Source organism: Carex rostrata, chromosome 18, assembly GCF_964058835.1.
Source record: "Carex rostrata chromosome 18, lpCarRost1.2, whole genome shotgun sequence".
Taxonomy (NCBI): Eukaryota; Viridiplantae; Streptophyta; class Magnoliopsida; order Poales; family Cyperaceae; genus Carex; species Carex rostrata.
In genome coordinates, this window is record NC_135935.1 from 951,949 (window position 1) to 1,086,507 (window position 134,559).

General features: G+C 33.4%; 7 protein-coding genes and 3 long non-coding RNA genes across 18 annotated transcripts; 4 read left to right on the forward strand and 6 right to left on the reverse strand.

The window, feature by feature from the left end:
- Positions 1–7,342: 7,342 nt before the first annotated feature.
- LOC144569077 (uncharacterized) lies at positions 7,343–16,548 on the reverse strand. 3 transcript variants are annotated; one of them, XM_078319258.1, is made up of 8 exons: positions 16,354–16,545; positions 15,359–15,446; positions 11,352–14,762; positions 10,864–11,046; positions 10,062–10,220; positions 9,349–9,477; positions 8,357–8,449; positions 7,343–7,902 (listed from the first exon to the last, which is right to left on the reverse strand). In XM_078319258.1, the coding sequence occupies exons 2-8, from the start codon at positions 15,419–15,421 to the stop codon at positions 7,726–7,728; spliced, it is 4,215 nt and encodes a 1,404-aa protein (XP_078175384.1). In that variant the 5' UTR covers positions 15,422–15,446; positions 16,354–16,545; the 3' UTR covers positions 7,343–7,725. The 3 variants fall into 3 exon arrangements, with proteins under 3 accessions (XP_078175384.1, XP_078175385.1, XP_078175386.1); XM_078319259.1 differs by lacking the exon at positions 8,357–8,449 and having other exon boundaries at positions 16,354–16,548; XM_078319260.1 differs by lacking the exons at positions 15,359–15,446; positions 16,354–16,545 and adding an exon at positions 15,000–15,037.
- Positions 16,549–25,897: 9,349 nt separating this feature from the next.
- On the forward strand, positions 25,898–76,874 carry LOC144569407 (uncharacterized). Its single transcript, XR_013516052.1, has 2 exons — positions 25,898–25,931; positions 76,540–76,874. It is a non-coding gene; the product is annotated as an uncharacterized LOC144569407 (long non-coding RNA).
- Positions 26,304–30,334, reverse strand: LOC144569405 (protein CYSTEINE-RICH TRANSMEMBRANE MODULE 6-like). Its single transcript, XM_078319749.1, has 3 exons — positions 30,188–30,334; positions 29,403–29,586; positions 26,304–26,669 (listed from the first exon to the last, which is right to left on the reverse strand). Exons 1-3 carry the CDS (start codon positions 30,219–30,221, stop codon positions 26,615–26,617), a joined length of 273 nt encoding a protein of 90 aa, XP_078175875.1. The 5' UTR covers positions 30,222–30,334; the 3' UTR covers positions 26,304–26,614.
- LOC144569889 (uncharacterized) lies at positions 74,429–75,571 on the reverse strand. Its single transcript, XR_013516173.1, has 4 exons — positions 75,314–75,571; positions 74,904–75,005; positions 74,697–74,808; positions 74,429–74,606 (listed from the first exon to the last, which is right to left on the reverse strand). It is a non-coding gene; the product is annotated as an uncharacterized LOC144569889 (long non-coding RNA).
- On the reverse strand, positions 76,544–77,784 carry LOC144569406 (protein CYSTEINE-RICH TRANSMEMBRANE MODULE 6-like). 2 transcript variants are annotated; one of them, XM_078319751.1, is made up of 4 exons: positions 77,652–77,784; positions 77,050–77,094; positions 76,914–77,019; positions 76,544–76,802 (listed from the first exon to the last, which is right to left on the reverse strand). In XM_078319751.1, the coding sequence occupies exons 1-4, from the start codon at positions 77,683–77,685 to the stop codon at positions 76,757–76,759; spliced, it is 231 nt and encodes a 76-aa protein (XP_078175877.1). In that variant the 5' UTR covers positions 77,686–77,784; the 3' UTR covers positions 76,544–76,756. The 2 variants fall into 2 exon arrangements, with proteins under 2 accessions (XP_078175877.1, XP_078175876.1); XM_078319750.1 differs by having other exon boundaries at positions 76,914–77,094.
- A 12,830-nt stretch (positions 77,785–90,614) lies between these two features.
- LOC144569864 (uncharacterized protein PHLOEM PROTEIN 2-LIKE A4-like) lies at positions 90,615–91,720 on the forward strand. The gene is made up of 3 exons (XM_078320337.1): positions 90,615–90,792; positions 90,902–91,020; positions 91,152–91,720. The coding sequence occupies exons 1-3, from the start codon at positions 90,739–90,741 to the stop codon at positions 91,531–91,533; spliced, it is 555 nt and encodes a 184-aa protein (XP_078176463.1). The 5' UTR covers positions 90,615–90,738; the 3' UTR covers positions 91,534–91,720.
- Positions 91,721–95,182: 3,462 nt separating this feature from the next.
- Positions 95,183–96,731, forward strand: LOC144569855 (uncharacterized). Its single transcript, XR_013516165.1, has 3 exons — positions 95,183–95,476; positions 95,591–96,328; positions 96,605–96,731. It is a non-coding gene; the product is annotated as an uncharacterized LOC144569855 (long non-coding RNA).
- A 19,540-nt stretch (positions 96,732–116,271) lies between these two features.
- Positions 116,272–118,804, forward strand: AUG2 (HAUS augmin-like complex subunit). The gene is made up of 6 exons (XM_078319498.1): positions 116,272–116,549; positions 116,836–116,946; positions 117,287–117,391; positions 117,491–117,559; positions 117,793–117,906; positions 118,457–118,804. Exons 1-6 carry the CDS (start codon positions 116,418–116,420, stop codon positions 118,727–118,729), a joined length of 804 nt encoding a protein of 267 aa, XP_078175624.1. The 5' UTR covers positions 116,272–116,417; the 3' UTR covers positions 118,730–118,804.
- A 220-nt stretch (positions 118,805–119,024) lies between these two features.
- On the reverse strand, positions 119,025–126,253 carry LOC144569764 (protein FAR1-RELATED SEQUENCE 7-like). Its single transcript, XM_078320236.1, has 8 exons — positions 126,164–126,253; positions 124,129–125,067; positions 123,951–124,028; positions 121,484–123,548; positions 121,001–121,140; positions 120,337–120,411; positions 120,168–120,227; positions 119,025–119,792 (listed from the first exon to the last, which is right to left on the reverse strand). Exons 1-8 carry the CDS (start codon positions 126,251–126,253, stop codon positions 119,691–119,693), a joined length of 3,549 nt encoding a protein of 1,182 aa, XP_078176362.1. The 3' UTR covers positions 119,025–119,690.
- A 3,303-nt stretch (positions 126,254–129,556) lies between these two features.
- LOC144569404 (uncharacterized protein At4g15545-like) lies at positions 129,557–133,190 on the reverse strand. Of its 6 annotated transcripts, none has more exons than XM_078319745.1 (9): positions 132,787–133,190; positions 132,274–132,342; positions 131,871–131,924; positions 131,669–131,786; positions 131,498–131,542; positions 131,035–131,256; positions 130,302–130,344; positions 130,067–130,145; positions 129,557–129,969 (listed from the first exon to the last, which is right to left on the reverse strand). In XM_078319745.1, the coding sequence occupies exons 1-9, from the start codon at positions 133,057–133,059 to the stop codon at positions 129,877–129,879; spliced, it is 996 nt and encodes a 331-aa protein (XP_078175871.1). In that variant the 5' UTR covers positions 133,060–133,190; the 3' UTR covers positions 129,557–129,876. The 6 variants fall into 6 exon arrangements, with proteins under 6 accessions (XP_078175871.1, XP_078175872.1, XP_078175868.1 ...); XM_078319746.1 differs by having other exon boundaries at positions 131,669–131,777; positions 132,787–133,187; XM_078319742.1 differs by having other exon boundaries at positions 131,498–131,572; positions 132,787–133,187.
- Between the last annotated feature and the right edge of the window lie 1,369 nt (positions 133,191–134,559).

Consider the following 134,559-nt stretch of genomic DNA (forward strand, 5'->3'; position numbering starts at 1 on the left):
GACTTTTGAAAATCATCTAAACTGAACTGACCGAATTATTGGTTGAAGTATAGTTTATATTTTGTCTGGTTCAATCACCACTTCCTTTGTTTCATTTTTGTTTAAATATTTAAGAATATTTACATATTTTGTATAGAATTGAACATTTTGTGTGTGAAAATGTATAGTTTTTGTTGATAATGTTACCAGTAAGTACTTCAGTTTGAATCAAATAAATCAAAATTTAATTTGATTTGTTTGATTCAGTTCTTAATTGGTTGATAAGTTTAATCAATTCCGTTTATGCTTTAAAATAAAAAATATATATATTAGTTTAACTATTTTATTTCAGTTTCAACTGATCGAACTAATCGTTTGAATACACCTAACCATAGTAGGGCTGGGCAAAAAAGCTCGAACTCGTAACTCGCTCATTTACAGCTCGTTTAACTCGACTCATTTACAGCTCAGCTCATTTACAACTCGAGTTGGCCAACTCATTTAATAAATGAGCCGAGTTCGAGTTGGCCCCAACTCGCTCATTTATAACTCGAGTTGCAAATTATTGGTCACAATAAATTCCAAAATAATCAAACCCGAATCTCTAGACTGTTATTTGTGCTTTGAGATTCGTGCAAAATATGTTTGAACTTGTGTTGTAATACTATCACTGGTTAAACGAGTTATAAACGAGTTGTGAGCCAACTCGAGTTGATAACGAGCTGAGTTTGAACTTGTGTTGTAATACTATCACTGGTTAAACGAGTTGTGAGCCAACTCGAGTTGATAATGAGCCGAGTTCGAGTTGGCTCTACAACTCGTTATTACCATCTCAACTCGAGTTGGCTCGCTCGTTTATTAAACGAGCCGAGTTCGAGTTGGAGGTAACTCGCTCAAACTCGGCTCATTTACAGCCCTAAACCATAGCCTCACTCCATATCAAAATATATTTTTAGTAGTGTTATCTCATGACCACTGAATTTTTACATAGGTCCCGTCCGTCGTGGAATTTAGAAACTATAAATTGGATCATAGAATGGCATTAATACAAACTCGTATTGTATGATGATAACATAAGGGGGTGATTCAATTATTCCAATTTTAACATCTCCACTGTGATCTAATTATAATTCTTTTGTAACTTAAAATTTCAAATCCAAATATCAAATAATAGTTAGAACCCATGTCTTACATGTTACAATATCCATATCAGATTTATATGTGTATATAAATATTCGATATTTTTTAATTTGAGTGAAGCTACGGTGCTTTACAATGTAAATTGACCTAGTGTGTTTTGATACAACAGGTGTTAAATTTGTATCAATATTCGTGCTGGATAAATTAAAATCGAAACATATCTAGCAATTATTACATCGAAACATGCTATATTAGAAAACCAGTAATTAATCTAGTAATAAAGATAATAATTTTCATATAAAAAGTTGCAGGTTTGAAGTTTAATTAGAGAGTTTCTAGCTAATATTTAAGCCAACAAGTTTAATTTCAACTTTTACTAAAAAAAAAACTCATAATATAAAAGTTATTTGATGATAACAAAAATATCAACTTTCTTTGAAAACTAACGTACAAGAAAAAGAAAGGATATCTAATCTTTTACTTTTCACAAAAAATACAATATTTCGAGGAGGTATCAAATGTCTTTTATCTTTTGTGTTTTTTTTATCATGCCTTTATTTTAAAACTTTAATAATTTTAAATTTTAAATTTAAATGTCAAAATAAAACGGTAAATACAATCTACATTATTTTATCTATTTTATGCATGTATAAAAGATTATGACATTTCAACTTTATTCTGTTTATTATCAAGAACTTGTAAAAATACAATAATAATATTGATATTTTTTTACGTTGATTTTTTAACTTGTTGATTTAAATAAAAATAAAACCCAAAAGTGATAACTTTTATGTGCATATAGAAAAAAAATAATATAGATCACATCAAACGGTTTTATTTTGACATTTAAGTTTTAAACTTTCGAGTTATTAAAATTTTAAAAATAAAAATACAAAAATATAGATATTTTAATCATCATCTACTTAATAATTAATAGAAGATTGAACTCCTGAAGGATGTATTCATTTATCACGGGATTACATAGGATGAGATTTGACAGAGATGGAAACTCACTTTTAAAAAAATGGGAACCCACGGGAATGATTATGGGAACGTGTTAAATTGAGTGCTCGATTGTACTATGGAATTAATTGTGGGAAGTCTTGATTTATTTTAAAAAAAGATATTTCTATTTAAATTTTATCACATATTTGAAATAAGTTAAAATTTGTAAAATAATAAACTAATAATGTGTTGTTGTAAATTTTCTCATATTTTAAATTTTAATAATTTGTAAAAAGACATGAGAAGTAATTTGTAAACATATATTATGTCCGAATCAGACCATTGTTTAATTATAAAATCATACATTAATTATATGAGAGTTGTTTACATAATATAACATTACATAAGAGAGGATCCGGATCTTGGACCTTAGCCCCACAATAAAAATAAAATAAGAAGAGAGTTGTTTATATATAATATTTCTTATGTGTTAGTTATATACATGTGGAGAGAGAAGAGAACAAAAAAAAATTACAAATCTACCCACGTTGAGGGAGGGAGGGAAGTGAGAGAATGTTGGAAATAAATAATCTTATTTTTTTTCCCCTTGATTTTGATCTGTTGGAGACAATTTTAGGTCCTATTCGGTTTCCAATTGAGAATGAAAATGGACACAAAAATTGAACTGAAAAGCACTGTTTCTGTGAGAAAAATAAAATTTAATTGAATTTTTTTTTTTTTGTTTTTTTACGAAAACTGTAACGCAGCTAAACAAGACCTCAAGACCTTAGAGAAAGAAGATGGAAACTCAAATGGGAAAATTTTGGCATGCAGAAGTCAGAACGGTCTTCGGAAAAAAAAAATAGAAAAATCCAAAATTCTTTTAAATTCCATAGAAAAAGATGCAGCCGAACAGGCGCACGAAGAGAGAGCAATTAATGAAATAGTAATAATTGCAGCGTAAATGGGCAATCATGTAAAAGCAAAATCTCTAGTTCTCTACACTAGCGCATGTGAGAGAATGGGACCCATTCATTATTTTTACTTTCCAGACTCGTAACAGAAATTTCAACCTTTGAATAGTCTCACAAGTTCTGGAGAAAGCGGAGCTGCGGAAACCGGTAAAGGTCATCCTTTTCGCGATATAAATGATCCTTCGGCCTTCGCCTTGGAGGCTTGGACAAGCGGCAGCCGGGAGACCACACATGCATTGGATGATGTGATATCTAATCATATCTACTAGTTATAAGAAATAAAATTATATCAAATGTCTTATTTTATACGTTCGTATATACCAGTTGGGGCTACAAACGAATCAAACTTGTTCCAGTTTGAGTTTGAGTTTGAGTTTGAATTTGATTTAATTAATTTCGAATTTAATTAATTATGAACTATAAATTTTTGAAATCGAAGTCAATTGAATTACAAAAATATAATTTTTTTTTTTGCAGCTCTAGTTATATCAGTAGTTTATGCATTAGTTTCTCAGCGCAGAACAAAATTCACACGGTTTCATTTTATCTTTCACGAATTCATATTGATGGATTATGGGCCAGCTCAAGATTCCCTTACCTTTTATGCTGCTAGATTGATTAAAGCCACGACATGGACCTAGTCAAATGGAACTTATTCCATTGTTAATTTGTTACGATGCTAAAACATTTTCCTATTATAAGTTACCCATCAGAATTGCAAAAAAACGTCGTTTAGTGCCTCAAAAATTCAGTTTAAGTTTTCTATCAATAGTAGGCACATAAAGACCAGTATTTTGTTTAGTATAATTTAGGTTTTTATAGTGTAATTATTAATTGTAGAATTTTTAGTCTGCATGCAGAGTAATTTAGCTTTTTGCATGTAGTATAAATTAATTGTTAAATGATTTAATTTTTTAGTGGAATTTAAGTTTATGTAGTATAATTATTAATTGTAGAATTTTTTGTTTGCATGTAGAGTAATTTAGCTTTTTGCATGTAGTATAAATTAATTATTGAATGATTTAACTTTTTAGTGGAATTTAAGTTCATGTAGTATAATTATTAATTGTATAATTTTTTAGTTTGCATGTAGAGTAATTTAGTTTTTTGCATGTAGTATAAATCAATTGTTGGAATGATTTAATTTTTTTAGTGTAATTGTAGAATAATGTAGAGTAATATAATGAATGTTAATATTTAATTGGGTTTGCATGTTAATATTTAATTGGATTTGCAAGTTAATATTTTTTTGGAGGGAGAAAAAGGGTATTTTAAAAAAAAAAAAATATGGAGATCGAGTAGCCTATTCGGTCTCCCATTTGTGAGATTTTCTGTGGCCCCATTCACGAAAAGCTGGAAATAACAGGGAGATCGAATTTCCAATACGGTCCAGAAAAAAGTAAACTTTGGAAACCGAATTGGAGATTCGATCCTTATGATTTTTGAAAAAAAAAAAATCATGCTGCTTTGCTAAAATTAATTTAATTAATTATGATTTATAGAAAAAATTCTAACCTGACATGAATGCTTAAATGGGCTACTTTAAAAGTCGAAATTATAACATTTACAAATTAATTTAATTAATTATGATTTATAAAAAAAATTCTAACCTGACATGAATGCTTAAATGGGCTACTTTAAAAGTCGAAATTATAACATTTACATTATTTTTAGTCGTTGATAGGGAGGCGGAGGCCGGCAGCACGTTGAGGTGTCCAAAGGCCGAAAGGGTCAAAGGGACAACGTGGCATCGTACATACGGGAAGTGGAGGCTGACAACCATTCGACGTGTCTTGCAGAATAGACATACAAACTTCTTTTTTTCATTGCATCTTTTCCTTTCCTTTTCTTCGGTGTGTGCAGTACTGCAGTGTTGCCACTCGCCACTTCCCACCGAATGCGTATCCTCTGCATTAACTCAAAAAGAAATCTTTTGAGTTAATGAATCTTAACCGTCTGATTTGAAACGGAGTCAATCCGGCCACTGCTTATGATATAGGGTCCCTTTAATATTGGTGCGGATCTAGTCTACACGAATCTTAAATCAGATCAGATGTTCAGGATTCATTAACTCAAAAGATTCCCTTTTGAGTTAATGCAGAGGATACGAATTTCTTGCGACCTACCACGCAAAATTGGATTTCGATAAGGAATCTTTAGAGACGAATCCAATATATTCCAAAAGAACCGCACAAGATAATAAAGCATTCTCGCCTCGAAGTCACATTCTCTCCGTTATCTGAGAAGGACATCTTTGACTATTAGTAGATCAGGACCGTTCTTTTTAACTAAACAAGAATCTTAAAGCCCAATAATACTGTGCCCCTACGCTAGCTCGAATCCTAAAATCTCAAACCGTAAATCCTCAACAGTACCTGGGAGGATACGAATCCACTGGCCTCTGGGTAGTAAAAAATAAAATAAAAAATGAATCCGAATCCTCCAGGTACCTGACTCAAAGACCAAAGTAAATCGAGACGGACAACTCAGATTAACCCAAAACAGTGCCTATTCAAGAATCAAGATGACGCAGGAGCCAGTATTAATTGTCCTTTGAGATTCGTGTCACGTTAAAAGAACAATCCTGGACCATCCGTTTTCAATTTTCTCGAGTCAGGTAACTGGGGACGGGGGTGATCCGAATTCCAGAAAAATGGAGGAAAAATACATTTTGTAGCAACTTCTTAGTGCTATAGAGATATCACGTCATAAATGCGACACATGCACGCACTGGAATTTTTTTTATAAACCATAATTAGAAATATTATTTTTACCAAACCAACGTGATTATTTTTTAATTTTTTTTACAAAAACCACAAAGATTGAACAGCCAATTCGGTCCCCACTTATTTAACATATTTTCGTGAAAAACAGTGTGGCCGTTGGTGTAATATATGAGACTGAGATGCCATTTTGGTCCAGTGTTTTTTCAGCTGGGACTGAATTGGCATTTCGGTCCTATGTTTTTTGTTTTTTGTTTTTTTTGTAAATACCCTTCTTTTATAATTGCCATGGACGTAGTGCATAATCAGGCTGGAACTATAATTGCCATGCAAAAAAAGTTTAACCAAAAATTTAATTAGTAAATTTAAATTCAAACCGATATTAAACAAATACCCTCATATTCGCCATGTATAATTTGTGTTGTTCTTGAGGCAACTGCAATAAAAGTCCCGACATTTTTATTAATATCCAACTTATTAATTTAACCATAAATGTAACCATAATTCATTGAAAACATCATAAATGTAACCATAATTCATTGAAAACATCAATAAAAATACAAAATACTTTATAACTACATTTTAGAAGATTTGCATACATAATTCTTGATATATTTCTTTGAATTTTGAAAAATAAAATAATTATCGTGTAAATGATATATATTGAACAATCATAGATATTTTTAATGATCTTTGAATAATAAATGAAACCATAATCCATTAAAAAATAAACAAACTCACACAATAAATAGTTCATACATTTAAAAATAATTATATGGGCAATTCTTGAATAATTTCTTAGATTTTTGAAAAAAACTAATACTAGTCTACCGATGATAAAAAAACTTCAACTGGATTTTTGAAGCATTAAATGACGTTTTTTTGCAATTTTGATTTCGTTGGGTGCCCGAGAATGATTCCATCGGGTGGCTGGGGATGATCCCTGGGGCAACGTCCTGACCGTCTCATCCCCCTTTCCGAATTGGAGTCATACGCGCAAATCTGACTTTTTTAGCCAAAGTTATGACAGTTTTTTTTTTTTAAATGATACTTCCGTACAAAAACACCGATAACGCAATGATGCTTTATGCCCGGCTTATCGACGGCAAAAGTGCATCGATGTTTCATTGTCAAAACATCGGTGACGCACCCATGCTTTCTAAACGGGCCATAACTTTATTATTGTCAAAACATCAATGACGTCAAAGGTTCTAAGGGTAGTTCATCATCATAAGGGCAATTCAATCCCTTGTGGTTTCTGATTTTTTATAGCCGCGTGTTGAAAAAATTGTGAAATCAATGGAGACCGAATTGGCTTTTCAGTAAAAAAAAAAATTGCAGACCGAAATCATAATGGTTTTTATATAAAAAAATGTTGGTTCGGTAAAAATGAATTTTGTAATTATGGTTTATAAAAAAAATTCCAGGCACTGTCGCTGCATAATTTTAACCCTATATGTATATTATTTTCGGTTGCATAGTTTTATTATTAACAATGACACGGGAATCTCAAATGATTGGAAAGAATAAAAAGAAGCCATCTCAACAGTGGCGAAGCATCTCATAGAAAATAAATATTCATGTCCCATTCCAACATGCTATTGACAGTAACAAGCAATCAATTAATCACAAGTGTGCTAAATTTTACAAATTCATGATGTCCCCTTCCAACATGCTAAACAAGAAACAATTTCCAATAAAACCAAGCTACAATCAACTCAGCACAAGTGTGCTAATTTTCACAAATTAACTAAAAAACATCCCAAATCAACATAAAAATGAAGGGTAGGAATAGCTCAAAAAGAAAAATTCCCACCAAAAGAGTAAACAGGACAAAGAATTACAATCATATAATCCATCATCTATAAAACTTCAACAAAAACCAAAGTTATATTAATGGATTTATTTTACGCTAGGGCTCTGAAACTTGAGACATCAACTAAACAGAAATACTGGATCGGATCTTAGTATTTCTTTCCGAGAAATATACCAATAATAATGGAGATAGCTGCAACTGCAATTATGAATCGGAAAGCCATAATTCCAGAAGGTTCTTTAGGTGCTTGAAGTGCTTGATTTGTAGCAACTGTTTGTTCAATGCTACCCACATCCCGTGATCTCATCTCTACTTGTTCAGTTGCCTGAAATGGAAACAAGAGTGTTATTTTATTGCATAACTCGGAGCCCAAGCGAGGCATCAAAATACTGGCACTTGTATCGCAAGTCCATTACCAAATATAAAAAACAGTTGCGAAGTACATGCTAAAAAAAAAAACCAAATGGCAGTAGAGAAAAGTTGGATTAAGGTTTTACCAGAAAAAGCCAGCACAATACCTTAAGTACCTCTTTGTGCTGGTTCATTGTTCAAAACAGAATAAAGATTATCTATTTATTTATTTATTATTACTATTATTATCATTATAGTTTTTCACTTTTAAGAAAAGAAGGCACTAAATAGAACTAAAACGGTCGCATGATTAGCAGACATCCAGTGGGGACCAAATTTAGAATATAAATATTTCAAAAAAGAATTCTGAATTTCTTGTCCCGTCTGGCCCACATGTGCATTAAATGAAAGGAATAGGGATTGCTTGCCTGAGACTGTAGGTTCTGCTCAAGTTCTAGAATCTTCTTCTCCATATCAGAAATTTGATTCTGTTTATGCCTCAATTCTTCCAGCTCAAAATCCTACAAAATCGGATATTATTAAGTCAAACTTAAATAATGATCAGAATGGTGAGTACTACATGAAACAATTGGGGGTACAAATTTTAGTAAAAAAGAAAATATATTCCTTCACTAGCCATACCCACATTTATAGGTTATTTGAAAATAAGTCAAGCCGATACTTGAGTAAAAAAAGACAATTGTCTTCTCTTATGAAAAATGCTTTGCTAATTAAGCGCCAGCCACACCCCCCCTCCCACACACACAACATTTTCTCTATTAGCAGTTCAGCTCAACCAAATCAATTTACAACAAGGCAGAAATTGTAGTGAGATACTATTGTTGAGGAAGGATCCAATGACAATAGATTTGATTTGACGATGGCCATACATAAATATTAATTTCATAATCCATCGCATGAAATGCATTATATTGTACATCCATTGCTCAAATGAAAAAAAATGAAAGATATGGCTAAGAACCACCTGTGAACTTGTTTTTTGACTATCAAATTTTCTTGAGCAATGTTGCAATATTCACATAAAATAAAACATGTCAAAGGCAAAAACAATATTGAAGTACAAATGACTAAATCACCCATAGTGTTTTTTTTATTGATTCTACTAAATCTATCCATTGCAAGTTCAAACTTTTATTCCAGAATCAAAATCCCAAATCCTGCAAGACTTAGGTTAGTTTTCATTTCAAGTTTAGCACGTATATAAAAAGCTGATCAGTGTTAGGATAATAAACTCACTACTTAAGAAAGTAAACCTTTTCATTACACAGCCTATCCTATCGGTGTTCTCAAGCATCTAAACAAGAATCTGTCCGCAAAACAGACTTGGGAAATGTTGGTTCTATTTGGAAACTCAGCTCAATAATGAAATTTAAAAGAATGAAAACTAGCATGAAATAACCTTCTCTTTATGTTGTTTGTCGGCCTTTTGTAACTGCTCTTTAAGGGACTCAATTTGTTGTTCAAGAACAGATAGAGAATCTTTCTTAGACGTCTCCCATTCTATCTCCCTCATTGAAGCTTCTTCCTCCTGTAGACAAATGGTTTTGAAAAATAAATGAAAAGAGAACCAAACCACATATGCCAGGGATATAATTCTCTCTTCTCTATTTTTGAAACAAGCAACCAAAATCTGCCAGCTTTATTTAAAAAAAACTAAAATAGATTACAAACCACCAGTAACATCATATGGAAAGCAACAGCTTTGACACCAACTAAAGAGGGGGGGGGGGGGAGGGGGATACAATCCTTTTACACAAATAGATTACAAACCACCAGTAACATCATACGGAAAGAAACAGCCATTGCAAAACACAAATATTTAACAGCCCAAAGCAGAATAAAACTTAATTAGGTGCAACTGGTACTCGAACATGAAAATGTATACTAGGCGAAAGTACTAACCATTTCTTTGGAGGTGCTCTTAGATAGAGAGTGAGTGATACATCATAAGTAATTTGGTCATATTATGGAAAAAGTAATCACAAAGAGAGGAATGCGGATTTCTGATGTTTTGTTGCAACATGTTTTTAAGATAGCAATTTTATAGAAATGGACCATACAAAAAGCAAAGCAATGTTCCTAAATTTTTTTATACAAGTAAAAGAAGTAGACCTTTTGTTTGATGGCTTCATTAGCAAGATCAAGCATCGGTTTAATTTCAGCTAACTGAGAAACTAAAGTTTCCTTTTCAAGAAGTATGCTGTCATGCTCCTTCAGCTGGGTTGTCAGTACCTCGTCCTTTTCAGCAGTTGTAATTTGCATACTTTTAATCTAAAAATTAATCAAAAGAAGCAGTGAGCACCCTAGAATTAAAATATAAATTATCTAGACTGAAAAAGGTAAATGAAACCAAGGGGTAAGTCCCTGTATGTGCTGCTTGAAAGCTTCAACACACATATATCTCAGGAAAATGAACAAGAGCATCAGCTGTATGTACCCTTACAAAGATGGGGAATATCCTCATTTATTTAAGAATGCCCAAGTGGTGCTATTTTACGATTGCTAAAGGACAGATGAGAAGCTAAGAGTGATAGCAGTGGCATTTCTTGTGACTTTAGGTGTATACAAGATATCGATAATGTACAAGGATACATATAAGGATATGATGAATATTTCTCAATCCGCAACAGGTCATTTGCAAAGTTGATTAAATGATGCAAAGTACATACTCAAGAGCACCTTTTCTCATGTATGCTGGAAAATATTCCCTGCTCCCCCACAATGTGCGCCCCCCATGACAACAACACACACACACACGAGGGCGCACACACAATGTTTTCGAAAGGGACAAATCACAGAATTACTTTGAAGATATGTGAATTCAAGAGTGGATGCACATCACGAATGTTTCTAGTGTCTTCTGCATTGAACTTCTTTTTCACAGAACACAAAATAAAATATTGGATAAAATTACCTCTTCCATGTATTTTTGCTCAGATAAAGTGTGCTGTCTCTGAAGCTTAGAGACGTGTAGTTCTGTCTCTGATCTTTGTACATTCACCTCTTCATTCAATTTCTCAATTGCTTGTTCAAGCTCTTCTTTTGTCTTTTCATACTTCCTAACCAGCTCTTCATTCTCTCCTTTGTAATGCTCCACCTGGAAAAAAAAAGTTAAGTGGCAAGCTGACATTATTAGATAAAGTGGAAATGATTTTGATCCCAGAGAAAGGAATCGCCCAAGCATCATTATTTGTTAACTTGTTTGACATTTCATGGCCCGCCATAGATAAACTTCTTTATATAATGTATCTTTCCTGGTCCATTTTATAGATAAACTTTGGGCATCTTTGAACAAAGTGTCAAAACAAGGTTAACAATGGATATCCATCATGTGTGATATTACAGTAATTTTCATAGAATACTAACTGACTAAAGAAAAAAAAAAGGGAAATATGAACTGACCTGAGAATCGAGATCTCCAGATCTCTCAATCAACTCCTCTTTCTCTGCCATAACTGCACCAAAGGCCGTCTCCAGTTCGCCGAGCTTCTTCTTACACTCCTGTAACTCCTCTGACAAACTATTGTTGACACCCTTCAGATCTTCATTCTTTTCCAAATGGTTTCTCGTCTCCACCTCAAGCACTATGATTTTTTCATTTAAGCCCTTCGTCTCAAATTCTCTCTCATTCAGACCCCTCTCATGACTTTCTAGAGTCACATGAAGTTCACTTAACTTCTTCTCATGCAAATCCAGTTCCTCTCTCAATTGGGTATTTGTTGCCGCCAAAATCTCGATTTGGGACAAATTAGCCTCCAATTCGGCCTTCAACGACTCAACCTTTTCCTCCAGGTGTGTGCACTCCACTTCCTTGCAAGTCAAGTTATCCCCCACTTGTTGTAGTTTCTCTTGTGAATCCTTCACGAGAGACTCATACAAACCCTCCAAGTCATGTTTTTTTGAGCTAATATCCTCTAAGGTCCTTCCTTTATGCTCTAGTTCCTCTTTCAGACCCTTTTTCTCTTCACTCACCTGAGATAACATATCCTGGTATGATAATAGCTCTTGCTCAATGTCTTGCAACTGTAATTCCAACTCTGCAATTCGCTTCTCTGCAATTTCTATATGAGATCGGTATGAGTGGAGAGAACCTTCTAAATGGAGGTTCTTCTCTTGCACTGACTGGCCCCACAACTGGTACTCTGAAAATTTTGCCGAGAGTTTCTCCACCTCTGATTCTGACTCAGTTGCTCGAAAGAGAGCTTCATGATAGGACGCCTCCAGTTCCTTGATTTTATTCTCATACTCATGCAACCTGCTTTCCGATGCCATAAGCTCCTCTTTTAAATGTGTGATTTCTCTTTCAGCATTTTCCAATTTTGCTACTGATTCGCTCAGCTCGAGATCCCTTTTTTCATGCGACTCCTTGAGAGAACTTAAGTGCAGATCCAGTTTGTCCTTCTCTGCAACCTTCTCAGTTAGTGCACTTACGGTACTTTCCAAACTTGCCTTTTCTTCACTAACCTGACATAAAGCCAACTCTAAGTCTGCAATTTTCTGATCTGCTATTTCCTGTGCTGACTGTGCTGACAAATGATGCTCAGCGAGATTTTTAGAAAGGCCCTCCAGTTCCTTCTCCAATTGTGAAACCATAGATTTGGATGAAAGGAGAGAGGATTCCAGCTCTCTTGCCTCTTCCTGATAATTATGCAACTGCTTTTGCATTAGCTCTATCTCCTGCTCTCTCTTTATCGCTAGAGATTTTGCTTCTTGAATTTGCTCCTTCAACTCACATATCTCTCTCTCTGCAATTTCCAATTTTGCCCCTGCTGCCTCTCTCTCACTAGAAATTAGGGTTTCAAACTCAATGCTTCTCTGGCCATGCGTCTCCTCAAGAGATTTTGCATGCAACTCAAGCTGTTCTCTATGCGATAATGCCTCTGAGAGGAGAGATGTTGTTTTTACATGATCATCCTCCTTTTCAGACAATTTTGCATCTAGCCCCTTTTTTTCTTCGTTTAATTTGTTCAACTCCTCAATTAACCCAGTGACCTCAGTTTCAAGCCTCCCATTTTCTTCTGTAATTCGGCTCACAGTTTCTTGCCACTCCTTTTCCTTCTCAGCGAGATTTTGCAGAGACATTTCAAGCTCAGAAATCCTAGAGATAGATTTTTCAAGTGACTCTTCAAGAATTGTGCTGTTTTGTTGTACCGACTGGGCCCAGGTTTGGTTCTCAGCAAGTTTATCAGAAAGGTCTCCCAACTGTTGCTCTAATTGTGAAACCTTGGATTGTGACACATCAAGGGATGCCTCCAGCTCTTGAATTTTACCCTCATACCCCTCGAGCTTGCCTTGAGATGTCACATGTTCTCTCTCAGCTGACTCAAGTTTCAACTCAGTTTCTCGAACTATGGCCTTAAGAACCTCTTCATTTGAATTTAATGCCTGCACCAGCTCCTCAAGCTCAGCTACTCTCTGTGCTGCAGTCTCAGCAGCTGTTTTTGACTCCCCGTGTTGTTCAGTAAGTGATCCCATCTGAAACTCGAGTTCCTCTTTATGGGAAAGTGCCTCCGAGAGAAGAGACCTAGTGTTGGTATGGTGTTCCCTTTCTTGGGTTAAGTTGTCCTCCAAATGACCATGGATCTCCTCTTTTTGGGATAATTCTAATTTTAGGCCATTGTTTGTGCTCTCTAGGGTTTCATTCTCTCCTTTTAAATCCAAAAGTTGTCTCTCCAGTTCCACAATGTTCTCACTTAAATTATCTTCTTTGGATTTATAGAGAGTGATTTCTTTAGTGAGCCCCTCGACGGTGATCACATGTTCTCTCTCAGCTGACTCAAGTTTCAACTCAGTTTCTCGAACTATGGCCTTAAGAACCTCTTCATTTGAATTTAATGCCTGCACCAGCTCCTCAAGCTCAGCTACTCTCTGTGCTGCAGTCTCAGCAGCTGCTTTTGACTCCCCATGTTGTTCAGTAAGTGATCCCATCTGAAACTCGAGTTCCTCTTTATGGGAAAGTGCCTCTGAGAGAAGAGATCTAGTGTTGGTATGGTGTTCTCTTTCTTGGGTCAAGTTATCCTCTAAATGACCATGGATCTCCTCTTTTTGGGATAATTCCAATTTTAGGCCATTGATTGTGCTCTCTAGGGTTTCATTCTTCCCTTTTAAATCCAAAAGTTGTCTCTCCAGTTCCGCAATGTTCTCACTTAAATTGTCTTCTTTCGATTTATAGAGAGTGATTTCTTTACTGAGCCCCTCGATGGTGATATCCTTTTCAATGACTTTTTCATTCAAATTTGCAGACTCAAATTTGGAGACCTCTAAGGCCCCTTTAATCGACTCGAGCTCTGACAGGGTTGTTTTGAGAGACTCTTCAATTTGTTCTCTCTCTATGACCTTACCATGAAATTCTGAAACTTGGCTGTCCAGTTCTTTCAGACTTGAATTTGCCACTTCAAGCATCCTCTCCAATTCAGACACCTTCTTCGCCTCTTCCTCTGCCTTCTTCATTGAGTTCTCGTGCTCAGTTTGTGTTGCATTAAACAACTCCTTCACCTCATGTAACTCAGCCTCCTTCTTTTCTAGGGTATTCAAGGCCTCCTTTAAAGACTCGGCATTTAGGTTGTGTTTGGTTTCAGACTCTATTATCTGGTTTCTGAGTGTGTTTCTCTCTGATTCGAGTTCTTCGATTAACTTTGCCAATTTCTCCTGTTCATCATTTTCTGTTACTGACAGTGGAATTGCAGTAGATGGAATGGTGGACATTTCTCTGCTTTGGTCAATGAGCTCCTTGTCCACCTTTATAAATTCATCATCTTCTTCTTTGCATTTTGAATCACCATTGCTTAAAGCTGGCTTTTCCTCTACCTCCACCTGAGATTAAAATCTTCAATGTGTTATAAGTTTTTTATAAGAAACATTTTACCTACAAAAAGAAACAAGTAGGGTTCTGAAACTGGATCATTTTTTCACTAACATAACCTTTTTGGAGTGTCACATGATTGCTAGGTATTAATGTAAGTGGCTCCCCCAACTAGGTACTAATGTAAGTAGCTAGAAGAAATAACATCCATATTGTAATTTTTATTCAAATACATGCAGTTAGTGGACCTGAGTTTGGTCTGAAACAGTATGATAATGGCACCGTCCAACTGTAAAATTAACCACATCTAAGGTTTCTTAAGTAAGAAAAAGTATATTAAAAGTAGCTAGGAGAAATAACATCCATATTGTAATTTGTTTTCAAATACATGCAGTTAGTGGACCTGAGTTTGGCCTGAAAGAGTATGATAATGGCACCATCCAACTGCAAAATTAACCACATCTAAGGTTTCTTAAGAAGAAAACATATATTAAAACTTGATGTTTATTTTGTGCTTATTCTGTTTCATGAAATAAGAATTGCAGTATGGTATATATCACAAAGAATTTACAAAAAAAAAATGATTTAAGTTTAAAAGTGGCATCACCAGAGGCTTGTCAGATGCCTTGGAATTGGCCTCACCAGCGCTCGTCAGTATTACTTCCTCCATTTTGATTCACAAAATAAAAGACACTCTGAAAAATTAAATTTACAAATAAGGTCAAGCTGAAATTAACAATTACTATTTGCTGCAGCAGATTTAAGCACAACCGACAATATATAGATGAGTTCTACAGATGCTGGATCAACAAATGAACAGAAAATTACAAACTTCCACTGACTTGCCCTCAAATTTAACAAATTGTAAAAGCATATACGTATTAGAAACCTCTGACCTACAATAGTTCATAAATAAATCTCGTATAAAAGGGTAGATTTTACCTACCCCTAAAATTATTAAATTAAACTTCAACATAAATCTTAAACCTATAATTGATGATATGAAAAAAATCTAAGTCAATACCTAAAAGAAGTAACTTAAGCAAACTAAACATAAGTATACGTGATTGATGAAAGTTGCAAACTGATCAACTTTACCCATCAAACAGATACCAGTAACTATAATTTAACCAAAAATCAGTTCAAGGCTTCAATCTACTAAATTTTAGTATAATTTATTGTTTACAGCTGACATCAGGATCAGCCATCTCTACCCTACATATATCCTTGTCAGCTAATCACCTATTTATTTTAAATTTCCAAATAGTTGCGCCGTTGTTAGCTAATGCATAGAGAATAACAAAGTTAAATACAACGTTTCCTGTCCAATCAAGAGATCGACAAGAAAAACAGTTAATATACATGCATCGATCAAATTGGAGGAAAAAAAATGATATAATCAGTCCGATCGCCCATGGCTCGACTAAAAAACATGATCGAATTACTACGAAAAGATTAGAGAAAAGTATAAAACACATATCTTTTCTAGAATGACGGCGCTGGAAAAGAAGTAACAAGCACAAGAGTGATTCATTTAAACAAACGATCAACGATAAGTGAATAAACAAATCAGAGAAATAATAGCTCAAATCGAAACCTCACCTTCAGATCAATAACACCCTCAGTTCTATTGGTTTTCTCTAGTGACTAGTGGTATTCTTGTTTGAAACAAAATAGAGAAATAGGTAGGAGGGAATCTCCACTTTATACTACACTGTCCGTCCGAGTAGGTGTGAACAGCACTGAATTTAGATGAACGTGGTCCACCATTAGTTTCCAGACAAAAGACATTGGTTCGAGCTGACTACGAAAATGGCTGTTATTTACACAATAATTGTAATGGAATAGGTTCACATGTCAGTTTGTATATCGTATATGGGTCCGGACGAGCTGGAGCTGATGCATAAAAAAAAACGGCACTTTGAAGCTCTCCAGTTGAGTAAATCGTAGATTCTAAGTCATAGTCTTGGTTCGATCAAGACCATTCAACTGACAAGATGAGAGCTCTGATAAAGATTAAAAAAAAAGAGGTCATGTGCAGTTTCCATGAGGAATGGAGAAAAGCAGTCCGAAAATAAAATGGAAATTGGCGATTACCAAACCAAAGGCGGAACAAACGCTCTCGGTGGGCTAAAGGTGAGGTTACCGAGTGCGGAAAGACCTGTATTTTGGCTCTCCAGTAATTAATTTCCGGTTTTACCCCTCCGTTGTCCCTTCATGGAATTTTCCTTTTTGCTCGTAGAACCCTATCAAACTGTAATTTTTAGCGTATTTGCTTCAGATAGTTACCCCTTTTACTGTTTCTTGAAGATCATGATATTGACATCCGCAATCAGGAAATATCCAAAAATTGGATTGCTCATTTACTCTTATCGATAATCATACGTCACAACATTACTTTTGGGCAACACAATTATCTCAAGTGGACTCCATAAGATCATTGTACGATAATTCTTTTTGGTGAGGAATTAATATTAATTGAGAATAATTAAAATGTAAGATATAAAAAGTTTTGAATACCAAGATTTTCTTAAGAAAATGCATCTTTATAAATGCTTATAAAGTTCTGGATTTTTATATGTTAAATGTGAAATTTCAATTAAACATTTAAAAAAATATTAATCAATTTTCAAGGAAGTGCCAGAATTTGAAAGTTTGTTCCTAACCAATTTTTCGGAAAAAAAAATGATTAAATCGTGGTTCTTGAAGGGTCCTTTTATATTACATTTCATGAACATACTTTCAGATGAGAACAGTTAGATAGGTCATAATTTTAAACCACGGTCTTTGGATGCTTAAACTTTCGAATTACCACCCTCAGATTTTTCTTCTTTACTTTTTTTCTCAACTTAATATGTGTATGGGTCAGTATTTCAAGTTCTAATATTTATAAATTTAATTCCTTAATATTTTATGTAAATCTACTTTGAAAATTTGTATTACTGAGTAAAATAATATAGTTCTAGATTTTTTTCACTTTTTAAACATAAATAAATTATATATATGTAGTAACCAACTAGTGTTGATATCGTTATGACATAAAAGTACAGTACCTAGAAAACTAGAAAAGCCTTCTATTTTATTATCATAATATTGTTGAAATTTAAAATGTATAAAGACAAAATTGTAATTTTTAAAAGAAAAAAGTTTTGTTTGTCTAATTCTTTTTATTTAATAGGGTCAAATTCGTCATTTATCAATGCAGGCGTCACCTTTCTCTGCTTCTTATACCAGTTTACTGCTGCCCACTTCACCTCTTGCCCAGAAAACAAAAATTAGGTCCTTCTCTGTATTCTGTTTTATATTTCCGGACAGCGGAATTTGAAAGTGGGGCCCGGGTGATGGAGAAAGAAGATGGTTGCTTTTTGGTCTGCGGAAGTGGGACCCAACAAGGGACCGGCCAAACCGACCAAAGCAAGCCTTTGCGAGACGGTTTTGATCCTCTCCAGTTTAATCAGACGCAGTCGTCTTAACTGCGAGACGGTTTTGATCCTCTCCAGTATTTAGGGAAGGTAATTCAAAATATCAAAATAATAAAGAATAAAGAAACTAGGACTCCGAATATTTACCATTATATATTTATATTTCTAATAGTTCGCCATAAAATTAAGATATTCATTACGAAAGTCGAAAAGGAACAATTTATTATTTATTAGTCACAACTTCAACTTATGCAAATCAATCATATGAAATTTGTATGTTATAATATACGGATGTTAATTTTGTAATATTTCAAATATTTCATTCTAAAGTATATAGAAAGCCACATATAAACACATTTAAAAAAAAAAAAAAAAGTGAGGTATGTTGATCCCCATTTGTTTTTAATAACTCCACTTCTGATTAACGCAATATGTAATGAGAATAATCGTTTTTAGAAATGTACTAAAAAAAATGAGAAACATTTTTTTTTATTTTTAGATGACTTTAAAAGATACATATATACATTTTTTACGGTCTATAAATAAATTCTTGCAATCAAAACATAAAGTTTTCGAACAAATTGTACTCGTAAGAAATTCTCACGATGGAAAAAGTTTTTAGAAAATAAATTACCTGGAACAAATTCTTGCGACCAAAATGATTTATTATTTAAAATAGAATTATTTATTTATCCATTTATTATGAGTTTTCAATTTTGGAAAACATAATGCAGAGTTATCAATACTCGAACAACGCAATTTTGTGCTATTAGTAAAAAGATAATCTAAATTATTATTTATTCTTCTAAGTTATGGTTGAAATCTAAGTGGTGAATCATGAAAGAGATGCTCGGATCATTATTAGGAAAAGTCCTTTTTTTTGTAAATATAGGAAAAGTCAATATTAATTGAAAATACTAAAAATCAAGTTGGAATTAGAAAGGTTTGTGAGAAAATCACCATCTTACCTATTCTATTCAGCGAGATTAAAAAAAAAATAAACATTTTTTTGCATTGCTATACTCTTTTTAAGACATTGTGCAAGAGTTTACAATGCATCTAACATGAAAGAACGCACTTGATAAATTTACCCACTTTGATGTTGTTAGAGGTGGAGCCAACTTGTTGAACTATGAGGTCAAACACATATATTAATTAATTATATAATTTTTTTTTATGTGAAGAATGAGAATCAATTGTACAATAACATAATATAACATAACATCTTACTCTTAAGTATATAGAAAATAATACATAAAAATAATTAGAAAAAAAAATGACAGTGGGATCAATTGACCCATTGCTTGCACTTAACTATATATCTCTCTTGATTTCTTTATTATTGTTTCAAATGATAGTTTGTGAGAATTCATAAAGAAATTCGTTCATTTTTCTTCAGTCACATTTTTCATTACAAGAGCCTTCGAAAGGGATATTATGATCACAGCTATATTACATTATTGCATTTGAAGAAGGTATCGAAATTCGAAAGGCTCGCAAATCTTTCATCATATATATAGTGTCCCCTAAATTCTAAACTACGTGAAACTTTTTAAAATTCATTCCAACAACATACATACCACTTAAACTACTAATTAAATTCATAATATTCTCTATCTTGTAAACAACCGCTACAAGATTTAATGCCAAATTTTCCATCTGATATTCATGTTACCCGGATCCTATGACAGTTACAATTTTTTTTTCCTTCAATTATTAAATTTTGTTTTATGCTAATGAGACGACCCTAGCGTACGTGCCATATGTACGCATAACATTTTAGAGAAAAAGTTTATGTCCATCATGTTTTGTTCACCATCTGTCCACAGTCTTGTCTAAAACTACTTTCTAATGTTTTTTAACTGTTGAACTCTAACTTTCTTCCTTTTATAAATCGTCTCTCCATTTTTTTCAAAATAAATTACCGATCTTTTCCAAAACAAAAACTGGCTAGATCTGATCTCTCTGCTCCCTCCGCCTTACTCTCTCTCATTTCCTCTCCTCCCAACTCCGCTGAAGTGGTGAGAGACATACTCAAAGGCAATCAAAGAGAAGGATCTCCACTGACGGCCTTCCCTCGATGGCCTCCTCTCCGACGGGTCTCCACCGACGACCTCCTCTCCGACGGGTCTCTACCGACGGCCTTCTCTCCGATGGCCTCCCCTCGACGGCCTCCTCTCTGACGGGTCTCGCCTCCACCTCTCGCTTGATCTATCTAACACGATTGAGATAGAACCGGCGGTGATCACATCTGACCTGATTTCTCGCGAAGATGTATTGATTTCTCGCAACCTGCACCGACGGTATTGGTGCATATTGAAATGTTTTCATATTGTACTGTTAGTTTTGTGAAATTGTACATTTTGCAATATGTTATAAAAGTTTCTGGATGTTTGAAAATTTGAATGACATTTTTTATAAGATTTGTTATTTAAGTTATAACATTGAATGATGAATTTTATAGGATTGGTGCAAGTGAAATGACAGATTTTTTGTGTGGTGAACAGATTTTTGTTGAACAGATGATGGATGTATGTATAGATTTAGAAATTTTACAGTATACATGGTATTATTTTATGGTTTATATTTTGTAATTTTACAGTATATATGATTCTTTGCAGGTTGTAGTTTAAGCTGAAATGTAGTATTTTTTACATTTTATCTTACATTATACATGATATTATTTTATGGTTTAGATTTAGAAATTTTACAGTATACAAGATTCAATTGAAAATTTACAGTATTATTTGAAAATTTTTACAATATACAAGATTCAATTGAAAATTTTACTATATATAAGATTCAATTTTATAGTATACAAGATTCAATTTTACATTATACAAGATTCAATCGAAAATTTTACTGTATACAAGATTCAATTTTACAGTATATAAGATTCAACCGAGTGCAGACGCTAATAACTAACTCTAACTACCAATAACCGCTAATAACTAACTCTAACTGTCAATAACTTCCTATAACTGCAATTTCCGAAAGAACAGTTTGAAAGTACATTTTTTTTCTCGTTGCAATATTTTTCTAACTATTATGGGCCCACTTCAAATAGTTGTTGGATGTTTTGTGATTAACTGATATATTTTATATGATATATTGTATAATTATACAACATGTAGAAGTAATTTTACATTATTCGCGCAAGTCAAAGCTGTGGACAAATGGTGCTGTGGACAATTAGACACTTCCATACTCATGTTTAAATGCACAGTCAGAGACAGAGGTAAGAAGAACTAATGGAGTCAATCGACTCCATTCATTTTTTTTTTTTTGTATTTATACATGATTTTGTATGTAATTGAGAGTAAAACGCCACGTTACGGTAAAATTAATTCTCAATACACGAAAATTTTATATGATTGATCCTCATATATTTTTAACCCTAATAATTTGAAAGTCTGACTCCGTCCCAGTGCACAGCTGTTATTGATTCATTAGTCCGTCTGGTTGCATCCATGCATAAAAAAAAATTACTGGATGTCTCCATTTTTTTTTGAAACGGCAAACACCGGCAGTAGAGGAGGCATCGCTGACGCAATCCTGCCAACCCAATTGTGTGCCGTCTTCACCCACTTCTCCTTTATTATTTGCCTCCTTTTGGGTTCTTTTAATTTTCACCCAATTCAAATTGAAGCATTCAATTGACAGCTCACTTTCTATTCGTTATTTTTGGTTTTGGAAATTTGAGCACCGGTGGCGGGTCTTACTCACACCTCCCTGTTTGACCGTCTGGTAGCATAGTATTAGAATTTAGAAATATTCCATTTTCATTGGCTTGAAAAACACTTTTCATCTTTGAAAATTTGAACGTTTCAAATAACAGGCTTGAATAGATATCGACCCGTTGAGTGAATGGATGTCATTCGATTCACTTAAATGCTTTGTTACAGTGTTTGGTGAGCTTAACTCTAAGACCCATCAAATCGATTTCAAATGATGAATCCGAACCATTGAAATCTGCCTACCTTACGAGTGATGCGTCTACATGTGAAAATTTTAAATATTCGAATTAATTTAGTATAAAGTCAAGCGGTCAAAAAACGTTCAAAAAATGAATGCACTAAAATTAATCTATTAACCTTCTAATTTTGACCAATTTACTTTATACTAAATTAATTCGAATGTTTAAAATTTTCACATGTAGATGCATCACTCGTAAGATAGGCGGGTTCCAACGGTTTGGATTCGTCATTTGAAACCGATTTAATGAATTCTGGAGTTAAGCTCACCAAACACTTTGGTGAGCTTAAGAACACCCTAGTTCTACTCCAAGTATGTATATATATACTAGTATCATGCCCGTGCGTTGCAACGGGGACATATTATAAGAAAAATATATATGTTTATAAAAAAATATTTATCAATGAAAATAATAATTATCCAAAAATTAAGAGACATGTTAATAGATAATTTATATGATTTTATATTTTTAATTAACTTGAATAGTGATATCTAATAATAATTTGATGATGTGATGATTCTTTATTTTTAAGTATCAATGATATCAAATAATAGCTTGATTAGAATCTAATATCAAACATCGTACAACAATTCAGTATCGACATATAATATGATATAAAAAAATATAAATAAAAAATGTTATCGTGTGTATATATAGAATATATATACACACACACATTATAAGAGAAATACACACACGTTCCAATTTATATTCTTTTTTGTTTTTAATTTATATTCTTCTTCTTCTTTGTTTCCAAATTGCCCATAACAATATGTTCTAAATTGCCCATAACAATATGTTCTAAATTGCCCATAACAATATGTATAGAAATAAAAAAAGAGAAATAAGAAAAAAAATTTGATTTCCATTATGATCCGTATGAAAACGAAGAAGAAGTAAGGAAACAAAGAAATAAGAAAATGAAAGGTGGAGTCTGCCCAATTGAAGAGAAGAAACATGAAAACAAAAAAAAATAAGGAAACAGATAAATATATTACTAAATTTCATAGTATATTTAATTTTAATTGTAACGTATCATGTGGCAGCACATCTGGTGAGTATGTTTTTAACCAAATTTAGATTTATATACATAAAACATATGCATTTAATTAAAAGAAGACATATTATGTAATTGGAGGGCTGAGATTAAATATGAAGTTTCATATTTCAATCGTAGCTGTTGGCGGATCGGACACCCAACGTGCTTAATAATGAAATGGAGATATACTCTCCTTGTATTTTCCAAACTAGTCCTACTTATTTGAAGCTCATTAGAAAGTAGAAGAAACTAAAAAAATAAAAAATATATTATTCTAGCATAGCTGGAAAACATGACAATGTTTTTGGACAGAAACCGCCTCAGAAGCGACAATTTATGGTCCACAAATTGTAATGATCTAGGACTAGTAGCCAATTGGCAAGTAATATAGTTTATTATCTATTGATCTGGACAGCAGCCCCTGTCGTACAAATAAACATAGTTTTCTGTTTATTGGATCTTAAATCTTGGCTCTATCATCTATGCCTCTGTCTTCCCTACTAAATGCTGACAATGAATGAAAGCGGGCGCACATCTCAATACGATCCACTGTCGTCTGCTTGTTGACTGAAAATCTTAAAGAAAATAATTTTATAACAAATGTGAGGATGAAATTGCAAATATCGCAGGACCCTTCGCCTTGCGCTTTTGGGGTGTAAAGCAAAAGTGTGCTCCAGCGTTGTGTTATGGGGCTTCATAGCTGTCAAACGAGGCCCGTAAAAGTAAATATATCCTTTCCAAATGGGCCCCTGAAAGAAATACGTTCATTCCTTTAATTTCTCTCCTCAAATGCTGAGCAGCGACCAGCGAGCACTTGGCAGTAGGCAATAGCATTATTTTTAAAATTTTTTTTTTTTTTTGAGGAAGGGCAATAGCATTAATTAGGGCTTGTTCCATTGATGAGGTTCCTATGGATTTTAAAAGGTAAAATGGACATTTTTTCTTTGAGAGTGTTCGACACATAGTTATATTTTATAATTCAATTCTCAAAAAGTTACTTTTTTCTTTTTTTTTCCTTTCAATGGTGAATACTTATGGGAAAAAAAATTTGGTCACAAGTCTGGTTATTTTTTTTCTGAATTGATGGAGCTGCTAAGTTGCGTCATTAATTTTATTAAATTTACCATTCAAATTGAACCACTGTTTAAGAAACAAATTTAATCAAAATTCTAAGCCCTAGCCGAGCACAATTATGTAAACAAAGCCTCAATTTAAATCAATTTTGTATCAGCTAATATCATCTGGGCATTAATTTATGTCTCAATTGAGACTCCAATCAGATTTTTAGACAAAATAAAATAAAAGAGCCAAATAATCAAAATAAAACAATAATTAAGCTTATTAAATTTATTAATTTGACAATTTTCACAATTTCTTAAATTGTGATTAAGCTAATAGTTTAAAATACATTAATACAAGAATTAAAACACAAAACTAAATATAACTTCAAATAGCATTGCAATAGTACAATAGTAATTGATAAAACACAAAACTAAAAATAATTAAACAAAATAAAATTTAAAAGTACAAGAAATTTCAATTAAATAAAACTTCCTAACAACTTTCTCATGCATTTGCCGAACACCTATATTCTAAATTTTTTTACGAGTTAAATTGACTTTGATTTTGACAAATTAAAATTCCCATTCTCATATTAAAATTTTTTATTCCCACAAAATTTTCATGTTACCGAACAGGTTGCCTCTGTGGTATTTCCCTCACCACAAGTAACTTTTTTCTTTTTTTAATAAAATACTACAGTTACAATAAAAGGCAACCATACTAGGCTACTAGCACAACTCTTAAGAGGAAGATTTTTATATTATATTTGAAATCTTCTAAAATGTACATCGACAAAGATATTATAGCATATTCCAGACTCGTCAATTTCGAATTTGTAAGCAAAATTCATGTTCTTTAGAAAATGCCAATAAAAAATAAACCTTTTCAATTGATTTTTGAGTCTATTTTGAGATAAAGACGAGTCCAACTTTCGAATTTTAAATATCTATGAAAAATTTTCAATTGAGTTTTGAATTCATGACCTTCTACAAAAAAAACATTATCTTAACGGGTAGATCAAAGATTGATTCTCAATTTGAAAAATGTTACTTTCATCGGATCCTTGATTCTATTTGATTAATTCCCACAATTTATCTATATATTCGATTTTAAACAAATAATCACAGGCAGCATAATTATATGTTCATAACATTCCATTTTAAATGTCATAAGACTTCTCAGTAAAATAAAATAGATGCTATTTTAAAAAAAATATAAATATTATTTTTATATTGGTTCTCATTTTCTATTCACTCGTGGGATCCGGACAATTCAGGGGAACCACGACGGCTCCTCTCTTTTCGAGAATCCATACACCCCTTATCACCGTATGCGACTGTAACTCTGATTGTTTGATTATAGACAATTCTACAATCTCTTCTTTAAAATTATGATTTATGGATATATTCTGATTACCAGGAGAAATGGTCAATTTTAATTTTAACTACTGCAAAAATAAGAATTTTAAATTTGAAAATTAATCTTTGATCTAGTGAACAAGAGTGGATTTAAGGCTTAGCCACCACTTCTAATTAACTTTTGAGAGATGCAATAGTTTGATTGGAAGATGTTTTGCTAATCACAGAGACAAAATATATGCTCATTAAAGGCCTGAAGATCTCTCTTATTATTTGTTTAATAAAATGTAATAGTTGTTATTCGGTAATTACAGAAGAAATTAGTAACATTAAAAAGGTTCAAGAAATAAAAAAAGAAACGTAACAACAGAGCTTAAAATACAGAGTAGATGCACGGTTTCTGCAGACTAGGCCTCAGCCCTCAGCGAATTAAGGGCTCAATCATGGGCTATGATATGAGTACTATGAGGTCCGAATCTGAAAATTAAGATATAACAAAAGTTTATTCATCTGTACAAAAATTTTCTTTATAAATAGATGAGGGTTCCAAATTTCCAATGCCTTTATTTTTTGTGATGAAAGTTTACAAGAAAATAACACTGATAATGTAATACATCAACAAGGACACACAACCATCCAAGGGATCTCTAAGAGATATATGAACATTAATAAAACGCAAAAATAAAAACACAAAATAACATCGAGAAAACACTGTAACAACATTGTAAATACTTTCTTTATCAATATATCTGTTAGTGGCATTTTCCACTAACGCTGAAAAAAAAAACAAAAAAAAAACACAAAAAACACAAAACAACCAGATACGATAATTGATAAATGCAGGTAACAAGGGCAACTCTTGTAGTCAAGCCTTAGGAGCACATGTCAGACAGGTGTTCCAGGCAGCAACAATACTTTTTTTTTTTTTTTTTTTTTTTGAGGCTGCGAAGTTATGAGGGGGAATCGAATTCTCGACCTTTGGGTACAACAACTCTAAGATATTTTTCTAGCCAGTTGATAATCCGTTGCTTTCTGAGTGGCAACAACACTCAATTGCACTCCTGCATCACATTAGAAATCACAAATTTGGGACAACAAAATCAGAAAATCATTAATATATATTCAAGAAAACACATTTATAAAGAAGACATCAAATCATTTACCAAGGGTTTGCAAACAACAAATCAAGTACATTTGATGAAACCATCACTACACTGGTACTACCGTACCATAGTAAATTAATCATTCTATTTTGATACTATGCATTGCTTAAGAGGTTAAGTGGGCATAGTGTGCCTTTTGTTTTATTTATTACACATTTTTAAGAAAAAATAGCAGTTTGGAGACCATTTATTTACTGCTTGTTAAAGAAAAAAAGGTGTAATGAATAAAACAAAAGGCACACTATGCAGTGATTTACCGCAACAAAAAGACCATTTATTTACTGCTAGTTTGATAAATTTGGAGATTTGTTAATGGAGTGTTTGAGAATTGATATTTGCAGTGATTTGATAATTCTGAAGATTTTGACAAATTAGTGTTTTGAGATGAGGGAGATGATCCGTGAATATACTAAAATTCGATTGTTAATTGTTAATTCTTTTTGTTGAACTGAGGTCTAAGTTTGGCATCAGACAGAAGTTTGAGTAGCCAGTGTATGCACCAAGTCATGTGGGTAGATTCTTTTGGACCACACTAAGATCATTTTTGGATTTAGTCGAGTCAATTCAGACCGAAGATCAAACATATACACATTTTGGCCAAGATTTTTAGATAATTCCAATTGTTGATAATTTGGTTAATTGATAGATTTTTGTTTGGTGATTTAGATAATTGGACAATTACGGTGACATAGTGTTTCAGTTGATAATATTTGTGTGTCATCGTGATTGTTTTGCACCGGTACACAAAGTCCACATCAGGCGACCGCTTTTCGCACCAGTACATAGTGTGTATCAAGTGATTATTCTCACACCGATACATATATAAGAGTGTATATCTGGCAAGTGGTTTTCATATTTCAGATCATTTTTTTTTTGTAATTGTGTTGTTGAAATTCTCACATTAGTGGCTTCGTAATCCCAATTTAGTAATTTTGGTGTTTGGATATTTGAGAGTTTTGTACTTTGACATATGCAAATGATGACTATTATCGTTGATTATAAGAGGGATTGAATGATAATAATTTTGGAGAGAATGAATAGAAGTGCTCTTTTGTGAGTTTGGACTATTCAAGAAATTGTCATGCTTTAAAGATGACATAAGATACATCCATTTCTGACTATGTAGTGCTTTTTAATGATGTGAAGAATATCTAAATTTAGGTGGACAATAGGAATATTGACATGATTTTTGCTAGGTTTCTTGACTAAGTTGAATACATAGTTTAAGGATATCAGGCTACATAACAGGTATTACGTACCCTTAATGATATAAAAAGTAATTTGTTGGTTAGTTAGATATCGACAATGACTTGACATGCAAGAGTAATTATCGAGATATTCTAGATGAGATTTCAGTTTGAGGTGGAGTGTGCTTCTTATCTCACTATATTTTTCTGTTATGTCTTGAGTATGTTGTTAGTTTATGTTTATGTTTATGTTTGTTTTATATGCAATTTAGTTAAAGGTGAAGATTGTCATGTTTCTCACTGTTGAGCAGGGGCGGAACTAGAAAATTTAAATAGGGGAGGCTAATCTATAAAATGTAATATATGAAAAAAACAAAAAAAAAATGTGGCTAGTGGGAATTGAATCCATGAACTCACACATAACAACCAGAACTCAAACCACTAGACTACCAACAAACATTTGTTATTTTATGAGGGGTGCTAGAATATATAAAAGTTCTAAAAACTCAAAAGTTTAACTAAAGTTTAATATACATAATTAAGAATTTTAAAATCATGGGGTGGCTTAGCACCCCCTGATCAATACATAAATCCGCCCCTGCTGTTGAGTTGTGTATCTTTAATTATTTTTATAATAAAAATTAGATTAAAAAAAAATAAGTTCACCCTCTAATGTGTCTCATCCATCCTCTTTTTTTTTTTTCTCAAACCCTTAAAAGCCTCACAGAAGAAATAAAATGACACAACTAGGGGTGTAAATGGGTACGATATGGGTAGGATGGAACTATTTTCACATTCATACCTACTAAGAATTGACCTTATCCATACCCTACTCATACCCGTTAAGAATTTGCCTTGCCTTACCCTACCCATACCCGTTAAGATTAGCGGGTAACGAAACGGTAGTGAGCGAATAACGAATAATATAAATATAATAATTTTATTAATTTTTCAAGTAAACCATCAAAATTTATCATGTCATACATATGCAATCACAATTACTAATATAAAATTAAAATATAAATATGCAATTAATTCTAAGTAATAGTTTTTTATTAAGCAAAAAAAAATCAAAATCACAAATATCTATTCTAACAAATTCAATTCCTTAACTAAATAATAAAACATTAAAAATAAAAAAGTAAAATGTTTAGCATAATATTCTTCTTATGATATAATTTATTTTATATAATCATCCGTTACCCAACGGGTACGAAATGACCTTTATCCGTACCCATACCCGTTTATCTAACGAAAAAAAAAATCCTTACCCATGTCCATACCCAATAAGTTAACGAAAAAAAAAATCTTACCCATACCTGTCTTATCGAATACGATACGAATAGGATAAACGGGTGTCATTGACACCCTAGACACAACAACAACAAAAATGAGCACAGAAGAAACTTGAATGAAAAAAAAAGAACACTAAAATTGAACATACCAAAAGCAATCCCAACAGCCACCCCCACGGCTAGTGGTCTTAGTAGGAACTTGTTGAGCATAAACAGTATCTTTTGTTGGATAACCGACCGGAGGCGGTGCAGCGTAGGCTGAAGTGTGCATAGCTTGGACTGGATAACTCTGCGCCAATGGAGAGTTTGTACTTCGTGTTGGTGGTGCAAAAACTGTACATAAATTAAAATAGTTAGTTCAGCAGGAACATAAGAAAAGTGCAGATAGTTTCGAAGATGAAATTTTTGTTGTTTTAATTTGTGAATACATCTGATCTGAAGACTTTCTCCATAAGAATACTTCAAATTAAAATCTATACCACAAATTTATGACAAATTCACAAGATTTGTTTCTTTTCATTTCTTTTGTTAATTTTCAAGGTAAGTTTACTGTGAAGTCAATTTTCAATTGTAAAATAGTACAATTCTGAAAATTGTTGAAAAAGCCAGTCAAGGATTTAACGAAGAAATACTAAAGAAAAAATAATAATATTAAGACTACATAGGCGAAGTTCTACAAAAATATAAATAAAAACATTTTCTAGTTTTCTGGAATTGGAGAAAAAAACAGCTAATGATTCAAGAAACAAAAAAAATAAATAAATTAATGTGTTTCTTGGGGGACAATGTAGCCAGCCAAATATTACTCCTATTCTACTGAAACAGGGAAGACATTTATTGGGATAACAAACAAAGGCTTAGTAGAGATGATCATTAAGGATAAATCTAGATAAACAGTACGCAGTTATGCACCGAGGTATCCCAAAAAGAGTACCTGGAGGAGTTTGGTGCTGATTGTAGTTGCTCATACTGTTGAATGTTAATTGATACAAGAAGCGCTGTTATTGGACGGAGAGGAGAGAAGAAAGTGGTTAGAAACAATTGATGGAGATGAGGTAATCCTACTTGTCTCCAAATTTATAGGCAAATATTTGCAAAATGATAAGTATGCATGCGGCCATTTTTATTAAAACCCTAAAAAAAAGGTTTTTACAAATCTGCCTCCGCTTTCGAATTTTTATTAAAATTGCCCCGATTGCTTGGCCCACGGGCGGCCCACCCTCCCTAGCAGACCGCCTAGGCCGCCTAGGGTCCGGGTGGTCCTCTTTTTTTTTTTTTTTTTTAGAGATTTTAATATTTTGATTTAAATAATCTTATGAAGAAATTTTTTTCTTGTTTAGAGTATATGCCAAAAAAATAAGACATTTGATATATTTATGTAGTAATGTCGTAACTCTTTATAACTTTGATTTGGTTTGTCAGTTAGATATCACAAGTTTACAGATAACACTAATTAAAGACTTGGTCTTGATTCAAAAATTTTCAAGCTCTGACAGCTTGTTGATATTCTTCTCTTTATTTCTGATACTAAAACAATAGTTTAGAGTTACTAAAATATGAACAAACCTCAAATTAGATCTCTGGCTATGCACAAAGTACCATAGACTGACCTCTGATATGGTACCAAGTCCAAACTCAGCAGTTAAGCACAAAGCAAATGCCACTGGTATAGTGCAATGTACTAAAAATATCAAATTTGATATCTTCTGGTAAATCAACAAGTCTGAACTGATACAGGGACCAAACTAAAAAAGTGATTATACTAGTATGTAGAGCATTAAAAAATACACAGAATTAATACAAATTTCAATTTATTTGAATTTTTCTACAATTAGTTATGAATTTTCAAAGTTCAACTTTTGAAATTTTTTTAAACAGCCATAACTTTGGCTAGGAAAGTCAGATTTGCGCGTATGACCACTTTTCAGAAAGGGGAGAAGAGACAGATCCAAATATCGCCTCGAGGATCACCCCTGAGCATTTGAAGCATCATAATTAAAAAAATATCGTTTAGTGCCTCAAAAATTCAGTTTAAGTTTTCGTTTAACAATAGACATACAATGATCGATATTTTGTTTAGTTAAAAGCCTAAGAGATTATTTAAGAATTATTCATATAATTATTTTAAAATGTATTTACTATTGAGTGAGTCTATGGTACTATGCATATTACGATTTGGCACCATGCTACGGCTCTATATTCGAGTTTTCAAATTCTAACGGTCGATCCGAACCGTTCATCTTGTTCTCCATATTAATATGTGTTTGGAGACCAAATTTTACATTTTTTGAAATTTTTTTACTATTTTTTTAGATTTATTGAAAATCACTGTTTTTGGATGGTCCAGAATTTTCAAATCAAGTGATGTTCTAAATATCTAAAAAAATAGTAAAAAAATTTCAAAAAACGTAAAATTTGGTCTCCAAACACATATTAATATGGAGAACAAGATGAACGGTTCGGATCGACCGTTAGGATTTGAAAACTCGAATATAGAGCCGTAGCACGCTAACAACCTGTGATATGCATAGTACCATAGACTCACTCTTTACTATTTATTGTGTTAATTTGCCTATCTCCGAGCAAATGGTATATGCTGACAATAATCAAATAATCCAATTATTCTCTAAAAAAAAAAGAAGGAGTTGACATCATTGAGGCAGTCTAACTATATTTCCTTGTGTATATTTGAATAAAATAAATTATTAAGAATCAAGGCCAAGTCCTTAATTAGTGTTATATTTAGACTTGTGATAACTTGAAGACAAATCAAATCAAAGTTATAAAGAGTTATGACATCACTCCATAAATATATCAAATGTCTTATTTTTTGACATACAATATAAACAAGAAAACTTCATTAAATTATTTAAATCAAAATATTAAGAGATCTATAAAAAAAAGGGGGGGGGGGGACTGCCTGGACCCCAGGCGATCTGGTCTCTAGTGGACCTCCTTTGGCCCGGGCGGTCTGCTAGGGAGGGTGGGCCAAGCGGTCAGGGCAATTTAAAAAAAAACCCAAATGCGGGGTAGATCTGTAAATTTTTTTTTTTAGGGTTTTAATAAAAATGGCCGAGTATGCATGTGTGTGTGCATATATATATAGAGTTGCACTTGACAGTTTGTCAAGTTTTCAAGAGAGAGAGAGAGAGAGTTAGGCTATTGTGCTTCAAGAAGTAAAGTGTTGTTACACCAAAAAGGTATAGTACTAAGTTTCAGTACAATTAGATGTACCTTTTATCTCTAAATACACTTTTGGTTCAGATTGCAAGTATACAATCCTACCGCGTAGTATATTATCGGGTATCGATCCGCAGAGAGTATGGTTAAAAACTAGGTTTAAACTTTGTGAATTAATTTCAGAAAAAGTAAAAAAGTAAAGTACAATAAAGTAAATGGGGGGTTTGTTCTAATTAAATATAAATTTGGGTTCAATACCCGAATTGGAGGAATTTAAAACAATTAAAGTAAATAAATGAAATAAAGATTGGTTTGCTTTCTAGTTTGAGAAGATCTAGGAGCATTCGGTCTACAATCTCTTGCTAATTCTATCTATTCGGTATTTGTTTGAGTTCATGTATGATTTAACGAGATTTCTAACCTAATGTATCATTAAGAGTCACTTTCGTGAATTAATGACGTGTCTAAGAAATTTGGACTTCACGATTAGGTCCTTCACCCTAGCTACCTAGACCCATTGAGCTCTTGTTAGTCTCTCCTCTCCTCAAATATTGGTACTTCACAATTAAGTCCATCATACCAATACCCGATTCGATTTGAGATGTCCTAATTAGGGTTTGGCTTCACGGTTAGGTCCTTCACCAAGTTCCTAACCTTAATTTCTATAGTTCCGGCTTAGATTACAAATTGGTTAGATCATAATCCAAACCTAGGGTATTTGCATTCATAATTTGGTACTATCCTATTGATCCTAGTCAATTTTGGTTCTTTCGAATCCAAAACGGGATAACTACAATTCAAATACTAATTATGTAATTAATACAAATGATAAAATCACATAAATTAACATCAAATCCCATAAAAATAATCATAATAAAAATAAATAACCGAATAAGATATAATTAAACAAGTTCATGCATTGACCTAAAATCCTAGAGAGAGATCTACTCCCTCATGGAGAGATCCATTACAAAAATTGGCAAAAATAAGAAGAAATGAAATCAAGAAATGATTACACCCTTTATTGAATCAAGAACCTCAAACTTGCCGAAATCTTGCTTGGACCTTCTTCTCCTTCCTAGAAAAGCTTCAGGAACTCCAGAAATTACCGCAGATTTATCGTTATATTTGATGAAAATGGACATGCACTAGGGAGAGAGAGATGAGAATGGATGATCCTTGAATGAGAAATCAACTCCTCCATTTATACCCAAGGACTATGCCCAATTAAGAAGCTTAGTTGTGAGGTGAGTGGGTGCTATATTCTGATTATTTCCCAGGTTGCCTTGTCCATATTTAGTTGTAAAACACTTCCATGAAGCGCCAAAAATAGAAACCGTATTGAAAACGTGTAAATCTGGCTTTCTGCGGCTCTAGTGCGTCCGCACTGGTGGTGAGTGCGGGTGGCTGACCCGCACTGGATTATGAGTTTCCATATTTAACTTGGAAAAATCCTGCGAAATCTCCTTAGTGCGTCCGCACTGGATATGGATGCCGGTGGCTGACCCGTACTGGTGAAATTTCTGTGTTGTTCTGAAGCTTGAAGAAAATCGGCTGTGTTGAGTGCGGATGGTTGACCTGCACTAGTGACTGAGTGCGGACGCATTACGCTCAGGAAAAATTCTTGGGTTTGCTGTGATGTTGCAAATGCGGCTAAGTGCTGAGTGCGTCCGCACTGGCTTCAGTGCGTCCGCACTAGAGGTCATTTTCTTCAGTTTTTCACCTTTTCCTGCATTTAAAGTCAAACAACCGCAGTAACTTGATTCTAGGTATATTTTAATCAATTCTTATTTAAAATACATGATATTTGGTGTTAGAATTTGCCAAATTCTAGATTGAATGTGAATATAATTTATGCTTATCAAGTGTATGTTTCACTTCACGATTGGTTTTGTACTCCAAATCATGTTCTACATTATTTTCTCTGTTTTCAAAGTTCCAACAGGTCAACATGATTTTCATATTAAAATGTTATTGGAGATCAGATTTTATATTTTTACTGTTTTTTATATAGGTACTAAATTATTATTTTGGATGGTCCAAAATCTTCAAAAAGCAGTGATTTTGTATCTATCTAAAAATAGTAAAAATATTCGAAACAAATATAAAATTTGGTCTCCAAGCATATTTTAATATGAAGATCATGTTGACCAGTTTGGATCGACTGTTTACACTTTGAAAATGGAGAAAAGGTTGTAAAGTGTGTGTGTGTTGGAGTAAAAATGTCTCTATTGTTCTCGCGTTCTAATCATATCTTACATCTTTTTATTTTATTTTGAAAGTCTAAAAAATCGATCCAAATCATTCAACATGATGTCTATATTAAAATCGATGTTCTAAATAGCGCGCTATAGCATTTTTGGACCTAAACGCTAAGCTATAGCATTAAAACACGCTATTTGAGCTACAGATGCTATAGCGGTAATAGCGGTCCGCTATAGCGCATAGTGTGTAGCGCAAATAGTGCGCGTTATGCAACATGAGCTTTTTTTTTTCCAATTTATATGGGCTTTAAAATAAATAGATGTTGAAGATATTATTTAATTTTGATGAATATTACATCATATCAAATTCAAGTTCGCTATAATAAATTTTTCATTTTGTCCTTGTTTTTTTTTAACTGATGATAAATCAAATAAATAATTGGTAAATTATGGAAATTTTAGGTACTAACAAGAATTTTTTCAAGGATCATCTGTTTATTTTACTAGAAGTATGAATTTTTTTTCTTTCAATTTCTAGGTTATTTTGAAATTTAAATAGAAAAAAGATAAATTATGTTATGATGTTGAAGATATTTTGAATAGAAAAAAATCAATAGTTTATGATATTAGTATTATTATGGATATTTTGAGTCGCAATTTGGACTTTGTATTGGTTCAATATGAATATTATAATTTTTAATCAATTTGGTATTATTTATTGTTTTATGAGACTAGATAATGTTGATATTTAGTACAAATATATAATATAATTTTTATAAAAATAAAAAAACGCTATGTGGCATAGCTTTCGCTATAGCGACGCTATTCACTATAGCTTATTTTGAAGGCTCCCCGCTATGACGCGATAAACGCTATTTAGAACCTTGATTAAAATGTACTTGGAGACCAAATTTTTGATTTTTTTGATTTTTTTACTAACTTTTTGATAGATATAAATCATTATATTTGAATGGTATAATATCTTCTTAAAAACAGTAATTATATACCTATCTAAAAAATTAGTAATATTTTTTTAAATAATATAAAATTTAATCTCTAAGCATATTTTAATATGGAGATCATATTAAGCAATTTAAATTAATTGTTTGAACTTTGAAAACGAAAATAAGAATGTGAAATATAATAAGAACTAAATACAAAAACCATGAAGTACTTTAACTCCACTCATCTTCATATATGTTTTTATATGGATGAGCATATATGCTATTTTGAACGTGATTTCAACAAACATTATTTTGCAATAAAGGAAGAAACACAAAATTACAATACAGTGAGATTCTTGATGACAAGTTTGCACTTTACAACATCACACTTGACATTTTCTAAACATTATTTTGCAAAAAAGTAAGAAACTCAGAATTTATTTTGCAATAAAGTAAAGGCTCTTGATGATAAGTTTGCACTTACAACACTATACTCGACATTTTCTAAACACATTTTGTTAGAAAAATAGTAACTAAAGAGCTAGTTTTAAATCTGAATTTTGATCACTAAATAAATAACAATTATGTTAAAAAATATAATCAATAATATAATTAAAATAGTACTACCTGGAGCTGCAAAATACGGACCTAAGTCAACTTCTCGTCCTAAGTGCAAGAATAATCGATTAAGACTGCCTCAAGTTACGCCGATATTCCTCCGCCTGTGGGCGCAACTTTGGTAGAGGTTGATGTAGCTTCTTTCAACAATGATGGCAGAATAATATGTTTTCTATAAAGAAAATATTTATTTGTGAGAGAATAAAAATTGAGTTTTTTTTATGAATTATAGAGCTAAGAGGAAGAGGAAGAGCACCGACATTTTTATTTTTATCTATTTTTAAAAATATTTTATTAAAAATAACCAGGGTTTAGCCAAAATTTTAAAAATACCCAAATCATGAAAAAAATACATGGTCCTGAATTTTAATTTGGAACCGTGGAAAAAATTCATGGTCCGGAATTTTAATTCGGAACCATGGAAAAAATTCACGGTCCGGGGGTATAAATAGGCCACAACAACATTTTTAATTTTTTTTTAATTTTTTGTATTGAAATATTAGAATGTTGAATATATTTCTTTGAAAATAGATGAAATACAATATAACTTAATTTATTAGAAAGACTGCAACAAGTAACTCGGATCAACATTTTTCAGGCCGGATTTTTTGCAGATTTTTCAGTTAGTCATTTGGCATTCTCATTTGGTTGTGAATTACTATCTTGGGTATTGTAGTAATTTGGGGAGCTAGAGGATGCAGAGTTGTATGCGTTTTGGGTTATAGGTTTTTGAGTTTGAGCATAGAGGAAAGTGAGTTTGGCCATGAGCTTAAGATCCTCAATTTGTCGAAGTTTTTCTTCACAGCTCCTAAGATGAGCAAACAGTTTCTCTAGTGTGAAGAGTTGTATCCCTGAGAGCACTTCTAGTGCACTCCCCATTGATTTCCATTCCGGTTTCCTAAGCATAACTCGTAAGTTCGATAAATAATGATTTTCTAAGTTCGATAAACTCATTTTGAATTTATAAAAGCCTATTATAGGTATCTTCTACATACCATTCTCTACATTAAAAGTTTCAAATTTTGTTTCTAGTCCTGCTAATTTGGTTTGTTTAATTTGATCATTACCCTCATATTGTGTACAAGAGCATCCCACATTTCTTTAGTATTTTTTGTATTCGAAAACACAATCCAAATTGATTCATGCACATCACCTATAATAGCATTCATAACAGTGTCATCTACCTTGTTAGCAAGTTTGGACTTTGTGGTAATTATGTTGGTGGTTGTGTTATAAGCCAATATGAAAGCCTTTTCTACAGCTTCCCACACATTAATTAAGTTCAAGTAGTTGATCATCAACTTTTTCCAATAGCTAAAGTTTTTGGTCGATGAAGTAAACATTGGAGGTTCTTTAACATATTTTTGTATATGATGTGCCATTTATAGGATCTAATAATAATAATCAAATTAAGTGTATCTTTTCATAGCTACATTCTTGATAAGTATTGAAGTTGTTCATTCATCCTTGATGCATGTATCATATTCTTTATACTAATGAACATGCACAATATCTCAAAACAAGAAAACTGTAAAATTCAATTAATATATATTTTGCAAATCTAGTCAAACAAACAAATGGATTGTGGTCCAATCCAACAATTTTGCCACTAGAACACCCAATATTTCATAACTGAACGGATCTTACTGTTTCTATTTGTTCATTTTCATTTGTTTCAAATGGAAACTTGGATCCTTAAGAGTTTACCAATATTTAAGAAGCTTACAATACTCCAACATCGAAATTGTGTAAGTTTTTTTTTTTTTTTTTTTTCTTTTCAAAAAGTACTAATTTTCTCACCCTAGTATTTTTTAGTTGCATTGTCAATGAAAGATCTCCTTAGTTTTTTATTGGTTATTGGTTGTATGAATGTTATGTGCATTACTTATGCCTTAGTGATTATCCAAACCAATGAATCTCGCTAGTTGGAGCATCTCCAAAAAGAAATGTCTAGATGGTTGAGATCAAGTAATGGAAATTTTAACCGACGTATGCTTACTACAAGTGAAGAGTGAAATTTTAGAACATGTACAGTGATCTCGTTCAATATTTTTAATCGACGTATTGAGCATGCATGCGTAAAAGTTTGTGTCATCGAGCTTTATCAAATTGAATTGGGCAATTATATAATTGTATGTTGGCAATTACATTAACACTCCTTTGATGGGGCCTTGCATTATACAACTATACTAGTTCAATTGGATACAACATTTTTGTATATGTATATTGAATTTGAAATATTATTTTTTGTTTGTTGCATGTTAAATATGGATTGTTTATTGTTTGTTATGAATATTGAATATTTATTGAAAGCCAATATGGATGTCTAATATTGTATGTTTAATGGCTAGTAAATATGGGTGCTAGCCACTTGTAAATCATTACATAAAAAAAATTATAACATACATGGTGCTAAACAACAAACTGTGTATTGTTTCAAAAGATACATGGATGCCTTGTAGAAATCGTATATATAATGCTTGTTATTTGTACACGGTTAGTTCGATTGTGTAAAAATCACCATTTTCAACACCTTTTTTTTTTTTAATCTGACACAGCCTGTTTATATTAACCATATATGTTATTCCTATATAGACACGGTTCGTAAACTATATACAAAGTACCTCTTATTCATACATAACGCTCGCTGACATGGTCGTGTAACCGTGTATTATTAGCTTTTCAAACTGTGCATGGTCGCGTTTTTCTATACTAGTGATATATATCTCTGCACGTATGGCACATCAGAAATGAATGAATATGAATAATTGTTAGTGTGGCTATCATACATATGAGGAGGGATCTAATTACATCTTTTCTTGGTGACACCAAATTATACTCTCGATTTTGAAAGTTTTCAAAGTTCAAATTGTCGATCCAAACTGTTCAATATAATGAATATATTAAAATGTGCTTGCAGATCAAATTTAACATTTTTTTGGAAATTTTTTCCTATTTATTAAGTATTTGACAAAATCGTTATATTTAGACCATTGAATTTTTATACTCATCTTAATAAATAGTAAAAAATTCAAAAAAAAATATAAAATTTGATTTGCAAGTACATTTTAACATATCCATTATATTGAACGGTTATGATCGACTGTTTAAAATTTTAAAATATAAAATATAATTCCGTGCCATAAAAAATGATATAATTGAATCCCTCCTCCACATATATATAATTGCATTAATTATATATTCATTGACTTGGCATCTCGCGTCAATGTACTCATTGCAATAGGAGCAAGGCACTACCATGAAATATCCAGAAGAGAAAGTTCCATTTGGGAGTACATTGTAGACCACAATTTATTCAGACGGCTCCCTTTCGTAATTAAATTACGTACAGATGAATCTATAAGACATGTTCAAGACCATCTCATTTTCATTGAATTTCTTTTGCAATTATGCACAGAAAATGACAAAGTGACAATTATGTCCGGATATGGAATGTGTGCTTCTCAATGCCTGAAGCCATCTGACTAGACGGAGAATTTTTTATCTATCGAAATTATTAAAATAAAAATAAGAAATAGAAATAGAAGAAGTTCTCCACTTGTAACATTCATAAAAAAATCAGAGAAATTAGTTCCGATCCATAATATGGATCAGAAATGATGATAACAATCCAAAACTCCGTTTCTCTCTTTTCTCCTTTTTTTTTTTTTTTCTCTATTTGTCCAGTAAAAGAAATGAGATGCCCCCCACCTCTTTACTATATCTAATCTATGAATAAAGATGGTGGCCTCCTTATTAACTTTTCTCACTATCATTCTACATCGATTGCTTATAAAATAATAAGGCGGGACCCGTACTAATTGGAGATGAAGAATAAAGGCGTACTCACTGGAGCATGGGACCCATATATTTGCAGCATGTAATGAAATATACTAGAGAAGAAAAAAAAACCAATTTTTTTTTATCGGAAGTAATGTCTACAATCTTTAATTTTATGGTGTAATAAGCAGGATATTCTTTCTATTTTTCTCTTTAGTTTTAATAATTTTTATGGTTAAAAAAATTCTCCGTGTGACGTTATAGAACTAGAAAATGAAACCAATGAAAGAAAACAAGAATAGCAAGGGTTACACCAAGTTAATTTTTAAAGGAGCAATTAAGCTTAATAAGCACGGTATATATATATGGCCAAAACTATTAGCTAACTTACTAAGAACAGTTTAGATTTGATATAAGGGTTTCTAGACTCAACTGCACAAAGTTCCTTTCATAAAACTCCTTTATGAATCACACAATATTAGTTTTTCTTGTTTCTGTTGAATTATTTTCATTCCAAACTTGCACAAATAATAGATGGTGTCTTGTGCTTCCTTGTCAGAATTGAAATGGGGATTTTATCATGTCATTTCATTAGTTAATCCTTCAAAGACCTACATGGTATTTACTTTACCTTTTTCTCTCTGAAAGTACAAAAAATTTAATATAAATGAATCCGGCTAGTATGTCATTTGTGTCATATGACACAAATTACAAAATTGATTGGATAGACTTCAAACGATTAGTCCAAACCATGCATTCAAACTGATTTACTTTATGAGTGATGCATTTAAATGCAATTTTTTTTTTATATTTTACAATTAGTTTAGTATCAAATCAAGTGGTCAAAAATGTTGAAAAATGAATGCATTAAAATTAACTTAAAAACTCACACATTTGACCGCTTGACTTGATACTAAATAAATTCGAAATATTATAAATTTAGCATGTAAATGCGCAAATAATGAAATAGATTGGTTTGACCGGTTTGGATTCATCATTTGAAGTCGATTTGATAGGTTTTGGAGTTCGTGTTATATAGACTGAAATGACACTGATGACATTGGTGTCATATGACACCAATTACAAAATTAATTGGATATATTTCAAACGACTAATCCAAACTGTTCAAACTGAATTACTTTATGAGTGATATTCCAAACCCCAATATTACTTTTATTTATAGAGAGCCGATCAAAATGAAGTGATTTGGTATAGACCGTTATAACGGTCGGCCAACTTATGGCGTATTTGGACAATGTTACTAGATGGACCGTTGTAACGGTCCCATCACGGTTGATCGCTGGAGTTTTTGGGGGTGCCAACCAACTTTTACCGTTATGAGACCGTTACCCCTGATTTTATCTCTGCTGCAACGAATTAATTGACTGTTGCAACAATCACTAGACCGTTACAACGGTAAACCTTACTCAGGCCAATCTCAAGCTTATTTTACCAATTTTACAAATATTTATTCCTAATCTTGAGATGATGCTTCTGCTGTCCAATGCCCAGTGCTTCATGACTACATCCTTGATAAGTATTGAAGTTGTTCATTCATCCTTAATGTAAGTATCATATTCTCTATAGTGATGAACCTGCACAATATCTCAAGACAAGAAAACTGTAAAATTCAATTAATATATGTTTTGCAAATCTAGTCAAACAAACAAATGGACTGTGGTCCAATCCAATAGTTTTTCCGCTAGAACACCCAATATTTCAGAACTGAACAGATCTCACTGTTTCTATTTGTTCATTTTTATTTTTTGCAAATGGAAACTTGGATCCTGAAGAGTTCGCCAATGTTTAAGAAGCTTACATTACTTTAACATCGAAACCGTGTAAGTTTTTTTTTTCCAGAAAGTACTAATTTTCTCACCCTAGTATTTTTTAATTGAATATGAATAATTGCTGATGTGGCTATCACATGTATGGCACATCAGAAATGAATGAATATGAATAATTGTTGGTGTGGCTATCATATATATGAGGAGGGATCTAATTACATCTTTTTTTGGTGACACCGAATTATACTCTCGATTTTTAAAGTTTTCAAAGTTCAAATAGTCAATCCAAACCGTTCAACATAATAATTACATTAAAATGTGCTTGCAGATCAAATTTAACATTTTTTGGAATTTTTTTTACTATTTATTAAGTATTTGACAAAATCGCTATATTGAATTTTTGTAATCATCTTAATAAATAGTAAAAAATTCAAAAAAAATATAAAATTTGATTTGCAAGTACATTTTAATATATCTATCATATTGAACGGTTAAAATCGACTGTTTGAATTTTAAAAATATAAAATATAATTTGATGTCATAAAAAATAAAAAATAATGTAATTGAATTCCTCCACCACATATATATAATTGCATTAATTATATATTCATTGACCTGACATCTCGCGTCAACGTACTCATTGCAATAGGACCAGGTCACTACCATGAAATATGCAGAAGAGAAAATTCCATTTGGGAGTACATTATAGACCACAATTTATTCAGACGGCTCCCTTTCGTAAATTACGTACAGATTAATCTATAAAGACATGTTCAAAACCATCCCATTTTCATTTAATTTAACTTTTGCAATTATGCACAGAAGATGAGAAATTGACAAAGTTACAATTTTGTCCGGATATGTGGAATGTGTACTTGTCAATGCCGGAGTACAGATTAATCTATAAACACATGATCAAAACCTTCTCATTTTCATTTAATTTGACTTTTGCAATTATGCACAGAAGATGACAAATTGACAAAGTTACAATTATGCCCGGATATGGAATGTGTACTTGTCAATGCCGGAAGCCGTGTGACTAGACGGAGAATTTTTTGTCTATCGAAATTATTAAAATAAAAATAAGAAATAGTAATATAAAAAGTACTCCACTTGTAACATTCATAAAAAAATCAGAGACATTAGTTCCGATCCAAAATATGGATCAGAAATAATGATAACAATCCAAAACTTCGTCTCTCTCTTTTCTCCTTTTTTTTTTCTCTCTATTTGTCCAATAAAAGAAATGAGATGCCCCCACCTATTTACTATACTCTATCTCTCCATTGGAAATTTATGAATAAAGATGGTGGCCTCATTAACTTTTCTCTCTATCTTTCTACATTGCTTACTTATAAAATAATAAGGCGGGACCCGTATTAATTGGAGATGAAGAATAGAGGCGTACTCACTGGAGCATGGGACCCATATATTTGCAGCATGTAATGAAATGTACTAGAGAAGAAAAAAAAATCATTTTTTTTTATCGGAAGTAATGTCTACAATCTTTAATTTTATGGTGTAATAAGTAGGATATTCTTTCTATTTTTCTCTTTTATTTCTAATGATTTTTATGGTTAAAAAAAATTCTCCGTGCACTACAATAGATCCCACTATCAGAACCATAGTTACGTCAGGCGTCGCTGATGGTCAAAAACAGTCGCTGGTATTTCGGTTGCTGATGCTTGCCCAATGACGTCATCCCGGTCGCTGATAACTTATCAGAGACCAATTTTTTTTTTTTTTTTTTATCACTGTTGATTTTTGCTGACATCATCTAAAGGAATCAACAACCGGTGAAACCGGTCGCTAATACCTTTCTGTCAGTTTTTTTGGATTTTTTTTGTTATTTACCTTTTCCCCATTTAATCCACACGTACCAAACATTCACATCAATCAAATAATAATATCAAATAATAGCTCGATTCAAATACAATATCAAATAATCATAACATACATAATAGCTCGATTTGAATTTAATATCAAATATCGTACAACAATTCAATATTGACATACAACATGATATCATATAACATAAATAAAAAGCCATCACAGATATATACACACATTGATATTTTTCTACAAAGTTACAAACTCCATTCTATTTCTCCGAGCATGATGATCAGCCATGAATCTAACAAATGCAAATGATAGTAACACCAATTAATAAAAAAGTACCAAGCAAGGAGGACATATTGCAAAAAATTTCAACTTCAAATGATAAGCTGATAGGGAGAAATTCAAATCATATATGCTGTATAATATGCTGTTTTTATATTTTTGAAAAGTCTAATTTTGAAAATAGCTACGAAAATAGCAGAAAAATTCAAATGGAGAAAACTTCAGCTCTAAACCACTTGTTTTTCTGTCCTCTATCTAACTGTGTAAGTGGATTTTGAATTTGGACTTTTGATCAGCCTACACTGGCTGATTTGTCACAGGAGGTCAAGATGGGATCGTAGCCAACTTTAGAAATTCATTCTGTTAATTTTTGTAAGGAGATGCAAATCTGAGAAGGCAAGGTTATTCTTTTTGTTTCTATTTTCTCTGTAGCGTTCCTTACAAGAGTGAAGGTTGACTCTTATATACTCTTCTATTTTACCGTTGGTATTCACTATTGATACCTAACGGTATAGTCATTTAATTCCCCTAATAACACTTCTACCCTTTTTTCCTATTTTACATTTCTACCCTTCTATTTTTAATTATTCTCAACACGCCCCCTTAAGCTAGGATTATAGATGTCGAGTAATCCTAGCTTGCTTGTGATTTCTTCAAACGGTTTTGGATCCAATCCTTTAGTGAAAACATCCGCTAATTGATTCTCGCTCCGAACAAATGGTGTTTCTATTTCCTTGGCTTGAACCTTTTCTCGAATAAAATGACAATCGACTTCTATGTGTTTGGTCCGCTCATGAAATACGGGATTTGACGCAATGTGACGTGCCGAATTGTTGTCACAATACATTTTCATGGGTTGATCAAAGTTGATTCCCATGTCTTTAAGCAATTGTTTGAGCCATATCAATTCGCTTGCGGTTGATGCCATGGCTCGATACTCCGCTTCCGCGCTTGATCGTGCCACGACATTTTGCTTCTTGCTTTTCCATGTGACTAGATTTCCGCCTACAAATGTGCAAAAGCCGGTGGTGGATTTTCTATCAAAGCTACCGGCCCAATCTGCATCGGAATAGCCACATATTGCATTAGAGTTATTATTCTTCATCCATATGCCCTTTCCGGGATTTCCCTTTAAATATCTCAAAATTCTATTTACGGCTTCTAAATGTGGTGTTCTTGGTGAATGCATAAATTTACTAATTTGACTTACGGAGAATGAAATATCCGGACGGGTTACCGTGAGATAAATCAATTTTCATACAAGTCTTTAAAATTGGTTTATGTCTTCTAAAGGTTCACCATCCTCGGTATTTAATTTATACTTATTATCTATTGGTGTAGAGGCCGGTTTACAACCTAATTTACTGGTTTCTTTTAACAAATCCAAGGTATATTTTCTTTGTGAAATTAATAGGCCTTTGTTTGAAAAAACTACTTCTATTCGTAGAAAATATTTTAAATATCATAAATCTTTAATGTCAAATTTTTCTTTTAATTGGGATTTGATTTTTCTAATTTCTTCTAAATTATTTCCGGTAATTATTAGATCATCTACGTATACTAGCACAAGAGTTGTATTGTTTCCTTCATTTTTTGCAAACAATGAATGATCGGCATTGCTAATCTTAAAATTGCAAGAAATTAAATAAGAGCTAAGTTTGCCATACCATGCTCGTGGAGATTGCTTCAATCCATAGATTGATTTGTTTAATCTACAAACAAGGTTAGATGTATTTTCCATTTTATGGCCCGGTGGTAGTGTCATGTACACTTCCTCTTCAAGTGTTCCTTGAAGGAAGACATTTTTAACATCCATTTGGTATAGGTTCCAACCATTATTTACGGCAATAGAAAATAAAACCCTAACGGTATTCATTTTTGCAACCGGTGCAAATGTTTCATTGTAATCTATGCCATAGGTTTGTGTAAATCCTTTGACCACTAATATTGCTTTGTACCGTTCTATTGTACCATCACAATTATATTTGATTTTGTAAACCCATTTGCAACCAACGAATTTTTTATTTTTTGGTAATGGAACAATTACCCATGTTTTATTTTTTTCTAGAGCTTTTAGCTCTTCTTTCATGGCTTTATCCCAAGTTGAATTTTGAATGACCTCTTGATAATTTTTTGGTTCCATTTCTTTTTCTATGGTTGTGAGAAATGCTTGGTATGAAGGCGAAATTTTATTGTATGAAACAAAATTTTGTATGGGATATTGAACGGTATAGGTCACATAATCTCTAAGTCTAGTAGACGGTTGTGATACTCTAGTTGTTCGTCTAAGTCCCGAATTATTCCCTACTTCGGTCTCATTTATGTCTTCATTATTATCATGTATTTCTTCTTCAACATCACTTGTTTCATTTTCATCTAAATTATTTGGGTCAATATAGGGTGTTACCGAATTTACTATTTCATTTTGAATTTGACTTGGTTCTTGAATTTCTCCCAATTTTTTGAAATATGGCTCATTTTCAAAAAATATAACATTCCTAGAAATAAATATTTTTTTATTAATAGGATCATAACATTTGTATCCCTTTTTAAATGGTGAATATCCTAAAAAAATAGTTTTTGTTGATACAAAATCTAGCTTATCTTTTCTTTTAATATGTACAAAACTTGTACATCCAAATATTTTCAAATGATCAAATGTGATTTTTTGTTGATAAAGAATCTCTAACGGGATTTTATTTTCTAACCTTGAACTTGGTTATCTATTAATTAGATGTGTAGCGCAAAGTATGGCATCCGACCAATATATTTTAGGAACATTACTTTGAAACATCAATGTTCTTGTCATTTCTAGCAAATGTCTATTTTTTCGTTCTGACACTCCATTTTGCTCGGGTGTATTAACGCAAGTGGTTTGGTGTATAATTCCTTTTTCCTTAAAAAATGCGTCAAAATTTTTGTTTACAAATTCCGTTCCGTTATCCGACCTAAATATTTTTAACTTAGCATTAAATTGGTTTTCTATGAGATAAAAAAATTCTTTGAAGTTGTTAAAAACTTTATCTTTTGATTTAAGTAAATACAACCAAGTGGTTCTTGAAAAATCATCGATAAAAGTAACAAAATATTTAAAACCATTATACGATTCAATTGGGGCCGGTCCCCATACATCCGAATGAATCAAATCAAACATAGCTTTACTTTTACTAATAGAACTAGAAAACGGAAGTTTTGTTTGTTTTGCTAATTTACAAATTTCACAATTAGTAGAATTTAAGTTTTTACAATCCAAAATATAATTTAAAATCTTATCGGAGGGATGCCCAAATCTTCTATGCCAAAGATCAATATTAATAGATTTAGCAGAAGCACAAAGATTTATTTTTTGTAAATCCAAAATATAGTGTCCATTTTCAAGAAAACCTTCACAAATTTTCTTCCCGGTTTTCCGGTCTTGAAATATAACATTTTTACATGAAAAAATTACATTACAATTAAAATCTTGTGTTAATTGTCTTACGGAAAGTAGATTTATATGAAAGTTTTCTAAAAATAAAACTTTATTAATTTTCTTATTGAAAAGATTCATTTCACCGACACAATTAATTTTTTCTTTCATACCATTTGCTACTAACACATATTGGTTATGTTCGGGCAATTTCAAATTGGTAAGAAATTTTTCATTTCCAAACATATGATCGGTAGCACCACTGTCAATAATTATTTGGTCAAAAAAATTAAAATTTTGAGAGTGAGATACAATACCACATGAACTAGGAATTTGTTTTTGGTCAGCAAGCAGCACAGAGAGTTGCTGGAGAAGATGTTGCATTTGATCACCAGACCCGTTTGACCCGCTTGCGCACCCACTAGATCCCTCCAGTTTTACATTGAATGGAGAGGAGCTCACAGGCAACTCTTCTCTTTCTTTTCTTTCCTCCGTCATTTTTCTTTTTCCTTCCCCCTTTCGCCAACCCTCAGTCTGATCGCCACTTCTGCCAAATACGCCGCCGCCTCCCTTTTTTCGCATCGACCGAAGGTGAGGGTAGAGGAACCAACACTCCTCTTGCCTATGGCCCTCTTTCTTACAATTTTCGCACCGAGGGTGTTGGTCTCCCCTTCTTCCGGTCTTGAAACTTGGGTTAGCGATAAACACATTTGCCTCAGGTTTTTCGTTGGGTAGAGGATCAATGGCATCTCGCCTGAATAAGTTTTGGAGGCAAATCAAGATTTCTGTGAGTTTTTTTGTTTGTTGAAGCATGATTTGGGATTTTTTATTGGTATGAATCTGTTCTTTTATTTTGCTGATATGGGTGCTGGTAAAAAAACAGAATCAGCTGGTTTCTTTCTCAGATTTTCTGATTTTTTCTGGTGCTGGTTTGAGAAAGGTTTTTTTTTTTTTCTGGTTTGATATGGCTCAGTATTTTGAGCCTTGATGGTGCTGCAGTTCTTCGTTAGCTGCAGTCTTGTAGTCTGTTATTTTGCGGAATTGAGACAGAATTAGATATCCTGCTCTGATACCATGTTAATTTTTGTAAGGAGATGCAAATCTGAGAAGGCAAGGTTATTCTTTTTGTTTCTATTTTCTCTGTAGCGTTCCTTACAAGAGTGAAGGTTGACTCTTATATACTCTTCTATTTTACCGTTGGTATTCACTATTGATACCTAACGGTACAGTCATTTAATTCCCCTAATAACACTTCTACCCTTTTTTTCCTATTTTACATTTCTACCCTTCTATTTTTAATTATTCTCAACACATTCCAATAGTTTACTAAGCCAAGTTTCATGTTCTTTATATGAAAATTTTCAGGAAATGGTGTTATATATGCTGGTAAAGTTTCATAAATTTTGGAGCTTCCTAGCTATACCAAATAGTAGCTTAAACACAGTGAACAATGCTGTTATTTTTGTTGTTTTTTCCCATTTCAAAGGCTGAACTTCAAAAATTCATTAAAAATAGCAAAAAAAATCCAAATTGATCAAACTTTGAGCCTAAACTGTATGAAATTAAATCTTCTATCTGTCTATCCTATTTATTATACCAGAATTAGAGTTTATGTTCTCTGATTTGCCAGTTTTCAACCGAAGGGTATTTTTGACCCAAGGCTATTAAAATTTAAGTCCAAACATAAATAAATTCTAGTCTTCAAGTATTGAGAATCATAAGGCAACCATGCCTTCTTCTAATCTTAATAAAGAAAAAACAAATTGGTTTGTACCTTTGCCTTTTTCAAGCTAACAATCTCTACCTTTTGGACTCATAGTTCGTCCTTATATCATTAATTAATTGCCTACAAAAACAAAGTGAAGTCATCTCATGAACTATAAAGCACCAACCAAGTTATTCACATCATAGATTGTATTAGTTGTTATGTATGTGGGCCTGATTTTAGGAGTATGCGGGGGTTGGCAAGGGGGCGGCAGCTCCCTGCGAGCGGTGTCTGAGGCTAAGAAGCACCGCTCAACAGAGCCCGGAGAATTTTAATTCTGAGAAGTCAAATTGCATGAAAATTCTTTAACCAACGGCCCAGATTAGTCTAATTACCGATCAAGATGAACGGTCCAGATTAGCCTTCTTTATTGCACCCTTTCATTGGGTTTATCTTTTATTTATACATTAAATCTCTCTGTAATTCGATTGTAACTGACTTTGAGAAATAGTGAATTTTGTTTGGCGAGCGGCCGTGGGTTTTCTTCCCCTAGAGGGTTTCCCACGTAAAATCTGTGTGTTATGTTTGTGATTTTTCTCAATTTTCTTTCTTTCTGTGTTGTGTGATTGCTCTCGGTTACTCAAATTCTCAACATTAGTCAAGTCAAATACCAGTATGGGCTGATTATAATCTTATCATTTTTCTGACAGAGATCATTTTGCCATGTTTGTATCTCTTTCTCTCTCTCTCTTTGTTCAACAAACTTGAATTATGCATGATCAAAGCTCAATTGAGGTATAACTTTCAAATACCTACATTAGTAAAAGAAAATTTCCGAAACATCAAGTCTCTCCAAAGATGAGACAGTGAAGTTAGAAATAGCCTCATCTGTCAGAGAGTTACCTCTCAAGCTCACTTCTTTTATCATAGTCATGTGGCTCAAAAGATGTGACATAGCAAACTCATCAACACCTATGAATATTTCTTACACTTGGTAAGAAGATTTTCTAATTAGGCTCACAGCTAGCGAATTTACATCAAATACCTACATTATAATTTGCCCTATCACAAGAAGTCCACCTTTCATAATCCGAGATTTTACGAAACTAAAGTAAAGTGGAGTCATGTTGATAAGGTATATAGGTGAGAACATTTTCAGATGAGAATATGAAATACTAAACAAGTTTCCAAAGGTGTGTTTGTTCAGAGATATCCAAAAATTTGAAGTGTTGTTCATCTAATTATGCAACAGTCTTATTTAATTATCAATGGCTGACATGTTTTTCGGCATGGTGAAACTAATAATTAGGGAGACTAAATTGAGGGAGCTAATGAAACCTCTAAAGAGAATGCTAGCAGAGCAGCCTCGGCAAGAACTTGATCTATAGCGATCACATATTCCCATATTAAATATTGTTCCTATATTCATTCAACAAGGTATAAGATAAACATCACTACATCAGTCCCATTACAAAATGTCAGTGTAATTTCTTAAGGAAAAAGAAAGAAAGAGACAATATTCTAATCATACTAAAAATTATTTTGTCCTCGAAAACTGATTACAATAATGAGAAATGAGGAAAGAAAACCGTTAGAAGCTTGAAAAAAGCAATGCACAACTATCACTCTTTACTTGAGATTTTTGCAAATGAGAGGCATCATTTTTTACGGTTACAAATTACAAGTGATACCAACAGAGCTATTTGCAAAAAATAACCAACCATCAGGTTGTGTGATAGACACCCAAGTATATACATTGAAATAAATTGGGACCAAAAACTCCTTGTGCATTAAATAGGGAAATTTTTTGGCCTTAAATCTCAAATTATTTTATGTATTGCATAAACTTACAAATGTAAAAGTTGGAAGCTAATCAAACTAACCTATAATATGGCTTGATTTTTCATAACTGAAATTAAGATTGTTAGTTCAACTAGGGTAATACCTGAAATATCAATTTCAATTAGGGTAATACCTAATTACCTATACCTATAATCTGACTAGATTTTTCAGTTCGGACAATCCCTTCAATTTTGCCCAATCAAACAAAAACTAGCTAATTCCAAACAAAGGTATAAATTAAAATTCGTTCTTTTTTGTTTCTTAGATATGAAAAGAAATGATTAGAAAGACCTTATTTGAGAGGCACTGCTGCCGGGTCGGATCCGCCTTCTGTGTCTGAGAGGGGCGCGGCTGAGAGGAGGACTAGGAGAGCGACGAGAGAGGCGAGAGAGAGAGAGAGATGCTGAGGGCTGTCGGTCTGAGGTGAGAGAGAAATGTTTGGAGAAGAGAGAGGCGATCAGTTTTGGAGTAGGGTTTGGGGTTCCGATCAAAATTTGAAGAAGGGTTCCGATTGGGGTTCTGGCGCGCGGAGAAGAAGGGTTCTGGCGCCTGTGCGTTTTACCTCAAAATTTCAGCGATTAAAAAAAAAAAAATTCAGAGACCGGTGTTGACGCCGGTTGCTAATGCCAGTGGTCGCCTGACGGAGTGAAATTTTTTTTTTTTTTGAAAAATTTATTATCAGCAACTAACGTCAATTCCGGTCTCTGATACCGATCGCTGATACTCTTTCTGCTGTAGTGGTGTGACGTTATAAAACTAGAAAATGAAACAAATGAAAGAAAACAAAATTATATTAATGTGAGAATATTGTAACATGCATATTACAGATGGATGTGTGCTATAAACTTATGTTTTTTATTTTCAAAGTTTAAACTTTAAACAATCAATGGGAAGTGTTATGAAAATGTATATAAAGATCAAATGTTACAAATTTTTTGAATTTGTATATTTTTTTAGATAGATAGACAATTATTATTTTTGGATGGTCTAGAAATTTTGGGAGCATCTAGCTATTCCTCGTAACATTCCCCAATTTTTTTCCTCTAGTTATTAACTACTTAGATAACTACTAACTACCTAAGAGGACTACTTACTATTTATGAACCATCTAATATTTCAAAGATTTTACAACTGGTGCGCAAGTATTCATATATAATAGAGGAGGGTTCAAATGCCTCCATCATGCCTCTATTTTTAAAAACTTAAATAACTCAAAATTTAAAACTTAAAAATCAAAATAAAACCGTTAGATGTGATTGGTGAAAAATTGGTGAGACCGAATGACTATTTCAGTATGGGGAAAAAACAATTCTGGAGACCGAAATGGCCATTCGGTCTTTGTGGTTTTTCAAAAAAAAAAAAAAAGCAATCATGCTGGTTCGTTAAATTTGAATTAATTAATTATGGTTTATAGAAAAACTCCTGAATAAGGGGACATACTTTTACAAACAAATGATAGAATATTTACCACTAAATGAATGGGAGGAATCATGATCCGTACCTTTTTGATGATGCGCAAGAAAAATTCTTTTGATAAGATCGAAAAATTCATCAAGTGCTGTGGCTGTTACAAAGCATAGGTACATAGTAGGATAAATTTTAGATAATGTCACTAACTTTACCTTCAACAGCAAGTTCAGTAGCTTAAAAAGACATTTAAGTATAATCAATCAGAGGTTTTTTTTCGTTCAAAACGCATAAAGATGCATCCTTTGACAGCTGAATACTGTAGTTCTTTATGGACCAGTAAATGGTAAACTGTTGGAGTTAGGGATGCTATCATATGCATTTTTAGGCTGTTAACAAAGCAGCAGAAAAACAAAAGTGTTAGCAAACGGAATGGCGGATACAATCAATGTTACTGAAGCTGCTGAGTAGTGAAGAAGTCTGATCTCTGAAGCCACATACAAAATTAGACGAATGTCAGAAGGGAACAAAAGATTGGATACAAGCAACATGCAAGCTCATCAAACAATTTAAGGGAAATAGCAACATGCTAAACTCAGGATTTTGTTTATAAAGAAGGCAATATTTTCCAGTAAAGAATTTGGATGGGTGTTTTATGCAAGTCCCAGTTGAAATAATTTTATTATCGTCACTTCCGGAAATTATTCCATTTGGATAAATTTTTGTTGTCATTCCGGAAGTTATCCCCATAAACTATTACAATGTAAGGAGTAACATCAATTTGTTTAATCAGATTCCAACGTAATGTTGTAATCATAGATCTATGATATATCCAGAGAACAGCCATCTATAGATTGATATTTCGCAGGAGTACGCCTGACGAATCAAATATACAATGTTCTCAGTGAAAAAATCAATTTAAAAAAGGGCATCATATAACTTACTGACTCGTATTAAAATATACTGCAGCAAAAGCACGATCAATTGATTCCCCCCACGCTGTACAGAATGTTAAAGACAAAAAAAAAAAAAAAAATGAAAATGCAAGCAACATACTGATACATGACACAATAAAGAAAAACAAATATCAGTACAATACAAATCTTACTGTGAGAAAGAAAAATTCTCAAAAATATATGCCTAACCTCAATGCAATCTCTCAAAAAAGTGGCATCAGAGAACAAGCGCAACATAATTTTATCAATTCTTTCTCTGTGATCAATCAATGGCGGAATAGTTGCTCCATCTGGTAAAATATGAAACCATAGAACAAATTTAGTTAATTTGGGAAAAAAGAATTTCTACGTACGGGAGCTATTTTTCTTCTCTTCTTGCCTTTTTTTCGATATTGTACTTTTAGGTACATAACACTGCTAAAAAAAAAAAAACAGAAAAAGACAGTTCTGGTAATAAACTTACAAGAGTTAGCAGCCCAAGGGTTGGGAAGTGGGTCACTATTGGGTGCAGATTCTGACCGATTTGCATTTGAACTCTCTGGTCCACTAAATGGGTCGCTATTGGGTGCCAACTCTGACTGGTTTGAATTTGAACTCTCTGGTCTACTTACTGAGGTTGCAACCAGATTCAAACCTGACAAGCGAAGTGACAACTGATCCTCTTCTGTCCCTAGTGAGATGTCATGGTGACGATTATACACTCTCATGAGCTTGCAAGTGATAATTCCTGTTATAATAGCTTTGAAACTTTCTATGCATCTTTGAATCTCAACATGATACAGGTACTGTGTAATGCGATGGTTTTCCAGCTGGTGCAAGCTAGGTATTCGCTCTATTATGGTTGCAATGAAATGTGGATTTATTAGGAGCCGGGTTTGGGGCTTTTCAAAAGGTATCTTAGAAACAGAAACATCTAGTTTACAAGCCTCCCTTGGTGATCTTGGAGTAATTGGACTTGACATAGAGCCAATGGATGTGTTGGGTGGTGATGTTGCACTGGCACTGCGAACCAAGCGTATAACCTTATCTGGATCTGTATCTGGTACTGAAGAGGAGATTAATGAAGATTTAAGAGTAAAAAGGTGTGCAAAATTACATGTTTAAAAAGACAAGCCTGTATGAATAGTAAGAAAAGAAAGATATTTGCAGAGCTGCATATCTATCGTGTGAAAACGAATCGTGGCTTTGTTCAACAATTATGAACAATGTAGTTAAGTTGAACAAGGATACAAGCCTGTATGAAGTTCAAATAAATTGTAAAATCACGCCCGTAGTCTTCTATTGCCACAACTCAGGAACTAGCAGAATCAAGGCTACCAATTGTAGTACTTTTGGAAATATGAAGTTTTGGAATGACGAGAAATCTCGTGCAATTAATCATAAGAATATGAAGGATATTTTCTTCAATGCCATGTGTTCTACACAATTCATAATACTTTGCGGCTTTAAGGAACATAAAAGCAAACACTTGTCTTGCATAAAGAAACAAGGCATCAAGATTTTCACAAGATGCCAAAAAGAAAAAGGGAAAAAAGAAAAACAGCAAGAAAACATGTCAATAAGTTAAATCCATAATGAAACAAGAAGAGAAACAGAACCACAGTTCCCGATCGTTTGAGGATTACTGAGGGGCCTCCCATTGTAAATCAAGCATTGTTCATCGCTGGTATCCCAGTCTAGTTTTCCAACACCAGCTTCAACTCCACTGTTCTATCAAGCTCTGTTTCTAGGGAAATTTCGCTTCCATCCGGTAACTGAATTCGTAGACTGACCTGTTCGTCATCAGTGCTTTCACCATCGGAGCTCATTGAAATTTTGCTTTGATCCACTGTTGCTACGGAAGGGCGAAGTTTTTCTCACTGTAGGGACAAGGGAGGGAGCAAAGAAGTGACTCAAGGGAACAGAGCGGAGAAGAAATGTGAATGGAACTTGTTTTTAAATAGGAAGTAGAAATTAAATAGACCAATCGATCACTTTATAATTTTAATAATATTAAAAATATTAAAAATAAATAACATATTAGAATCATGTTCAATATTATTGTTATAAATCTAGGATTTTGACTTTTGAGAGATAACAAGAGAATAATTTGGGGGTAATTTTGTGTGTATTCTCCTTCTACAAAGTTTGATTACAAAATGTGTATAAAATAAATAACAAATGATGAAATAAGAGACATTTATAACAATCTCCACCTCTTAGATTGAAATCTCACCTAAAAGAAAAAAAATAAATAACAAAACTAGCAACCAACATAAATAAATTTGAACCATAGTTGAACTTCATGGTCAAAATAGGCTTGGTGAGCATATCGGTTGGATTGTCGATGGTGTCAATCTTCTTTATCTCTACTATACCCTTTGAGATAATTTGCCAAACAAAATGATACTTGACATCAATGTGCTTGCTTATTTCGTGATACACATGGTTATTTGTCAAATGAATGACACTTTGACTATCACAAAATATGATAGTAGGACCACCATATGGTGAAATTTCTTCAAGCAAGCCCTTAACGCTTCCAGTAACTGTCATGTACTCAGCTTCTGTGGTTGATAATGCAATGGTAGATTGCAAATTAGCTAAAAATTGTATTCGTAGGAAAATGAAAAAATGAAAAATGAAAAACAAGAAATGTTGTATGGGAATTTCAAAAATGGGAAGGTACGACGAAGTCATGACGTCCCACATAGCACATCTCAAACCAGGAAAAAAAAATGAATAAAATAATAACAAAGTGGGACACCATGGTCCATCCAAACTGAAAAAAAAAAACTGGGCCACCATGGCCCATCCCAACCAAAAAAATGACTATTTTTTCAAGAAAAATTACTTCATAGATTTCTTACTTATGCCAATGAAAATTTCACCTGGTTATGCATTTGCCATGAGCCATGGCAGCCCATTTTTTTCGTTTTTTCTGGTTTGAGATGTCTTATGGCGTCCCACAGGGACACCATGAGTCGTAGCTGCCTTCTTATTTTTGAATTTTTCATACAATATTTTCTATTTTTAATTATTTTGGTTTCCTATGAATAAAATTTTTGGGTAAATTATCCTTCCAACTAATTGCACATCCACCCAAAGTAAAAAATATAATCGGTCAAAGACTGTCTCTTATTAAGATCTCCATAAAATCTGAATCTACATAACCCATTAGTCTTTCGTTGTTTCTCCCGAAATCCAAACGTGCATTTGCGGTACATAATCAGATATATTGATAAAAAAGTTAGATACATTAATAAAAAAAGTTATAGTTTGCAATAATTGCCGCCAACAGATATATTGATAAAAAAAGTTAGATACAAAATTTGTAAAAAATATTTACATGTCCCTGCGGAATCAAATACTCTCCCTTCTATACTATATAATGGATTCTACATTTCTCTTATTTAGCCCCAACCCACCTTACTTAGTTAGCAGTAGCTCCAACTTCCGCTCTAGATGCTTGCTCTCCATTTCTCAATCTCAAGCGTTGTGTCTCTCATGAGACGAAACACCACCTTTTGTTTATTAAAGAACAATATTTTATTCCTTTCATGTCACAATGCTCATGCCCCTGCCGCCCAAATCACATTCCATTGAATCCTTAGTGATCGCATAGGAACCTAGTTAATTTGGGTCCATGCTGATAGGATTTCTTCCTCCCCGCTTGTTAGAATGTAGTATTGTGCCAGCATGCCGATCTAGAATCTCATCACATAGACTCAATTCCACATTATATGGTTTTTAGATTCAATTATATTGAGCTCGCATAAGTAACAGCCCGTCGGGACAATACAACCCTGTGAAACATTACCTGTTGAGTAAGAATCTTGTCATCCAGCATCAACCAGACAAAGATATTTGCCTTCATGGGAACCTTAATCTTCCATAACTCCTTGTGGAATGCTGAAATAAATCCCCTATGATGCATTGCTCGGTAAGCTGAAGTACAGGAGAATTCTCCCAATTTTGTCCAGTCCCATTTAGGAACTCCATTCTCCATCCGTACCGAACACTTAACGAAAGGTAACACTCCTACCAAGTCTTTCACAAAAAGATGCCTCCGGTCTCAGAGACTCCAAGGTAGACGTCGAAGACATCCCTTGTAACAAATGGATGATACGTGGCCACAAGGATTTCGGCTTACTCTCGATTGCCCAGATTCACGGCCAATAGTGCGTCGTTCTGGCACCGCATGTCGATGATGCCTAACCCTTCATTAATTTTCATCGTACACACTATTTTCTAGTTGACAAGGCAATTGATACCTTGCATGCTTCATTTCCTTTCCACAGGAGATTCCTCCTCATCCTATCAATGTGTTTTATTACTCCCACCAAGATCTTGAAAGCATGGATGTAATCCAGAGGCATAGAAGATAAGACTGCCTTAATCAACGTGATTCTATTACCATACGACAGTAGAATTTAGGTCGACCCTTCCATCCATCGCTGTACAGCTACTAATATTGGCTAATAGTCAATTTTCCTTGATTTCCTTATGGATAACAATAACCCTAGATATTTGATCGATAATTGTGATGTGGGGATGCCACAATAGCCAGAATAACCAGGATGAGGCCCTCAGGGATGGCTATGGATATGAAGGTACTCTTTTCTCTGTTGATATTTAGGCCCGGTAGGTCGGAGTATGTGATGTTATAGTTATTTACAATCGTGAAAACTGAAATGACAACTAATTACATCAAATTCATCGAAATTGAAAACTAAAATGGTAGTTGTTTTTCATCAAGGTGAGTAGTCATTTTGGTGCTTATATGCTGATAAGAAGTAAACTGAACTATTAAATTTTGTAAATTTTTCAATGAAGGAGTGACTTATAAATTTCTAAATCAAATCAGGTTTGATATATGATTTATTGGAGTGATGAAAATTTTCTAAATTTCAATTCCTCAAACCTCTATTCTGATTAAAATTGAACTGTACAATTCTGTACAATGTTTTTTATGTGGAATTTACATCCCCTCAGTTTACCGGACTGGGTACAATTAAATCGAATGGTTCAAAATTGTTTTGTTTTAACTTGACACGAATCTCAAAACACAAATAATACTAACCCCTGTGCCATTCCGAGTAAGCACCGGTTGAGAGTAAAAAGGATGGACCCAGGATTTTCGGGGGGGGGGGCAAAAAAATATCGAATCGAGTTTAAATAACTTATTTGATTTAAACTCATTAATTAATTGGGTACTCGATAAACAATAATTAATTTGACTTATATTTTATAATGATCTGACTTAAAATTTTTGATGCTTTAACTTATAATTCTAATTACCAATCATAATTCAAAAAATTTATTTTAATTTTAACACTAAAAAACTGAATTACAAATCAAACATCCAGAGGGGGGCAAAAAATAAACGGAATGGGAACAAGTCAATTCTGTATTTTCTTCCATGCGTCTGCAGCAATAGGAATGAGAACAGGTCAATTCTGGATCTTCTGCGGCACTATCTTCACAATTTGCAAAATAGAAAAATTATAGGTTAGGATGGGTACAGATTATATCTATCCTAACTATTTTGATCGTTAGAATCGGTAAAATATGTACCGATTTTTCTATCAATATCACAAGCTCTATACTCTTTATGTTTCTCTCTCTACCTTTTTCTTAATTTCTACGAATAAAAAATTTCTCAGGCAAAAGCCCATTGGCAAGTAATATTATTTATTATCTATTGATCTGGACATAGAGAAAAGTTTGGTTTCGCTGATCATTGAAAGCAAATTACGGTCTGATCAGCTTTAAAATTCGGACAAACAAATTTTAAAGCAGATTGGACGACTTCGATGTCCATCAGACCCAAATATATCAGATGAACTAAGGACCCGAACTGCACTACTGGACGTGAGCCCCAGTCGTACAAATAAACATAGTTTTCAGTTTATTGGATCTTCAAAATTGTTTTTATCTTCCCTATTAAATGCTGACAAAGTATATGAAAGCGGGCGAACATCTCAATATGATCCGCTTTTCTGTTGTTAGTTGACTAAAATAATTAATAACATGGAAATAATTTTTAAGGAATGTGAGGATGATATTGAGGTATGTTACGGCAGAAGTGTGCTACAGCCTACAGCGGTATGTTATGGGCTTCATAGCTGTCAAGTGAGGCCCGTAAAACTAAATTTACAATTTTCCAAATGGCCTCAGAAAGAAATCAAGAATTGTACGCTCAATCTTTTAATTTCTCTTGAAAGGCTGAGCTGCGCAGTGAGCAGTAGCAGTAGCCTTATTATGTACAAATAAACATTTTACTTGTCACTTATCAACGGCTGTCTTTAGGGGTGAAAAGGATAATATCTAATTCATATTCGATTTATATTCGAAACTTAGATATGGATATTCGATATCTGAATATCTGTGTGGATAATGATATTAATATAGTTTTATGTTACAATTATCTGTATTTGAATAGTAGATATATATCATATATTTTAATATATATTATAAAAAATTTATGTTATTTACTATTATAATTAGATAAATATTACGAAATTTAATATTTTATATTATTTTAATATTCTATCTGATCTGAATCTGTCCATACTCATCTGATATCTACTTCATATCGGTATCCGAAAAATAAAGAAAGAGATATGAATATGATTTAACCACTGTCCCCTCCGTTTTCACCCCTTAGCTGTCTTCTTGGTATTTCCCCCGACCTATATTCTTCACCATTTTTTGTAATTTGCTTTTAGCTTCCCCACTCCAATAGCTAGTTTTTTTTCTCTGATTTTTACAAAAGTAAATATGGAGAGCTAATAAAAAAATAGTACAGTTACATTACAACGCAACAATACTAAAATTTCAACAGCTTGGGTCCGATGGCCATCGGATCCAAAGTGGTTCTAACGGATTCTCTCACCGTCGGATCTGCTTTAGGATTCGCACCCGTAATTTCGCGTCTGCTTTAAAATCCGTACACACGAATCCTAAAGCAGATCCGACGATGAGAGAACCCGTTGAAACCACCTTGGATCCAATGATCATTGGACCCAAACTATTTCCTACTAGAATAACTCTTAAGAGGAAGATATTGTAGATTTTTTTTTTTTTTTGAGTAAGGTTACATGTGAAATTATCTAATTATTTAATATTTATAAGAGTTTTGTTGCACTTAGGGGCACCTCTAATTGCTCAAAAACTGAAATTAAATTGCAATTGAAAGTAAAGAGATGAGTTTAGAGAAATTTGACACGCGGGGTGATAACGGAGTTCGGCAAAACAAAGGCCTACGTCTCCGGGGCTTCGCAACCTTGTGAGGTGCGCCTTCCTATTACCCAATACGAAAGGATTACAACTTGTGAACCGTTGAGCCCTTACACACCAAGCGGGAGGTCAAACGGCCAACTCAAAGAGATGAGAACAAGGTCTCGATTGTCTAGGAACACAAGAGAAACACTCAATAGATCACTCTAACCTAATCTATAACAAGATTAGTGAAGTAGGTTTGAGGTTGCTTGAGGGATTTTGAAGTTTTAAGCTCTCATAACAATGGAGTAGGCTAAGCTCTCAGAAAATCACTTTTGAATTAATTAGGGTCGGCTGAGGTGTTTTTAAAAGTGATCACTTCAGTCTATTTATAGTGGCAGCTCAAAAATGAGCTGTTTGATATAAAACGTTACCAACGTTTTATTAAACGTTACAACGTTTTATTCAAATGCGATTTAGGGTTTTAATTCTCTGACAGCTTAGTAAAACGTTACATAACGTTTTATAACCGTTACAACGTTTCAAAAACGTTATAACGATTTATAAACGTTACAACGTTTATAGTTTGTACTGAACAGCAATTCTTCAGTTGTTCTGTATCTGTTAAACGTTACAACGTTTGTAAACCGTTATAACGTTTGTAAAACGTTACAACGGTTGTATAACGTTATAACGTTATAACTTAATTCTTTTGGAGCTTCTGATCATTATAAAACGTTACCAACGTTTTGAAAACGTCCATAACGTTTTATCTCAATTTAATCAACCTCATACATACTTTACCAAGCTTTTGATTTTACAATTTGTATTCTTGATAAAAGTCTTCGTGATTTCTTCAGTCCAAGCTTATTATATCGCAGTTCTTACTCTTCTTGGACCTATATGTTCTCAAAATAGAAGAAATCGTAAAATTCAATAATTGTATGTTTTTGCAAATTAGTCAAATAGACGTAAAAGATTATTGTACGAACAACAATCTCCCCCTTTTGGCGATTTGCAAAAACATACAATGTGAGTAAGTGCATAAATTGAAAATTTTCAAAAATTAGTTAATTCAATTTTGATTTTGCATTTCAATCCATTTGTACCAATTTCTCCCCCTTTTGGAAATCGACGAAAGGGTGAAAAATTAGCACTAATTTAAAGTGCTCCCCCTCAAATTATGCACTCCCCCTTAATTTAGTAATATAGCAATAATAATTTACAACCAAGAATAAAGTTGAGGGCATAACTTTAACATGCAAGACAATTCAATTTCAATTCACCATATCAACTTATATATATCAATATGCATAAACCATGCATATAAAACATTTCGATTCATGCCATCCAAGTAATTTAGTAAGACTTGTCAAGGCTCCAAGATATCCAAATTTTGCAATTGTGCAATATAGCCCCTAACAAGTTAGCAATTCATACACCACATTTAAAACATGTACATCTCATACATATCCACACCAAATTCCAAATAACACCATTCAAGTAATTCAACTAAATTAACCAAATTAAACCAACATTTCATCAATTCAACAATTCAAATTAACCATGCAATCAACAAACAATTCATGCAATCCAAATTAAACATGCAAACAACAAACAATTCATGCAATCAAACAAACAATTCATGCAATCAAACACACAATTAATTTATCAAGTTTTTAGTTTTGAAATTTGCGGTCTACTCGTCATTCATGGGGTCATTTGGTGCATCGGCCGCTTCTTCTTCTCCATCACCTCCAAGCTCCTCTTCCAAATCATCTAGGTCATCTTCCTCAACTAGATTCTCACGTGCTCGTGCCGGGCTTCCCGAGGGACCATATTGCCTGATAAAGCGATTCGAGAGACTGGATTGTGCTTCATCAAGCGTGTTGAGAGCTCGAGCATGTGCTCTCAGTTGTCTCCTTATCTTCAACTGTCCCTTGTCCAGGTTATCGAACCTCTTTAGCATTGCTTGATGATTTTGTTGAATATCAAGGCGTTGGGCATTCATTTGTTGGCACAACCACAACATTTGTGCTTCTTGGCCCTGTGGAGGAACAAACGCACCCGCTTGTGGCATGTATTGTGGTTGTTGAGGTTGAGGTTGAGCCGGGGTCACATCTTCTTCCGGATCCCAATATTGATTGGGTAAGGCTTCCGGATGGTTTATCCATTGGTTGATGGCTCTTGCATCGGGTTCATAGCGCCTCAGACCGGATTCTGAATAACCATGGACCCACCCGATTCTTGTCAAGTGGTCAACCAAACTAGTCGGGAAGGCCACTTCTGCATCTTCAGGTAATTGGATATGGTTGAGGCGGATGATTTTATGAATGAGATGGGCATAAGGCAGAGAATGGTTGGTGGTTGAAAATGCACCATTGATGTGACGAAGAAAGAAGTAGGGTATGTTGATCTTTTTCTCATCCAATTGAATGAGGTGACGAAGAAAGTACATGGGTCCCCATTCAAGGTTGGTTTTGATTGTAGCTTTGGGCATGAGGATGTTGTTGATGAAGAGAAAGAGCAACCGATGTAGAGACGGAAGGTGAGAAACATAGATTGAAGACCCGGATATGTAGTTTCGGTCAAACCATTTCTTGTAATCATTTGAGGATCCATCGGCATAAAGAGGCCAACTCCTCAAGGGGTAGGTTTCCTCCCCGTCATTCTCAACCCCAAGCCATTGAGCCACATTATTGAGAGAAAGCACGATTTCTTTCCCGCCAACCCAAGAGGTGATCCTGAAGGGTTCATCACTAGTTTTGATGTTTGCATAGAACGTGCGGGTAAGAAGTTGAGTGTAGGGTTCAAAACAAGTCACAATTGGTTCCCAACCCCAATGATTCACATATTCAATTAACTTGTCATCCTCGGGTTGGGAGAAGGTGACTACGGATTTGTCAAACCGGTAGCATTCGGTTATCTTCCTATTCATGAAAGAACCCACATAGTTCTCATAGGCCACAATATCCCGGAATAGGTATCTATTTGACCGGTGAATGGTCCAATTTGGTTCTAGATTCCCCCCACTTCCTTGACCACTTTCCGATTCCATACGTCTTTTCTTACTACCCTTAGCCACCGCATCTTTCTTTGGAGCCATTAGATTAGGTTTAGAGAGAAAGTTTACCGATTAAGAAGTGAAGCGCTAAACCGAGAAGAGGAGGACCATAGAAGTGCAGTGGTGAAGACGGATCGTCAATCCAACGGTCGGATCGCCGGATTTGCGCCTAGGGTTTTGAAGAGAGAGAGAAATGAGATTTGGAGAGGAGAATAGAGTAGAGAGAAGAGAGGAGAAGAGAAATCAAGAAGAATCTCTTGATTTGGTGAAGAAAATGACTAGAATGGGTAGAGAGAGAGAGAGAGGCGGAGTAGAAGAAGAAGAAGAAGAAGAAATGAAGAAAGAATGAAGAAGGTAAGAGGAAGGGACGGGTTTGGAGCCAATATAACACCTTTTCGCTATAAACCATTACCAACGTTTATAAACCGTTACCAACGTTTGTTAAAAATGCATTGTTTTTACTTAAAACGTTATAACGTTTGTGTAACGTTTGTCCAACGTTTTGTTTTACCTTTCGGACTTTTGAATTCTCACAAAGCGTTACCAACGTTTGGAAAGCGTTACAACGTTTTCATAGGTAATTTTTGCAACTTTGGTCCCTTGTCAGGTAACCGTTATAACGCTTTACAAACGTTACCAACGTTTTGAATGAAACTTTTACAATGTAAGCCCTTGTCAGACAAACGTTGCAACGTTTCTAAAAACGTTGTGACGTTTCTTAAACGTTGGAACGTTTGTGTAACGTTTGTTCAACGTTTTGTTTCACCTTTCGGACTTTTGAAGTTTCATAACACGTTACCAACGTTTTCAAAAACGTTATAACGTTTTATTTCTGTAAAACACTCTTTAAATGAACTATTTTGATTGCAAAGGATTATATTGAAATAAGTTATGAATATGTTTATTCTCTAAGTTCAAGCATGCCTAGTTTAAATCTCAATTCATTGTGTTGATGAGTATTTAGGGGTTTTGTGAATATATCGGCAATTTGTTCTTTGGTGTCGATATGTATGAGTTCAATTTCACCTTTTTCTATATGATCCCTAATAAAATGATGCCTTATCTCTATGTGCTTGGTTCTAGAATGAAGGACCGGATTTTTAGATATCATAATGGCACTAGTATTGTCACACATAATTGGTACGTTGCGGAAGCGAATTTCATAATCATTTAGGGATTGAATCATCCAAATAATTTGTGTGCAACAACTACCGGCCGCTACATACTCGGCTTCCGTTGTGGAAAGGGCAACCGAGGTTTGTTTGCGACTTGACCAAGATACAAGTGAACCACCAAGAAATTGGCATGTACCACTTGTGCTTTTTCTATCCATACGGTCTCCGGCAAAATCGGCATCGGCATATCCTATCAAGTCTAAATCCGATTGTTTGCCATACCATAATCCCAAATTTAAACTACCCTTGACATATTTAAGAATTCTTTTAACGGCTTTCAAGTGCAATTCTTTGGGATTTGCTTGATACCTAGCACATAGACACACCGCAAACATTATATCGGGTCTACTAGCAGTTAAATAGAGTAGGCTACCTATCATAGCTCGGTATTGAGTGATGTCCACCGATGTGCCATTTGGATCCGAGTCAAGATTTGCATTCGTAGCCATTGGAGTCTTGCTTGTATTGCTTTCGGTCATTCCAAATTTCTTGATCAACTCCTTCGCATACTTGGTTTGACTAACGAAGGTGCCATCCATGAGTTGCTTGATTTGGAGTCCCAAGAAGAAATTCAATTCACCCATCATGCTCATCTCGAATTCACTACTCATAAGAGAAGAAAATTCCTCGGCAAGTGCCGCATTAGGTGAACCAAAAATTATATCATCTACATAAATTTGCACCACCAAAAGTGATCCATCTCTCTTCTTGGTGAAAAGAGTTGTATCATTATTGCATCTAATGAATTCATTGTCAATTAGAAAGAAACTTAATCTACCATACCATGCCCTAGGGGCTTGTTTGAGTCCATAGAGTGCTTTGGTGAGTCTATACACATGATTCGGAAATGTTGGATCAATAAAGCCTTGAGGTTGATTAACATACACCTCCTCATCTATGAATCCATTCAAAAATGCACTTTTAACATCCATTTGAAATAATTTGAAATTTTTGTTTGAGGCATATGCTAAAAGCATTCTAATGGATTCAAGACGAGCTACGGGTGCAAAGGTTTCTTCAAAGTCAATACCTTCTTGTTGTTTGTACCCTTGAGCTACCAACCTAGCTTTGTTGCGAATTACATTTCCATCTTCATCCTTTTTATTTCTAAAGACCCATTTGGTTCCAATAATCATTCTATCATTTGGCTTAGGTACAAGTTCCCAAACTTTGTTCCTTTCAAATTGAGCAAGTTCTTCTTGCATGGCACAAATCCAATTAGGGTCTACATTTGCATCTTTGAAATTTTTAGGTTCGATATGAGATACAAACGCACAATGACCTATCATTTGAGTTAATTTGGATCTTGTTTTAACTCTTTCCCTAGGATCACCAATAACATTAGAAAGAGGATGAGATGGTACTTCCCTTAGGTCTTGAGGGATTTGGTACTCAATTCTTGTAGGTTGTATCTCTTCGGTTTGCATTCCTTCAACTATTGGATCCATCTCCTTATTGGTTTCATTTTCAATTTGTTGATCTGTCTCAATATTTTTGGTTGTATCCATTTCGGGTTGAGTTTGCTCGGGTTGATTCTCAATTTTGTCGGTTCTTGTCTCAATTTCATCTTGATCGAGAATTGGCACTTCAACACCTACAATTTCAATACCTTTCTCGATCTTTTGATTAGCATTTTCATCAAATTTAACATGTACGGATTCAATTACGATTCTTTGAGATGGAATGTAAATTCTATAGGCTTTACTTGAGTTTGAGTATCCTACAAACATTCCCTCAATTGATTTAGAATCAAATTTGGTTACTTTGGGAGATTCATTAAGAACAAAGCATTTTGAACCAAATACTTTAAAATGAGATATCTTAGGCTTGTACCCTTTCCATAGCTCATATGGTGTTTTATTCAATATGGTCCTTATGCTTACGCGATTTACCACGTAGCATGCCGTATTTACCGCCTCGGCCCACAAGTGTTTGGGTAAGGAGTATTCATTTAGCATGGTTCGGGCAAGCTCAACTAAGGTTCGGTTCTTTCTCTCAACTACCCCATTTTGTTGAGGTGTTCGAGGAGCCGAATACTCATGTTTATATCCCCTTTTAGAGCATAGTTGGTCAAATTTTGCATTTTCAAATTCCCCCCCATGGTCGCTTCTAATCCTAATGATTTTTGATCCCTTTTCATTTTCAACACGTTTGCAAAATTCAATGAAGTTGCTAATTGCTTCATCCTTGTGTTGTAGGAACAAAACTCAAGTAAAGCGACTATAGTCATCTACAATTACATATGCATATTTCTTCTTTGCTAAACTTGGTACACTTATTGGTCCAAATAAGTCCATATGTAATAATTGCAAAGGTTGATCGGTTGAAACCATATCCTTGGATTTAAAACTACTTTTGGTTTGTTTACCTTGAACACATGCCTCACATAATCCGTCAAGTTCTAGTTTATGTGTTGGTAAACCACGCACAAGATCTAATTTCACTAATTTCCTAATTGTATCAATTGAAACATGACCTAACCTACGATGCCATAACCATGATCCATTAGATATGGCACTTAGGCATGTTTCACCGGAATCAAAGTGAGTAAAATACAAGTAATAAACATTTTTCTTTCGTTTACCCGAATAAATTAGAGCATCATCCGAAGACCTAACTATATGACAAGCATTAGTATCAAATTTGGTATAATATCCCGAATCACATAGCTTACTCACACTAAGTAAGTTATAATCTAATCCATCAACAAGATATACATTAGATATGGTCAAGTGCTGGTTACCAATTGAGCCTATACCAATAATAGAGCTCTTTCTTTGATTATTTCCAAAGGTAACCGTACCTCCATCATATGGTTCTAAGAATTTAAAATTAGATTTGTCACCGGTCATATGGTGTGAGCATCCACTATCAATGATCCAAGCACTTTCCTTTTGAGATGAAATCAAACACACCTACAAAGTATATATTAGTTATTATTGAGTTAGTAACTAACATATACCTTGTCTTTAATCTCCCCCTTTATGTTTGGCAATTATAATACTTTTAGGGGAGATTAAGTGTGAACCTAAGCTAGTATAGCTTTAGGAACCCAAACAACATTATATTTGTTGTTTACATTCCTAAATCTACATTCTAAGGAAGTGTGGCCAAATTTACAACAATAGTTGCACATTGTAGTTGATTGCTTTTGAGTAGTAGAACCTTGTTTGAGAATGGATTGGTACTTCACTTCATGCATGTTACTCTTGTGACTACCATGTAACCTATTTGCAACTTTAGATGCAATGTTCTTGGTTTTGTTAGAATCAAATCTATTATGATGTTAGGGAACATCTATAGCTAAACCATTTCTTTGAGTTTGGTTTTGTAAAGCAATTTTATTTTTGAATTCATAAAACCATCCATCGGGTCCTTTAAAATAGGTCTTGTTTGACTCTTTTGGATTAAAAGTGTTCCTATCACTATTGTTAAAAACATTTTTGTTCTTAGAATTTCTTTTATTGTACTTGTACCTAAATGCATAATTTGGAGACTTTCGATCTTGTTTAGCATTTAAGGCATGAGAAGACTTCAATTTTGATGACTCTTTGTTCAAAGGAGTTAAACCCTTTTTAGTAAAAAATTGATAAGTTGAATATTGTTCACAATTAAACTTTAGTTTGGCATTAGGAATACTTGAGGTTTGAGAATGTTCCCATTTTTCTTTAGGGCCTTGCATGTGATTAGATTTAAGTGAGGATTTACCCTTCTCAAATCCAAGACCAACTCTATCATTTTTATAATAGGATTGATTATGTATCAACTTGCTCACATAATAGGGATCTAGACTAGTGACTTTTGATAATTCACTAGGAGATCTCAATGCCCGAATTTCGGTTTCTAAGGTTTGAACTTTCACTTTTAAAATGCCTATTTCACCTAAGTGTGATGCTTTTAACTTTATATTTTCAAGTTCTAACATGTCATTTTTAGCAATTAATTTTTGAATAATACCTTCCTTCTCAACCAAGGTTTTATTGGACTCATCAAGGAGTGATTTCAACCTAGATTCATTATCATTGTGCATTAGAATTTCATCTTTGAAAGTGCTTGCATCATTGGTGTCTAACCTATTGGTACACAAGTCATTGTTGGTCTCATTTGTGATTATGCAATTTTCAATATCAATTTCACCGCTATATTCTTCACCACCTTCATTTATATATTCAAGTTCGGTCTCATAACCATCAAGACTAAGTGTTGAATGTACCTCACTAGCGATGTTTGTTGAGGTGTTGACACCATCATCTCTCTCCTTGGCATTCCTTGATTTAACAAGCTCCATAAGAAAGTTGATGGTTGTTTCATCGGTGATGTTCTTGCTAGCTATAATTGAGTCTATGTCAATTTTCGAGGTATCTTCATCTACACTTGCCATCAATGCAAGGTTGATCTCCTCTTCATTCTCCGATTCCGTATCGGATTGTTCGGCCTCACTATCCGAGAACAAGGCTTGCATGGCCTTGGCTTTCTTCTTTTTGTACCCATCGTACTTTTGTCTTGGTTTTCGATCTTGTTGTGCTTCGCCATCCGTGTTCTTCAATTGTGGAAATAGCTTGAAGCATGTTTGAATGGAATGCCCCTCTCTATGGCAAGCGAAACACATTAACCTTTTGTTCTTCTCTTCTCGTTCCTTGTTGTATTTCCTTTCAAAGTCAAGCATTCCTTGAAACATCTTGGATAAGAGAAGAGCATCCTTGGATGTTTCATGATCAATTTTGTTGATAAATTGATCATTTGAGAGACGGGTGTTTGAGGAGCTTGAAAAGTTTCGGTTTTGTGCCGGAAAAGCTACGGTTTTGGATTTTGAGCTTTGCTTCAACTCACCGGATTGTCGAAGTTTTTCTTCAAAACTCCTAAAATGTGCATAGAGGTCATCCGGTGTGAATGTGTCGTGCGTGCCTTGAATTGCTTCTAGGGCACTCACCAATCCGGACCATCTATCTCTCATGAGCATTACCCTCAATAGCTTTCCTACAATTTTATTGTTAGAAAGTGGTTCTCCTAATTCGGTAAACTCATTTTGGATATGCATAAGTCTATTATACATATCCTCAATGCTTTCACCATCTTCAACCTTAAAGGTTTCAAATTTTGCTTCTAAACCGGTTATTTTGGTTTGTTTGATTTGGGTATTACCTTCATACCGGTTTACAAGAGCATCCCACATTTCTTTCGCACTTGATGCACTACCAAAGAGTGAGGCTACCGATTCACTAACCAAATTGAATATGACATTGGTTGCTAGGTCATTGTCTTTCTTGGCTTGTTTGGAATCAACGGTCTCAGTTTTGGCATCGGTTGAACCCTCGGTAGCTACACTTGTGTATATTGGTGTATACCCTTTTTCAACAACATACCACACCTCAAGGATATTCAAGTAATTAATCATGGTTTTCTTCCAATGCATGAAATTTTTGGTGGTGGTACCAAAAATTAGGGGTTCTTTCACGGATCTATAGGGTGCCATTTGTCAAGTTGATCTAATCTCCAATTAAGTGTGTCTTAATTCGAGTAACTTGCTCTGATACCACTTTGTTGCACTTAGGGGCACCTCTAATTGCTCAAAAACTGAAATTAAATTGCAATTGAAAGTAAAGAGATGAGTTTAGAGAAATTTGACACGCGGGGTGATAACGGAGTTCGGCAAAACAAAGGCCTACGTCTCCGGGGCTTCGCAACCTTGTGAGGTGCGCCTTCCTATTACCCAATACGAAAGGATTACAACTTGTGAACCGTTGAGCCCTTACACACCAAGCGGGAGGTCAAACGGCCAACTCAAAGAGATGAGAACAAGGTCTCGATTGTCTAGGAACACAAGAGAAACACTCAATAGATCACTCTAACCTAATCTATAACAAGATTAGTGAAGTAGGTTTGAGGTTGCTTGAGGGATTTTGAAGTTTTAAGCTCTCACAACAATGGAGTAGGCTAAGCTCTCAGAAAATCACTTTTGAATTAATTAGGGTCGGCTGAGGTGTTTTTAAAAGTGATCACTTCAGTCTATTTATAGTGGCAGCTCAAAAATGAGCTGTTTGATATAAAACGTTACCAACGTTTTATTAAACGTTACGTTTTATTCAAATGTGATTTAGGGTTTTAATTCTCTGACAGCTTAGTAAAACGTTACATAACGTTTTATAACCGTTACAACGTTTCAAAAACGTTATAACGATTTATAAACGTTACAACGTTTATAGTTTGTACTGAACAGCAATTCTTCAGTTGTTCTGTATCTGTTAAACGTTACAACGTTTGTAAACCGTTATAACGTTTGTAAAACGTTACAACGGTTGTATAACGTTATAACGTTATAACTTGATTCTTTTGGAGCTTCTGATCATTATAAAACGTTACCAACGTTTTGAAAACGTCCATAACGTTTTATCTCAATTTAATCAACCTCATACATACTTTACCAAGCTTTTGATTTTACAATTTGTATTCTTGATAAAAGTCTTCGTGATTTCTTCAGTCCAAGCTTATTATATCGCAGTTCTTACTCTTCTTGGACCTATATGTTCTCAAAATAGAAGAAATCGTAAAATTCAATAATTGTATGTTTTTGCAAATTAGTCAAATAGACGTAAAAGATTATTGTACGAACAACAAGTTTTTTATTCAGTTTTTCAACTGACGACTTTTCATACGTAGATAATTATCTTTATCACTAGATTAAAAGATGATTCTCAAGATAAATATTTGTAAATTAGATCTCAAATCTTTTAAAATGTACATCAACAGAGACATTACAACAATATAGACCTCGTCAATTTTGATTTCGTTTGTGTCAAAATTCATGTTCTTAGAAAATGCCAATAAATTAAACACTTTTAATTGATTCCAAAGTACTATTTTTAGATAAAATAAGTTAAGCTATCTTTTATATATATATAGAGAGAGAGAGAGATGGGCTATGGTGCATTGCAATGCATGGAGAGGTTTGTGCATTGGACCATAAATTTAAAATTCAAAATCCAAATGACCAATCCAAACCGTTCATCTTGTTCTCCATATTAATATGTGCTTGGAGACCAAATTTTATATTTTTCTGATTTTTTTTACTATTTATTAAGTATTTTATAAAATTGTTGATCCAACGGTGGCTGCTGATTTTACTGTTTTGTTAAGCCACCGTTGGATCAACAATTTTGTAAAATACTTAATAAATAGTAAAAAAATTTAGAAAAATGTAAAATTTGGTCTCCAAGCACATATTAATATGGAGAACAAGATGAACGGTTTGGATTGGTCATTTGAATTTTGAATTTTAGATTTATGATCCAATGCACAAATCCCTCCATCTATTGCAATACATCATAACCCATCTATATAGAGTATGGCTAACGCACTTCCTCTAGCATATGGACCGAAATGCTTCCGGTGGAAATTTGAAATTTTAAAATCCAAAAAGTCGATCTGAACCGTTCATCTTCTTCTCCATATTAATATCTGCTTGGAGACCAAATTTTACATTTTTCTGAAATTTTTTACTATTTATTAAGCCACTTTGAAAATTGCTGATCCAACGGTGGCTTACCAAACAGTAAAAATCAGAAGCTACCGTTGGATCAGCGATTTTCAAAATGGCTTAATAAATAGTAAAAAATTTCAGAAAAATGTAAAATTTGGTCTCCAAGCAGATATTAATATGGAGAAGAAGATGAACGGTTCAGATCGACTTTTTGGATTTTGAAATTTCAAATTTCCACCGGAAGCATTTCAAATTTTAGCCCATATGCTAGAGGAAGCGCGTTAACCGTACTCCATATATATATATATATATAGAAATTGACTAGCATGCAACACATAGCTAACTCATTTTTTTGCTACGGTATTTCCTACCACATGATTGCTTTAAATTTCGTGCAAAGAGATGGAGGCGGTAGAGCAGATAATTTAACGGAGAAAAAATAAACTGAGTTGAAAGCCCCCTCCGTTAATCTAATTTCACATCCGTCCCACCCCGTGCACCCCGTGCACCCCCAATTCCCTCTTCAGCGCTAGGGTGTAGCCATGCTCGCCTTTTCGCTTCTCTCCCTGCTCACCCTTCCCCAACCCCTGCCCCTCTTCCCAGCGAGGATATCCCGCTTAGTCGTGCGCACTCTTTCATTGTTCTCGCGATTCAAGCTCCCGTAAACCCTGTCGCGCGATTCAAGCTCCCGTAAACCCTGTCGCGCGATTCAAGCTTCTAGCAGTTTCGTGACTGGATTAATGGTGAAAGGCGGTGGTATTGGTACAGATCTCGATCATTTTGTATTTGTTAGAATATTCTATATTGGTTGTTAGTAGCTGCTGCTGAGATTGTTCTCTACATGTAGCTTTGATGAAATTCAGTAGACTTTGTAAACATCGTACCAGTTTGGTACCATCATACCAGAGCAGCAAAATTTTGATTTCAATAGAAATTGGTGGGTACTACCCGGGGTACTGGTAATGCAAAGCTCATACCAATACTGGTATACACTTGGCGTTGCTCGATCTTTGCTATGAATTAGATTTTATCACTATTGCAATGCCTTTTTTTTTAATTTTATTTATAAAGATGAATAACATGTTTTGATGGTTATGCAGAGACATTGTTGCATGAGTGATGATTGTTCAAGTAGTTCATAACTTAGTTTATACAAAGTTTTTGTTGTATATGTAAATTAACCGATTTGAACCTTTTTTGTTTATTTACAAAGCTCATTCCCTTTTTTGTTTATTTACTAACCGATTTGAACATCTGTACTATAAGTTTCTTTTTAGTTATAACTGATTTGAACCTTTGTAGTTATAATCACTGATAAGTGCGAATATATCCCTCAGTGCTGTAAGTTTATTTTTGTAGTTAAATATTAAACAATTTCTTCTTTTTATTTGTATGAAGAGATATGGAATCTTCAGAATTCAGATCTTACGATTGTTATCAGGCTTTGTTCATATCTTGCAAATTTACGAATCTTGAAAATTACACACAAATCTTTAATGCCTGGTCCCTTATTATACTGGTTTGATCTTTATAGGTGATTCACCAATTAAAGAGATCAAGAAGACCATTGAAATGATAGAAACTTTTGATTCTGACCCTAGTTCCAGTAAATTTTTTTTGTAGTTAAATATTAACAAAAAAAATTTTGTTCTTATTCTCTCTACATGTCTATATATAAGGTTGTATTGAGATAAAATACTGGATTTCAACGCTTGAGAAAAGAATAAACGATAGGATTATGTCATGGCTCAGATTTTGGCAAGAAAAATCAGCCCTAGGGTTTTCAACATTTATCGCTTGAAAGAAAAGCATGTAGCAGTTTTGTATTTTTGCTGGCTGAGATTCAATAATTATTTAAAAATCATTAATAATTTCAATAAATTAGAAATTTTGGTCAGTGATGCTTGGCACATTGTATTCTATTGGTGGGTGCATTTTTGGGACAATTTAAGACTTGTAGCAAGGTTTTCAAATTTAAGCACATTTGACTGTTTTTTGGAGCTGGTACTGTACCAGTATGTACATGGATTCCATACTTTTATCTTCTTCTTTTTTGCATCTTTATTATACTTTTATAAAAAAAGAGAGGCACATATGAAGATATTCATATTTCTTGTAGAAGGTTATAGAATGCTGGTTTGTCCTTGAACTCAATAGTTCAGTCATGTTAAAAACATGCTTGGCATCCTCTCTTTTCATATTTTTATATAATAGTCCGTATTGTTTTGTTATTTAAAATCTGTCATAAAATTCATCTTGTTATATATTAATACATCCATCACCATATACCAAAAGAAAGCATGAACAATCTAAGTAGTATAACAAAAGAAGAGAGCTCTATCAAAATACAAAAGTAATTTTTATCTATCAAAATGCACAAGTATCATCATCTCGTTTTCTTTTTTTTTTTCTCTATCAAAATGCACATGTATCATCATCTTCATCTCGTTTTCTCTTTCCATTAGCCACATCTTGCTTGCGCTATAAACACAAAAATTACATTCATGTATTCATATAATAAAAGTTTAAAAGTCGAAAAATTACATCCATGTATTCAAAACAAAAATTCACCTGGTATCATTTATAACCATAACTGCTTTCGGAGTAGAAACACCAGCAGATTGCAAACACCTGGCCTCGATCCATCCCCATATAGTACTCTAAATCCTGATTTTCTTGCTTCCTCATTAAGAAAAATTCTCATTAAATGATATACATTTGCAAATATAAAATGTAAGTTTAGTTAAATTGGGAAGTATTTGTGCATATAGAACTAACCTTAACAACACTAGGGTTCAGATCAAAAGCAACATAAGGCCATCCAACGTTGCTCTCTTCCAGCCCAGAAGATAATGGAGTTGAGAGAAAATTTGCAAGAACCTGAAGTTTTTTAATTTAAAACATCTGAGAAATGGAAATATGAGACAGAATCTAATACCAAATAAACAATGGATTTTGTTATTTTGTCTGTTAATTAATTTTCAACTTTCAAGAGCTAATTGGTTCAAAGGTCTGTTAATTAATTTTCAACTTTTCAAGAGCTAATTGGTTCCAGCATTAAACATTAGTTGGCACAAAATTGTACAAAATTACACAACTTCTAGAACAAAGGCACCAATTTCACATAATTTCGAACATGATAGAGAAACAGTAAAGAAAATAGTGACAGAGAGAAGATGCATCTTTACTCGACAAAGAAGATGCAAGAGGGAGATCGTGTCACAGGGTTTACATAGTGATACGGTAGCGAGAGAAGCGAGAAGGAGATTTTCCCTGAGAAGAGATGCGGGGTCGGGGAAGAGAAGCGAGAGTAGCGAGAGAAGCGATAACGCATGACAGAGAGGAGATCCGCCCTGGGAAGAGGTGTGGGGTCGGGGAAAGTTGAGCGGGGAGAGAGAGGACCGGGCTAAACCTAGCGGGGAAATGGGATAATCGAGAGAGAAGGGTTTGGGACTTTGGGCACACGATTTCAAAATGTTTCCGTCTCCGTTAATTCAATTCAGCGCCTCATCTCTCTGCACGAAATTTAAAGCAATCATGCGGTAGGAAATACCGTAGCAAAATACTGAGTTAGCTATGGGTTGCATGCTAGTCAATTCCTATATATATATATATATATATATAAAAGAAATTTATCACTCGAGTTTCGAGTCTACGACCCCTTGTACAGGGAATATGGTCTTAACTAACTAGTTAAATCAAAGACAGATTTTTGACTTTTGAGTCAAAATTGTTATTTTTCATTGGGCCCTGATTATATTTGATCAATTCTGTCAATTTCTCTATTAAATTGTTGAACAATATCAGGCGACAGAATTATTTGTTCATAACCATTCTATTCCAGATGTCATAAGATTTATCATTAAAATAGAATAGATGCTATTTTACAAAATTAGAAATATTCGTTCTACAACTCACTTTGTTTGACTATGACAATTCTAACATCTCTTCTTTAAAATTTATGATTTATGAAAATATTCTAACTACTAGGAGAAATGGTCAATTTAATTTTGACCATGGCAAAAATTAAGATTTTGCCAATTTTGAAAATTAATATTTTGCCAATTTTGAAAATTAATATTTGATCTAGTGACAAAGACAGTGTATTTTTATGTAAAAAGTTACATGCTCAAAATTTGAATTGAAATCTCTTGTAAAGTTTGTTGGCTTGATTTCCATTATTATCTCAATTTTTTTTTTTTTTTGGCCAAATTTAACACAGGAAATTTTTAATATTATTGACTATGAAACGAGAGACATACAGTCTGATTGGAAGATATAAGTTTCCTAATCACAGCGGCAGTATATATATGCTCATTGAAAACCTGAAAATCTCTCTTATTTTTTGTTTAATAACAGAATAGTTGTTATTTGATAATTACAGAAGAAATTAATAACATTAAAAAAGTTCAAGACAATAAATAATGAAATATATCTATAGACAGAAAACTTTACAAGAAACTAACAACACTGATAATGTAATACAACAATAAGAACTCACACAACTAACTCCATGTAAGAAATCTCTATGAAATATATGAACAGTAGAAAAATCAAATATAACTACACAAAATAATCAAATATGATGATTGATAAATGAAGGTAACAATGGCAGCTCTTCTAGTCAAGCCTCAGAAGCACATGTCAACCATGCAGCAACAACACAAGGCTGCGCAGCTGTATAACATAAGAAATCACAAATTTAGGAAAATGAAAACGGAGAGAAATGGGTACATCAGAAACTTGAATGAAAAAAAAAAAAATAAAAAAAATAAAAACAAAACATACCATCCTTTCCAAAAGCCATCCCCACGGCTAGTTGTCTTAGTAGGAACTTGTTGAGCATAAACAGTATCGTTTGTTGGATAACCGGCAGGAGGTGGGGCGGCGTAGGCTGAAGTTTGCATGGCTTGGACAGGATAACTCTGCGTCAACGGAGGGTTTGTAATTTGTGATGGTGGTGCAAAAACTGTACATAAATTAAAATAGTTAGTTCAGAAAGAAAAAAAAAAATCGTGAAGATATATAGTTTCGGATATGAAATTTTTGTTGTTTTTGTGCATACATCTGAACACTCTGTTTCTCCGGATTAATTAATACTCTGGAATGGAAGTATCTACAACAAGTTATGACTAATTCACAAGATTTATTTCTTTTGTCAAGTTTCAAGGTGAGTTTGCCTTGAAGTTATTAATTGTAAAATAGTACAATTCTGAAAATTAAAGAAAATGCCAGCAAAGGATTTAACAAAGGGAAAAAAAAAAATTATGTAGACTATTCTAGTTTTCTAGTTTTCTGAAATTGGAGAAAAACAGAAAATGATTCAACAAACGAAACAAAAAAACAATTAATGTGTTTCTTGGGAACAATGCATCAATTCATTAAGAATACACCTATTCTACTTTTAACTGTGAAAACATTTATTTGGGATATCTAACAGTGGCTAATTAGTAGAGCAGAAATTATTATTAAGGCTAAATCTAGATAAACTACGCGCAGTTATGTATCGATGTCCCTAAAAAGTACCTGGAGGAGCTTGCTGCTGATTGTATTTGCTCATACTGTTGAATGTTAAAAGCGCTGTTACTTTGGATAGAGAAGAAAGAAGAAAGTGGTTAGAAATAATTGAGGCAGATGAAAGAATCCTGATTGGTTTGTCTCCTAATTTATAGGCTAATATTTGCAAAACGATAAGTACGTGTGTATACACGTATTATTGTTTTTATATGCATGAACACGTATACGGTACGCGTGTAAGCGAAATTATGGATTGCTTAGGCGCGGAAATGTTCTATCTTCAACGCTCTTTAAATAAACATTATTTTACAATAAAATAATAAACTCAGATGACACGTTTACAATTACAACACCACGAATCCACACTTGACACCTTCTATAATGCTTCGAGAAAAATAAATTCGTCAGACGTCTTATTTGGCGGTTTGAGATGGTTGAATCGGAGAGAAATATTAGTATAATAATAAATTATATTAGAAGAACAATTTTACATTTTCACGATAAATGACGGACATATATACATTTTCACAAACGCGATGATGGATAAAACGATTATTAAAAAAAATATATGTATTATATAGTTTGTATAATTAAGTTGTATATTAATTTTAGTGTAATTTAAAAATTAATTGTTCATTCATCGGTATAAATTAATAATTCAATTTTATCGATGGTGACATTAAAAGGGTTTATGCCGTCTAAAATGATTTAATCTTTTGGTCATGGATTGATCAAATCTTCAGTTTAACATTTATGTGACATTATTGTGGTTATTTTCTTTACTAACTTTTTTTGACATAAAATAATGGCCAAAATATTTTAACTCATCCCTAATCCGAATATGAATTTTGAATATATGCACTCCAACACAAACAAAAATGCAGACATAACTATATATCTAACTTTTTATTAATTAATTAATCATCAGTAGTTAGTAGCTGGTGGCCAACAAGTTCAACACATTAAAAATGAAACTTCCCATTACTTTCTTAGTTTCTTACGATGGTTCGTTTTTTTAATTTCTTAATTGTTGATTTTTTGGCAATGTGAAGAAGGTGACCAAAAAGGTAACTTGGGACATCAGAAACCTGAAAAAGGAAATAATAAATTGATTACTGTAATGCAAACGGCGTACATGACTGGGTCACATGCATCTCTAACTGCTCCACCGAACCACATAGAGACACTAAGAACCGACATGCAATTAGTTTGATCAATTTGCCTTCTTTGACCTCGTTTCATGAGTACGTAATAAATTACCAAATCGAGTGCATGCACTTAATTATGGGCTTCTGAAAAGCAAGTACCCACATTAATTATTGTTAGCATTGCTTTGCAAAGCAAGTTTCTTCTGAGCAATTTGTATCTAACTGAATGTCTTTAAATAAAATGAACAATGATTCATTTATTATTTTGCAATGGATTTGACTGACGCAGTTCCACAAAACACACTCTCGAGGACATGATCTAATACGAATGTAATATACTGATCACACTTCCTATTTGTGAGACGTAAAGTTCGAAATTCAGTCAAACTATGAGAGATTATTTGAGAATTTTGATTTTGATCTCATGTTAAGAAAAACTTATTCTCTACTCATGTTAAGAAAAACTTATTCTCTATCTCTGTTGTTTTATTTTAACATTTACCTTAGAGAATTTTGATAACGTAATGTGAATATCGACCAATGCTTTACTGGGTTAATTGCTGTATTAATTCATCATTGATGATGTTATATGCGGTTTATGCTAGATGATAGGTTTCTTTTTGGGAGTGAGGCTACGGTATTTGAAAAACGCGGAACGGTTTGTACTATGAATTCATCTTGGTTAAAATGTTCATGAACCATTTAAAATGTTCTTCATATAAAAATGCTGAAGACTAAATTTTACATTTTATAGAATTTTTTTTAGATAGGTAGAAAATCACTCGAGGTAAAAATTTTGAAAAGCGCGGAACAGTCTGTACTATGAATCCATTTAAAATGTTCAAACTGATCTGAACTATTCAAAATGATCTTCATATAAAAATGTGTTTGAAGACTAAATTTTAAATTTTATAGAATTTTTTTAGATAGGTAGAAAATCACCCGAGCTAAAGATTTTGAACCATCCGAAAGTAGTGTTAAACCTACTTTTAATAGTAAAAGTTCTAAAAAAATATAAAATTTAGTTTCAAAGTATATATTCATATAGAGATTATGCTAAATGATTTAAATTAACTATTTAGACTTTACAAACGGAGATAATCTGCACATAGAATCTTTTTAGATAGGTAGAAAATCACCCGAGCTAAAGATTTTGAACCATCTAAAAGTAGTGATTCAACCTACTTTTTAATAATAAAAGTTTTAAAAAATATAAAATTTAGTTTCAAACTATATATTCATATGGAGATTATGCTAAATAATTTGAATTAACTATTTAGACTTTGAAAACGGAGATATCCATCCATAGCATATAACAATCTGCACTTTACAAAGTACCGTAGCCTCACCTTTTTTTTTGTGTGCGTGTATAATTTCATCACATCTATGTTTCATTTGGGTTGGTATTTCGGAGATGTTTAGCATTCAGGTGTTTAGAGTATAAGACCCGTTATTTCAGCCTTTCAGCATAGGAGGTCATTTCTTGACTTGGGATTTGAAAGCGGTGGTTTTCAGAGATGGGCTTCTGGTCTAGTTTGGTGGACTGGAAGCTACGTTTCCAACTGCTCTCTGTCTTTTTACATTTTGGGCTTAGTTTTGTTTTCATATGTAGTAAACAAATACAGTTCAACTCTAATTCGATGGTCCTAGCCCTAGGCACCGATTTTTTTATGAATAATTATATGAAACCTCCTACTCACATCCCCTCATTTTTCTCGTATTCTCTCTTCCTTAACTGTCATATATTCTCCCACTAATTTTGTTAAAAGTTTCATTTTATCCCCGCATTAAATTAGACTGTCATTTAATACCAATCCCCGCATTAATTATGTCTTCCTCTAATAACAATTCTCGCATTAATTATTCCTTTAAAAACAATCTCCGCATTAATTATATTGTTATCTAATAACAATTCCCGTTAATAAATGTTTATCTGTTAATTGATGTTCAAAAAAGTATTTATCATTATTTTTGAGAAGTATTTACTCTTATAACATAGAGTATTTATCCATATAACATAGAGTATTTATCATTATGTCTGAGAGTATTTATCATTGATGTTTTACTGAAAGTTGCGCGTATGCCTGAGAAGTATTTATCTATGTAACATAAAGTATTTATCCATATAATGTCAAGTATTTACCCATGTAACATAAAATATTTATCATTATGTCTCAGAGTATTTATCATTGGATGAGCGGATTGTTTATTTAATGGTCTCCAGTTGTGCGGGGACGATTCAAAAAAAAAAGAAATTTTGTGCGGGGACAATTAATGGATTGATTTATTCTTTCATAAATAGATATCATTGCATAGGGTTTAATACCTGACAAATTCAAGTTAAATACTTTGATGCTTCAAGTTAAATACCCACAGTTTTTTAAACACTCATTAATGATTGAGCGGTCCCCCCATGTTTAATGGTCCCCAGTTGTGCGAGGACGATTCAAAAAAAAAAAAAATTTGTGCGGGGACAATTAATGGATTGATTTATTCTTTCATAAATAGAGACATTGCAGAGGGTTTAATACCTGACAAATTTAAGGTAAACACTTTGATGCTTCAAGTTAAATACCCGTAATTTTTTAAACGCTCATTAATGATTGAGCGGTCCCCCCATATTTTTTTTGGCAGTATCTGCGGGGATAAATGCGGGGTGGAGGCTGCGGGGATTGTTATCAGCGTCCTTTTTTTATTTATAGGAAAAAAAAGTATCAACAAAAAGGATATGAATCTGTGAAATTTTGAAATATAAAAAAACTGTTATGGTTCATAACCTCTGACTAATTCTTCTCCGAAATCACTAATTAACAAAAAAAAAATAACTCAGGACGTTGAAGTCCATAATTTCCAGCAATTTTCAAAAAAATTGCTTGTTTCAACCCGGGGCAGAAGGTAGGTAGTTCAGGGGGGGCTAAGCCACCTCCAATATTTTCAAATTTTTTTATTAATTAAGTATATAGAAATTGAATTGAAACTTGTATTTTATGTGTATCAGCCTCTTCTGTGATAATACAAAAAATTTAAAGGACATAAAGAGGTAAGATCATATGTTTTTTCATAAATCTAAAGTTATAAAAAATAATAATATGAATATAAATATGTTATTTTTTTATTTTGATAAACGTGTTATTTTATTATTGGTAGTTATTTTACTGTGTTTTTTTTATCAAATTAAATAGTGAATATTTTATATTATATAGAATTTTTTTTAAATATGATGTTTATTTGGTTAGCGACTCTATATTCAGAGGGGACTGCTATACTGAGGGCTTCGTTTGTGATTTTGAGAGCTAACTGACATTTTTTTTCTTAAATGCCAATTTTACCCTTTCAATTTCTCTCACTCATTTAATTAAAAATCTAATAAGGAAATAACTTTAAAGGAAAATTCCTGAAACAAATCTGTATCTCCCATTTGGCATAGTTAGGAATGTTTTGTATCTTGGTTTGATTATTTTTATATTTGACATCCAAAGAATGTTTTCTTATATATCTTGCTGAGAAACTGACAATGAACGTATTGAATTAATTGAATATCCAAACTTTATCTTAGAATATATACTGATTTTTTTATTTATATCAAAAAAAATATATAAATTTAAAAAACTAACCAAACCGCCTGTTTATTTCCAAAACTACCCAAACCGGAAATTTTTTTTTCGGTTTCAATACCAATTTCCAGAAATTGGATCCTAAATCCGGAATAATTTTTTCCGGATTTATGATTTTTTTTTTCCTAAATCCGGAATAATTTTTTCCGAAATTTTTTTTTCCGAAATTTTTTTTTTTAGGAAATTTTTTTTTTCGGATTTTTTTTTTAATTTTTCAGTTTTTATTTATAATTTTTTTTTTGTATTGAAGTATTACAAATATTTAATATATTTTTAAAAAAATAGATGGAATACTATATAATTTGATTTATTCGAAAGACTGCTACAAATAATCCAGATCAACATTTTTCATGCCGGATTTTTTACGGCTGTAAGAAAAAATAATATAATATAATATAATATATGTATATGTATATGTATATGTATATATATTATAATATATGTGTATATAATATTATATATGTATATGTATATATATTATAATATATGGAGATGGGCTATGATGCATTGCAATGCATAGGCCATGGTGTGCATTGGACCATAAATCACCGATTCAAAGTCCAAATGACCGATCCAAACTGTTCATCTTGTTCTCCATATTAATATGTGCTTGGAGACCAAATTTTATATTTTTTGGAATTTTTTTACTATTTATTAAGCCACTTTGAAAATCGCTGATCCAACGGTGGCTTCTGATTTTACTGTTCCAAACAGTCACCGTTGGATCAGCGATTTTCAAAGTGGCTTAATAAATAGTAACAAAATTCCAAAAAATATAAAATTTGGTCTCCAAGCACATATTAATATGGAGAACAAGATGAACGGTTTGGATCGGTCATTTGGACTTTGAATCAGTGATTTATGGTCCAATGCACACCATAGCCTATGCATTGCAATGCACCATAGCCCATCTCATAATATATGTATATATAATATAATATATGTATATATATATATATATATATATATATAATATAAGAGGAGGGTTCCAATGCCTCATTTTTTTCATACCTCATCATAACTCATATTTTATATTTTCGTTTTCAAAGTCCAAATTGTCGATCCGAACCGTTCAATAAAATATTTATACTAAAATATGCATGGAGATGAAATTTAATATTTTTTGGATTTTTTTTGCTATTTTTAAGATATGTACAAAATCACTGTTTTTGAATAGTAAAAAACAGTGATTTTCTACCCATCTTAAAAAATAGCAAAAAAATTCCAAAAAATATAAAATTTCATCCCTAATCATATTTTAGTATGGATATCATGTTGAACGGTTCGGATCGACAATTTAGACTTTGAATATGAAGAAAATACAGATATAAAATATGATGTATGATGAGGTATAAAAAAATGAGGCATTGGAACCCTCCTCATAATATAATATATATGTTAAAAAATTTATACTAAAATTTTTATCCTACCCGAACCGTTCAAAAAACAGTAATTTTCTACCCATCTTAAAAAATAGTAAAAATTTTAAAATGTGCTTGCAGATCAAATTTTACATTTTTCTAAATTTTTTTACTATTTATTAAGATGGGTACAAAAATTCAATGGTCTGAATATAGCGATTTTGTTAAATACTTAATAAATAGTAAAAAAATTCAAAAAAAATATAAAATTTGATATGCAAGCACATTTTAACATATATACATATATATACATATATAATATTATATATACATATATATACATATAATATATTATATATACATATACATATATTATATTATATATACATATACATATACATATACATATATTATATTATATATACATATACATATATTATATTATAGGGAAAATTTCCTCCATGCCACCTCAAAACTTGAAAAATACCAAATTGCCACCCCAAAACCTAAAATTACTTATTTGCCACCCTAAAATCAACAAAATTATCAAAATGCCCCATTTATACATCTAATATACATAATTAATTAAATTTATTCTGAAAAGTGTTGTATAAAAAACGTATTTTCATATTTCCTATTTTGCCCTTCAATTCATCTGATAAAATTTGAAATGGAGAACTCCAGTCCCCTTCCCTGTCTTCCTCCCGTAATCCCTAGCACCTTTCTCCCTTTCATTCTCTCTTCTCTTCTCTTCTCTTCTCTTCTGTTTCCATCGGAGTCTCTCTCTCTCTCTCACTCGCTAGTTACAGAAAACAACAAGCACGCCTAGCGCCTCTTCAGATCCGCTCACCCCGCCGATCCACCGATCTCGTCGCTCTCCACCCTGCACGCCCCGGACCCAGACCCAACCCAAGGCGAGGAGCTCCGTCGGTCCGGACCCAGACCCGCATATTCAACTTCTCAAGCATAATAAATCTTGGTTAAAATGACGGTTTACAAATGCTATGAAATAAGAAATACTCTTCTTTTCCAGAACTGGCACATCACTGTATGGCAAATCTTTTTTGTATGCGCCGAGGATTTCAATCTCTTATACTGGTATATTATTATGCACCTCTTGACATTGTGTGTTAAATTATGTTCCAATAAGAGATCTTATATTTCATCCTTTAAAACTTATCAAAGAGAATTATTTGATAAAAAAATAAGCTAAAACATAAAAATAAGTTGAACAATCAAGCATTGACATACATAATCAAGCCATAATATTCAAATTTTTTTGAGAAAAAATGTGAGTCAAGTCCACATTTAATTCCATTGATAATGGTAAAAGATTACAAGAGTTTTGTAACGGTAAAAGAATGAAAAAGCTCAAACAGTTGAGCTAAAGACAAAAAGGCATGAAAATCCTAAAATTAAACAACAGAGAACAAAAAACAAACAAACAAAAACAGAAACAGAAGCTTAAAAACTTAATTTATTTATAAGAGTCGCGGCAGGTACGACTCAGTGTACCGGTATGAGTTCTAGACTATTGGTACGGCCACTGGTACAAGTCCTTGGTTGATGGCACAATCACTGGTACGCCTGACCAATTCACAATCACTGGTGGCACAATCCCTTCCATATTGTCTTGTGGAGATAGTTCATCCCTGCACGCATCTCATCTTGTGGAGTTGGAGGTGTTCTCCTGATCTCATCAGTTCTAAATGCAGCACGAATCTGCGAAAAGAAAGCACAAAATTACAGCCTCAATATAATCATAGTTATGGAGCAACAATCAGTATTATTCAACAATCTGAGTGTATTTGTACCTGCATCTAAGAACTTGGCATTTGAATATTTGTTCTTACATACTACTAAGTTGACAATTTAAGAAAATTGAGGAAGTGCCTCCTTCGCCTTATATGGAAAATGGCAATTTAGAGATATAAGAGGCACTATCTAAAAAGCAATTAGGGCAATGCTTGCAAAATTAATTGAGATGAATTCACGATTGAACAGTAGTTGTGGCATTTGAAGCTCTTTTGACCTAGGTACCGGGATGTGGTACCAGTTATCAAGTAGGATAGTGTACAACTTCTTAGTGTTTTTCCACAGGTACCAGATTGAAAGACATTATTAAAAGGAGACAGTGGAGAGCGACGGAGGTATTTACCTGGAGAGCGATGGAGAAGGAAGTAGATCGACGGAGGTGGATCAGTGGAGATTGCAACTTCTGTCTCAATTTCAAGCTGCGACGGAGGAGAATCTGTCTCGATTTCAAGCACCGAGGGCAAGGAAGAGAGGGGTGGATGAGAGGAGCAGGAGGAGACGGGATGGTTAAAGAGAGGCGTAGCGAAGGCGAAGGAGGCGAAGGGGTCAGATCTGAGGGAACTAGAGTTCTCCATTTCAAATTTTATCAGATGAATTGAAGGGCAAAATAGGAAATATGCAAATACGTTTTTTATACAACACTTTTCAGAATAAATTTAATCAATTATGTATATTAGATGTATAAATGAGGCATTTTGATAATTTTGATGATTTTAGGGTGGCAAATAAGTAATTTTAAGTTTTGGAGTGGCAATCTAGTATTTTTCAAGTTTTGAGGTGGCATGGAGAAAATTTTCCCATTATTATATATGAGTTAGGCTGGGGTGCTATGGATAGCATAGTGGCCTCTATGCTACGGCTCAATATTCGAGTTTTCAAAATCCAAACGGTCGATCCGAACCGTTCATCTTATTCTTCATATTAATATCTGCTTGGAGACCAAATTTTACATTTTTATGAATTTTTTTACTATTTATTAAGTATTTTACAAAATTATTGATCCAACGGTGGCTGCACAAAACAGTAAAACCGTTGGATTAGCGATTTTCAAAGTGGCTTAATAAATAGTAAAAAAATTCAGAAAATTATAAAATTTGGTCTCCAAGCAGATATTAATATGGAGAATAAGATGAACGGTTCGGATCGACCGTTTGAATTTTGAAAACTCGAATATTGAGCCGTAGCATAGAGGCCACTATGCTATCCATAGCACCCCAGCCTAACTCATTATATATACCTATACCTATACATATATTATATTATATATACCTATACATATACATATACATATATTATATTATATTAATTTTTCTTACGGCCATAAAAAATCCGGCATGAAAAATGTTGATCCGGATTATTTGTAGCAGTCTTTCGAATAAATCAAATTATATAGTATTCCATCTATTTTTTTAAAAATATATTAAATATTTGTAATACTTCAATACAAAAAATAAATAAATTATAAATAAAAACTGAAAAATGAAAAAAAAATCCGAAAAAAAAAATTTCCTAAAAAAAAAAAAAGAAATCCTAAATCCGGAAAAAATTATTCCGGATTTAGGATCCAATTTCCGGAAAAAAAATTCCGGAAATTTTTTTTCCGGTTTGGGTAGTTTTGGAAATAAACAAGCGGTTTGGTTAGTTTTTTAAATTTATATATTTTTTTGGATATAAATAAAAAATCGGAATATATATGTATTGAAAAATTTCAGATCCGTACTTGGCCTCACCAAATAATAACTTCATCTTAGTATATACTTAGTTGGAATCTTCGTTTATATACAAAACTAATTTTTTTGCTTAAATGTTAATTTGATTCGTATATATGTACTAACAGGTCACCAGGGAGAACGATGGTTGAGATTTTGTTTAAATTTTATTAATTTGTCATCATAAGTATAAAATTACAAGAGTTTAAGCCAACATAAATAAAATTAACACATTATTAGATTACAAAAAGAACACGTTAATTTGGAAATAAAATACAATTTGACAGTTGAAGGCGTAAATGAGATTGGCGAGTTTAAGGCATAAATGAGATTGGCGAGTCCTAAGCGGGGAGCTTAGTCCTCACGTGGTATATCAGGAGTTACTGTGTTTCTTCCTTCTAACCGATCTAGATCTTATGGGTATGTTTACTCTATCCTTTACGTATGTGTATTCCCTATTTTTTTCGGGTCCCCGTCCTCAAGGAACCTCGGGGATATTTATAGGCTTTCTTGTCGGTTCCTAATTTTTAGGCCTTTTATAAGTTTGGTAGACATGCCGGATTGGTCTTTAGTCGGTTCCGATTTTTGAGCATTTTATGAATTTGGTCGGCAGGCCTGCTTTCCGGGGCCAGGAGAGGCCGGATGTGTCCTTTCCGGGCTTTTGCTTAACTGGGCTTTTAGGAGAGCTTTTTATGAGACTTTGATACATGGCCTTATCAACAGTATACATCTTGTGAGATAGAGGAAGAGAAAAAAACACAAAAATGAGAGAATAAAAAGAAAAATGAAAAATGAAAGGCTATATGGATTTGTCAGAAAAATGAAAAACAGAAAAAAGTAAACTTCTCAGATACTGGGAGGATACAGATTTGTTTCTCACAGGAGAAAAGAAATTTTCCTTTAAAATTATTTCCTTATTAGGTTTTTCATTGAATGAGTGAGAGAAATTGAAAGGGTAAAATCGGTATTTAGAAGAAAAAAAGTCAATTAGCTCTCAAAATCAGAAACAAAGCCCTCAGTATAGCACTCCCCATATTCAAAATTAAGTACCATATCTGATTTTAACTTGGTAAGAACTTACATTCATTGTTCAAAGTACATAATGCTCAGGTATTACCAGTGTTTTAAAATGCGATTTTGTTCATGCATGCGGAAGGCCACTGCATACCGCATATGCGGTATGCGGACGCATATGCGGATTTTTATGCGGATTTATATATGCGGATTTTAAAATAAAAATTCACGTATATATATAGAAAGAGAGAGTGTGTGTGTGACTAATGTGCATTCGTATGCATACGGTCCAAATTTAAAATTTCAAAATCCAAAACGTCGATCCGAACCGTTCATCTTGTTCTCCATATTAATATGTGCTTGGAGACCAAATTTTACATTTTTCTGAATTTTTTTACTATTTATTAAGCCACTTTGAAAATTGTTGATCCAACGGTGGCTGCTGATCCGCATGGGAGGACTGCATGGCCGCATATTCGGACCGCATGCTCAAAACCGCATGGGATGACTGCATGGCCGTTCTGAGCGCGGCTGCCGACCGCATACGCATATGCGGCCCATGCGGCCGCATTTTAAAACACTGGGTATTACTGGACATTATGAACTTTGAATTATAAAGTCTGCTGGATGTTATAAACAATAACAGTTTTTTTATATTTTTAAATTTTAAAGATTTGTATCATTTTATTAATATTTTTTTGGATCCTGATAACAATCTCCGCAGTCTCAACCCCGCAAAAAACCCCGCACTAACTGCCAAAAAAGTCATGGGGGAACTGCTCAATCATTAATACTCTGCAGAAACTGTTAGTATTTAACTTGAAGCATCAAAATATTTATCCTGAATTTGCAAAGTATTAATCCCTATGCAATGATCTCTATTTATGACTGAACAAATCAATCCATTAATTGTCCCCGCACAATTTTTTTTTTTGAATTGTCCCCGCACAACTGGGGACCATTAAATAAACAATCCCCTCATAAATACTTATCAGTTATCCCCGCAAAAAATTTCTTTTTTTTTTTTGGATTGTCCCCGCACAACTAGGGACCATTAAATAAACAATCCCGTCACCCAATGATAAATATTTCTCAGACATAATGATAAATACTTTATGCTATATGGATAAATATTTTATGTTACATGGATAAAAATTTCTCATACATAATTGCAACTTTCAGTAAAACATCAATAATAAATATTTTTCAGACATAATGATAAATATTTTATGTTACATGGATAAATATTTCTCAGACATAATTGCAACTTACAGTAAAATATTTCTCAGGCATAATGATAAATACTTTATGTTACATGGATAAATAATTTATGTTACATGAATAAATACGTCTCAAACATAATTGCAACTTACAGTAAAACGTTTGTCACAATGATAAATACTTCTCAGATATAATGGTAATACTTGTCAGAACAATGATAAATACTTTCTTGAACTTTGTTCTTAAACTTGTCAATAAGTAATGTTTAATCAAATCAAGATATTAATATGTCAGGGACAGTGATAAATATTTCTCAGATATAAGGATAAATACTTGTCAGAACAATGATAAATACTTTCTTGAACATCAATAAACAGATAAATAATTGTTAGCGGGAATTGTTATTAAAGGAAAGTATAATTAATGCGGGAATTGTTATTAGATGACAGTATAATTAATGCGAGGATTGTTAATAAAAGGGCAGTATAATTAATGCGGGGATAAATGAAAATTCTTAGCGGAATTAGTTGAGGGATAAAAGATAGTTAAGGAAGTTAATTTGGAGAGAGATAGTGCGGAGATAAATGGGGGGACAGGGGTGGGGAGATTATTATAATTATTTTTTTTTTTTTTTTCTTTTAATAAAAAAATCGGTCCTAGGCAGGGCCGTTTATTTTAGACCAGACGATCCAATTAGGTTGGCCTTTCTTTTTATCTTTATTAAAATTGGATAGTTACGCAACTACTTGGTTACTTGCGGATCTTTTAACCGTTGCATCTAGAAAAGACAGCCTTATAAAATGAAAATTTTCCAATTTTGTCCAAAAGAAGATAATGACAAATATCAAATCTTTTTCTGTCGACGGTTACTGTTGCGATAAATATGATAAAAAGAATTCCGTACAATTGGAAGGGAATCATTCTCAATTTAGAAAAAGAAGGAAAAGAAGGAACTATAACACTGGTCGGTCTCTTTTTAAGATTCTTTGACATTAGCTCAAGATTAAGACTGCATCGGGTCCTTTTCTCATGAAACGAATGGATATCTTTATACTGATAAAAAGTTTGATATGATCAGGATGCCATGTGTAAAGTTCTATGTAGGAACCAAGCAAAGAATCTAATATTTATATCACAGTAATTGATCTTTGAGCACCTCTGCACCTACTATTATTACAACACCGATACAAAGTTACAAACGCACACACAGAGAGATGAACCACCAAGGGCATGGAGACCATTCGCACTGGAGAGCTGATTCTGATCATGTAAATTATTATTTAGTTTCCCAAAAATGGATTGATTATGTAATAGTTCTTTCAACTTTGGGAGCTAAAACATAACATAATTGAAGGAGGTGTTTGTGCAAATGTGCAGGAGAAATGGGTGAAGAGCAGTGATGGTACAATACACATATCAGCCAAGGCAATGAACATAATTTGGGGCAATGATCCCAGGTTCTGGCAATGGGTTGATCTTCCTGTATCTGAATCATGGTACTCAAATTGAAACTCTATGCTTGCAATTTTTTTATTAAATTTATCCATAGTTACAAAAATAGTTCCTAGTGGGAACTATATTATACGAACAAGTAATCCCCACTTCATTACCATATTTTAATTTGTAGCTTCAGAGTTGGTGCAGAGTTAGTTCAGGTGAACTGGATTGAAGTAAGGGGGTTGCTAGACTTAGCCAATTTCAAACTCTCTCAACCAACAAGGTATGAAATAATTTACGTGATCAAGTTCAAGGCTGATTCATTTGGGTGGGGCCAGGCACCGATCTCTTTTGAGACCGGCATGTCGAACACAAGCAAGCAAAGGAAGAGTATCTCGCTAAAACCATACAGAGAGGAGTACGACAAATGGCACGAGCTGAGTGGTGGATGCGTGGAGATAAAGCCTGACATGGCAGGGTACTTACAGTTTGGTATGTTGGAGGTGGATACACAGTGGTGGAAAGGTGGTATGGTGTTTGAAGGTGTCAAAATTCAACCCGTAATTAATTAATTAATTAATAGTTCAGCTTAAGAGGTCTCATCTCAATAAAAGAAAGTCTGCTTGTTCTGCATGAATAATTAATGAAATTGGGTTTTATCCCATGGGTTTGGACCCTAAACTGTCCGATCTATCTTAAGATTCGTGCAAGCGATATAAAACTTAATAAATTTAAACTGTCCCATGAATTTAAACCGTCTGATTGGCTTTTACTGTTAATATAGTTATGTTTTTTAGTACTGCTTGTTTTACTATACTTTCTCTACGAGTCTTTACTTGGGAACTATTTGCTCATCTCAACAGAGATGTACGCCTTTTTATTTTTAATTTGAAGAAGATAAAGAGAAATGCTAACGGCAAACTTTGATTTATGTTTGGAAGGAAGTTTGTCCGTGAATAATTTTTAATCTTGTTCTTTCCATTTTTTTTTTTGGTGAGGAAAAATGGAGTTCTTGACCCCATTTGATTATATTAAGTCACAAAAGTTTTGTAACCACATGAAAACAAAGAAAAGTGACTCAAAACAGTTGAGTCTGGTAAATGAGTAAAAGTAACAAGGAAGAAGAGTAAAGAAAAAATCAGAATGAAACAAGCAAAAACCAGAAATCAAGTGAAGCTATCCTAAGGTTAACAAAAGAAATAAATTGGAGGTAAAGCCGTTCAAATAGCTGCTGACATGTAGTTCCATTGTGTACTGATCTCTTCAGTCAGTGTCGTGTTGTTCTTTTCTATACCCCTGAAAACTCTTGAACACCTCCCTCTCCGCAATATGAATTGTGTGATCAGTAAAATTGATTTCTCCCTCTTTGCATAAAACTGATCAGTCAGTGTCGTGTCGTGTCGTGTTGTTCTTTTCTTTACCAGGTGAGTGAGAAAAGCAGAGCATGTGATATACTCTCTGATTTGTATGATGAACACTGTAAGTGCACGTTTGGGCATATCATTAAATGCAATACCACTTCTGTCATGCATTTCAAGAACAGAAATTCAAAAATTTATACAGGGGTTTAACTGAAAGTTTCCCTTGTGAGACCCATCTCCACATAATTTCATCCTTTTGGTTTATGCAAGATATGCTCCTTCTTAATTGCATAATCTCAGTCCATTCTTGTAGTAAAACCCCATTTAACTGGCTAATGGAAAACATCCCTCCCCTTGGGACATAAGCACCTCCTGTAACAAAATATCAGCATCAGTACATATTGTAGAAATATTGAGAATAACATACAGTCCCGAAATTTTTATTTATACCATCTTAAAAAAAATTAAAGCAAATAACTATGATTTTTGAGAAATTCTATTTTTACCACGTCCGCATTTTGAAACTGCGGATAGAAATTGAGTGTCCGCGATTTCAAACTGCAGTTACACTCTTTGCTTCTTTTTTTTTTTTTGGAGATATCACCCCATTGTTTAATCAAATGAGACATAATATAATTATATAAGTTTTACCTCACAATTTAGTAGTTTGATTAAAAAAGACAGACAAAAATGTGCTGACACATAAAGGCTTACCAAATTTTCTATTCGTGTGTAGAGATTCAATTGAATGGGCGGACACCAATGGGGTTTCAATTGGAAAAAAGGAAGAAGAATGTGTCAGAAAACTGCGGACACTTAATTTCTGTCTGCAGTTTCAAACTGCGCTGCAAACTATGGATGTGGTCAAAATGAAATTTCTCAGAAATTGTTATTATTAACGGTATAATAAAAATTTCGGCATACAGTCGAAGCACACTGTTAATGCAAAATGTCTTTCCGAAATCTAATATTATATCATATTTTTTTAGGGATGTATGAAATGCCGCCCACAAATTGTTCTTTCCATTTAATGCATATGTTAAGTCTGAGATTCCTTTTGTCTTGTTTCTTCTCCGGCATATTGCTTGCACCACGATTCCACGAATAGTTTCAGGATAAATGTTTCTGTTGGCGGCTTGTTCCGTTTGTCAATTCTGCTTAATGTCAAAATTTTATACTACCGCTACTAGTAAATTAAATTACTAGATTTAGTCGATGTGCCTACTAATTTTTTTTTTTTGCACTGCATAATTAATATGAAGGAAGACAAAAATGTTACATTGCTTTAAAAGTTGCATTAAATCTTACTAAGGCACATTAAATTTGTTTCTTTTAAGTAAAAAATGAAAAGTGTGTACCAGACCCTTTAATAAAAAAAAAAAGGTATGCATTGATATATAATATATGAGGAGGGATCAAGTTACAACAATTTTTGAGTTACAACAAGTTACCACAACCATTTTTTACATTTTCAGAGTCCAAATTGTCGATCCAAACCATTCAACATGATCTCCACAATAAAATGTGCTTCCATATCAAATTTTATATTTTTTGAAATTTTTTTACTGTTTATTAAGATGAGTACAAAATTCAATGGTCTGAATTTTACTAGTTTTTATACCCATTTTAATAAATAGTAAAAAAATTTCAAAAATGTAAAATTTGGTCGCCAAGCACATTTTATTGTAGAGATCATATCTAACGGTTTGGATCGACGATTTGGACTTTGAAAATGTAAAAAATAGTTGTGATAACTTGTTGTAACTCAAAAGTTGTTGTAACTTGATCCCTCCTCATAATATATATGATATAACAAATAATGTGTGATGGACTGATGGTTAAAATACTTGAAAACTTAAAACTCTTTTTATGAAATATTAATTTAGACATAATAATCTTATTAACACCTGCTATGGCCCTCACTTGATGTGCTCTTCTGAATGGAATATTGTCCAGCTTGCTAGAAAAAAATGAATATGGAAGAGGTTGAAATTCTTTTGGTCATTTTCGAATAGTATAATATCTTCGTTTTAAAATGATTTTTTATTCTTTGAATGTATAAATCCACTAGTAATTTAGATGTAAAGTTCATGCCTTTACATTCCTCCAATATTCTCACTTCTTTCAGTTTTATATAGTAGCTGGCTGTATATATAGGCGTTTACAGACAGGGGTGGATCTACTGTAGCACAGGGGGGTCAACTGCCCTCTGCTGGATTTTCAAAAGTAGTGCTAAAAATCTGCTTTTCGGACCTCTGCCCCTCCCTGGAATTCAAATTGCCTCCCTGTAGCCCATTCTGGAATTTTAATAGACGGAACGGAGCCCATATAAACTCTGAGCGAAACAAATTAGCGGAGCCCAAATAGGCACTGATTCCAAATAACGACAATTAGTTGAACCAAAATGTTTTTATTTTTTTTATTTGTTTTGAATTCAAAGGCAGAGGCTGTCAAGTTGAACCAAAATGTTGATTTCAAATTTCCTATAAATGTTAAATTGTTGATTTTTTTTCAAGTAATTTAGGATTTTTATTATATTGATTGGTATTTTTTTTGTTATGTTGAATTGTACCCGATAAGCTATTTGCATCCGATTATTGCTCCGCTCTGACAAAAATCCTGCGTCCGCCCCTGTTTACAGAATGTTGTTTCTGAGCAGAAGACATCAATCTATCAGGTTGAAGTAGTCTGTGACGGCTGAACACACTATTTATATAATATAAAATGCATCTATTTAATATAAAATTTTATTTTAGAGAGTTAAACTAAAGAACTTTTTCCGAAAAAATTATCCGAGACTTTTCGAAAGCATAAGTTTGCAAAAAGTTTTAGTATAATAGTATAGGCAGTTTATACTCTTTGAGTTAAAAAAAAAAAAAGCAGAACACAGCAAATAACTCTATCCCTATGCCTAAGTTTAATGTCAACAATTCCAACATACCAACCAAAAATCCTCTTGCATCAAATCTTTATAAAACCAGAGTTAACTGCACATCAGCATGTAAAATAGATGTAGTACTCTAAAGATGAATTTATGGTGAAACTGGTTTAAAAATTATTCTTCTAACCAAAATTTGGCATACTGAAAAAAAATGTTATACATTGTAAAAAATCAACCAATGATCATTTATAAGAACAAACATTAATTACAGCAGTTATAAAAACATCAACCAATTAACGATTGTTTATAAGAACAAACATTACAGCAATCATAAAAACATCAACCAATGATCGTTTATAAGAACAAACATTATATTACAGCAATCAGAAAAACAACCCCAAAAAAAAAACCGTGTAAAACATTTATTCTTTTTACTATTTTATGAAGGTCATTATAAGCTTATACTTCAAAATTGAAGGCCAGATTTACGCAAAACACCCCAGTTTTTTCAGGGACAAACGGTAATGACGACTTCCTCTATTACCAGTCCTCCCTTCCACCTTCCGCTCCACACCTCGTAAAGTCCAAATTTTAGTTCCTCATCCCGGTTTTGGAAGCTGAATTTCAAGGCTTTTGGATCTTGCGGTGCCAAGAAAGTTACTCCGTAACTATTCTGGCTGAGATTTACACTCGTCCAAGTTGGCCTCCCATTTTTGCCAATCTTCGTCATGATGTAAATTGGGTTCTCATTCCACCCAAATGCATCTGGATTCAGTTTCAGTTTAAACTGTAATGCGTAGTCTGTGTTTGGTTTCAATGATTTCAGATTGTATGATCCGTTAACCTCTAGCCAACACACCTGTACCAGCTCAGCTGTGCCTCTGTAATTAAATTAATTTCAGATATCTTTATTATTAATCTCAATACCGAACAGCGTATTGGTTTAAATATAACTTCAGAAATATAATGACATTGTGGAATGGGACTGATTTTGTTCTTAGTTTTGTTTTAAAATAGAAATGAAATAATTAATTTACCCAGATAATAAGCGCCAGTAGCGTGCGTCGTTTCCCCAAATGATGTCAAGAGCTCGAGGCTTGAGTGTGACCTTATTATCTTTCTCCTGTCAGTGTAAAAGATTAAACATGGGGATTAAGAAAACAATTGCATATATCACAATTGTTTTGAAAGAGTTCATAATAGTTTGTTCTAACAATATATTTGACATGAGTATTTCTTTAAACAATTATCCTAATATTGTACAAACAAATAAATAGTTAGCCTGTAGTATTTTTACATTCTTTATCTTGAAACTCATTCATTCATTAAAATCTAACAAAAGGAAAAGAAAAATAAAAAGAAGGAATAATATTAAATTGCGGCTGATTATACTATTCATAGTTACCTGAATATGTTGAGCTTTGTCAGGAATTTCTGACCCTTTGTGATGAGGATATGACATTTTTTTTAATTACTAAGAAATAGAGTAGAAAAGTTTCTCGATTGATTGAAATATAGAACTATTAATGCAAGAAGAGAATAAATTTTATGACCGATGGTTATGAAAGGTTATGACATAGTTGTCTCCTTTTTATAAGGATATAAAGGAGAGTCGCAGACGCAAGGAATAAAACAGGGTGGCTGAATAGTTACATGGAATCGAACTTTTTGCGAGAGGTGCATGCAAAAATAAAGACTGCCGCATGAGGAAAAACAATATTTAATCTCTCTAGAAAAATTTTATGTGGATATATGTAAACAAAATCGTATATATATAACTTTGGTTTGGATACGCATAAAATGAACGGATGAACTCGTGCGGATGCTAGACAATTTGGAAACGCCTTCATTTATTGAAAGGTTATCAAAATACATTTTGCTAGTACATATTTCATGTAATATGAGTATGAAGAAAAAGTTATGTTTTGGCATATTACAACAACAGTTTTTTTTTGTTAATATTTCAAATTAGAAATTAGAAAATTTTAATTGCTAATCTTGTTCGAGATGTTACTTGTTCACCAAAATAAATAAAATTTCGAAGTTTATTTGATGTGGTCGAGATTGATGCACCAAATAAATAACACTTTTTTTTTGGCGCTTAGTACTAATCAAATTATTACTACAATAATATTTTTATGTCATTTGCTGTCACACTCCAGAACTACGTACAAGCATAGTTACAAATGAATTATTCGAGTTGAGTTTAGTGATGTCAAAAATTTGTGATTCAGGAATAATTCGGGTATAATTCGGGAATGATTCGGAATTATCCGGATCAGAGATATCAGTCCTGCAAGAGAGCAAACAAAAAAAATGTTCTAGAAAAAATTCAGGAAAAATTCGCGAAAATTTATAAAATCCAGAAAAAATCGTAAAATTCGCTAATTATTCGGGTTTAATTGAGTCAAAGTTCGGTCAACCGAATAATTCATCGTTCGATTCGACATCACCAAATAAACGAATTATTCAGATTTAATTCGAATTTAATTCGCAAATCTTATGATTATGTGTACAAGCAGTCAAGCACATGTACTGTCATTTGCTGTCTTTTTGTTTACAATTTTACATACATACCAAAATACTATCTGTACCCTTTTAAAACCAACCTAGAAGTTACAAATGACTGAATTAAATCTTATAGTTTTCAATATCTTGATTTATTTTGAAACTTAATAAAAAAAATGAAAATAAAAACTTAAGTAATTATGATTATAATTATATTTTTTTTAGTAAAAATTGGTGCTCAAGTCACCAAACTGTTTAACATGTATTAGAAATTCTCCATTCAAATTTTAAATATGCAACTTCTCACATGAAAGACATTGTCTTTCTCAGTAGATTAAAAATTAATTCTCAATTATAATTATAATGAAATTCTAAGTTCTATAAAAAGTGAGATATTACATTCTTCCCCAATAAATTTAAGATAGGTCAATATATCACTTTTATTCTTTCAAGATAAACATGGAACTTTTGAATACCTTAACTAACCTAGTAATTCTCAATGTCTTAATTTATATTTACAATGAAAACCTAATTAAGTTTTTCAAATTTTGAGATGTTGCATTAGCCTTTCTCTCACATCTAACAACATTAACAATTCACATATATAACTAATTCATTTCAAATTACTAAAAAGAATTTACTTTTATCATTTCAAATTATATAACTAATTCATTAATGCAATAAATAATATTGTCATGAACTCATGATATTTATTACATTTTCGGAAGTATATCTCTCAGAATAATATATATAAACATGAGATAATTATCTGTATGAAAACATCCTTTTTTATCATATCCATGATGAATGGCCAAATAGAAGACACCAATTTTAATTAATTTAAAATGAATTTAGCAGAAAAGGTAATAAATTGAATAAATTTGTTATTTGTTTCAAATTAGAAGGGTAAAATACTTAATTTCAATAAATATAAAAGATATAAATAAAATTCTTCTAAATTTTAAGAAGTATTTGTGAGATGGTCCTGGCAGCCCACCGAAAGAAAAGAAAAAAGGTAAAAGAATAAAAGAGATCGAGTCATTATATATCTTAATATCTTTGAATGAAACCAACGGAGGCCCGAACACGCCAAGCAAAGCATCTTTGTACGGTGGAAGTTTTGAAACCGGGGGCGGACGCAGAATTTCTGTTAGGAAAGGATAGAAATCAAATTCAAATAACTTATAGGGTTCAAACTCATTAACTAATCAGATATTAAATAAAACAACAATCAACATAATAAAAAACAATAAAAATAACATATTCTTACATAATAAAAATAACAAAATAATATCATTTTACATATTTAAAAACAACAAAGTTGATCTGGATCCATAAGTTTCTATAAAATTTATATAAAAAATACATAATTTTTCATTAACAATGCTTTTGAACTAGTCTGGTGAGATTTTTAGTTCTAAGGAGAGACAATGATATCGAACTTGTATTTTTCTACTAAATTTCAAAATCTAGTGGAGGACGGTTGTCCCTCTCTGGCTCAAGGTGGGTCCGCCCCTGTTTGAACCGCAAAAGTATTTTCCGTGGAGTTGCTTTGCCTTTTTTATTTATTCCGGAAAAGGAAATATTGATAACAGTAGAATGAATTCCAAACGCGGTGGCTGTTGATGTATGTTTTCACCTTTTTTTTTTTTCATCTTTGAAAGATTCGATTATATAAATGATATATGCACCAATGAATGCAGGGAACAAGCAGAAATTAAATTAACCAAATCCATGAGACAAAAATTGGAGGGTTGGGCTCTTGGAGAAATTTATGTAAAACTTCAAATTATGCTCCTAAATGGTTTCAATTAATGCTTAATTATAATCAGGCAAAATTTTCGTGATATTAATAGTCCATACTGCATTAAATTGTATACTAAGAAAATCAAAGCCCTAAATGGAAAGAGTTTAAAAGATAATCACTAATGTATTAGCTGCCTAATCTCAAATTCTCAATATTTTCTTTCTAAATTAACAATATCTTTTTATTTTCTCCGGATGGTTAAAAGTACCATTATCAGTCGAAAATTCATGTTAGAGGCTAGATCACTTTGTTCTATGAATTCATCCTTTCAAGTTTCAACGCTATTTTTAATTTTTTTCACACATTTTAGAATGCATACTTATCTATTGTACCGATGAACATATATCTATAGGATCTATACATGTCTATTTCAGTTAAGAAATAACCGATGATAGATGTCATACAATTTTGATCAAGTCAAAACACATTTTTGACAATTATCAACAGCTGCCTAAGTCTTTCAAGTTTTCCGGGGAAATGGATGATGCAACCTTGAGGTGTTCGGCAATCATTTTTTCTAACTCAATTTGGGTTGGTATTCCCATCCATTTCATAGTTCAAATTGGGGAGAAATAAATAAGAGGATTCAAATGCTTTTATTTATAATTTTCTAATAACAAAATTTCTAAAATGTATATGTTAAAATAAAATTATTAAGTGTGATCTATATTATTTTCATTACATGAACATGAAATATTATTATTTTTTAATTTTGATTTTATATAAATCAATAATATAAAAAATTAATGTCCATAATTTATTTATATCGGTGTGTTTTTTACAAGCTCTTGATACTAATCAAAACAATATTGAAATGCCGTGATCTTTTATATCTCTACAGACAAAATAATATATATTATATCTAACAATTTTATTTTGACATTTAAGTTTTAAATTTTAAGCTATTATAGTTGTAACAATGAAAGCATGACTAGTGTTATCAGAACCAGACCGGAACAGTGGGTTAAACGGAAAATACCGCTCAAAATAAGGGTAACTGGTCTGGTTTTATTATAAAACCAACAAACCAGACCATTAAAAAAAAACGGTTCAAAACATTTTCATTCACGGAGTACATTTCTCTTTCTTTCTTTGATCATCTTGCCTTTTGTTCACTGGTACCGTCAACAAGGAAGCAACACGAATCATGCTGAATTATACGACATAATTGGTCTGATTTCTTACTATTTTTCTCAATTCTCTAATCTTCACTGCACATAGCCATTGCACGGCTCAACCTCAACACCTCAAGGCTGCACGTTCTCGAGGCATAAGTTTGAAGCGAAATCACTAAAGAATCTGTCAAGATCGAATAGTGTAAGTAATCTCATGTAATCAAATTGATAGAACACTGAAAAAGTTAATATTTGAGTTGATTTTATTAAATAAATCAATGCATTTAAGGTGTTTGATGAAATGCCCAAATCAAATTGTTTTTCTACAAGTATAAATTCTTATACCTGTTGGCATCATCAGGGATCTAGACCCGTGATGAATTTCTGGGTGTTTATGCCGACATTTGAATTATCATACTTTGGTACTAGGTTTAGGGAGATCTATGTTTACAAATTTAAAAAGTAAACTAATCAGGAGTGAAATTGTTAATTTTTCAAAGATAGCTTGTGCATAGTCAGATTGGAGTTGATGCATGTTATTGGTGGAATACAAACTTATAGTATTGGTTGGAAAATAAAATTACCAGAGTTTTGTACTGAGAAAATACACGTTGACATTCTTTATAGCTATTAACTAACTTCTCATTAATCAACACATGAGGGACATTATAAATTATTCAACCAAACGCAAAGGATTGAAGAATAAGAAAAACAAATTAAAGATCAAAACCAGCATAAAAAAGGTTTCTTCTTTAACACTTTGATTGATTCAAGTTTGAACATGTATGTAATTTCAATAAGAATAGTTTTAGTTGTATCTCATTCAAAAACATTAATTTCCTCAACAATGTCAATGTCAATGACGTGTACTCCTATTGTGATTATAAGAGCTTGTATGCAAACATTCGGAACTTAGAATGGTTGTTTTGTAAAATATGGCATTCTTGATTTTAACGTAAAAGTGCTGACTCTCTCATAAAGGCGTCATTATAATTCATTAATCTTAGTCATTTTGCCTTCTATATTTAAAGGCTAACACAATTAACTTATTATTAATTGTAAATTAATTTATAATATGTGTTGTTATATAAAATAAGTTCAGAATATTTATAAATAAAATAATTTTCAGTATGAAAAAATTGTAAAAAAAAAATACATATTTGTATTTTATTTCATGAAAATTAAAAATTGTTAATTATCAATTTGATAATTTATTTTTCGGTATAATTGGATAACAAGTTTATGAGAAATAGCATCGTAATATAATAATTAATAAGTTATGTTATTGTTTTATTATTTTATTATTTATATTAATAATTAGGGATCGACTAACAGTCCCCCTACTTCAGTCCCCTATCTGTCCCCCGCACTAAAAGACAAAAAAATAGTTAAAACGTGATAACTACCACCAAAGAGCAAGATTAATGCTATTTTATTAATAGTCAAAACGTATAGTATTCATACCTACGAATTTATAGTATTCATACTTATTATCAGAATCATTCGTCATATGTAAACACAAGCTGGAGGGGACCAGTAACGACCAGGGGGACCGCTGACGTCTTGTGACAGCCTGGATTGGGGATCGCAATCGTCTGAAAGCGACATTTGCCAAGATTGGGGACCACTACAGTGAATCTATATATTATTCATATCTAAATAAAGAAGTATTCATATCTAAACAAATGAAGTATTCATACTGACAATTACGAAGTATTCATACATGTTTGAAATAATTTATACAATTCAAAATTCAAAATCAGATTTATCTCTCTCACCCCACCTCTTCCAAGAAGTATTCATACTGACAATTACGAAGTATTCATACATGTTCGAAATAATTTATACAATTCAAAATTCATTGTCAAATTCATCTCTCTCACCCACCTCTTCCAAGAAGTATTCATATCTAACATGAAGTATGCATATCTAACAAATGAAGTATTAATATCTAACTAATGAAGTACTCAATATCTAACAAATGAAATATTCATATATATAACTATTCATATCTAACTAATGAAGTACTCAATATCTAACAAATGAAATATTCATATATATAACTATTCATATCTAACTAATGAAGTATTCACACATGACACTAACAATATTCACATCTGACACTAATAATATTCACACCTGCCCAGATTGGGACCAAGAAATATTCTCAACAGACTAGTATGCATATTTAAAACAATGAAGTATTCATATCTAACTAAAGAATTATTCATACTGACGATTACGAAGTATTCATACATGTTCGAAATAATTTATACAATTCAAAATTTAAAGTCAGATTCATCTCTCTCATCCTACCTCTTCCAAGAAGTATTCATATGTAACATGAAGTATGCATATCTAACAACTGAAGTATCCATATGTTGCACTGTGACAATCTTCGCTGGGCTAGCATGGACCCCCTCCAATGGTGCACCACGCTCTCCCCGCCGAATCTTGACGGTGCACCATGCTCTCCTCGTCGGATCTCGACGGTGCACCACGGTCTCCACGTCGGATCTCGACGGTGCACCACGCTCTCCTCGCCGGATCTCGACGGTGCACCACGCTCTCCTCACCGGATCTCGACGGTGCACCACGCTCTCCTCGCCGGATCTCGACGGTGTACCACGCTCGCCTCGCCGGATCTTGACCGCCATCACAACTGTCGGCGTGGATAGATGGTGGTGAGCAGTAGAGGAGAAGAACAGGGTGAGTTTTGAGTTATGTTGAATTTTTTTTTTCCTTTCTAAGAGAAGATTGAAAAGGATGGGTTTTGACCACGTGAGGGAACAAAAAAGGAAGATTGTTAGAGGGACAGATAGGGTACAGATTCAAGGGGACAACATCTTTACTCTAATAATTATTAATAAAAATAATTGTATTGATATGAAGTATTTTAGAAAAATAGGATTCCCGCGACTTTTTTTACAGTACAACCGAATACGTATTTCAGCACATTTATATAATTCTTCACATGCATACCGATGAGTATAGATTCCCACAAATTAAATTGTAGGTTCTCAAATTCAAAAATTCTCATCCCGCACAATCCCGTGACAATCGAAGAGATAAGTAATACACCAATACACATTTAGCTATATTATCAACGCACAATTTAAGTATTGCACCAATACATATTTAGCTATAGTGTTATTAATGCACACTTATTCAATTTTTTTTATATAAAAAATTGACTAAAAATAAGCTTGTTTAAAAAAGTGAGAAATTAAAAACTACATATAATATTTTATTCATGTTAAAAGGTGAATTGGGTCTTGGCCTCAATTCTCAATTCCTATATGATTTCATTCCCTCTATCAAAATGGGTCCTTGATCGCATTATTCAGATTTGTCGGAATTTTTTATTGGGTAATTAAGACCGATGGAACGGGGGTGGTATATCTCTGTTGAATTGGCAAACTGTATGCCTATCAAGAAGATGGGGTGGTTTGGGAGTGCCGAATCTAGAGATTAGAAACTTGTCATTGTTGCTACGATGGTGGATGAAACCATATGCAAACAGTGGCTGCCTTTGGTCAGTCATAGCAACACGAATCAGAGGCATAGAGCATGCTGATCAAACTTTTATATGCATGTGTCAATTGTGGCTCATTTTCTTTTGGCAACATTTGATCAAGATCAAATCCATTTTTCATTGGAGCACGAATTGGGAAATAGGTGATGGAAAAACCATATTGTTTTGTACGATAACTGGGATGAGCATATACTTTGCTAATTCGGTTTACAAAATTATGATCTCCGGTGGAAAGGTAAAGTGGGGATACAAATTGATTTGGGAAAGCTATGCACCTCTGAAAGTCAAAGTTTTTGCTTTATTGATGATTAGAGAGATGATTCTTACACATGATATCATGGAAAAAGGGGCATTTTTTGTGATATGAGGTGTTACTTGTGTGATGCATGTGGATGGGAGGATCAATGCTGCACACTTGTTATTTACATTCTTTTATGCGCAGAGAGTTTGGAGATGTATGAGTGCTAGCATTCGTTTGATGAGAGTTGGCGACTCGATGGAGCAGATATGGGAATGGGACAACTCCATCAGGTGTGTTAGCTACCTAATAGCTAGGCAAGGCGAAGAGAGTATGGGCCACACGATTTCGATGCACGATATGGTTCATTTGGAAACATCGCAAAGATAAATGATGAATCAGAACTTTGGTTTAAGTTCTGTAGAGGGAGGAACAGAGAAAGGATGCATGCGTTACCACCTTCATAGGCGGCTTTGATTTCGAGTACCGTTCACGTGCATGAATTGCATATTGAATAGAATAATATTCTTGTAACTTTATTCTTTTCTTTTTCTGTTAGCTTGCTTTTCAAAAAACAAAAGAAACAATGAGAAGCACGTGTATTAATACAAGGTGATCAAATTAATACACGTGTATTAATACAAGGTGACAGCATGGTAGAAGCTAAAAAAGAGCATAAAAAAGATCTAACACAAAAGAAACAATGAGAAGCACGTGTATTAATTTGATCAGTTCTTCACCACCAAATTTCGAGGGACAAAAATAACTTATGGTCGTTTCTCCATTTTCTTTGGATTTAATTAACATATTTTATGAGTCATAAATCTAATGTAAAATTTTATGTACACCAACAACAGCTTTATTTTTATATTTGGTAATTAAAAATTTCATTCTTAAATAACATGTATAATTATATAATATTTTCGATTTCACTAAAAGAACTGTCACGTTACCGAATTAGTTGGTATACCATAATATAATATAAGAAGAGTACGAACTAGAATTCTGATATTACGATTTTTTTAAGGATCTCCTAGAAACTGTATTAATGATATAGTATAATTTTTGTGTCTTTGATATGTCTTTATTTTTAATTTTCCAATAATAATAATTATAAAATTTATATGTTAGTATTAGATGTGGTCGATATTATTTTCTCTATATGCACATAAAATAATATCATTTTTTTAATTTTATTTTATGTGAATCAATAAGTTAAAGTCGACATTTAGAAATTATTCATATCATTGTATTTTTGTAAACTCTTGATAATAATCAAAATAAATTTGAGATGTCATAATCTTTTACATGTACATAAAGAAAATAATATAGATCATATCTAACGGACTTATTTTTTATAATTAAATTTTAATTTTTTAGTTATTAAAATTTTAAAAACAAAACTATGATGAAACAAAAAAAAATGCATTTGAATCCTGCTCAAAACTATAGCATTCGAAAATTAAAGGAACCGTAAATATGTTACGGTTTCTTTAAGGCCTCTAATATTGCTACGGTTTAATTTTAAATGTCTTTTATCAGCATTATAAGAATGGATGAAAATTTTAAAAATAATAACGTTGGTACGGTTCCTTACCAAATTTCCAAAGAAACTAATGAATCAAAAAAATAATGCAATCATATTATTAATTTATGAACTGATATTTGAATTATTAAAAAAAAAAAATGTTCAAAGAGACAAAGACCCTTTTATTTTGCAAAGAATGCAAAAGAAAAAAGTGCATAAGAAAAAGACACGAAAAGCTAGGAACAAGAACTGATCAAATTAAAAGAAAATCAAAAGATAATAAATTCAAAATCAATCAGCACAAACACTTAAATTATTATGTCTTTGTACCACACTTAAATCCAAAATCAATCAATCAAAAGATAATAAATCCAAAATCCAATACGCTTATACCATACTGTAAAAAAGGAGGATTGTACCACACTAAAAGTGGCAACAAACAGTACATGTTCACTGAACTGCACACAACCACACGCCCACAAGGTAATTAAAAGGATTCAACATAACTATTCAAGCAACTTAATTCACAAACCATCCAGCAATGATCAAGCAATTCTACATAAAAAAGTTTGACCTACTAAATAAAGACAGTGAGGAAGAGCTGGTGGTTATGAAGACCGCATCATAGTCAGGGCAATTTAGGTGACAATAGCACATAATTTGGATGTAATTGTATTTCTATTCATGTTTTTTGTACAACTTGACAGCCACTGCTAAGCTATATATATATAAAAAAGACAATAAAGCCTTAATCTATGCAATAGACTTGTAACTTCACAATAATGGTATCAGATGCATGCCATTGAGTATTGGACAAAAAATATGGTAATCAATACTAATAATCAAACTAACCTTCACCACTTGTAAAGTCTATCAAAACAATTACAATTTACATCAAGAACACAAAAGAAAAATTGTAGATAGATGTGTTTGAACTAGATCATGATGGCCCATATCACATACCAGGTACATGCTGAAGACTTAAAATAAGTTTATTTAACAACAAAAAAATGATTACATCATCAAAGTTTAGCATATAGAGAACTGAAAACATAGAATATATGCACCTGAAGTGCACGACAAGTGGTATGAAGCCTTAGACTAGCAACATTTGAAAGGTCTCTGAGAACCTTTACATATTTGCCAATTGAATCATCTAATACTGCATCTTGAAAACAAATGTCCGCCCTTACTAGAGGTGACACATTGTGCAATCTAATTCCTCCTTTTCTAAGATACTTAATGCGCAAAGAAACCACAGCAGGGCAAGAAATATGCACATCCCACATTTGAACACACATATCTAAAACAAGTTTCTTTAATTTATTGGAGCAAATCTCATAAACATCCAAAATGCAACAACTCATAACCAATTCTTCGAGGTTGGGACATCCCATTAAAATTGTGCTTACGAAATTGTCATCGACACAGAGACATGTAAGCTCTAGCTTTTTGAGAGATGAGAGGTTCATTAATTTGGGTGCAACAAAAGTGTCAGGGGCATCAAAAGACAACGAGATTTTCTCTATTTATGCACAAGTGAAAATTGAAAGAGGCACCTCAATAAATTCAACTGTAGAGACATTGATAGACATTATACGAGGCATGCACATGGCAGCACGATCCAAAATCCCAATGACATGAGGGAGATCGCTGCTCTTTACACCCTCAAAAGACAAACCAAATTTTTCCAAGGGCACCGTCTCACAGTGGTCAAAGACACCATAGACGAATTGCACAAATTTTGTGTGATCTTGATTTCCAAGTGATATGATATATTAGGTTGGCAGAACTGATCACTCTGAAAATATAGGACTGGTACAAAAGCCCAAATGTTTGTCCATCGTTTCGACAAAATCCAAGTGTTTACCGCCTCTTTGGTAAAAGGATAGAATGTGAGTTAGAACTGAGTCGGGCAGATCACTAATCCTATTGACTGAAGAATCTGCATTCTCCATCATTAATCCTCTTTGGATGGAATGCAAAATCTGTTCTACAATTCATGAAATTATACAAAACTAAATGTTATTTGAAAATCCAATCGCTCTAATTGCTTCTAGCCTAAGGAAAAGGTAAATTGAGAAGGATGATACAGTCAAGGTGACCAATTTCAATTAAGACATACCAATTAAGATAAATCAACAAGGACATGGAGGAATATTGATTGTAAAATACTTTTTATTGGTCATGATATATCCTAGAATCATTTATTTTTTCTTAACACCAATTGAATAAGATCTAGACAGTGAATAACATGAGAAGTTCAAAATCTTCTCAGCATGGAGAGAGAAGGAGAAATCACAACAGAGATTCCTAAAATATATATTGATCTCTTAAACTTGGAAATGGCGGCCGCCGTGCTAAAGGGGAGAGAGGAGGATGGATAGATAGAGAGAGAGAGAGAGAGAGAGATTTATATATGTATGAAGTAGAGCTTTTAGGGTTTCACTTGAGTTCCAATGTGGAGAGAACTTTGTGAGAATTAATACAGATGCCTAGAAATCTTTTGATTTTGATTGCCTATAGAAAACATTTTCATTTTTCAATAATGTGTCCAAAAATGATCAAATAGTTTTCTCTGGAGTCAGAAGACACTACGAAAAAGTGGAAATAACAACAGATAAGGAAACCTCATTTGTAGAAAATAGTTATGTTGATTAGCCGAGGCATGCACTCAGCATTGTAGTGAAAAAATTCCAATAATGTAAGAAAGATTGTTGCTCCTTGTACCAAGATATGAGAAACAAAGTATCCAAGAGCAAGGTCTCACGAGGTTTAAGACATCACCGACACATGGAACAAACTTAGCCTCAGATTGTTAACTCTTGTCCCAATTACTAAAGCAACAAAACTCCAAGAACTCATCCGTGTCGAAATGAAAAAAACAGCACAAAGCACAAACATTTCATAATCTCTTTGGGCAAAGTGCATGTGTTTAAGGTCTCTTTAGTGTGCTTGATAAGGATAGATGTGGCTTAGAAGCCAGTTGGACAAATCATTATTCTTGTAAGCCAGATAATTTATGAAGCCCATTACTCGCATTTTATAAAAGGCAATTTCTCAAACACCTGGTAGGCAAGATCATTGTTAGAATATTACAAAACCACATACCACCGATACTATCTGAACTTAATATATAAATAATATTGACAAAACGGATCTTAATAAGTCAAATGAGATAACGTTAAATCCAAGAATTAACATATTTCTCTTGAAAAGAGGGAGAGTGAAATAGGATGGTAAAGCTAAAGAACTCGATTTCCAATTGCACATACCAATAAACCCCATGAACAATATAAGTCAGTAAAGTACTTGATTGCAAAATATTCCCGTGTTTCATGAGAGAGAGAATGAACGGAAAGGAGGGTAAAACTAACTCTACTGACAGGAGAAGAAAATCGCCAGTTTTTTTTTTTTTTTTTTCAGAGCCTTGGAAGCAGGGCAAGCTGCGGGTGAGTCTATCGGACTATACATACATAGCACGCAGATTGATTCGTAATGTAAATAAATGTTAAAAATAAAGTTTAAACATTCGGTCAATCAAAACTGTTTAACATAATTTTCATTAAGAAATATATTTGCAAACAACATTTCATATTTTTATATTCTTTTTTTTTTTAACTATCTACCTATCTAAAAAGATATTAAAGAAATTCTAAAAAGTATAAATTTAATTTACATATTCATATTCATATGAATATGAATATCATGTATGATTCAAATTGACTATTTAAACTTTAAAAATAAAATATTAATTTATAATACGGATCAATTGTGTAGAATGAGTAATTAAAGTGGAGGGTAATTGGTGGACCGTGAAAATTAACAACAAGAAGCTAATTATTTTTTGAGAAGTTCGATAAAAAATACATATTAGATTAAAATTTCAATTAAAAACAAAAACTATTATATAGAATAAAATATACAAAAATTTCGAAAGATGGGCATATAATATAGTAATTAATTTCGTAAATTAAAATAGGTATATCTAATCATTCATGAATATTTATTAGTAAAAGGCTAAATTAATTTCAGTTATATGATTAAATTTGACAATAATTTAGTATTATTCCAATTGGAAATACTTAATAATTAACTTGATATACCCTTACAAAAACCTAAATTTATGGTGTAAGGAGGGTTCAAATGCCTTCATTTTTTGTGCCTCTATCATACATTTATTTTTAAGAACTTTAATAACTCAAAATTTAAAACTTAAAAATAAAAATAAAACCATTGGAGATGATCTACATCATTTTATCTATGAACATGTTAAAATTTGCGATATTTCAATTTTGTTTTGGTTGTCATCAAGAGCTGATGTGGTCTTTACTACACAAGTAATAAATCCTAAATGGCACTCAATCCGGTTGCAAGTGTACAACCTTATCAAGTAGTATTTAAGGATCGTCTCCACAGGGACAATTCAGAATATTAAACCCTACCTAATCAATTTAATTTAGTAACAGGAAATAAAAGGAATTTGTTGTTTTTAGGATGTTTGTTTGTAGGTGATCAAACTGAATTAACTAAATTCTAAGGTCGAAATGTGGTTTTTAAGCAAGAATGAGAAATTAGGGTTTCTTAGGGTTCCTATCCACTAATGTCACGATTAATTGATTTATTAAAGTTGTTCTTATAATTATGAAGGCACGGTCGAATGTTATAGGTATAAAGTGATATCTCTATATTAATACCATCTTTAAATTAGTATAAATGTCACCTCTCGGTACTTAGTTACACTAATCCAAAGTCATTAAGTCCTTAACTGTCCCAATTGATGTAGAAAGCTATTCATCACCTCTCGGTACTTAGTACAATTTTCTAACCTATCGGGTAAAGCCCGTATAAGACAAGCGTCGCCTCTCGGTACTTAGCCTATCAAATACCATATTCTTTATGGTCAGGACTAAATATTCAATCTCTCGATTGCAAATACCAAATCCTAGGGTTTCATGCAATTTCGATTAAGTCATCACAATCAAATAATATAAAGAATAGATCATACCAAGGAACAAGTAAAGTAAATATAATATAAAATCAACTAATTCATGACACAAGTTTCAAGCATAACCCTAATCAACCCTAGAAATGACCTTAGCCGATCATGGCTAAAGCACAAAAGAGAATAAACAAGTAAGAGAGTTCTAAAAGAAAGAAATCAATATAACTGCTCGAAGAATTCGCTATCTTCTTCTCCTTCCTTTTGTCTCCCCTTTTTCTCCCTATTCTCCTCTGCTTTTCTCTCTTTCTAATGTCTAAAATTCGTCCCTAAAAACAGTTATCCTTCTTCCAGAAATAAAAACAACTAATAATAGCAAAAATATCGTTCTGGAACTGTTTATTGCGGGCCGCAATAAATTCCTTGCGGGCCGCAATAAATTCCTTGCAGGCCGCAATAAATTATAAAATCGCGTCTGGAATGAGGCTGAGTGATCCCTTGCGGGCCGCAATAAGCTTGGTTGCGGGCCGCAATAAAGCGCAGGAAATTCAGGCTGGAAGCTGTTCTGTCTGGGTTGGTTGTGGCCCGCAATAAATTAATTGCGGTCCACAATAAATAGGAAAATTCGTCCAAACTTCATGCTGTCTTGCTCCAGATCACCCGTCTTCCTCCGTTAAGCTCCAAGCACTTGATTGCCTACAAAATAAACACAACTAGGGCAGTAACTTGAACTTTTAAACATTTCTAACCTAATTAAATTCTAATTTCAACAAAACTCGGCTTAATTCACACAACAAACCCTAGGTTTCAACATATATCATTTTGGCTTATCAAGAGCTTATAAAAACATACTAGTGTGGATAATTTTTAAATGTTGATTTTTTAAATGATTGATTCACATAAAAACAAAATCGAAATGTGATTTTTTTTATGAGCACACAATGAAAATAATATAGATCACACATAATGATTTTTTTTATGTTTATAATTAATTTTAATTTATTAATATTTTTTAAAAATAGCGACATAATAAAGCCATAAAAATAAAGATATTTGAAACCTCCTATTATTCGGAAATACATAATGACTTAATATACCCTTACAAAAACAAACTAAATTTATGGTGTATATATTTATTCAATAACGTTGTACCGAGAGGGGAACTTGAATAGATTAAGAGTTCCAAGTTTTTTTTTATTAGTTTGCAAAGTTTAGTATTGCAAGTTCTAACAAATTTACTTTTAAGTAAAAGGAAATATCAATGAAAAAAATTAGAAACTTAACATTTAATTATTCTAAATTAATTATAACTACTTATGTAAACAATTGTAATTTATTATAAATTAATCTAGATCTTGTTCTATGAAAAGTAAATAGAATAAAAATTAGCTAACTAATACGTCTGGATGAGCTTAAATTAGTGCTAACGCAAAAAAATAACACTAATCCAGAGTGTTATCTTCATTATATTATTTTAGCATCACATAAGAACTAAATTAAATTATAATTCTTATAATTAATTTAGTTATCACCTGTATTCATATCTCCATATGATATGTCAAAATAAGTTTTCCGTAATTAATTTTTCTATATGACTTAGTATGATCTATATATCATGTTGACAATAGAACTAAAACACTTTTTAATTCTATAAATGATAACATATATCTAGCAATATACATTATAATGATTCAAATGACACAAACTATCTGATAGTCACTATCAGAATTTTCAAAAAAAAAAAAATGACACAAACTATATATAAAATACTGATACTCGAAACATCAGTAATCTTGATGAAAGCTTTTCATCCGCACAAGATAGAAAAAACGTGACGTGACTATCACACCATGACTTGGTCACGTCACGTTACGCAATCAAAATTTATTTTTACGTGACGTAACTAAAATAATGAAAGACAATCATGTATCATCACACCATGACTACACGTGATATGACGGATTGTATTTAATTATTATTTTTATATTTAAGTTAGTTCAAAAAAATAATTCTTAATTATAATTTTATTTTCCTCTCTTTCGAAATATGTAACCTCTAATGATATGTAATAGTATTATGTTCTAATGGAAAACTTAAGGGGAACAATTGGCAAAATATATATATATATATATATATATATATATATGAGCTAGGCTACGGTGAGTTGCGAAGTAAAGCGAATATTTTACTTCACGCTCATATTTTGCGATTTTAAAGTTCAAAATGTCGATCCGAACCGTTCATCTTGTTCTCCATATTAAAATGTGCTTGGAGACCAAATTTTATATTTTTTGAAATTTTTTTACTATTTATTAAGCAATTTTGAAAGTCGCTGATCTGATGGTCCAGAAAATTTTACTGTTTTTTTATTGTTCACAGCAAAACAGCAATTTTCAAAAATGCCTAATAAATAGTAAAAAAAATTCCAAAAAATGTAAAATTTGGTCTCCAAGCACATTTCAATATGGATTAAATATCTAACGGTTCGGATCGGTCGTTTGGACTTTCAAAATAAAAATACGGCGTGAAGTAGAAACGCGTTTTACTTCGCAACTCACCGTAGCCCATCTCTCTCTCTCTCTCTCTCTATATATATATATATATATAGAGAGAGAGAGTTAGGCTGGGGTGCTATGGATAGCATAGTGGCCTCCCGTGCTACGGCTCAATATTCAAGTTTTCAAAATCCAAACGGTCGATCCGAACCGTTCATCTTATTCTCCATATTAATATCTGCTTGGAGACCAAATTTTACATTTTTCTGAATTTTTTTACTATTTATTAAGTATTTTACAAAATTGTTGATCCAACGGTGGCTGCACAAAACAGTAAAACCGTTGGATTAGCGATTTTCAAAGTGGCTTAATAAATAGTAAAAAAATTCAGAAAATTATAAAATTTGGTCTCCAAGCAGATATTAATATGGAGAATAAGATGAACGGTTCGGATCGACCGTTTGGATTTTGAAAACTTGAATATTGAGCCGTAGCACGGGAGGCCACTATGCTATCCATAGCACCCCAGCCTAACTCTCTCTCTCTCTATATATATATATAGAGAGAGAGAGAGAGAGAGAGAGAGATGGGCTACGGTGAGTTGCGAAGTAAAACGCGTTTCTACTTCACGCCGTATTTTTATTTTGAAAGTCCAAACGACCGATCCGAACCGTTAGATATTTAATCCATATTGAAATGTGCTTGGAGACCAAATTTTACATTTTTTGGAATTTTTTTTACTATTTATTAGGCATTTTTGAAAATTGCTGTTTTGCTGTGAACAATAAAAAAACAGTAAAATTTTCTGGACCATCAGATCAGCGACTTTCAAAATTGCTTAATAAATAGTAAAAAAATTTCAAAAAATATAAAATTTGGTCTCCAAGCACATTTTAATATGGAGAACAAGATGAACGGTTCGGATCGACATTTTGAACTTTAAAATCACAAAATATGAGCGTGAAGTAAAATAGTCGCTTTACTTCGCAACTCACCGTAGCCCATCTCATATATATATATATATATAGAGTACGGTTAACGCGCTTCCTCTAGCATATGGGCCGAAATGCTTCCGGTGGAAAGTTGAAATTTCAAAATCCAAAAAGTCGATCTGAACCGTTCATCTTCTTCTCCATATTAATATCTGCTTGGAGACCAAATTTTACATTTTTCTGAAATTTTTTACTATTTATTAAGCCACTTTGAAAATTGTTGATCCAACGGTGGCTTACCAAACAGTAAAAATCAGAAGCTACCGTTGGATCAGCGATTTTCAAAATGGCTTAATAAATAGTAAAAAACTTCAGAAAAATGTAAAATTTGGTCTCCAAGCAGATATTAATATGGAGAAGAAGATGAACGGTTCAGATCGACTTTTTGAATTTTGAAATTTCAACTTTCCACCGGAAGCATTTCGGCCCATATGCTAGAGGAAGCGAGTTAGCCGTACTCTATATATATATATATATATATATAGAGAGGGAGAGATGGGCTATGGTGCATTGCAATGCATAGGCCATGTTGTGCATTGGACCATAAATCACCGATTCAAAGTCCAAATGACCGATCCAAACCGTTTATCTTGTTCTCTATATTAATATGTGCTTGGAGACCAAATTTTATATTTTTTGGAATTTTTTTACTATTTATTAAGCCACTTTGAAAATTGCTGATCCAACGGTGACTGTTTGGAACAGTAAAATCAGAAGCCACCGTTGGATCAGCGATTTTCAAAGTGGCTTAATAAATAGTAAAAAAATTCCAAAAAATATAAAATTTGGTCTCCAAGCACATATTAATATGGAGAACAAGATGAACGGTTTGGATCGGTCATTTGGACTTTGAATCGGTGATTTATGGTTCAATGCACAACATGGCCTATGCATTGCAATGCACCATAGCCCATCTATATATATATATATATATATAGAGTTAGGCTGGGGTGCTATGGATAGCATAGTGGCCTCTATGCTACGGCTCAATATTCGAGTTTTCAAAATCCAAACGGTCGATCCGAACCGTTCATCTTATTCTCCATATTAATATTTGCTTGGAGACCAAATTTTACATTTTTCTGAATTTTTTTACTATTTATTAAGTATTTTACAAAATTGTTGATCCAACGGTGGCTGCACAAAACAGTAAAACCGTTGGATTAGCGATTTTCAAAGTGGCTTAATAAATAGTAAAAAAATTCAGAAAATTATAAAATTTGGTCTCCAAGCAGATATTAATATGGAGAATAAGATGAACAGTTCGGATCGACCGTTTGGATTTTGAAAACTCGAATATTGAGCTGTAGCATAGAGGCCACTATGCTATCCATAGCACCCCAGCCTAACTCTATATATATATATATATATATATATATATATTAGTCACGTATTGGAAAAAAAAAATCATGTGATCGAGTATGCAAATAGTCATGTTATATAATATATATACGCAAATTACATGTGATCAACATATATGATGGAGTTTGGCTAGTATAATAACAGTGTCATTTTAATCTATATAACACCAACTCTAAAACCTATCAAATCGATTTCAAACGGTGAATTCAAACCGTTCAAATTGATCTACTTCATTAGTTGTGTGTTTATATGCAAAATTTATAACTTTTTAAATTTATTTAGTACTAAGTCAAGCGGCCAAATGTGTGAGTTTTTAAGTTAATTTTAATACATTAATTTTTCAATATTTTTACTGCTTGATTTGATACTAAAATAACTCGAAAATATAAAAAAATTTGTATATAAATGCATCACTTATAATGTAAATTGGTTTGAAAGGTTTAAATTAGTTGTTCAAAGTCAATTTGATAGATTTTTAGAGTTAGTGTTATAGAACACTAATGTTATACTACTCAAGATGACTTGATCTCTAAGCCGTACATCACCGTCTTAAATAAAAGTCTCGATCGTTTCCGTACGTTTACCATTTGCAAATTCAAAAAAGAAAAACAAATAAAAGGTTAATAAATTACCGGAGGAAGGAAGAGAAATACGACAACAAAAAAGAGAGAATTTAAAAGCTAGAAGAGGGAATGTCAGTGTGGGGAGAGACGAACTGGGGAGGCGCCGGGAGGAAGCCGCCGCCGGTGAAGCGCCAGGCAGGAGGTATGGCGGAGGCGCTCTGCATCGCCTCCGATCTCGGTTTTTCCATACCCACCCCTCAGGTTTTTCAATATTTCCAATTTACCCCTTTCGCCCTTATGTTAGGCGTATACTCAAAAGTTCACTGGAGCTTTCTCAGCTTCAGGTAGTTTTGTTCGCAGTTACTCCTTCGGATCTGTTCCAGGAAGTGAATTGTTTACAAAAATGGATTGCACTTCCCAATTCTATAACTCAGCGAAATAACTATTTCTTTTTCTTTTTGCATCCCATTTAGAATGTGTTGAATTGAACAATGCGAGACAACTATTCACCACTGAGGTATCAATTTTTTTCGTTCTTCAAAAATAGGAAGATCAAGCTAATTTTGACAAAGGGGATGAATTGGTGAAAATATTAAGGGAGCTAACCTCTGTGCAACGCAATCTCGCCAATATGCAAGTCGAGCTACAAGGAAGAAAGGTTTCACTTTTATATGCATTTTTTTTACTTGAAATTTTTATCACTTAGGGGCCATCTCGTAATTATTTATCCTGAGTCGGCACACATTGCACAATGCCTGCTCTTTTTTTTATTAAAATTTTGAATTGCTGTTTTGTCCTAGCCGTTACTGGTACACTGAATTATCTCCATTATGTATACACAATATGCAACAAGTGCACACCGGTAGGTATGAACCAATAAATCAGCGCAATATTAATACACTGGTACGGTCTGCTCAATACCACAATAGTTTGGTACGTAGGGTGGTGTAATGCTTCTTGAATTACTTTTATAAAAATTTACATCATCAATCCTACAGGATGATAAAAATATTGCGCACCTCACACATGTCAGTGAGATGGAGAAGAAATGTGAATCCCTGGCTAGAATAACCTCCATACTTAAGGATGTGATTCAGAATAAGGTGACAGAACAATCCAAATTAAGTTTACTTAATTATCTTTCAAATCAATTTTTATGCATATTCTACTTTGATTAATTATCAATTATTATTTTTCTGTAGGATCGAATAATTGCTCGGCTTCAACAGCCATACTCAATTGACTGCATTCCAGTGGAAGCTGAGTATCAGGTAATCACTTGCAATAATAGGATTGATTAACTATTTTCTTTTTTAAAGCAGAAAATTAAATATTAATGCCATACTATGTCAGCGAGGAACATGATTTACTAGAACAACCTACATCACATATATATGTATGATTATTCTAGCCGAGCTGTTTAAGCCATGTTGCAACAACACCTTTTTTGTTTTATTGTTTGCTTAATTATTTATACATGTTTTTTGTTTAAAATGTGACATAGAAACAATTCTCTGAGCTATTGCTGAAGGCGGCTAGTGATTATGAAGCGCTAACAGCATCAGTTTCTGATTTTCAGTGGAGTCAAAATTTCAGAGAATCACCATCTGTTTGGGGCGTAAGTTGCAATGCTTCTTTTTGTAATTTTTAATGTATCCATAACTAATCCATAAGATTCTCAATATAAATGAAAATGTTTTTATTTGCCATTTACTCTCTATGCTTAGAGAGTTATTTAACTGCAGGAAATGTTACAATTATTTTCTGCTACTGTTCTGCCCCTGTACCCTTATCTTAGGTAGGTTAGTTGAGCGATCCATACTCAGGTATCTTTATCACAGTGAAACTTGTAGAATCATGACATGTATGGATAAAATCCATAAATTCTCATTACATAAGACTATGTCTGGTAGAGGGATACAGTGGAGGGAGACGGGACAACTCTTATCCCTTGTGCCCTTATCTCTCCACTTTGTTCTTGTACTAAACATGGCCTAATTTGACTTCTTGGGTTTTTCTCATCTCAGTTTTCTAGTATTGGAATACTTGTCAGTAACACCAAATGGCAAATAAGATTAAATATTCCAATGTTACAAGTCTTTTTCATTATTTTCAATAAGAATTTGCATTATTAACTTAATTACTGTTCCCTGTTCTGGCAAAAATAGGAAATGTTGCGCCCCATCCCGGCTGCACTCTCATCATGCACACGCTTTTTTGAGGCAATGTTTGCCATGCGAGAATCTTTTGTGACGCTTCAGCAGCTGCGTGTGGGTCCTCATGACCCATCTTCAGCCTCTCCCAAGACCCCTGGTGACTTTTCTGATAGAGACTCAAGCTTTCTGTCACCGGCAGAGAGCTTTATGATTGATGGTTTCAATGAGGCCAAGGATGGAGCAATTGATCACAGAAGGCTGTCATGGCCTAAGAGAGGCATATAGTTTTTTCATATCCTATTTTTCTTTTGTGTGCTGGGGTTATTATATACTTAGAGCTCTTAATGTATCTTCTGCTTTGTTTGTGTTTTCGTTTTTCTTTTTTTTTTTCTCAAGGGGAAGGGGTGGTTCTGAAATAATTAAGAAAGAAAATTGACGAGTGTGACTTTATTGTCGTTCAACAGTATTTCCGCCAGGTGCACACCTGATAGCAGCTGCTAACCTTTTACATTGCGCAAACATAATAGGAAAATTACAGAGCGTGACTCAAAGAGGATAATACTATATACAAACTACGGACTCCACAGCAAAGAATAAAATCTCTCGAAAAAGGGCTGAAAATAGCATTAAAAGGAACACAAGAGTACAGATTTTACTCAATTTAAGTTTTATTTGCCTATCTTGCTACTCTAAAAGAAGCTGCTGTTCTTCATATCACATATTTACAATCATCCTAACCAAAACTAAAGGAAGTTATTTACATAAGATGCACAACCACTTTGTCAGTATAAACTTCGAGCACACTTTCAAAACATTTAAGCTTTGCTTCAACCAGAAGCTGCATATTTTCCCTATTTTCAATTGGGTTATCCATGTGTTAAGATATATACAGCTCTTCCTGTCTCTAATTCCTAAAAATAATTCTCACGCACCATTGGAAGACCACGGTTCTTTTTCCCTTTTTTATCATTGCAGAATGCTAGAATGTAACAGCTACAGCATCATCACTTGGTTTTCAAATACTGAAATTACTCCTTCCACGCTACACACCTAGGGCAGTAGGGTCTTTCATTTTTGCTCCATTTCAGAGCAGTTAGGAAGAGGGTAAATGGAATGATATTTACATTTCTCCACTTTTCTCATGTTGTGATCCAGGAGGATTTGGTATAACCATTATACCTCTACATGCAAGGAGGGGATGCTCGCTGCTTAGCATGAGGCAAAAAATGGACATGTCCAGTTATGGCTAGAGGAAATCCCACACTGGAACAGAGTCCTGTGGTTGGTTGGAGCTCTGTGGATTGGAACCCGCAAAATGTAATGCTTGCATATCAGCTGCCATGTAACCCTGCATACATGTGACACATTTCTTTCCTCAGAATAGGAACTTTTTTATGCATACAAGATAAGCAAGAAAATTAAGATCTGAAAACATAGGAATAACCCCCATGCCCCATCAAGTTCTTCACATGTACCCAGCTAAGGGTGGGGAAAAAGAGCTATGAATGACATTTTATTGTTTCATGGGGGCATACATGATATTCTCTACATGTTGTGGCAATTGAGATGTCACGTCTTGTTTTGCAAGACTACAAGATGAATGATAGTTGTTCTGTTTGTTTTTTATTTGGGCAAATTATGAACAACTCGTTACTCAGAACCTAAATTACATGAAAAGCACGAATGATTAGCGACCATATATTAGTTTCGTAATAGAGATTACCTGAGATAAGTGATTACTAGAAGGTAAATGTGTCTGCGGCAATGAGGAAAGTGAAGCTCCCTGGAAAGAGTAGAATAGTGATGTTAGTCATTGCAATGAATATATAAACCATTAATTAAGTAAAAAAATAATAATTGATGAAACGTAGCTTGGTAGAAGCAGAACAGACCTGACCATATTGGGAAATATTATTTACGGTTTGTGCTGCACCAACTCCAAATCGAGGCGCAAGCAAAAATTGACCCTAAAAATATCACATTATTGAACCATGATTTCTTTTTATCTATTACTTATTTAATCATTTGTTTGAAAGTATAGATTCTCTCTATTGAGCAACGCCACAAGGAATAAACATCTCATATAATCCAAAGAAGTTTCAAAATGTCTTCTCTAGCATTATTTGTAAATTGCAAAAAGAGTGCAAGTACCCCATATTTTTATTTATTCATTCTTGAGAGAACGGAAAAGACAAAAGGGTAGTTTGGGTAATTCTTCAAGAAAACTGGAGACGTGTTTCCAAATTTTATAAGCATGCATCCTGTAGAAGGACTACATTAACTTCTATAAATGGGTGTTGGTATGGTATGTGAAGCCACTAGACATCCTCTATACAGCTATACATATAACTCTGTAGGACAAAAGAATTTCCAAACTACCACTTATTTCTAACCCATTGAGAGAAAAATGTGGTAGTAAAAAGGGGTGGTTTAGGCAATATTCAACAAACTTCTTGTTTTCATAAGCATCAAACAGGGGTTTAATTTAAGAGTTTTTTTTTTTTTGAGGAAAATTTTAAGAGTTGCTAGAATAATGAAATAGATAAACAAGGTTACCTGTATAAGATGAGTAGGATTAAGAAAATGATTGTTATTAGTAGCAGCATTCTGAGAATTAGAAGGTGCAATTATCCGTATCTCATCTTCCCTTGGCTGATATTGAGCTTGAGCCTCCAGTTCTTCACTCTGTCTTGCATCTGATTAAATACGCAATCCAAACATAAGAAGAAACAAAAAAAATACAAACATTTATTGGTTAAGAAAACATTTATTGGCATTTGTACGAGACATGTCTATCACAACTTGTATTATATTATATATATTAGTGTGAGGGTTTTAAGAAAATATACATGAACCAGTTGTAAAAGCTTGAAATAGTTGGCCGAGTTAATTTTTTAACTTTGGGTGTTGATGACTCAAATTTGCAAATTCCAAGATGTTAAGTCAGATATTTTTCTTTGCATATGTAGTTTGTGTGCAATATACAAACATAAAAAAATGAGTAAAAATACAACATAAAACAAGCAATACCACACAAACCTTTTCTCCCTTTCAGTCTTTTATTTGCCTCAAATTCAGCTCTAGTTCTTTTTCTTTTTACCTTCCCAATTTCACCAACATTTCTATCAATGATCAAATTCTCGTTAGGTGCCAAATTAGTTTGCACCTCCTTTGTCAAATTCCCAAGATTCTGCTTCTCAGTGGCGCTCGCCAGTGAGATCCTCTCTACTTGTGCAAGCATATGATCTGACTGGTTCATCACTAGAGAGAAAATTTCGTCATTTTCAGAGGCCTTCAAAGCAATTTTGTAAAAAATTTGGTACAGAGAGATACAATGGTCTTGTGCAGACAAAACCACCCTGTTATTCTTGCTATATTCATTTTGACCCCTTGTTTTTGCATCCTTCCTCCAACGGCTCAAGATTAAGTTTGCAGGAATTTCTTTCAAATTTCTCAATTCAAATACCTTCAGCACATGACAACATATCATACCGCTGCGTCCAAATTTCTTACAGGTACACAAAACCGTACCATCGGACGAGTCAAACCTCACAAGGTGCTCCTTGGGTAAACCTTTAAGGGTCACTACATACTCAGAAAGAGACCCAAATTCATCACATGTATATGCAATACAGTCTATTAATTTTTCATATTCTCCCATGAAATTTCCAAGAATTGCAGGCGTGTACATGCTTGCTGCTTGCCATAGAATTCGAATAGGAGGTACTCTCGGTGTGTTGTGATTCGATTCGTAATCAGCTTGTTCTTCTTTTTGGCGTCTCTCTTCTAACCAAAGTTCAAAAAAGCCCAGAAAACTTGAGAAAGTCTTGTCAGGTTCCAGGGGCCCTTTTAGTAAATCACACAAATTTTCATCTCTTAATGAGGTCTCTATATCAGCAGAAAATACATGTTGGTTGTATGGAGGGGCCCACTTTTCTCTCTCTTCAAATAATTTACACAACCATGTATTATCTTTGAGATTTTCCCTCGCTAACATGGAATCCCAAGTGGTTATAAAATCTTCTTCTTCTTCCAAATAGAATAAACACTGCATTAAATCAGGCAAAAGATATTCTGAAGCCGCAGGAATATACCCTAGCTCCTTGACAGCAGCTAGGTATATCTGATACGTGCAAAAACGCTGCAGCGAACTGGTCCAGATGGCCGCCACTATTTGACTAATGTTTTCACACCTTTCAGTTAAAACTGTCTTAGGTATCTTCCCACCCATAGACGCATTAAATGTCTCAAAAAGCCATTTCAAGGACTCGCTTGAATCATCGTACAGCAACGCTGTACCAAAAATCACAATTTGCTTATGGTGGTTTTGCCCTAAAAACAAGGCCAAGGGCCTCCCAAAATTAGAAACCCTAAATGTGGTATCAAGACACACTACATCACCAAAGTATCTATAATCCATCATGTTTTTTGAATTGGCCCAAAAGAAGTTTGTCATTTGGTCGGACTCATCCACTTGAACTGCGTAATAAAATAACGAATCTTCGCATTTCATCCTTCGAAAATATTCTAATAATGCCTCTGAGTCCCCTTTTACTGTATTCTTTGACCGTTTCACCCTTGTATAGTTCTTGTATTCTTCAGGGATCAGGCTGGTAGCGGTGTCCAATCCAGGTCTGACTTCAGTCTTAATCAAACTCTTTTGTGAATTTAGCAGCTGCATATCTAATGGGGTAGACAATGGGTGGTTGTGATCGGGTATGAAGTCAGAAACCCGGTATCTTCCCCTTATATCAGTCTTTATAGCCATGCGGGCCTGGCAACCAGTACGAGTCTCAGGTCGCACCCGCTTTGACTCATTTTTGGGCTTGAAGCCCTCACGGGAGCAGACAAACATGCGTGAACGAGTTGTGTTTTTTGAGGTTTTATCCCACCAACCTTTACGCACGGTAAAACCAATATTGCTTGCATAACTTATATAATATTCATAAGCTTTCTCTTCTGATTCAAACACCATGCCAACTAACGGGACTCCACTTGCAATTGCCTCAGCAAGTGCTTCTGCAGGCAAGTTGGTTTCTTCTTCTTCTTCAACTTCAACTTCTTGTGATTCTTCAGTTGTTTGCCCATCTTCTTTGTGTGAGGTCTGCAGAGCGGATCATAAATTATGTAATTATGCATATATCGCCCCCAAAAGTTCCAAGTTACGATCATATGCCCCCCAAAACTGTTCAATTTGCATAGATGTCCCTACAAGACCTTTTTGGTAAATGCACATCTGGGAAGGAATGCATACAAGTATGGGCCATGAAGCACACATGGGATACACCCTGACTAGTACGGCCAATGTGGCAAGTGTATGGTATTGTAATGATAATAACAAGCCTTATCAGGATCCAATATCGCACAAATTTACCAGGTAGCAACAGCATCTCAGTAGAGCTATTTTTTCTGGCAGAGGAAACTATTTAGGCTTGCAGTAAATATGCATCTTACAATGGAAGTGCGAAATTCCTACATTCTATTCTACAACGAAAATGACTTCAACCTGAATTTCTTCTTTACTGAGAAACTTCCCTCCAATGCCTCTCAGTCTTCTTTCAGCAAGTGCCTGCCGAGATGGTATCTGCAAAAAAAGATAAATTTGAATTTAGTCCAGAAAGTTTTTGAAAGCAGCCCTTTCAAAAGCCCTTGGATTTATTTGTATTCAATTATTCATAGACCACCTTAGTAGTCCTGTTTACAACTTGACGGCTACTCCTCTTTTGCATGTATTTTAATATTATATCCCTCCTTTCTTCATGTGTATATCTTGAAACCCTGATTCCAAGCTCTCTTAAAAGCTTTGACTGTCCAGGGTTATTCACCAATGGCTTATCTCCTTTTCCTCTCAAGGAATACAATTTATCACCATCTTCACATTCACCATTGTTACTGTGACTACCGTTATTGACCATATCCAAATCAATATCAATTTGATCTCTCTTTTTGCACGTGCCCCGTTTTTTCTTTACAATTTCACTCTCGTCAGATTTTCCTTTTTCGCAAATAAAGCCTTGCATCAGCAAAATTCGGGAACCTTGCGATCTTTTACCATTTCCCATTTTGACCTTAAAACCCAATTTCTCGCCATAAGCACTGTAGTAAGCTTTAGCAGCTGAAACAGAATCGAATTCCATACCGGCAGCTGGGAGCAACCCAGCTGTGGGCCCCTCTTCCAGTGAGAGTAGGTTGTCGTGGGAATGTTCTAAAACCACCTTCGATACCGTCCAGCGACTGTCGTCGGTACGCACCACCTCCATTCCCGCCGAGCACTGGACGCCTCCTGTTCCGACCGAGGAGGCTGGTTCGACTTGCTTGCTTTCATCATCTATCGTAGTTTCGGCCGGTTCTTCTATCGGATCCGGGTTCGGTTTCGGATTTGGATCAGGGGGGTTGTTAGTGTATTCGGGTCTTGCTTCTGAGATCTGTACCATTGGAAGCGGATTCGGGTTTGATCGGAGAATTTTGGGTGGTGGCGGCGGTAGGGAGGAGATTTGGGGGATTGGGGATCCAGGGTCGAACAAGGGAGACAGGATGAAAGACGCGTCGATAAGCGACACGTAACGAGAGGCAAGAATGTGGGGTCCAGATGAGCGGACACGGCTGGTTCCTATTGGGTGAATCTTGTGTAATATAGAACACAGTAACAGGCCGGAAAAAGTATTTGGTTATGTCCGTGATTTTTATTGATAGAAAAATAAAAATTAAAAATATTAAAAATAAGAATGGTTGACAGGAATTTTCAAAAACGGAAAGGCAGTATATTGGTATGGCATCCTGCAACCATGCCACACTTTAGTTTTACAGTAAAAAAAAAATCAATTAAAAAGTGGGACGCCATTGCAATGTTTGGTGCGATGGATAAAAAACAAAAAAAACAATTCGGGATAACTGAGATAGTGAGATGCCATTCCAAACACTAGCTCCACGGAAAAAAAAAATAAAAAAATAAAAAATAAATAAATGGGAGGCCATGCGAAGGCTTGGCCCCGTGGAAAAAAAAAAGATAAATAAGTGGGACGCCATTTGCCATGCGGACCAACAAAAATAAAAAATAAAAAATGTAGGACGCCATGGCATACCATAACCACTACTGCAGCTCATAAAAAACGCAGAGAAATCTATTTCTCTCACCACATTTCATTATCATTTCCGAAAACTGACGGAGCTTTGAGATCTTTTCTCACCTCATTTGATTATCATTTCCGAAAACTGACAGAGTTTTGAGATCTTTCAAGTAATAATTTTTTAGTTAGTTTATTTATAATATTTCTGAACTTATTTATTGTTGTAAACAAAAAATATTTACATTTTTTAATTAATATTCATTGTGTAGGTTATTTTTTTGGAAACAATCAATTATGGTTTTAGTAAATGTGCTTATCGGAGGTGAAATTCGATACGGTCCGAGAGGCGCGGAATATAGTATTAGCCATCGGTATTCATTTCGTGCGACTGTTGAACAAAATTTTGACGATTTGAAAGGTATGATTTATCGTCATTTTGAATATTTTGAGAGTGAATACAATCTAATCATTTATGCTCGATGTAATGTTGGTACGCCAACTGGCCGTTATTATGAGGTTGTGGAACTTATTTGCAATGAAGGCTGGATGATCATTTTCGAGCAATTAATGAATTCTGGAAGAGAATACTGTGTCATTAATTTTTTTCATTGAGTTTGTTCCAATCGTGGGCACAACGCAATTCCCGTTGTACTTTGATAGTGTGGTACCTGAGACGCAGCCAGAACCTCATCAGTCCCGATATTGTGATCCACATGCCGGTTCTAGTCGGGTCCAACCCCATCAGAGAGAACACACACCGCCCCAAAATATATATTCTGAACCTTATCCCAATATGAATGAGTTTTCACCAGCTGTCCAAAAAGAGGTGAATTGGACACAATATGATAATCATAACAGTATACCTTATATGCCGACTTTTGTTGATCCTTGTCCCGATGATGACGACTTGCCACGAAGTGATGATGAAAATGATCCATACTATTGTGATGATGATGAATATGATGTCTTGTTAGAGTCCCAGACACCTGTTGTGCAGACTCAGTATTTTCTCATTTCTGGTCGTAGTGACCGTCACCCTGTAGCGAGTTTCAATGACACATCAGGATTTCGGGAAGCAGATGTAAGTTTTTTCGGTACAACTCCACGTTTTGATGATCAATCTCTTGCGGTGGAGCAAGTATTCCCGTCAAAAGTTGTTATGAATAGAACTATAAAGGAGATCCACATAGGCAAGAATATTGAACTCTTTTGGAAAGAAAGTAGCAAAACCAAAGTTGTGGTCGAGTGTAAAGACACTAGGTGCAATTGGCGATTGTACGCCACATCTTCTTATTTTGGAGCTCGGTGGACAATTAAAACATTAAATACACCGCATACATGTTGTGCCCCGATTGATCGTACTGATCATGCACAATTAACAGCAGTAGTGATTGCCAATGTTATAAGGGATGATATTAGAAAAGATATTACAAAAAGCATTAGTGACATCAAATCGATAGTTCGTGCTCATTTCAAAGGAATTGTTCCCAAATATAACAGGTTATGGCGTGGCCGAGAGCTGGCAATTGAACAAATGTTTGGTAGTTGGAAAGACACATATGCAATCCTCACTCCACTTTTACAAGCAATAACAAGAGAAAATCCCGGTACAAAATGGACAGTTAAATCAGAACCCACCGCGAAAGAGACGGAACGGTTGTTTAAGGCAACAGCGTGGGCTTACAGTCCATGTATTGCGGCAGTGCCTCATTTGAGGCCTATCATTAGCATTGACGCATGCTTCCTGTCTGGTAGGTACAAGGGAAGATTGCTTATAGCTTGCGGTTATGATGCTGAGAATCAATTGCTACCTCTGGCTTTCAGATTAGTTCAGGAAGAGAGTTTCGAGAACTGGGGATGGTTCATGAGGTGGTTACGACAAGAGGTAATTGTTTTGGGAGCTTCATGTGTGTTGTTTCAGATAGACACTTGGGAATAAGAAAGATGTTTAAAGATAGACATGGTGGTTGATGGGAGGATGGCGAAGAGTGTGTTCATACAGTGTGTTCACAGCATGTTGCTGAGAAATTAAAATTCTTAACCTAATTCTTATCTCTAAAATAAATTAAGTTTGTATAATAGCAATAATTTTTAAAAATATATTATTTAAATAAACTAATGCCAATCTAAAAAAAACCGAAATTCTTAATCTAATTACAATTTTTAACCTAATTATTTCTCTAAAATAAAAATAATTAACCTAATTCATAGTCTAATAAAACTAACAATCAATTGTAATTCCAATCTAAACAAACTATTTCACAAAAAAGTCTAATTGAAAATCTATTTTAATCCTATATATAAAACTAATTCAGAAAAATAAAATAAAAACTTACTTAATAAGAGATTAAGAAGGGGCTGGGGCGCATTGGACCGGGATCAGCCAACTGGGACCCCACGGATGTAGGCGGGGGACCAGCGGAGTGGGATCAGCGCTGAATCGCAGTTTTTCTTTTTTTTTTGGCTGTGTCGTTGTCTAAACCAGTAATCGAGGTAGGGACGGGAAGGTTCAACGCAGTATCGAGGTTTCTATTTAATTTTTTTGAGGGATTACACAGCAGATGGCGTCCCACTTTACTTCTATTTTTTTTTTCGCGGAACCAAGGATAGCATGGCGTCCCAGTTATGAAATTGGATTTTTTTTTTTTTTTTTTTTACCGTGCAACCAAAGTTTTTGAAAATTACTGTCAACCTTTCTTATTTTTAATATTTTTAAATTTTATTTTCCTACTAATAAAAATCACGGTGATTATGTAGTTTTAAAAAAAATATGATTCTTTTGATTAAAAGTTTTTGCACTTTCAAACGTTAATTTTTTTCAAAAGACGTTATCATTAAATAGTGATTAAATAATTAAACCTCTAAAAGCAATCGTTGTTAAATTCTGCTAAATGTTTTTTAAGAGCTTGGGGGATGATTAATCGGATCTGATGCGCATGAGTTGATACAATACACATACACTAATTCAAAATTAAAATAAAGAATAAGTTAATTACGTGCTTAAGAATACAATATGCAATATTTGTTATCCAAGCAATAATAAAAATCTTTTAATTAACCAAAAAAATGAATCATGATAATTCATCCTTTGAAATGAGAGAAATTAGAAATAACAGAATGACTGCTCTTCAGTCTTCACGGTATATTTTTGTGAAACATATATAATGCAGAAAAACCAACCAATTTCAAAATTATAAAAATTATCAACATATCCAACTAAAAAAGTAAATTATACAAAAACAATCATTAGGTCTAGGTATTCATAAAATTTAATACTTTCAAACTTTGTTTCCTTATATAGAACCAACAATAATAAAATAATAACTACTCTTTGTAAACAACAATAGTGCAAAGGAATTACTCAGTTTCAAAAAATCATGGAAACTTATATTTTCTCCTAATAAGAAAATATAAAAGTTTGTAAAGTCTATTTTTTTTATAGAGTATGAGATAATTAAATAAGAATTTGAATAAACAAATCTAACAAACAGCACTGTGCAGTCCATCGAATTAATCGTCGAACTTATTTATTTGGTAGTCAAATAATTGGTTTTAGCAGCTAGTTAATTATTAAAATCTGCAAAATGCTTTCTAAATATGACATACATGACAATTTTACTAATCTATCCCGGCTAGTAGATTTTGGTAGCCATTTTTACAATACTACTTTAATTTAGTCTTAATGAAATTTAGTAAAATGAAAACGGACCGTGTCATTGCCTCCTTGATTAGGACTCCGTCTGTTTCCGACCTCAATTTGTCGATAAAGTTAGATGCACACACACTGAATATGTAATTTTATACACTGAACAATTTAAATTAAACCTCAAAAAATTAAATTATAAACTCTTTACATTGTTAAGTGTTAATGTTCAGCTTTGATTTTATTCTTGTGTGAATTTCTTTAAGAACTTTACTACTGCAAATTTTCCAATATTAATTTCAAGTCGATAATATATACGTATTTTATTCAACATTGATTTTAAGAAAAAGCTGTAAAAGTGAACAGAAAAGGGAAGAAGATCCAGGCATTCAGGTGCCATATAACCCACAAATGTTGGCCACTTCAAACGTTTTCGTTGTAAAACAACTACAACAAAATAACCTGCTAAAATAACTACAATAAAATATCATAATTGCACGTACTGTTAATAGATACATACAAATGATTTTTATTCTAAAGTTGAATCTCTTTCAAGGCTGCTATTCCCGTTAGCAATTCAATTATTAACAAAAATGAAGAATTACTGCATCTATACAGTACACTGATGTTTACCAATTTATCAGGACTTACCTGCACTGTTTGAATTTGATCAATTGTCAAACTACACTGATAAAAAGGATGAGAAGTAAGAACCATTACCCTCAAGATTGGTTTCGATTAATCATGTTTTGAAATAAGATAAACAGGTCCTTATTCTCCAAACCAAATATATCCTCTGCCTTCTGCAATGTTTCCTGTATTATTTGAAATTAAAATCCATGAGTTTCAATTCACCTTCCTTGCTACTTGATCCTGTTCCATTGCATTTTTCTTTTTATTTTAAATATTTACCTCTCGTGATTGTCTACTGGAGTTGAACTCCTTGACGTTAGCCAGAAAGGCACCAAATTGCTCATAAGAGAGACGACTCCTAAATAATCAACCAATTAAGTAATATGTCAACATGGTTACTTGATTATTACACTGTTTCAAGTAACATGATAAAACCAGTTTTAATATTTTATTGGTAATAACTAGTAAGAATGTTAAAAGCAACACCAACAATTAATGGAAAATGAACTCAAACCTGGCTAGGCGAAAGAACTCCTTTCCATCCATACGAGGGCGTTCTGTAAATACACAAACTATTTATAAGTTTCACATGTCAAGCCAAGTAGCATAAAGACAAAAAAAAAAAAATAAGAATAATAAGCCCCATTGCTATACAAGTTGATTATGCTCAGATCAGCATAGGCTCACTAAGAAATTTGCCCAACTTCCAACCCAAAAAAGACCTCACAAAATAAATAAAAAAGAAAAGAAAAGAATGCTAATAAGTAAAAACAAGATCTGACAAGCAAACAACTGGCACTAGTTCAGTGCCAATTATTACAAATCAGCAAAAGACCTGATCTATGCAAAACTAGAACCCAGTTGCAGTCTTTGCCAGAGCAGCAAATATGAATTATGAAATGTAGGATGTGCAAGTTAGATACGGCTTTCACAAAATGAAAAGATTCCAGCAAAAATGATACAAAAGAAAAGACGAACAACTCTAAACATGGATAAATCACCTAATTCTCCTTTCTCAATTTATTCAAAACAAATACCCATGCTATCCTCCCTAAATTCATAATTAGAACAACAATTAGAGGAGAAAAGTGCTGCATGGCATAGTTTGGATGAAACAGGATTACATGGATCATGTTTTACAAGAGCATGTCAAAGTTTTCTTTGTGCAGGATGCCTGCATGATATCTTACGATATCCAAGGGCATGCATAGTATTTGAGGTATGAGGTAAACAGGTATATTTTGGACCTGAGAAGGGCCGCCTCTTTGGAGGAGACACTGGAGCAGAGATTGGTTGACTGGACCGAGAGTAAGATGCTAATACAGTGGGGTTCCCATCTAGAACAGACTTCCTTGGTGACGTGGTGCCAGATAAGGTTCTTGGAGATGATCCAGTGGTGGAGAAGCCTCTTTGAGAAGAAGCAAAGGTGGGTGCTGGAGTGATGTACTGTGTGATGGAGAACTCGTTATCTGAACAGAAATGGTGTTTTATTATTACAAAATATTAATTTTGATCCAGCAAAAATATCAAATAATGGTAATATACTCCTGACAAAGCAAAAGTATGACACACAGACTAAAAATCTAGGCACTATGTCCCTTCACATTCTCCAAGAAGCACAAAACAATGCTTCTTTATCCCTCAGTCTTTTAGAACATAAGAAACTAAGAAATACTTGTGAAATTTGAATGTTAAAATCTCATCAATTACCATTTTGAGTCGACCCCCAAGTGGCTGTAGATCCACTAGCAACATCTGATAAAGCGTGACTGCTTGAGATTTCATCTTCATTTAAAATTTATTACAGAACAAAATTCACTAAATAAAAGAAAATCTAATTCTTGTAAACTTATTTATGACAATTACAGACAGTTCTGTCACCTTGCAATGAAGGGGATCGGGCAACGAAATTCTGATAAGTATCTCGCCATGAAGGAATTCTGGCTACCAAATTGTCAGAGTTGTCCACAGAAGATATTTCTGACAGTTGCTGTGCATGCTAAAAAGTATTAACTATTTTTGTCTGGTGTAAAATTTGTTATTTATGCACAAGAAAGAATATTGAAGGTAAGGGTATGCTCACATTTAAATTATCTTCACTTAATGTTTGCACCAGCTGCTTCTTGAATGTCTCCATCTACAAACAGTCAAAAAAAACAAAAAAATGTTGCTAGTTAGCAACAGGGTGTGCTTGTCAGCACAAAAGAGGAGAAAAGAAAAGAAATAACAATTGCAAGTCTCTGTGGTATTTCTTTTGGTTTCGTTTTTAACTTGTTATCTACTCTGAAGAAACCGATAATTTGAGGATTAGTTAAGGGAATAAACTGAAGTTCTGGCAGAAACATCAGTGAGATATCTAAAGATGTTGATAATTTTAACAGTGCAACAGTATAAATACAAAGTTTATCCAACGTACCAAAGTTTATGTTAACTTCAGATAGATAAAATATGTAGATATTTCAATTACACAAGCAAGTAAATAGTACCTTAGCCAAGTTCCTCGCCAATTTTTTTGCTGTACCAGAAAGCATATCCCTTTCTTTTACAAGCTTAGCCTATAGTAACATCAAAAATGTATATACAATAAGAGAAGCAGATTGAAGTCAAAAGGTCACAAATTTTGTTTTATATATGTTGATTTGATTTCTATCGCAAGGTATAAAAAGATGAATTACAAAACTATAGTCTGCGCATTGCCAAAGGAAACTAACCAATTTGACCATAAAAAAAGATTCCAGGACCTGTTGGTTTACCACATCTTAATTGGTTATTGGTAGAAATTGTCATATCTTTTGGTAATGACATGTTCAAAACACTAACATGAAAGCCATACCCAAGTACTTTAATAGTTTAAGTACCAATTACTGGATATTTCCCACTTTTTTTTTGCTTCTTGAAATATGTTTGCTCAAAAAAGAAGGTTGTCGTCGGCAGGGTTTTAGGCTATTTATGTCCAAAAAACCTATGCGATTCTAAATTGGTGACAAACACTTTCTCACGTTTTCCTCCAGTGAAAAATTCAACTTCGCACTATACTCTTGCGCCACTTGATCCAATCTCGCCACCTTCTCTTGTAATTCATCAATTGTCCGGTCCCGATCGGCGATCTGTTGCCTGAGACGCGCCGAGTCGGACTCCAGGCGGGTCACGCGCGAGGCGATCGCCATAGAGGTGATCTTGCGCGCTAAGTCGAGCTGGTCGTAAGGATCGGTAGGGATCACTGCCAGTATGTCGTCTGGTAGATGGAAATCAACGCCGTCGCGCTGCGCCATCTAGGGTAACGGTTGGCACTTGGCAAGGAAGGCGGGTTGCTCGCTCGCCGGAGTTTGTTTGGAAACTTGAGAGAGAGGAAGAAAGAAACTGTGTAGACCGAGTAGCCCCTCTAACTACTACGGCATTTCACTGAAAATAGGACCTACATGAAAACGGCTGCTTTGGTGTTCCGTGACGGCGTCACTGTGAAAGTGTGAATAGCCCATCAGCTTTTGGAAGTAAATTTTGATGCGTACTGCTTTTGAATTTTTGATGGACCAAAAGTTTTCTGTCCAGCTCGATTTCTGTCATGTTTGTAAAGATATTTTGGTCCGTAAAAAATTAAAACTCTGTGAGTACAGAATAATTTTGATGTGCACAGCGTTTGAATTTTTGATGGACCAAAAGACCTTTGTCTAGCTCGATCCCTGTCTTGTTTCTCCTGCCCAGCTCGATTTCTGTCTTGTTTGCAGAGATATTTTGGTCCGTAAAAAATTAAAACTCTATACGCACAGAATAATTTTGATGCGTACAGCGTTTGAATTTTTGATGGACCAAAAGACTTTTGTCCAGCTCGATCCCTGTCTTGTTTCTCCTGCCCAGCTTGATTCCTGCCTTCTCTGTAGAGGTATTTTGGTCCGTGAAAAATTAAAACTCTGTACGCACAGAATCTCACGTTGTAAAAATGAGTTTCCCTAACTTAGCACTTCATTGAAAACAGAAATTAAGTATTTACCACTTTAAATTCTATAATTATATATTTACCACTCTAAATTCTAATAACTCACATATTTATCCAGTATATTTTAAATATATTTTAATTATAAACAAAACTCAAATTAATTATATTTAAGGTTTTAAGAACTACAATAATTATACGGATTAATTAAAACTAGACCTATTCTCCATATTCCAATTGGACTCTTGTCTTCTCCATCTCTCGTCTGCACCCATTGCATGCTCTTTATAAACCACTCTCGTTGTCTCCCGCATGACTTGCTATCTTATTATAACAACCAACTTTTGACAGGATTGTTAGCGGTTGCAATTGGCTGCTTGTGCGGGGTGGTAGGAGAAGACACGGCCAAAACTGTTGTTGCAATTGGGCTTGAATGAAATAGTGTTAAGAGACACTTCCTAGGTGGTTGAAGAAGCACGATTTCATACTATTATCCATTGTCAATGCAGGTACAAGGTGAATGAGTTCAGTTTTAATTAATCCTTGATTAATTGGATTTCTAAAATCTTAAACATAATTAATTTGAGTTTGAAGTATATTTAATACATACTTAAGTTATATTGAGTATATATGTGAGTTATTAGAATTTAAAGTGATAATTTCAAAGTTTCTTAGTGGTATATATGAAATTTCCTTAAAATAAAAATATACTTAACTAACAATTAAAAAATTAAAGAAACCCTCGACTGTACTATAAACTGGTGTCACCAAGTAGAAATTAAAATGATCTCTATCGGACCTAAAATGGGGTGTTCCGACTTCCGAAACAAGAGTGGATATT

What these genes read in the sequence shown, in the direction of transcription:
- LOC144569077 (XM_078319258.1), bottom strand. Translation starts at nt 15,421, where the DNA reads ATGGAGGAAGTAATACTGACGAGCGCTGGTGAGGCCAATTCCAAGGCA. An exon ending in CTGGAGATCTCGATTCTCAG is followed by an intron (nt 11,047 to 11,351) that starts GTCAGTTCATAT and finishes TTTTTTTTCCAG; the next exon opens with GTGGAGCATTACAAAGGAGA. An exon ending in AGCAGAACCTACAGTCTCAG is followed by an intron (nt 7,903 to 8,356) that starts GCAAGCAATCCC and finishes TTTCCATTTCAG; the next exon opens with GCAACTGAACAAGTAGAGAT.
- LOC144569405 (XM_078319749.1), bottom strand. Translation starts at nt 30,221, where the DNA reads ATGAGCAACTACAATCAGCACCAAACTCCTCCAG. An exon ending in TCAGCACCAAACTCCTCCAG is followed by an intron (nt 29,587 to 30,187) that starts GTACTCTTTTTG and finishes ATTTATGTACAG; the next exon opens with TTTTTGCACCACCAACACGA. An exon ending in GGCTGTTGGGATTGCTTTTG is followed by an intron (nt 26,670 to 29,402) that starts GTATGTTCAATT and finishes AATGTGATGCAG; the next exon opens with GAGTGCAATTGAGTGTTGTT.
- LOC144569406 (XM_078319750.1), bottom strand. Translation starts at nt 77,685, where the DNA reads ATGAGCAAATACAATCAGCAGCAAGCTCCTCCAG. An exon ending in TCAGCAGCAAGCTCCTCCAG is followed by an intron (nt 77,095 to 77,651) that starts GTACTTTTTAGG and finishes ATTTATGTACAG; the next exon opens with TTTTTGCACCACCATCACAA. An exon ending in GATGGCTTTTGGAAAGGATG is followed by an intron (nt 76,803 to 76,913) that starts GTATGTTTTGTT and finishes TATGTTATACAG; the next exon opens with CTGCGCAGCCTTGTGTTGTT.
- LOC144569864 (XM_078320337.1), top strand. Translation starts at nt 90,739, where the DNA reads ATGAACCACCAAGGGCATGGAGACCATTCGCACTGGAGAGCTGATTCT. An exon ending in GGAGAGCTGATTCTGATCAT is followed by an intron (nt 90,793 to 90,901) that starts GTAAATTATTAT and finishes GCAAATGTGCAG; the next exon opens with GAGAAATGGGTGAAGAGCAG. An exon ending in CTTCCTGTATCTGAATCATG is followed by an intron (nt 91,021 to 91,151) that starts GTACTCAAATTG and finishes TTTAATTTGTAG; the next exon opens with CTTCAGAGTTGGTGCAGAGT.
- AUG2 (XM_078319498.1), top strand. Translation starts at nt 116,418, where the DNA reads ATGTCAGTGTGGGGAGAGACGAACTGGGGAGGCGCCGGGAGGAAGCCG. An exon ending in TTTCCATACCCACCCCTCAG is followed by an intron (nt 116,550 to 116,835) that starts GTTTTTCAATAT and finishes CTTCAAAAATAG; the next exon opens with GAAGATCAAGCTAATTTTGA. An exon ending in AATCACCATCTGTTTGGGGC is followed by an intron (nt 117,907 to 118,456) that starts GTAAGTTGCAAT and finishes TGGCAAAAATAG; the next exon opens with GAAATGTTGCGCCCCATCCC.
- LOC144569764 (XM_078320236.1), bottom strand. Translation starts at nt 126,253, where the DNA reads ATGGGGTTGGACCCGACTAGAACCGGCATGTGGATCACAATATCGGGA. An exon ending in ATATTTCCCAATATGGTCAG is followed by an intron (nt 120,228 to 120,336) that starts GTCTGTTCTGCT and finishes TACTCTTTCCAG; the next exon opens with GGAGCTTCACTTTCCTCATT. An exon ending in CTAGTAATCACTTATCTCAG is followed by an intron (nt 119,793 to 120,167) that starts GTAATCTCTATT and finishes ACATGTATGCAG; the next exon opens with GGTTACATGGCAGCTGATAT.
- LOC144569404 (XM_078319742.1), bottom strand. Translation starts at nt 133,059, where the DNA reads ATGGCGCAGCGCGACGGCGTTGATTTCCATCTACCAGACGACATACTG. An exon ending in ATTTTTCACTGGAGGAAAAC is followed by an intron (nt 132,343 to 132,786) that starts GTGAGAAAGTGT and finishes ATGTTACTATAG; the next exon opens with GCTAAGCTTGTAAAAGAAAG. An exon ending in CCGATCCCCTTCATTGCAAG is followed by an intron (nt 131,573 to 131,668) that starts GTGACAGAACTG and finishes TTTTAAATGAAG; the next exon opens with ATGAAATCTCAAGCAGTCAC.